Source organism: Pseudorca crassidens, chromosome 2 (assembly GCF_039906515.1).
Source record: "Pseudorca crassidens isolate mPseCra1 chromosome 2, mPseCra1.hap1, whole genome shotgun sequence".
NCBI lineage: Eukaryota > Metazoa > Chordata > Mammalia > Artiodactyla > Delphinidae > Pseudorca > Pseudorca crassidens.
Window position 1 is genome coordinate 6,741,582 of NC_090297.1, and position 142,218 is coordinate 6,883,799.

The following is a 142,218-nucleotide window of genomic DNA, read 5'->3' on the forward strand; positions in this document are numbered from 1 at the left end:
CCCTTTCCTTAGTTTTTTAAAAATATTATAAGTGGATTTTGATTTTCTCTTCTGGATGATGAATTTTATCAATTGATTTTTCTCCATATGTTGAAATGCTTTTGGTATCTTTTTCTCCTATTTTTGTTACATTAATTTTCAAATGTTAAACCAACCTTGCATTCCTGGGACAAACCCAACCTCTGGTGATATATTATCCTATTTATATAAGTCTGCCTTGATGATCTCTGATGCTATTAGAGAGATTTTTTAAAAAAAAGTAATTTGTCCCACATTTGAAGTATTGGGATAACCTTTGCTGAAGATTTTTAATTTCATTGTACTGTTCTGTCCTCTAGAGGGTTGTGTGGGCACAGAGCAAAGGATTCTGTATCTGATGCAGAGGCACCCCATGCATGACTCAAGCCAAAGGCTGACGGTTCCTTCTCCCATGACACATTCCGAGGGTGTTGGTCCCACCCACACCTGGCAGATTGGCTACACCCGTTCTCCTCCATGCTATTGAGACTTTTTCAGGCTGCTGGGTTGCTGTTCCAATCCAACCAGCTGACTCTGGTCATACCATTATGACCACTGAGAGCTCAGCGAAGTGCCTGGCAGTTGTGTGTTCTCCCAACAGATCAGCTGTTGTCCATCTTGTTCTCCCACAGCCCCTCCTTTCCTGGTGTATTTCATGACATTGTGGATTTGTTCCTCTGTCCTTTAAAGTCTAAATCCCATTTTCAGCTACTCGTGGTTTAATTTAGCTTGGTAGTCTCCTGAACCCTTGTGGTAGGCTGAATAACGGCCCTGCAAAGATTTCCACATCCTAATGCCCAGAACCTGTGAATGTTACAAAAGAGACTTGCAGGGGTGATTAAGTTAAGGATTCTGAGATGGGGGAGATGATCCTGGATTACCTGGGTGAACCCTAGATGTGATCACAAGGATCCTTATAAGAGGGAGGCAAGAAGATCAAAGGAGGAAGTAGGAGACGTGATGAATGAAGCAAGAGATCGGTGTGATTCAAGGAAGGGGTCGTGAGTCAGGGAGTGCAGGTGGCCTCAGGAGCTGAAAAGAAAGAGGGATGGATTCTCCCTCGGAGCCTCCAGAAGGGAACCAGCCCTGCCTGTGCTGGACTTCAGCCCAGTGAAACTGATTTTGGGTTTCTGACCTCTGAACCTCTAAGACAATAACATCGTCTTGTCTTAAGCACTGACTTTGTGGCAATTTGTCGCAGTCTTCTACTTGTGTACCAGTCCCTTGGGGGTAAGGGGAGAATTAGGACTCAGTATAGATTGGGAATCGCATATTGAACAGTTAAGGGTGGAGGTGAAGGCACACAAACCTGTCCTACAGAAATCAACTAGGGGAGGAGTACATAAAAGGGACTGAAGCAAGACCTGGCCCAAGAGTCTTCCAAGAAGCCAAAGGGACAGCCAGAAGGAGAGGCGAATGGGACTTCCAACTCCAACAGCAGGTCCTACGGTGCGTTTGCACAGACGAGGGGCGCAGAATGTGGATGGCAGGCTGAGCTGTGAATATTTTGACGTGTTTGGATACTACGTTGCTTATCTGTCTGTTAATAATGGAGAATCGCCACCAGGGTTTTGGTCTGGATGTTTTCTGATGTGGGTTACTGGTACCCAGTAAGGAAGAAGAATAGATATAATGGAGGAGAATGGCTGCTGGTAGATTAAATGATAGGTGCCGAGTTCTAGGAGGACAGAGGGGACTGGAAATACCCTATAAGGCTGGGGAAGTCATCCACTAAGAGGCTGGTGAGAGAAAACATGGGCCCCACTGAATTTGGGCTAGATACGTTTGAATATTCTGCAAGTAGGTTATTTAACTTGACAATTCAGTAATGCTTCACTTATATGGGTATAACCAAAAGTCAGAAAGGGAATAAAAATTTTGTGAGTAGTCAAAATGAATATTTCAGTGTTTGCGTTCTTTGGTTTTAGAACAGCCTCTGGACTCTCAGTTCAGCTCTATCTCTTCTTCCTGTGCATATAATTCTGAGAAGTGCAGTCATCTGATCGCTGGCCAAATAGGTCAAAAACAGCAAGTAAGTCAGGAGAGGAGGGCAGGCAAACTGACAGCTAAGAGGAAACAGCTGGCAGCCTATGTTGCAATAGTAACTATTAAAAAGTGAACATACACACCCTGGTACCTCCAGGGCCCCAGCTGCCCAGCCTTTCCCCAGGATCTCCCAATCTCTTTATAATCCATCAACTAAAGGGTTAACTCCTGGCAGAGCAGGGGCTTCCGGACCCTGCCTTAGCATGAAGTCTCATTTCTGTTCTGATTGGTCCTGCCCTGGCCTTATGCATGTTAATAATTGGCTCTCACCCGTGAACATAGGTGTACATTGCTTTAATATTTGAGCAATTGAATCCCCCCCTCAATATAAAATAAGAAATCCAGAAGTATAACAGTTAGGGTTGTTTCACATAGGGAGAAGAATCTATAATTATAGGCCCAGCGGGCGTCAATATATTACAATGCAGGATAACAACTGATATGTATATTAGTGGGTCTCAGTCATTAAAAAAAGCTTAACTGGGACTTCCCTGGCGGTCCAGTGGTTAAGACTCCACGCTTCCACTGCAGGGGGTGCAGGTTCAATCCTGCTCGGGGAACTAAGATCTCGCGTGCCTCATGGTGCAGCTAAAAAAATAGATACATATTTAAAAAAAAAAGTTTAATTGCATTCAGCTTCATCTATTTAAGAAAGCAGGCAAGAGCACAGTATACTTTATTTTTTAAATATTAAAACAATTTTAAGTTTTATATTGGAGTATAGTTGATTAATAATGTTGTGTTAGTTTCAGGTGTACAGCAAAGTGATTCAGTTTATACATATACATGTATCTATTCTTTTTCAAATTCTTTTCCCATTTAGGTTATTATAGAATATTGAGCAGAGTTCCCTGGGTCCACTTTAGAAGTTTTAATCCAAAGTGGACTAAACGTCTTGGCGCTTAAATAGAATTGAGCCTTTACTCATCTAGACAACTAACTTGTCCAGAATGACTCAGTCTTCAGGACGCCAGAGCTGGAACTCCTGAATGAAACAGAACAATGGCCTGTCTGTATTACTTAGGGTCAAAATGTGCATATTCTCACGTAGCCAGATTTTTAAAAAAAAATATTTATTTATTGTTTGGCTGCATTGGGTCTTCGTTGCTGCATGTGGGCTTTCTCTAGTCGAGGTGAGCGGGGGCTACTCTTTGTTGCGGTGCGTAGGCTTCTCATTGCAGTGGCTTCTCTTGCTGCGGAGCACGGGCTCGAGGTGCGTGGGCTTCAGTAGTTGTGTCTCGCGGGCTCTAGAGCGCAGGCTCAGTAGTTGTGGCGCACAGGTTTAGTTGCTTCCCGGACCAGGGATAGAACCATGTCCCCGCATTGGCAGGTGGATTGTTAACCACTGTGCCACGAGGGAAGTCCCCCAGATTCATTTTCCATGCCAGTCCTGTGTAAAGCTGAGCATTGGCTCACCTGGGCTGACGGTGCCGCCATGCTCCCCTGGGCTTATGGTACTTCCCTGTTTATGCGGGTGGATAGTACTTCCCTGCTTACCTGGGCTGACCACACCTCGCTGCCCTCCCTTTTTCTTTGCCTCAGCGGGCCTCCATCGCAGAGCTGTCGTGGCACCAAGGAAGAACAAATCTTCCTCATTTCTGACATTGCGTTGTGATTAAAAATGGCATACTTGTCAACGCGTCTCAGACAGCCACTCAAATCATAGGCTCCAGAAAAACAAGAGTTGAGCATAAGATACATCCTTGATGAGCTGGAGATGTGGTTGGATGAAGGCAGAACAAGCAAGTTCAGAGTGGAATGTGGCACAAGAGAAACAGAATCCAAGCAAACTATGTGCTTGCAAATTGCGAGGCGGAAACTCATGTTCAAAGTCAATGGAGAATTTTAGGGTTGAAGAACACAGTGAGTTAGAAAGTAGGCAACAAAAGTGTCTGATTCGGGCTTCCCTGGTGGCGCAGTGGTTGAGAGTCCGCCTGCCGATGCAGGGGACACGGGTTCGTGCCCTGGTCCTGGAAGTTCCCACATGCCGCGGAACGGCTGGGCCCGTGAGCCATGGCCGCTGAGCCTGCGCGTCCGGAGCCTGTGCTCCGCAACGGGAGAGGACACAACAGTGAGAGGCCCGCGTACCGCAAAACAAAAACAAAAACAAAAGTGTCTGATTTGGTGTGGATGAGATCCCTGGAGTATGCTACCTAGGAGAGGGAGGGGACCCCCACCACTTTCTGGCAACGTGCCTCGTTAGCAGATGGGTCTTGACTAGTCTGATTGCTTTATTAACTTAATCACTCACTCTAACCACTTATTCTCAGCATTAGCTGCATAGATTACCAGCCAGCCCTGGCTCTTCCTGAGCCAAAGATATGGAGAAACCAGGGCAAAACTGCAGGTCTGGTGGAGGCATGCGTTGCAGTAGGGCTCCATGGGAGGGCTGCTAACATTCCAGACGCACTCACTGCGAGGATTCTGTGGGGCAATGAAAGCACCAGGGTTCTCCTGGGCATCCCAAAGCACTGACCTCAGGACCGCACTTCCCGTGAGAGCCCAGGAACCATTGGAAGTGGCCGTGTGGGTCCAGGAGCCCTCCTTTCTCCGAGCATCTGTTCCCCGTCTCCTCTCACTCCCCACGGCCCCTTCTTGCCTCCCTCTCTCTGCAGGTTCCCCTGCCTCATGGCTCGGGCTTACTCAGAGTTCCTTCTCACCCCAGCAAGCCTCCCTGGCTTCCCCACATCGTGATCCTTCTGCTTCCCTCTGCAGTTCCCTAATTCTTTGTGTCATTCTCAAGAAAAAAATTCAGATGTCTCAGTTTCTGTTTTCTGAGCAGGATGTCGGGGCTCCCTGGTGCATCTAAAAGGTCCTAAAGGTTGATGCCCATCTTGCTGTCCTCAGCAGAGCTGGCGTCTCACAAGGTGGCCCTTTAAGCCAGACCGGGGCCCAGCGGGCAGGGATCTGACTTTCTCAGCAAAGACTGGAGAGTGGGTTTCCTATTTCTGAAATCATGGGAAGCAGTTCCATGAGTTGGAGATCGAGTCCTTCATTCTCACCTCTAGTTCCCTTACAAACAGGCTGGGTGACAACGATCCCATTTCCTTTCTCCGTAAAATGAGAAAGGAAATGATACACACCAGGTGCTAAACCAGGTGCTACTTACACACAGGTTTGTTATTGAATCCTCAGGAGGAGGTACTATCATTAAATCCTATTAAACCGGGGAAACGGAGGCACAGAGCAGTTGAGTAACTTGCCCAAGGTCACACAGCTAGTAAGTGGCAGAGCAGGGATCTGAACCCTGTGGGTCTGGCTGCAGAATCCTTGCTCTTTACCATGGTTAATTCATGCTACTGTCATGCCATTCATTCATTAATTCATACCGTATTGCCATTCCATCATCCCTCAGACTCCAGCAAAAAGTGGGCCATGAGATAAAAGAGGCTGCAGAGGGCGTTAGCTCTGTTCTGCAGAACAAGATGGTCCTTTGTTTCTGGCCAGGAACGCTGCTGCCCTTCACCTGTGCCCTCTCTGAAGGGCATGGGAAGAGCTGGCCTGTCAGCAGGTATAAACTCAAAAGTTCCTCCCTCAGCTAATTTCAAGGACTGTTTACCTAAGTGAATGCAGGAGGATTAGGCAATCCACTGATCTGACGTGCTGGGTGGGTTTGGGTGTGACCAAGCGCACTGCGGCTGTCAGAACAAATCCATCCCACGGAGAAGCTCGGACGCCTACAGCAGCTCGGACAGCCCAGGACACGTGTTGGGATGTGACTCGTGAGCTGGGGCTAGGGGTCCACCAGTGATTTAAGAATTAGGATGAGAACAGGACTGCTGCCAGTTGGATTCTCCACTTTATGCCCAATGCGTGGGACCCAGGCCATCTCTCTCACCGCCTGGCTGAGGGCAGCCCTGAGTCTGCATGAGTGGCAGGTGTCGATTGCTGAGACAGGCAGGAAATACCCCTCGGCATCCGGCTGGCATTTTCAGGCACCCATGATGCCCCTCACCAGCTCCCTGGGCCGCCCTTGCCAGGAGCAAGGGCACAGGAAATGCCGTTGTTCTGGGAATGCTTCTCCATCCTGCTTCTCTCTGCCTTGGGTCCTTCCCTGGCCTGTAGTCGCTCGTCCACAAAGGCTGCCCTGTGGGACCCTGTGAGTGAGTTTTCATAAATCAGACAGTGAACAACCAAACCCCTGGGTAAGTGGACACGTCACGGCTGATGCCAGGGCTGTTGAGACAGGTGCACACCACCTGGCTGAGTGAAGCCAGTGAGAAGGCCGTGCTGTTTATCAGCGGGTGCAGCAAAGTGTGGATCAGCTGACCACACTCGGTAAATTGTTATTTACAGTTTCTGAACGTCTAAAAGAAGAGCTTCCCCAGAATCGGCCCTGATTCCAGACCCACAGCGTCATGACGGCTCTGGTCACCCTGCTGTCCCTGCTCCTGCTGGGACCCCAGGCCCAGCACGGGACCGAGTGGACCTACTCAGGTAAGGCCCACCCCAAGGGCTGCACGCCGCCTTTCTGCCATCACGTCAAGGAAGGGGGCACCCACTTCTCGAGGACGAAGCCTGGCCTTTCGGGGCGACCATGCCTGATGATTGCGTACGGTGCTTGCTGGGGTCTCAAGGTCTCGGGCTGGGGCAGGAGCATACTGAACTTAGACCTCGGCTAAGGAGCGGAGGGCAGAACTCTCCCCGTTCCCGGATCCCTGAGCCACCCGCAGGGTTTCTGCTTTGCTGCCCCAGAAGCTGGCTTGAGAGCCCACTTAGTGCTTACGAGGGCAAAGCCATTTGCTTTCTTGGTCTGTGTAGACAGAAAGTAAAGCCGTTGCAGGGGGCTCCCTGCAGCCCCACCGAGGGTGTGTGGGGTTTGCCAGCACTTTCTTCCCGGAAATTTCATGATACACGGTCTATCCAGAGCGTCTCGACGTGCCGAGAACCCAGTGACCATTGCATGGCCTCCAGGCTGGCCTCTCTTGGTCGCCGTGGCCGTGCTGAGACCCAGTCTCACATCCAGAACCCCACTTATAGGACGTGAAGTGGAAAACCCTGGCATTTAGCACAGGTGCCGGCCCGCGTGTGGACCAAAGAGAGGAAGACAGTGGGGTTCAGACACTAAACACCCCTTCTGTGTGGCAGGGGAGAGAGCGCCTACCTGGTCCCCCTCTTTTCTGTCCTGGATGGAGGCATGGGGCCGGAGAGGATGCTCGTGGCCGCTGGCTGATGCAGGAGCCAGGAGCAAGCAGGGTTTTGAGCCTGCTCTCTGCACAGTCTGCCCTGGCCGCAGATACAGGGTGAAGCGTCCTCCCAGGGTGCATGTGTGTCCTCTAAGTCAAGGGCAGCAGAGTTAGGAGCATTGTGGCAAGGCTCAGGAAGTCCAGCTTCAGAGGGCGGGACAGCTGACTCTGACCAACTGCTCTGTCTGGACCAGAGGATTCCCCTACCCGGCCCAGTGCCACGAGACCCCGGGGCTTCCGCTCGGTCAGGCCCATTGGTACTGGGTGTGGTTCGAGGGTAAGGAAGAGAGAGGATTCCGACAGTGGAGTCTGTCCTCCCCAGCTCAACACAGCCTCTGAGACGGGGCCCAGGAGAACTCGGGGCCGAGGAGAACTCGGGGCCCAGGAGAACTCGGGGCCGAGGAGAACTCGGGGCCCAGGAGAACTCGGGGCCCAGGAGAACTCGGGGCCCAGGAGAACTCGGGCAGCAGCTGCTGCGAATGCCTGTCGGGGATACTTGAGAAACACCAATGCTGTTAAAAAACCTTTTGATCCACGAAGGGGCTTTGTTCAAGACGTCTGGCCTTGCTCCTGGCACCTGCCCCTAGGAAAGAATTGTCTACAGATTGGTTTGTATTATTAAACAGTGAAGAGAGGAACAGAGAAAAAAAGAATTGCCTTTTTTATTGAACCGAGAAGCTGTGAGAGGCCTAAGTACAAACATCTTCCTCAAAACAAGCTATGGGTGACGCTGTCCCCTAAGGGGGAAAGAGAGTTGGATTCCCTACTGCAAATGGATGAGACCAGGACCCACAGTTGTTTGGAGGCCGAGTCACCCATTATAATGACTTGCTTTTATCACCCTCTCTCCTCTCTTCTGTCATTAGTAACTACCTTAAAAAAAGGTAAATTTCCTTATTTTGATATTCTTTTCAACTAATCATTCTAGGTCATCCTTGAACCCGATGCTTCCTTTCTTGTCCTGAATCCATAAGTGTAGGCACCCAGGTGGTCTTTACCATATTGGGGACCAGTTAAAGGGGAGGGGTCAAGCAAGGAGGTGGGGAGGTCCTGCCGTAGGGCGTAGGGCGTGGAGTGGGCCGTGGTATTGTTGGGGGCTGGGAAAGAGAAACTGCCATTCAGAAGAAGTGAGGAAAAGGCCCTGAGAGTAACACAGGCATGCGAAGCCCAAGTAGCCCTCGAGTGCATTTATCAGCCGACAGTCACGTAAACGGAAAACCAAAGCTCTGTATTAAAGACATCCATTGCTTTCAAAACACGAAGGCATGTTCTCAGGGCCAGTGGGTGCAACAGGAAAGTTACGAACCAGCCCCAAAGCCCCCCAGACACAGGGTCCGTGGAGCTGATTTAGGTGCCCCTCCCACCTCCTTCTGGAGGCCTGGCCCTGCTTTCTAGAAGACAGGCCTCTAGTCTCGACTGTGGCCTCTGCAGGCCTCCTGTCGAGCGGGCCCTGAGTGAGTGCCCAGAGGGAGCCCCTTGCACTGTGACCCCCTGGACTCTCTCCTGTGTCAGATGGGGTGCTGGATGAAGCACACTGGCCGAGGGAGTACCCCGACTGCGGGGGGAAGAGACAGTCGCCCATCGACCTGCAGAGGGAGAAAGTGTGGTACAACCCTTCCCTGAGGGCTCTGAACCTGTCAGGCTACGAGGTCCAGCACGGGGCGTTCCTTATGATCAACAATGGCCACACAGGTAAGGGCGGGCGACAGGCTCCCGTGCCCGCGCGGGCATCGGGGGGGAGGCAGGCAGGCAAGGCTGCCAGGAGCTGTATGCTCAGAGATCCAGAGTGCGGCCTGGGGGCTGCAGGCCTCAGACTCGGGGCAGACCGGTGTCGAGCCCTGGTACTTCGTCCCTGGTTGGGCAGCATCCGTCTGTAGACTCGGTTCCCCACTGGCCCCTTCATCCTGCACTGGCCTCTCTCTGAGCTCACTCTGACCCAACCAGCAGAAAATTCAGCGGACAGAGAGGCAACACCGAGAAGCCACATGACCCACTGTCTGTTCTGTTGATCTGTGCCCAGGTCTGATCTGCCATATTTTCTATGTGGGAAGGTCAGACAGGAAAAGCTGGTTTGGGGGGCCTCCATTCCAGAAGCCTAGACTGGACAACCATCAAATCCTGCTTAAGGTTTGCAGACATCCTTCTGATGTTTTTCAAGTGGGCTCGTCTCCTCTGAGCCTTATGACAAGCCCAGAGGGGGGCATTTTTTAAGCTGAAACCAGAGGCTTTGGGAGGCCAAGGGACTTATGGTCACACAGTCTCTAGTGGCCGAGCTGGATCCAGGCCTCGGATGTCTGATTCCTCGGTCATGTCCTCCTTGGAAACTTCCCTCTCCACTCCCACCTGGGTCGGGACAGTTTACTGTCCATTCGCACAGGTGTATGGGGGGGCGGTCATAGGACTCAGATTTCCTTTTTGCACTATTAAGAAAATGAAACCAATTGCCCTCGATGGGGCTGGTGAAGGTAGTAGCCCTCAGATCAGCTGTGATTTGGATTACTGACCTCCACACGTAGTTCGTGAAAGCCTCATTTTATCACCCGTATCACGTTCCTGTTTCCAAAGTTACTCTCTGAAGCTACCAGCATGTTGGCAGAAGTGTACGGCCTTTTCAGATTGGCTTCTTTCACTTATGCTTCCTCCGTGTCTTTTCATGACTGGATAGCTCATTTCTTTTTAGCATTGGATAATATTCCACTGTCTGGATGCACTACAGTTCACTTATTCATCCACTTACTGAAGGACACGTGGCTGCTTCCAAGGTTCAGCAATTATGAATAAAGCTGCTATAAACATCAATGAACACCAGTGTGTAGATTTTGGTGAGACATAAGTTTTCTGCTCATTTGGGTAAATACCAAGGGGTGTGATTGCTGGATCATATGGTAAGAGTATGTTTAGTCTTGTAAGAAACTGTCCAACTCTCTTCCAAAGTGGCTGCACCATTTTGCATTCCCACCAGCAGTGAGTGAGAGCTCCTGTTCCTCCACAACCTTGCCAGCATTTGGTGCCGTCAGTGTTCCGGACCTCGGCCATTCTATTAGGTGTGTGGGAGCACCTCATCGTTGGTTTAATTTGTATTTCCCTGATGACCTATGCTGTGGAGCGTCTTTTCCTATTTGCCATCTGTATATCTTCTTTGGAGAGGTGTCTGTTATGGTCCCTGGGTTATTTGTTTTCTTATTGTTGACTTTTAAGGATTCATTGTATATTTTGGATAGCAGTGCTTTATCAGATGTGTCTTATACAAATATTTTCTCCCAGTCTGTGGCTTGTCTTCTGATTCTTTTGATATTCTTTTCTGCAGAACAGAAGTTTTAAATGTTAATTAAGTCCAGCTTATCAATTCTTTCTTTCATGGATTGTGTCTTTGGTGTTGCATCTAAAAAGGCATCACTGTACCCAAAGTTGTCTAGGTTTTCTCCTATGTTATCTTCGAGGAATTTTATAGTTTTGCACTTTACATTTAGGTCTGTGATCCACTTTGAGTTAATTTTGGTGAAGGGTGTAAGGTCTGTGCCTAGGTTCATTTTTTTGCACGTGTATGTCCAGTTGTTCTAGCACCACGTGTTGAAGAGACTCTCTTTGCTCCATTGATAATCTTTGCTCTTTTGTCAAAGATCAGTTGAATATATTTATGAGGGTCTCTTTCTGGGCTTTCTATTCTGTTCCACTGATCTATTTGTGTATTCTCCCACCAAGACCGTACTGCCTTGATTACTATACTTCTTTTTGTTTGGTCACACCATGTGGCTTGTGGGATCTTAGTTCCCGATGGAACCCGTGCCCCCTGCAGTGGAAGCGCAGAGTCCTAATCGCTGGACCACCAGGGAAGTCCCTACTGTAGCTTTATAGTAAGCCTTGAAGTTGGGTAGCATCAGTCCTCCAACTATGTTACCCTCCTTAAACATTGTGTCAGCTATTTTGGGTCTTTTGCTTCTCCATGTAAACTTTAGAGTTAGTTTGTTGATATCCACAAAATAACCTGCTGGGATTTTGACTGGGATCACATTGAATCTCTAGGTCAAATTGAGAAGAACTGACATCTTGGCAGTAGTGAGTCTTCCTATCCAGGAAAATGGAATATCTCTCCATTTATTTAGTTATTCTGTGATTTCTTTCATCAGAGTTTTTCTGTTTTCCTCATATAGATCTTATATGTAATGTGTTAGATTTATACCTAATTATTTAATTTATACCTAATAATTTAATAATTATACCTAATTATTTAATTTATACCTAATTATTTAATTATACCAAATTATTTAATTTAATTAACTTAATTATACCTAATTATTTAATTTAATTATTTAATTTAATTTAATTATTTAATTTAATTACTGTGCTTTTAATTTCAAATTCTACTTTTTTTAAAATTAATTTTTCTTTTTTGGCTTCATTGGGTCTTTGTTGCTGCGCGGGCTTTCTCTAGTTGAGGTGAGTGGGGGCTACTCTTCTTTGCGATGCGTAGGCTTCTCATTGCGGTGGCTTCTCTTGTTGCAGAGCACAGGCTCTAGGTGTGCGGGCTTCAGTAGTTGTGGCTCACGGGTTCTAGAGCGTAGGCTCAGTAGTTGTGGCGCATGGGCTTAGTTGCTCTGTGGCATGTGGGATCTTCCTGGACCAGGGCTCGAACCCATGTCCCCTGCAGGATTCTTAACCACTGTGCCACCAGGGAAGCCCTAAAGCTTATTTTCAATTTCTCTATTTTGTTGTAAACAAGGGACAGTAGGTGGACCAGTACTGATTGATTGATTTTTTTTTTTTTTTTTAATTGCCCGAAACACACATGCATAGGCTCCAGAAAAGCTTAAAGGCTGGGAGTACTGGGCCTGTAGTGTTCAAGGGGAAGGGCAACACTGTTCTCTTAATAGGTACTATCAGCCACTCCACTTATTGGGCTCATTGAAAGGAGGGATGATCTCTTATTCATCCTTCTATCCTGGTACCTGGCACAGAGCCTGACATAGATTAATGCATTTGAGGCGAAAAGACTTGTGCACGAAAGGATAAATCCCCAAATAGGCTCCATGAGCGATGCAGTATTCTGAGTAGGTTTTTTTTTTTTTTTTTTTTTGGCTGCGTCAGGACTTAGTTACGGCGCACAGGCTCTTCGTTGAGGCACCCGGGTTTCTCTCTAGTTGTGGCTCGTGGGCTCCAGAGCGCACAGGCTCAGTAGTTGTGGCACGCAGGCTTAGTTGCTCTGCAGCATGCGGGATCTTAGTTCCCTGACCAGGGATCAGACCCACATCCCCTGTATTGGAAGGCGGATTCTTAACCACTGTGCCACCAGGGAAGTCCCCTGAGTAGGTTTTGATCTTTGAAAGCTGCAGGAGCAAGACTGGTTCTGTCTTTGTTTTTTTAAACTTTTATTTTGAAATAGTTTTAGGCTAGAAAAATTGCAGAAATAGTACAGAGTTCCCAAATACCCTTCTCCCACTTCCCCTAATTTTATTATCTTATAGCTGGACTGTGTTGATACCACATGATGAACTACACTCTAGACCTCATTTGAATCTCATCACTTGCCCAGAATGTCCTTGTCCTGGTCCAGCATCTAATCCAGGACCACACATTGCATTTTGTCATCATATCTCCTTAGTCTTCTCCAATCATGGTCAGCTCCTCAGTCTTTTGTAACCTTGACGCTTTGCAGTTGTTTCTTGAGCACAGTAAACGCTCAGATCATGTGTTTTTTCTCTGGTCTGATAAGAACTTGGTTAAATTAGTTTCAAACAAAGGGGAGTAAGTTCTGCAAGTTAAATCCATTTTTTTTCAGAATCTGGAAGGTTCAGCAAGTTGATTTGTGGGAGGACAGCTATTTGGCCTCACCTTTGCAAAAGCACAGTGATAAGCCCAGAATTGCCGCCATTTTTCAATCTGGCCTGTGCGATTCTATGGACACGGCTTGAGAATTGAGACATTCTGTCTGCAGGGAATTGTGTTTCAAGGGAAACATGCTTGTCTGGATCTCTGTTATTGCTCCTGTGGTACTAACTCTCCTCAGCTCTCCAATCTCTGGGAACAGATGACTGCGTATCTCCTTTGAAAACCTCTTCCATTTTTCTCACGTGAGCAGTGATTTTTGAGGCCGGCTACAGTTTAAGCACTAAATACAAAGCACCTGTTCTGCCAAAGGGCGTGTAAGAATCTTTGAGGCTGGACTTCTGCCTTCTGTCATATTATGTTATGAATTTCCTCACAGCTTCCTGCTGCTTTAGATGATTTGGAAGGGAAGAAGGGGTCATTTGACAGATATCAAGTACCTACTATCTGCTCTTTAAGAAAATTTACTTGTTTATAACCATCTTCGATGACTTTAAATAGAAAAACCTTGTTATCAGGAGAGATGCTGACTGTCCCTTTTCAAGTCCTAAATTATACCCTCATAGATATTTTTCTTGGTCATTTTCTGGGGTCACTCTCCATGTCTCCCTTTTGCCTGGGTCATTCCAAAATATAGAGATTTCTCTAAGACCTAAGCCAGTGGAATGAACAAGGCAGCTGTCTCACCAAAGTAACCTCCCTGTAGAAAGTCTGTGGGGCACAGGGCAAAAGGAAGCTGGAAGAGGGATCCATTTTCCCATCGGCAAGAACCTAACGTTTGAAAGCATCTGTTGATGATCACGTCAAATTCAATCCCAAGCCAAGAGTCTGTGTGTCCCCTGACTTGCCGCAGAATGTGGTCTTTCTTCTTCTGAAGACAAGTTGAAGCCTATAATGGTGATGTCCTGTCCAGGCCCAGTTCTGGCCGAGCTCTGCCCTGACCAATGAACTGAGTGACTCTGCAAATCTTTCTACCAAGTTTGGCTTCCTTGTCCATAAAATAAAAGTACTGAAGCCCCGCAGGGATGCTACCTTCTACGAAGTGGGATGGGTTGGTAGTTGGTCTAGTTCTAGAAGTCAATATGGGATGAAGATTTTAACCACATCATAGAGAAGATAACGACCTCAACTTGACCTTACAGAGTACTCACGCTGGGTAGTAAAGTAATCAAAATAGTCCAAGAGGCCCTACTTCCTATCCCTACCCTGTGGGCAAATTCCAAAATTGGCCAGAGGTGGAGAGCGGAATTCTGATTTCCACACTCATTAGCCCTGTTTTTTCAGGGCTCCCCCCTTCGTTAGGGCTAACAAGCTGGACCTGCCACTTGGAGGTCCTGCCCCTGACCTTCTGGTCCTGGGTGGGAAGGTGCGTGCCCTGGGACGGGTGCCTGTCCAGCCCAGCTTACTCAGTGCCTGGTCACCATCCTTCCCCATGTGCCAGGTGCCCCCTCTCTGTTGGTCACCCTGCTCATGGCAGTCTAGGCCTGTCTATAGTACCAGCTTGCCCCAGGAGTGGGCAGGTGACCAGGGAAGCTGCCTCACCTGTAGGCCTGAGCCATCCACGCCCATCTGCACACTCCCTGCCCCTCGTCTTCTCTTCCAGTACAGATCAGCCTGCCCCCCACCATGTGCATGACGGCTGCCAATGGTACCCAGTACATAGCCCAGCAGATGCACTTCCACTGGGGTGGCGCCTCCTTGGAGATCAGCGGTTCCGAGCACACCATTGACGGGATCAGATATGTGATGGAGGTACCTTGAGGATCCTCTTTCTTTCAAACCCCATAGTCACTTTTCTTATTAAAACAGCCAAAAAGGCTTTGCTGAGTCAAGTCACCCTGAGGTTGAGTTTATTTTTCATTCATTTACAACAATTCACTGATCACTGCTATGTGCTGGGGGTTCGGGCAGGGTCCCTGACCTCACAGAAGTCACCCCAACGCAGGAGTTTACAGCCCACAGAGTGGGGCAAGCCCTCCTTAGTTTCAACCGGATTTCTATGTGGTAGATTTGCCGGTTCCCCCTCTTGCTTAGGATGACCACAGGTTTACAGTGGCCTCCTGGGGTAAGGGGGCACATGCCCACTCTAGGGAGACCTCAGGAGAACCCAGTGGCCTCATACGATCCCTTGGATTCTGCCAGCTTCTCTGCCTGGGGGAAGGTGAATTGCCATCTCCCCAGAATACCACTCATACTCTTCGCATTCTTGGAGAACTTTCTGGTCTTGATAGATCTTGTAGCCCAGAGGGAGGGACATGGTGGTCAGAGGTATTTATGTGGGTCAGCTGAGGTGTGGGATGGAGCACCTTTTTTAATTTTCCTCCTTCCCTGAAAACCTGAAGCACTGGAGGTTTACAGGAACTGCCCTTGACTTACACTTTCTTGCTTCCACAGATTCACGTCGTTCATTACAATTCTAAATACAAGAGCTACGATAAGGCTCAGAAAGCACCGGATGGTTTGGCTGTGCTGGCAGCCCTCGTTGAGGTAAAGCTGAAACTACACATGCAGAGTTAGAAACTGGTGTCAAAACAAGGTGTTAAGTGTAGACAAAGGGTCTTCCTACTTGCCCCTCCTTATCTGTTCCTGAGCTCACACTTCTTGGAAACACTCACCCAATGAAAGACCTACCCTTTTTCCAGTCCTTGCTCACAGTTACTGTGTTCCTTCTGTGTCACCAACCTCAAGGACATTGCATAACTTGGACGAGCTGACTTAAAAGAGCTGGGATCACAGAAGGGTCCACTTGACAAAAACTGCTCTGAGGGCAAGAGGAAGCCTGCAACCCCCTAGACAAAGCCAACATCTCTGCATTTCTCAGAAAGTCTGGAGGGTGGGATTTATGTCTAGGTAGCAAGAAGTGGTCAGTGAATCCAATCACCCCCAAACAAGTTTTATATTGGATAAAATTGTCAAAAAAACCGTATCAGTGCTCTGGAAATGGACCAAAGACAAATAACAAGGTGAGGCATTTATTTATGATAAATGGCTAGAATTTTGAGTAAGAACAATGGGAGTTTGTGGACATCTTGCCTGGGGCTGTTCGCATCCCCTTCCCCTAACTTAGTCAGCAAGGTAGTTTTATCAGGGCAGCATGGACAGGAAAACCAGCAGCTTCACTGCTTGGTACAGGGGACTAATTTGATTTGGAGTAGAATTTGAAAACCCATGCCCAGGGGGCACTGCTGGTACAAGTAGCAAACAACCGAAAAGACAGAAAATGGAAAACCTGCAGGTTTGATGGTCTGAGATTGAAGTCCTAGTTGAGGTGAGTGGCAAGTGGCAGACCAATCAGAAATGTAACTGGGAGATGAGCCATAGGAAGGTTGTATAAGCTTCCCAAGAAACCCTGATGGAAAGTAAAGGCTGAGGCTGACTTAGTAACAAGCTGAGCTTTGAATGTGCTTCTCAACCCGCATACAGATCCATCAGCAGAGGGTGCAAATCTTGGGCTCATGGGGTTTGAGCGCAACCTCTGCAAAAATCATTGGCCACAAGACTATGTTGACCCTAGATGGCCCCAGGCTAAAAATTAAAAATAAGACTTAAGACCTAAGCAGGCTCATCAGCTGCTATATACTGTTGTGAGACATATCCTGCAGAGGAAGTCCAGGCAAGTCACTAAACAGTCACATGAACAACAACAAAAACCCCTCAGGACAATTTTTAAAAATCAGAATTCAGGGGCTTCCCTGGTGGCGCGGTGGTTGGGGGTCTGCCTGCGATGCAGGGGACGCGGGTTCGTGCCCCGGTCCGGGAAGATCCCACATGCCGCGGAGTGGCTGGGCCCATGAGCCATGGCCGCTGAGCCTGCGCGTCCGGAGCCTGTGCTCCGCAATGGGAGAGGCCACAACAGTGAGAGGCCCGCATACTGCAAAAAAAAAAAAAAAAAAAAAAATCAGAATTCAGATTTGCTGCCATGTATTATCTAAAATGTCCAGATATCAAAGAAAAAGTTGGGCATGCAAAGAAATAGGAAAATGTGATCCATATTTAGGAGAAAAAATAAAGCAGTCAATATAAACTGACTCTGAGTAGACCAAGAGTGATTTAGCAGACAGTACTTTCTTTATTATTATTATTATTTTATTTTTTGGCTACTCCACGTGGCTTGTGGGATCTTAGTTCCCTGACCAGGGATCAAACCCTGGCCCTCAGCAGTGAAAGCATGGAGTCCTAACCACTGGACCACCAGGGATTTCCCTAGCAGACAGTACTTTCAACAACTATCATAAATATGTTCAAAGCATGAAAAGAAACTATGTTCAAAGAATTAAAGGAAAATATGATGACAATGATTCAAAAAGGATCTCAATAAAGAAACAGAAACTATAAAAATGCACCAAATGGAAAGTCTAGAGTTGAAAAGTATCATAAAAGGATGAAAAATTCACTACATGGGCTCAAAGCAGATTTGAGGCAGCTGAAGAAACAATCAGTGCATTTGAAGACAGGTTAAATAAATTATTGAATCTGAAGAACAGAGGAAAAAGCTAGAAGAAAAATGAGCAGAGCCTTAGAGACTCATGGGGACAAGATCATGCTTCCCAACATATATGTAATGGGGGTCCCAGAAGGACAGCAGAGAGAGAAAGTGGCAGAAAAAACTGTTGAGGAAACAATGGCCAAATTTTCCCAAATTTGATGAAAAAACAATAATTTACCAATCCAAGAAACTCAACAAACTCCAGATCTGATAAACACCTAGACACATCAAAATCAAACAGTCAAAATTGACAAGAGAAAAAGGGTTCATTATATAGAGGGGACTGACAGTGCATTAATGGCTGACTTCTCATTAGAAGCAAGGCATCAGAAGGCAGTGGAATGACTGACGATCAGGATTCCTATGTCCAGTCAACCAATCTTCAGAAATGGGGCAAAATAAAGACATTCCCAGTTAAAGTAAAACTGAGATAATTGTTAACAGATCTGTCTTACAAGAAAAATTAAAGGAAATCCTTCTGGCTGAAAGGACATCACACCAGACAGCAACTCAAATCACAGAAAAAGATGAAGACTGCCAGAAAATAGTAAATATATATTTCTAGCTTCATATATAAATATATATAAATATATATTTTTATTATATATTTATTATATATTTTATTATATATTTATTATATATTTATATTATATAAATATATAAATATATATTTATTTATTATATATTTATTATATATTTATTATATATTTATATTATATAAATATATATTTCTAGCTTCATTCACAGCGACAAATATACACAAGTACTAACACTGCTCGGAAATCCTGAAATACGACTCTAGACATTTGCTTTTCCCCTCTCCAAAATTACTGCATCATATTTTCTCCTCTCTCCCAAAGCCCCTCCTTTCTGGCCCCAGCTTCTCCCTTGGAGGTGATGCCTGGCCTCCCACTCCATGGAGAAGGTAGTCAGAAACTCACTCATCTTAACCTGCCTGCGTCTGACCAAACTCCATGTTCCCTCCTCTGTTACGCTGGATGAGAGGTCCCTGCTCTGGTCCAGGACCAGCCTTCCATGTGGGCACTGACCTCCCCATTCTCAGGGCCTTTTCTCCTGCCCGTCTCCCCTCTCTCCTGCAGCTCACCCTTCACCCGATCACTCCACTCAACACAATTGCTTATATATACACATACACAAACATACACATATATATACATATATACATATTCTTGTCTTCTTTTAATTTCTTTTTTTAAAAAAACCATAAGATTGTTTAAAACAATAATTATACCCCTGTAGTATTAGCTTTACAATGTATGACAAAAATAGAAGAAAAAATGAGGAAGAAATAGAGCTATATTGGAACACAGTTGCTATATTTTACTAGAATTAAGTTAGTATTTACCTGATATAGATTGTGATAAGTTGTATGTGGTAGTCACTAGAGCAACCACTAATAACCTAACACGGTTAACTGGTACACTAAAAGTATAGAACAGAGTTGAACACAAAAGGTAGAAGAGAGGAACAAAAAATGATGAGACATTTAGAAAACAAATAAATGGCAATCAGAAATCCAAGAAAGTCTGAATTTACACCCAGGGGAAGAATGGATCAGCAGCACTGACTGAAAAGACCACTGTCCATAGACCTTTTTCACAAAAAGCAACTATTCTGACTTCTAAAAAGTCAACACTCATACAATAAATAAAGGATGGCGGTGGTCAGAATTGGAGCAGTTTTGCCTTGGACATCTGGCTTTCCTTCATTCAGTCAAAAGTCCTGAGGATGAAGAAGGGAGCACTTCAGAGCAAGCCCCTGCATCACCATGAATCTGGGGACTTCCCTGGCGGTCCAGTGGTTAAGACTCCATGCTTCCAATACAGGGGGCATGGGTTCGATCCCTGGTCAGGGAACTAAGATTCCGCATGCCGCATGGCCAAAAAACCAAAAACAAACAAACAAATGAAAAAACACAGTGAATCTGACTGTGGCTGACATTGCCCAAAACAGGGTCACTGGGGATATCTTGACAGTGACTTTTGGCCATTCCTTGAGGACATCACCAGTCACCACCAAGAAGCTCTTTTCCCTGGAAGCTGCCAAAATGCTTCAGATCTTGTCTTTCTGGAAGAGACAGGGAAGCCCAGGCACTTGGTGGCAAAGAACAGCCAGATGGTCTCCCCCAGCACCAGTGGGGCACGGGTGGGCTGCCTCCTTGCCCTTGAGGCTCTGCCCAATCAGCCAGTTTACAAAATAGCTGGATTAGCGGGGATAGTGCTGGATGGACGGCCCTTCTCCATTAGGTGAACTGCTCTGTGTTTCTCCTGCAGGTCAAGGATGATGCTGAAAATACTTACTACAGCAACTTCATTTCTCACTTGAAGAGCATCAGGTATCCAGGTAAGGGAAACCGACAGCGGCTGCACGAGGGCAGAGGAATGAGTGTGAGTGTGATGGGGAGCAGGGGAGCAGGGAAGAGTGTCGCTGGTGGAGAGGGTGGCAGATAAGCCTGCCAGGGGACGCTCCCCTCCCTGTGCAGGGTCTCTGGTTCCAGCAATTCCCAAGGTTGGCTCAGGCTGTGCACACCTCGGAGAAACCCGTTCATAAACTCTACCTGTCAATTGCCACAGTTGGAACTTCTGGATGGCCAGAGTTCCACTAATGAGGGATACCTTCGTTTAAGTGACTCTTCCCTCTGGCCCCAGCTGGTAGTAATGATCCTGGTCTCTAGAGAGAGATGACCTCCTTGGCTTCAAGCTGAGAAGAATCTCAAGAGTGAAGCCTCTTGTCACGGTGCCTGTACACACAGACACAGGGCTGCTCTCCCTTATCTCTGCCGCCAGAAGGCAGGGTTCTTGTCAGAGTGTCTGCCCACTCCCATGGTCAACCCTTGACCTTGAGCAGTAACCAGGTCTGTTGCAGCCTTGGCTGTGTGCATCTCACTTTGGCCACATCTCCCAGACTCCAGGCCCCTGACCTCAGTCCTCACCCCCTCCAGCAATCTGCTGACCTCCTATCCATGGACCTCCGCATTCTCACTATTAGCCACGCCTCATGCCTCTCATCTCTCTAGCTTGGATTCCACGGGCCATACTTCTGACACGCCCACTCAAATGCCCTCCATCCTTCCATAAGCTCACCTGGCAAAGCCCCAGACTAACTCCCGCTTGCTCACAGCCTGTAGCCAAAGAGAGAAGCACACAGATTTCTAGCTTCATTCACAGCCACAAATATACACAAGTGCTAACACTGCTCGGAAATCCTGAAATACGACTCTAGACATTTGCTTTTCCCCTCTCCAAAATTACTGCATCATATTTTCTCCTCTCTCCCAAAGCCCCTCCTCTCTGGCCCCAGCTTCTCCCCTGGAGGTGATGCCTGGCCTCCCACTCCATGGAGAAGGTAGTCAGAAACTCACTCATCTTAACCTGCCTGCGTCTGACCAAACTCCATGTTCCCTCCTCTGTTACGCTGGATGAGAGGTCCCTGCTCTGGTCCAGGACCAGCCTTCCATGTGGGCACTGACCTCCCCATTCTCAGGGCCTTTTCTCCTGCCCGTCTCCCCTCTCTCCTGCAGCTCACCCTTCACCCGATCACTCCACTCAACACAAAGCACAGTGCTCTCATTTCTTCCATTTCAAAACACAAACTCCATCTCTTGACCCCCATCATTCCCTCAGCTTCCACCCCATTCTCATCTCCCCTTGAAAGAGTTGTCTACTGTCCTGTTCTCTTTTCTCACTCACCCTAAGCCTTCAAGGTCATCCTGGTTGTCAGATCTCCTGGGCACTTTTCTCTTCTCTTGCTCCACCTCCAAAGAGTGATGCATTACACGCGGCTTGCATTCTGGCCAAAGCCCGCCCCCACCCCCAGCACTACTCTCTTGCTCTCTCTTCCTGGCTCCTGCCTTAATGTCAGAGGGTGCCAGGACTCTGACTTCTCTCGGTGACCTCATTTTCAGTCCCATGGCCTGAATTGTCATCTTTAGGCTGTGGACTCCAAAAATCTCTATCTGGTCCTCCAGGCAACAACAGCACCAGGCAGGACAGGTGAGGCAAAGTAGAGGCAAGAACTGTCTAGTTCATCTACTGACCATGAACAAAGCCAGCAGGAGACACCACAGGCCTGTGGTATAACTAAGGAGTTGCCTTGAATTCACTGACCTCAGATATTCTATTTCTACTAACTGATCCTGATATATTTCCTTCTCCAATTCAATAAATTCCACTGCTGATCAATACTGCCCACAACACTGGCCTCTCTCTGAACTTTGGATTCCTTTACCCAGCTGTTTAGTTGATGTTGCCCGATGGATCTAGAATTTAACATGGTCAAAGCATCACTTATTCCCGTCCTTTTCCAGGCTTGTCCCTAAACCAACTTCCTCATTTCAGCAAAGAGCATCCTCATCTATCCCCTTGTTTAAGCCAAAAATCCTACAATTTTTCTGGACTTCCCTCTTCTCATTCCCCACCCTGCCCTGCCACACCCAAACCATCAGTGGGCCCTGTTGTTTTTACCTCCCTGCTTCCAATTCTTTGGGGTATATTCCCAGAAGTGGAATTTCTGGATCATATGGTAATTCTATGTTTAATTTTTAAAGGAACCACCATATTATTTTCCACAGTGGCTCATCATGGTTCTTGAATTCTTCACTGACTTGAACGTATTGGAGTTATGAAACAAAATCTATGCAATAGAGTCCTTTAGAAGGTTATATCTTGAAATCTATCCAATAAAAACAAAACTTAGGGCTTCCCTGCTGGCGCAGTGGTTGAGAGTCCGCCTGCCGACGCAGGGGACGCGGGTTCGTGCCCCGGTCCGGGAAGATCCCACATGCCGCGGAGCGGCTGGGCCCGTGAGCCATGGCCGCTGAGCCTGCGCATCCGGAGCCTGTGCTCCGCAATGGGAGAGGCCACAACAGTGAGAGGCCCGCGTACCGCAAAAAACAAAAACAAACAAAACTTAGAAATCTTTTACTTATTCATGGGATTATGCACTACTACACTTCACAGGCCTGGTTAAAGAAACCTGTTTATGTATATATCAAAATGATATCGTCTTTGCCATTGAAAAATGCAAAAGTGCTCAGGGAAGGTGAAGCAAAAGTCAACTCGACTCCGTGTTGCTTTGATAGAGTCTCTTGCTGAGATCAGGGACTCAGCGTCACTGACATGAACAAAAGAGGAATTCTCTAGATGCAGCGATAGATGTGGGTGCCGTGGAGGCTTCGGATGCCCTGTGGATGTCCCCCTCTCTACACCTCACCTGTGGCTGAGCTTGGTTTCCAATGCGCATGGCAGGAAGTGCTCGTGGCCTGATGCCTGCACCTGGACTCCTGCTTAGTTCTGATTCTGCCTTTCTAATCTCTATCCCTCCCCTTCATTTATAGATGAGCGCAACTCAAGGAATTTTGTTCTTTCTTTGAGAGCACTTACCCAAAAGCCCCTAGGAGTCATAATTGCTTTCATTTATCATAAAATATATCCTCTGCCTAACAATGATGATGGTGATGGCTACACCCATGAGCACTTTCCTACGTGCTGGTCCAATGCCAGCACTTTATAAACACATTCCCCAATGCTCCTGGGGGTCCCCTTTTTACAGACCCAGCCAGGGCCACTCAGCCAGGAGGAGGTATTTGAGTGGGTTTCTGCCCAAAGTCTTTGCTCTTAACACCTCCCTGGAAGCAGAACACTGGGGGATGTTTCCCAATGACCAGGTTCTATGTCCCCCTGCTTAAATCAGGAGATTTAAAGATGGTGAGATCTGAGCCAGAGCTGTCCTTGCAAGGGGTAGCAGTGGTTCCTAACATTCTTTTTTGTCCCCTCTTTTAGGACAAAGCACAGTTCTGAGGGACCTTGATGTTCAGGACATGCTACCTGGGAACCTCCACTACTACTACAGCTACTGGGGGTCACTCACCACTCCTCCCTGTACTGAGAATGTCCACTGGTTTGTGCTGGCAGATACCGTCAAGCTCTCCAGGACACAGGTAGTGTGTGGAATCACTTTATCAAAGTCTCTCCTTTCAACGGCCTGGTTAACAAGAGCGCTCCCTAAATCTCACCTAATGCTGATACCTGGGCTCCTACAGTGTTTTCCATGTACAGGGCTGCAGTGCCTCACCTCTATTGCTAGGGGTGATCTTACTAGTGTTGTGGCAGAAATGGGCAAACAGGCATCAGGGAATCCAAGAAACCTATAGGTGATGCAACAAAAAAAACTGGGACGTGGTCCAGGTCATAGGACAAGAGTTGCACAGTGAAGGCAAATATTTACTGAGTGCTGCTCCCATCAGGCACTGCTCTATATGAAGTAACACATTACTTCATAAATGACTCCATGCAAGAAGGATAGCTCCATATTTAGCCTTTCATCGCATAAAATCCCTGTGGCTCTTTGAGGGGAAGAGCTGTATCAGTTGTCTTTTGTCCTTCATCATAGCATGGGTACATAATAAATATTTGTTGAGTTAAATAAAGGACAAACGTTACTGAGGTTTCAAAACAAAGCTGACATTTCCTTCTGGGTGATGTTCGTCCTCAGAAACAAATATTTCTTTTTTTAAACTTTTCATTTCCCTATTCCAGGAAAAAGGTGGAAAGACCCCTATTCTTATAACCACACAAAAAACATTGCCAACCAGGTTTGAAGTGCCCCTAGATACCTAACAAAAGCCAATGTAAACTATCTCAGGAAAAATGCACCTTAAATCCAGATCTATAAGAATTTACATGAATAAAGTTACCTGAAATGAGCTCAATTTTTTAAAAATCACAAAATATCAGGAAAAAGGCACTATGAATGATTGTCAGCAGAAATAGAACTACAAAGATTTCAGATATAGTAATTATCAGTCAATTAATATAAAATATGTTTAATATGCATAAATAATGCATAATATGTAAAATTAAACATATTTAGTATGTTTAATATGTATAGGAGTTTTAAATATGAGGAAAGAACAAAGTATAAAAATGACGAAGTAAACTCAAAGAAGAAAAAAAAAACAAATGGGTTGTTAATTTCTAGAAATGAAAAGATAGTAATGAAATTAACAACCCAACAAATGGGTTTAATAGCATGTTAGACACAGTTCAAGAAAGAATTAGTAAACTGGAAGACAGAGCTGACAAAATTATGTAAAATGCAGCACAAAGAGAAAAAGAGATGGAAATATGAAAAAGAAGTAAAGAGATATAGAGAACATACTAGAAAGGTCCAACAAATGTCTGGTTGAAATTTAGAGGGAGAAGAGAGGTAGCATAGAGAAGAGGGACAATTTGAGAAATATTGGCTGACAATTTTCCAGAGAATTGAAAGACACCATGTCATATATGAAGGAAGCCCAACGAGTCAATGAAAACAAAAAGAAGCCCACACTAAACCATCACAGTGAAACCACAAAATATCAAAGACAAAGAGAAGATTTAAAAATCAACCAGAGAGAAAAGACAGATTTTCATGAAAAAAATACTATAGACCAAGAGTAGATTCAACACAGCAACCATGAAAGTCAGAAAGCAGTGGAACCATATTTTCAAAGAACTGAGGGAAATGAATAGCTAACCTAGAGTTGTACAGGCAGCAAAAATATCTCTCAGGAATATAGACAAGGGACTTCCCTGCCGGTGCAGTGGATAAGACTCTGCACTCCCAATGCAGGGGGCCCAGGTTTGATCCCTGGTCAGGGAACTGTATCCCACATGCATGCTGTAATTGAGAGTTCATGTGCTGCAACTAAGGAGCCAGCAAGCCACAACTAAGGAGACTGCGAGCCATAACTAAGGAGTTGGTGAGCCGCAACTAAGGAGCCCATGTGCTGAAACTAAGGAGCGCACATGCTGCAACTAAGGAGCCTGTGAGCTGCAACCAAGGATCCTGCGAGGTGCAACTAAGGAGCCCTCTTGCTGCGACTAAGGAGCACACATGCTGCAACTAAGGAGCCAGTGAGCCACAACTAAGGAGACCGTGAGCTGCAACTAAGTAGCCGGTGAACTGCGACTAAGAAGCTGGCGAGGGCTTCCCTGGTGGCGTAGTGGTTGAGAGTCCGCCTGCCGATGCAGGGGACACGGGTTTGTGCCCCAGTCCGGGAAGATCCCACATGCTGCAGAGCGGCTGGGCCCGTGAGCCATGGCCGCTGAGCCTGTGTGTCCAGACCCTGTGCTCCACAATGGGAGAAGCCACAACAGTGAGAGGCCTGAGTACCGAAAAAAAAAAAGAAGCTGGCGAGCCACAAGTAAGGAGCCCACATGCTGCAACTAAGGAGATTGCTTGCTGCAACTAAGGATTGCATTGCTGCAACTAAGGAGCTGGCAAGCCACAACTAAGGAGTGAGTGAGCCACAACTAAGGAGCCTGCCTGCCGCAACTAAGACCTGGAGCAACAAAATAAATAAATAAATAAATGTTAACCAAAAAAGAATGTAGACAAAATACAGACATTTTCAGAAAAAACAAAAATTGAGCTTGCTGCTTGGTATGTCTCTGTTTACTTCTTCCTCTCCTTTCTACTATTGACTAAACACTCATAGAAAAAGATTAAAAGAGATTGTTGGAGAAATGAATGGGTGGGTTAATGGCCTGGCACATAGCACACAGAACCACTTCTGGAATTGAGATCTTCTCACAACCGCTTTATCAGGGTTATATAAATCCAAGCTCTAGTTCAGTTGCTAGCTAAATGTAAAAACTCACCCAGTGCCTCTCCTCTCCTTAATTCCCTTCATGTTTCCTGCAGGTCTGGAAGCTGGAGAATTCCTTACTGAATCACCAGAACAAGACCATCCACAATGATTACCGTGGGACCCAGACCCTGAACAACAGAGTGGTGGAAGCCAACTTCATGTCTCAACTTAATCAGTGTGAGTGAGATCAACTCTTGTTTGTTCTTTGCAAGTTGCAATTATAATTTCCTGTTTTCCTCCTTCTCTGGGTGGACCCATCTCTTCTGGCAATAGTAAGGGAAGGAAAAGGGACTTCCCTGGTTGTCCAGTGGTTAAGACTCCATGCTCCTAATGCAGGGGGCATGGGTTCGATCCCTGGTCGGGGAACAAAGATCTCTCATGCCACACGGCATGGCCTAAAAAAAAAAATAGTAAAGGAAGGAGAGTTATCTAAACAACAGGAGGCTCAGGGCTGTACAGGACTTTGGCAAAGGGGGTGACTCATTTTCCCAGTCCAGGCAGTGGTACCAGTGAGTAAAACAGAGGGGACGATGAGTATGAGAAGCTACATGATTTATAACCCACCTAGTCTTGGCCAGAGACAGTAGGAGAAGCAAGATATCAAGCAACATCCAGATACTCCCATAAGAGTTTAGGCTCAAGTTAATCTTATCAAATCCAACTCAGATATTTCACACTTCTATCTTGGTCTCTATTACAAACCCATCCACAGCTCCTCCTATAAATTCCCTCAAGGTGGGGTTAACTAGACCACAATTGTCTACTCCCTTTTCTTGGGGATCAAGCTGCAGACACCAGGGTGCTGGAGGTAGGCATGAGGACCTCCAAAGTTCTGAACTTTTCCTATTCACTCTTCTTTTTATAGGCTCTGAGCTCCAGTTTTATCCAAACAATATTGACAGTAACCTTGAGTACTCGAGAAGGTTTATTGAACAGAAGAAAGCAAAGAGAAAAAGACAAGGGTAATGACCTTGAAGAGTGAGCCCTGCCTTGTCTCCAAGAAGCCCTGTATGTCTGGATCACACCATTCCCACTGAGGCACCTGTTTAATTTATGATTAAAACAGGAGAAACCATCATCCATGAAAGGAAATGAGATGGCTTAAATACATGAGAAGGGATTTGAGTTAGACAACGTCAATGGGAATTGACTGGAATAGAAATCTAAAGGAGATGGAGACCTAACTATCCTCCTCTCGAATGGCGCACATTGATGTGTCTAAATTACAAATCAGCCCAAACATCCCTATAGCATTTAGATGAAATAAAGTAACTTTGGAAATGTGTTACTTAGTTTTCTCTTTTCTATGCCTTTGTACCACTTCAAATATCCCTTCTTTGCTCTATCCTGAGAGACCCAGGTGATGGGGTAGATATCAAGGTGGGAGGGATTTCCAGGACGAAGATTAAGAAAAAGGAAAGAGACCTGGGAATTCCCTGGCGGTCCGGCGGTTAGGACTTGGTGCTTTCCTCTTACGTTAGGAACGTGTGGGTGGAGACGTTTGGAGCAGTGATCGTGCCCAGTGAGTCAGAGAGAGACAGAAGAGGGAGGAGGCGGGCTCCCGGGAGAGGAGGTGGGGGTGGGGGCTGGGGGGAGGGGTAAGGGCTTCCCTGAGGTCGTGTCCTTGTTGGTCCGATGGTGTCTGCTGTCACTAGTCCTGCGTTCAAGTGCTAGTTCTGCCATTACTAGTCACATGGGATAATAAAATTACCTGTCTTTTAGGGCTGTGGTTTTGAGTAAGACAGACAAGCCTGGGGAGCAGCCCGCAGAGTGGCTGCTAACCTTTACCGGCCAGTTACCATCCTCTTCACGGAGGACCTTCCTCGTCCTTCTTCAGCTTCCGGCTCATCTCCGACTGAGCTCACCCTCATTCTTCTGAATCCCTTTATCTGCTCTCATTACTATCTTTGTTCTTCCATGTCGTTATTCATCGTATCCGAAGCACTTTCATATCTGACTTCACATCCTGCCTGCCAGGAAGCAGGGGGGCAGCGCTGACCCTCCCTGGTTAGCTAGCTGCCTGCCACGTGCACCATGCTCCAGGTTCCCGTACAAGTTTCAAGAATTTTGTGTCTTCTCCATTGAAGAGGAAGGGTAGCGGGGGGGTGGGTGGGGTCTTGGTCTGGTGCTAGGAGAGAGGGGGTCCCATCCTCCATAGGGCCCTGGTGTTCTAATCCTGTACCACACTGGGAGCGTGGTACAGGGGTGGGAGGAACTCTGAACCTCCGTCCTGACCCTCTCTCCCCACTTGCCTGTGAGGTTGTAGTTCAGCATCTGAAGCTCAGGACGACACATTTTAAACATTTTTTACAGTTTTGGATAAAGGTTGAAAAAAAGGGAAAAAGGAACCAAACTTAATTACAATGGTTACCTAAGCAGGGGGTTGGCGGGCACGGGACAGGGTGTAGGGTGGGCTGGGAAATGGACTTTTCTGGAGGCACCCTGTTTGGTAGTTTTAACCTTGGAATCTTGAGTTTTAAATAGTTATGAAATTAAATTAAATTTAAAGGATTTTTAAAATCCCTAAAACTTCAGTTAACTTACAATGTAAAAACACAGTAAAATGATTGAACAATCATACACTGAGTTGGTAGCACAAACACAGAGAGAAGAGTTTTTCCTTAAACACAGTATTTTTACTATCATACCTAGCGAGGTTTAATCCTAAGGACAAGAAGAACGGATGTGTGTGTGTGTGTGTAATTACTATAATATGTTACTATATATACATAAATAATTGTGTTTATGTCAGATTAGCATGATTTTCAGCATAGGAACATAGAGATCCAAATATAAAATTTAAAAAGCTAAGTAAAAAGAAGAACCTGCTTTATAAAAAAATAAAATAAAATTGAAAAATTCAAAAAAAAAAAAAAAAGCTAAGTAAAAGCCCTGTATTTGTGGATTTGAATTGGAAATATCAGTATAATTTATAAAATATTTTTCTCCTTCTAAAAGCACATATTGGGACTTCCCTGGTGGTCCAGTGGTTGAGACTCCATGCTTCCAGCGCAGGGGGTGGGCGTTCCATCCCTGATCAGGGAACTAGGATCCCGCACACTGTGCTGCGTGGCCAAAAAAAAAGCAGGTATCTCCTCGCTTGGTGCACTCAGGTGTAGAAGCAACAGTAACCCCATAGCAATGAACACCCTTATATCCAGACAGTGGTCTCTCAATGTTATTTCCCACTAATAGGAACCAGGGCTCCTTGGAGAAGTGGCTGATTCCAGATCTGGGGCGAGGATACACAAGATGAACCTGGGTTATCTTTTTAGGCCAGCAAACAAGAAATCTACCTAAGTCTACTGGGGTCATGCCCAGAAGACACAGGGACCGTCTTTTTTTTTTCCTTAGTTTTTGAATTTTATTTATTTTTTTATACAAAAGATTCTCACTAGTCATCAAGTTTATACACATGAGTGTATACATGTCGATCCCAATCACCCAATTCAGCACACCACCATCCCCACCCCACCGTGGCTTTCCTCCCTTGGTGTCCATACATTTGTTCTCTACATCTGTGTCTCAACTTCTGCCCTGCAAACCGGTTCATCTGTACCATTTTTCTAGGTTCCACATACATGGGTTAATATATGATATTTGTTTTTCTCTTTCTGACTTACTTCACTCTGTATGACAGTCTCTAGATCCATCCATGTCTCGGCAAATGACTCAATTTCGTTCCTTTTTATGGCTGAGTAATATTCCATTGTATATATGCACCACATCTTCTTTATCCATTCATCTGTCAATGGGCATTTAGGTTGCATGACCTGGCTATTGTAAATAGTGCTGCAATGAACATTGGGGTGCATGTGTCTTTTTGAATTATGGTTTTCTCTGGGTATATGCCCAGTAGTGGGATTGCTGGGTCATATGGTAATTCTATTTTTAGTTTTTTAAGGAACCTTCATACTGTTCTCCATTGTATCAATTTACATTCCTACCAACAGTGCAAGAGGGTACCCTTTTCTCCACATCCTCTCTAGGATTTGTTGTTTGTAGATTTTCTGATGATGCCCATTCTAACTGGTGTGAGGTGATACCTCATTGTAATTTTGATTTGCATTTCTCTAATAATTAGTGATGTTGAGCAGCTTTTCATGTGCTCCTTGGCCATCTGTATGTCTTCTTTGGAGAAATGTCTATTTAGGTCTTCTGCCCATTTTTGGATTGGGTTGTTTGTTTCTTTAATATTGAGCTGCATGAGCTGTTTATATATTTTGGAGATTAATCCTTTGTCCGTTGATTCGTTTGCAAATATTTTCTCCCATTCTGAGGGTTGTCTTGTTTATGGTTTCCTTTGCTGTGCAAAAGCTTTTAAGTTTCATTAGGTCTCATTTGTTTATTTTTATTTTCATTACTCTAGGAGGTGGATCAAAAAAGATCTTGCTGTGATTTATGTCAAAGAGTGTTCTTCCTATGTTTTCCTCTAAGAGTTTTATAGTGTCTGGTCTTATATTTAGGTCTTGAATCCATTTTGAGTTTATTTTTGTGTATGGTGTTAGGGAGTGTTCTAATTTCATTCTTTTATATGTAGCTGTCCAGTTTTCCCAGCACCACTTATTGAAGAGACTGTCTTTTCTCCATTGTATATCCTTGCCTCCTTTGTCATAGATTAGTTGACCATAGGTGCGTGGGTTTATCTCTGGGCTTCTATCTTGTTCCATTGATCTATGATTCTGTTTTTGTGCCAGTACCATATTGTCTTGATTACTGTAGCTTTGTAGTATAGTCTGAAGTCAGGGAGTCTGATTCCTCCAGCTCCATTTTTTTCTCTCAAGACTACTTTGGCCATCTGGGGTCTTTTGTGTCTCCATACAAATTTTAAGATTTTTTGTTCTAGTTCCATAAAAAATGCCATTGGTAATTTGTAGGGATTGCATTGAATCTATAGATTGCTTTGGGTATTATAGTCATTTTCACATTATTGATTCTTCCAATCCAAGAACATGGTATATCTCGCCATCTGTTGGTATCATCTTTAATTTCTTTCATCAGTGTCTTATAGTTTTCTGCATACAGGTCTTTTTTCTCCCTAGGTAGGTTTATTCCTAGGTATTTTATTCTTTTTGTTGCAATGGTAAATGGGAGTGTTTCCTTAATTTCTCTTTCAGATTTTTCATCATCGGTGTATAGGAATGCAAGAGATTTCTGTGCATTAATTTTGTATCCTGCAACTTTACCAAATTCGTTGATTAGCTCTAGTAGTTTTCTGGTAGCATCTTTAGGATTCTCTATGTATAGTATCATGTCATCTGCAAACAGTGACAGTTGTACTTCTTCTTTTCTGATTTGGATTCCTTTTATTTCTTTTTCTTCTCTGATTGCTGTGGCTAAAACTTCCAAAACTATGTTGAATAATAGTGGTGAGAGTGGACATCCTTGTCTTTTTCCTGATCTTAGAGGAAATGCTTTCAGTTTTTCACCATTGAAAATGATGTTTGCTGTGGGTTTGTCATATATGGCCTTTATTAGGTTGAGGTAGGTTCCCTCTATGCCCACTTTCTGGAGAGTTTTTATCATAAATGAGTGTTGAATTTTGTCAAAAGCTTTTTCTGCATCTACTGAGATGATCATATGGTTTTTATTCTTCAATTTGTTAATATGGTGTATCACATTGATTGATTTGCATATATTGAACAGGGATCGTCTTGAAGCGGCTCCTGAGACAACTTAAGCATCAAAAAGAATAATATCAGAAAAAGAAGAATAGCTGCAATGGATTGAAACACAGCAAATATATAGAAAGACATGAACTCATAATGGTGCTAAAAAAAAGGAAGGAAAACTCATTGGCCAGGACTTCCCTGATGGCACAGTGGTTAAGAATGGTTAAGAATCTGCCTGCCAATGCAGGGGACACGGGTTCGATCTCTGGTCTGGGAAGATCCCACATGCTGTGGAACAACTAAGCCCGTGCACCACAACTACTGAGCCTGCGCTCTAGAGCCCACGTGCTGCAATTACTGAAGCCCACGCGCCTAGAGCCTGTGCTCTCCAACAAGAGAAGCCACCGCAATGAGAAGCCCGTGCACCGCAACAAAGAGTAGCTCCTGCTCGCTACAACTAGAGAAAGCCCACGTGCAGCAATGAAGACCCAACACAGCCAAAAATAAATTAAAATAATAATAATAATAATAAAAAAATAAAACTCATTGGCCAAATTTGGAGGTTGCCAGGGAAACCACTTATTATTCTGTAAATCGGCAAATAGAGGGGGAGACTCAAGCATTTGTCCTGCTTTTCCTGTCCAAATTGTATTTCAAAGTACAGTAGCCTCATAGTTGGTTGTTTTTGTTTCCTATGGCTGCTATAGCAAATGACCACAAACTGCATGGCTTAAAAGAACAGAAATGTATTTTTTCATAGTTCTGGAAGCTATAAATCTGAAATCAAGGTGTGGACAGGGCCACGCTCCCCGCAAAGCCTCCAGGAGAGAATCCTTCCTGCCTCTTCCAGCTCCTGGTGGCTTCAGGTGTCCCTTGGCTTGTGGCTGCATCCCTCCAGCCTCTGCCTCCGTCTTCACCTCACCTCCTCCTCGTCTCTGTGTCTGTGTCCCTCTGTCTTTCTCTTATTACACTTGTCACTGTATTTAGGGTCCATCTCAATAATCCAGGGCAATCTCATCTCAAAACCCTTCACTTCATTATATCCGTGAAGATCCTTTTTTCCAATAAGTTCACGTCTACAGTTTCTAGATGGACGTATCTTTTTGGGGGCCGCCATCCAACCCACTGCACGCGGTGAAAGGAAGCTCTTCCTGGAGCAGTTCCAGCTATTAAGTTCAGAAAGAATCATCTTGCAACTGAATGAACAAATGGGCCCAAGAGCTGATCATCACTGGTCCCTCACACCAGCAGATGGAAGGTTGACAGGGTCTTCATACTATGGATTTAAGGACACTTAGCAGGGTTAACGCCACTTGACGTGGAATAAGCTGACATTCTGGACGTCTTGGAGTACCCAGCACTGCCCATGAGGACCAGTGGCAAAGAGAATTTTTTTTTTGAACCTGGATGTAATTAAGGCTTTAACTATAACAGGCAGTTTTCAGGAAATTCAGAGGATAGAAGAACGTGTATTCACCAAGAAGATATAAGCTCCGTGACAATGAACTCCAAGGACCTCAGAGGAGTATCTGGTGCATAAAGGTGCTCAATGAAAAGGTGCTGAATGAATGAATCCAGACTGTATAAACGAATCCTAAAAACCAATAAAAAAAAGGACCAGCAACCCCAGAGCAAATCAGAAAAGGGGATGAACTGACAATTTACAGAGAGAGAAGATGGAAAGGATCCATAAATACGTGAAGAGTCTCAGTCTCACTAGTAATTAAGGTAATAAAAATGAAACGCTTAATGCGATACCATTTCACACCCCAGATTGGGATCTGACAATACCACATGCTGCTGAGGTTGTAGAGCAAACTTCCTCCTGCTGGTGGGGGTGTGAGCTGCTCCAACAGCTCTGAAAGCACTTGGATGATACTTGCAAAATGTGCATATCCTATGACCCAGAAACCCCACTCCTAGGGGTTTACGTTAGAGAAACCTGCGTATATGCATGAGAAACAAAAGTGTTCGCAGCAGCAGTACTTGTAATTGAAAAATAGGGGAAATATTTTGAACAGGATCACGTAAAATAACATACTGGGCAGCAGTAAAGAATGAATGAACCAGAACTACACCTACCAACATGGTAGAAAGTCACAAGCAACAAAATAAGTAGCAGGAAAAATATAGTGTTGTATTATTTATAAAAGCTGAACAATAACAAGGGAATTATATACCTACATAATTTTAAGGTGTATTTAAAAATACACAGTAAAGGTGATTCATAAGAAAAACTCCAAATTCAGAATGTCACTGAATGCACAGTGAGGCCAAACAAACCGAAATGTCAGAGTTTGGAGCAGAGAAAGATTTGTTGCAGGGCCATGCAAGGAGAATAGGGGGCTCATGCCCCCAAGACCCTGAACTCCCCAAAGGGTTTTAGCATAGCATTTTAAAAGGCAAGGTGAGGGAGGGGCATTGTTGGTCGTTGCAGACTTCTTGGTGTTGGAATCCTTTGTTCTTGCAGCTGTCCACGTGGGTCAGGTCATGATGTTCCTGTAAACCTCCAACAAGAAAAGTGTTATTCTCTGTTCTGCAACTTTTTATCTGTGTATGAATGGAAAAGTGTTACACCCTTAAAGGTCAGAGCCTTGAGAATAGGCTATCCTATATACTTCAGGCTATAGGCAACATTCTTAAACGGAAGCAAAAGTACTAGAATACAAAGGTTTAAGTAAAAGAAACAGATTTAATATGGAGTCAGATTTGTTCTTCCCTATTACAAGAGTAGTGGTTGCATCCAGCATGGGGACGGAGGGGTGGGAAGAAAGAGCCCTCAGTTGTGTCTGTAATGACATTGCTTAAAATGGGTGGTGGATACATGGCTGGTCATTACTCTTCGTTAATTACTATTTATTCCTTTTAAAATATGGAATCACTTTCCTACTCAAAACCCTCTAATGGTTTCCCATTACACTTTGAATCAATTCCAAAGCCCTAATTTTGGTCTACATAATTTGGCTCTTGGCTACTTCCTGGACATCTTCTGTTACCACTTTCCCTTTTGCTCACTGAGCTCTGGCCATACCAGACATACCAAATACGGTCCAGCCTCAGGGCCTTTGCATATGCTATTCTCCCTGCATTGAATGCAGGGCATAGGCTCTTACTCTTTCTTGATATGCTTCTCTACTCACATCTCCACAAAAGCCACCAGACCAGCTTTTGTTTTACCCTAGAGATTGACAATGAGCTTGAGATGACCCTGGCTCTCTTATGAAGCACTGCAGTGGGCTGCTTCTTCACCCTCCTGAACTATGATACCAGGGTTGGGCCCATTGCTGTGTGGTCATTTAGGGCAGGCGCATCTGTGGATGGGGGAAGAGGTTGTAAAATGACTCTGGACAAGATGTGTCATGTAGAAGGGGGGGGCACTGTCATTGCGGGTAGAATCGTGGTGGTCTCCAGGGTCCTCTCCAATGAATCCCTGGGCTGGATGAGCCACGTGCTCTCTGCAGCCTCCCTGGGCCACCAGCGGATTGAGACATTGCTCTGGGGAGACACACAACTCCAAGTACAAGGTGTGAGGCTGGTGGAGGCTTTGGGATGAGCTAGGCAGGAGTCAGATTCAGCATTGACCCAGCTTCTAGGGACATTTTAATTACATAAAATTAAAACCCACTCACATTTATGTTGTGCTTCAAAAGTTACCCAAAGTTCCCACAGACCTTATTGAAAGGCTGAAAATGAAAGTTTCTAATCATCAATTGCTATTTTTATAACTTTTATAGAAACTATAAATACTACTGTTTAATCGTATTATTACTTACTGTTAATTTATGATGCTAACTTTTCACTATTACAAACGACACAGAGTAGGAATTTGGATGAATTTAGTTTAAAAACTAAAAAAAACCCAACTAAGACAACAAAATTCCCCCAAACACCAAACACCCAAGGAAAAAAAAACACCCAAGGAAAAAAATAAAATGGCTTTAGGTGGTATTAATCTGGGGCTAATGTTATTTCTCTAGATTGTCACTGTGAACACTTTTTAAACTAAATTGCTGTCAACTTTGTTTTCCAAAAGTTTTCTCCTGGGAGCCGCTGAGGATGGAGAACACATCCTCTCCCGGTGAAAGCAGAAAGAATCTGCTTTTTAAACAGCCTTAAAAACAGCTGCTGGTTGTCAGTGGGAAGAAAGTCACCTGGCCGACTGCCCCCCTCAAGGGCAAGGCTGGGTCCCCCGGGAGCAGAAGCTGGGAAGACCACCCCCCTTAGCGGGCCCTGGGATTTCAGAATTCCCAAACTGGTTTCTGTGAGTTCGTGGTTCTCGAGAAAAGTTTTGAGAAACAAAATATTCCTTAGAAACGGCCCCTTAGCTGTTCCATGGTGTTCTCAGCTGATGTTCCTCTCTCACCAGTGCCAGAAATTTCCCCAAAGGCCTTCTGTGTTAGTGCCATTTTGTGAAAAACTAACTAAAGCAAAGGTGTTTGCGGAGGACGGATTAGAAGGCTGAGCGGACGGGCTGCGTTTGCAGGGAAGCTGCTGCCCTCCAGTGGCCACTCTGAGGATGGCGAGGTCCGTGCCCAGGAGACCTTGGCTATCCCGTCCACCCCTCCCGTCTTTCTTATTGGTAAACTGGTATACACAGGACCCCTAAAGGTCTCCTGTAAGTTACAGGCATGTCAGGGACAAACAACACAATGCATGTTCCTGGACTACCATCCTTTCTCACACAATAAGACGTGGGATTGCTCTGGGCTATGGTCCCTCTTGCCTCTATGTCCTGCTTTTAGAATTTCAAAGCACTGTCACCCTGGATGATAGAAACCCAACCGTTCCCATCTACCCTCTTGTCACCTGGGGGGCCACCTCCCCTGCCCCCACTGAATGGACAAGGCTGGCCACTCAGATGCCCCCTCTCAGGCCTGAGTTAGCGACTTGAGGCCCAGCTCACATGAGGCCGTGCAGAGGGGCTCAGGACTGGCAGCTGGTAACCCCACACCTCATATAAGTGGATGTTGGAGGAGCAGACACCCTGCCCTCCCAGGGACAGCTGTGTCCAGAGAGAAGGAGGCAGGTGCTGGAGAGCAGCAGAGAAGGACCTCCAGGCCTCAGAGAGGGGGGTCAGCGTGGCTGAGGTGGGGGGTGATGATGACCTGCTGGTGACCACTGGTATGGGCTGTACTTCCTGCCCTTGGAAATCCCGCCACCCACCCCCCCCTCCCAGGTCTTGACTGAGCAAGCATGATTGCATTTTTGTTCTCCACAAACACACAATCCCCAACTAAGACACAACACGTCTTATTTTGTTGGAGCCTCTGAAGCAACCAGGGATGCTGGAGGGCCTGGCTTATCTCCAGTTGAAGAAACTGGGACAAGAGAGTGTGCTCTGACACACAGCATCTTAGTAGGGAAGCGCGAACTCGAAGTCCTGGGCTGCAACCACTTTCTCGTTGACCCGTTCGACTACTGGAACTGACTTAGGGAACAAATCAGGAAAAGGCATGGTGTTCATTTTCTGGGGTGCAGCTCAGCAGCCTCAGCTCCACCAAGGAATACCCCTAGGCTGAGTTTTAGGGTGTCAGGACCCCAGCATCTCCCAGAAACATGGTAAATGTCCCGTTGGCTCCTGCTCCAGAGTTCCCCACCCCACTGCTGATAGCATAACAGGCTCCTGGGGGTGGGAGCTAAGAGAGAGAGAGGCCCCCCCACTGCTCCAGGGTGGGCTGCTCAAGCACTGGCCCCTCTTTCAGGGGGGACGTGGGAGAAACCTGCTGATCACATCTTTCTTAGAGGCAGACACACGTGGGCAAACAGAGCCATCATTAGGCCCTGGATCAAAAATACCAGATGGGACCACTAGCCTTTGTCAAGAATGAAAGAACCCACCATCCATGGAAGGGTCCCTTGAGGCAGTGCCCCCTCCTCATGTACAACAAGGAGGGTGTCATATGTGCTTCTCACTCTGTCACCGCCTCTCCACCTGGTGAGCTCCACTTCACCCTTCAGGATGCAGTATTCGTACCCACGAGATAGGGCACCCATATCACGCACGTTTAAGAGCAAGGAACAGAGGTGAGGGGGTTAAGCAATTTGCTCCAGGTGCCTCGGGTACCAGATGGCAGAGCAAGATCTAGAGCCAGGCCTCCTCTTTCTTAGGTTAGTTTTTTTCTACTCATTTCCCACTTGAGGAGAACCACAGGGCTTCTGTCAGAAGTTTATACCATCAGAGATTAAAAATCCTTTATCGTCAACATGCTTCTCTTTGAATCCCCAAATGTGCTATCGAGCACTTGAAAGGTGGCTGGTGCAAATTGAGATGTCCTGGGATTTCACTGACTGAGCATAAAAAATGTCAAACTATCTCATTAATAATTATTTTTATGTTGGTTACATGTTGAAATAATGTTTTAGATATGTTGGATTAAACCTAGAATATCATTAAGACTGAAAAAAAAAACCCACAAGCTTCTCTTTGAAAATGAAAACACTACGGGGAGTTCAAAGATTAGGCTGTTACCAGTTATTTAAATCTTAGTGTGAATTAAATGGCATAGCTCAAGCCCAGTAAATATTTGCAAGGTGAAGGACTGTGATACTTTTCCTTTGGGTTTAGAATGGTGTTTTGTTTTGTTTTGTTTTGTTTTGCGGTTCGCAGGCCTCTCGCTGCTGTGGCCTCTCTCGTTGCAGAGCACAGGCTCCGGACGCGCAGGCTCAGCGGCCATGGCTCACGGGCCCAGCCGCTCCACGGCATGTGGGATCTTCCTGGACCGGGCACGAACCCGCGTCCCCTGCATCGGCAGGCGGACTCCCAACCACTGCGCCACCAGGAAGCCCCAGAATGGTGTTTTTTTCTTTTTTTCTTTTAAAGAGGTTCATAGAATGCATTTTTTAAAAATTAATTAATTAATTTACTTATGGCTGTGTTGGGTCTCCGTTTATGTGCGAGGGCTTTCTCTAGTTGTGGCAAGCGGGGGCCACTCTTCATCGCGGTGCGCGGGCCTCTCACTATCGCGGCCTCTCTTGTTGCGGAGCACGGGCTCCAGACGCGCAGGCTCAGTAATTGTGGCTCACGAGCCCAGTTGCTCCGCGGCATGTGGGATCCTCCCAGACCAGGGCTCGAACCCGTGTCCCCTGCATTGACAGGCGGACTCTCAACCACTGCGCCACCAGGGAAGTCCCAGAATGGTGGTTTTGATGAGGATGAAGAGGTGGGAGTAATTTGGAGTGTCACAGGCTGCTGGAGGGCTAGGATTGACTGCGTGAGGGCCTGAGGTTGTTGGCTTGAGGGTTCATGAATACAGTGATGAAAGAGGGTCTGGAAGGTGAGAAGGCGCTGGAAACTATTTTCTCTGTGGTGACCCATGGTCTGTCGTCCAAGCCAAGGGTTTAAAGGGCTTCAGAACTGAGCCAAAGGAACCTCCACCTGAGCCTGGTGGGCCGTGAGGCCACCGTACTGAGCCTCATCTCCTTACTGGGCTCTGGATCTGAATCTAGGAACCTCTGGGGCCACAGAAGAAGGTTTGCTAGGGCATCAGTGGGGCTGTTCCTGGAAGGATGGTGGTGGTAGGGGAGGTACAAAGTGAAATGGATATGAAGACACAGCCAAGGTCAGACAGCTCAGGGGCCAAGCTCTGTGGGCAGAGGCAGGACTGTCTGTGGCTGAGGGGGCATGGCCTGGGACCTCTGAGAGCCCTGAGTGCATGGATAAACCTGTGGATCCCACCCTACATCACAGGAAGAAGGAACCACACCTGGGATTTTGAGCACCTGTATGGGCCTCAGGGGGTCTGTGGGCATTGTTAGTAAAATAAAATTAGGATGCAAGTCTTCCAAATGTGTATATAAAAATAAGCAAAGTTAATCAATATAGCAAAAGAATGGAAATTGAAAAAAGAAAATAGCAAGAACATATAAGAAGCAAAACATAAAATAAGATGCCAAAGAGCAAAACGTTGATTATAACAAATATAAATGGATTAAACTCTGATATTCAAGGGCAAAGACTCTCAGATTAGATCAAAGAACAAAAAAATCTAGAGCATGTCTAAAACATAATACACAGAGAGGTTAAAAATACAGGGGTGAGTGCTTACATACCAGGCAAATGCAAACAGAAAGCAAGTCTTGGTTGCTTGAATGTAGAATTCAAGATTAAAAAGTATGAAATATAAGTTGAAAGAGTAGCTATAGCGTATATTTGAGATGTTTTGGTGTGATCAAGTTGGTGTTTCAACAGCACTGGCTGAGGGTGCCAGGAATACCCATTCCTGACCCAGAGCCCCCTTCCTTAGAGGTCTCTGTGAGGAGCAGCTAATTCTCTTCTTCCTCCCCAACACTCAGTCCACGCGCTTTGGGTGGGGTGGTCAGTCACGTGCTCCATCCTTGTTGGCCACAAGGATTGTTTTCAGGGATACAGGGTTCCAAGTGGCCCAATCAAAGCCAATCCCAGAATTTGGGGGAACTCAACCACAACATGCACAAAACTAAACTCAGGGTTTTCCTCCACAAAACCCAGTATCCTTCTTGTGACCCCAAACTCTAAATGGTAGCACAATGCACCCAATGAACGATGTAAAACGAAAACAAAACAAAACAGCAAACCTTTTAAACATCTCCCTCTTCCTCACCCACCATCCAATCCACTCCTAAGTCCCATTGACCTTATCTCCTAAATATCTCTTTAACTCTCTCCGGTTACCTCTATTTTCCATTGACCCCTTTCAAGTCCATCATCCCTTCCCTGGGCTACTAAAGCAGCCTCCTCATTAGTCTCCTTATTTCCACACTTGGTTGCTCAATTCCAATCCAGCTGCTGTCAAAACAACCCTTCTAAAGTGGAACGCTGACAGGGTCCAAGGGTGAGACTTGAGTGAGGGCCTCGTGTTAGGTTAGGCTCATCGGGAAGGCTTGTTAAAACACAGATTCCTGGGCTCCACTCCAGAGTTTCTGATTCAGGGGGTCTGGGGGTGGGGGCTAGAATCCGTATTTGTAACAGGCTCCCAGGTCATGCTGACGTAGCACTTGAGAATTGCTAGTGTCGCTTACCTAGTTTACCAGAAGTCTGCATTGGGGTGTGGGTCTGAATCTCCAGCGACCTGTGAAGAATTTCTCTGACTTGCTTTGTTCCTTAAGAAGCTATTTCATTCAGGACTTTTGTTTTCAGAGACAGAAAACCCAAATCAAGCGGGTTTCAGCAACAAAGGAAATCTATTGGTTCACTGAACTGAAAAATTCAGGTGAAGCACAAAAAAATTCAGGCTCGGTGGGATTCCAGCTCACACCATGTCGTCAGAACTAAGTTCATCCTCCCTCAGCCCTGCCCTCCTCCCTCTGGCCTTGTTCTCACGAAAGTGGTCCCTCAAAGTGGGCGCCAGAAGCTCCAGGATTCTGTCCTCTGGGCTCAGCAGCCAAGATGGAGAAGTTCCCAAGATGGAGAACTGGAACAGGGACCGCTATCTAAAGTGGGACCCTGGGGAGAATACCTTCAGCAAAAGGGAGAGCAGGACACAAGTCCACCCAATAGAGGGAGCATCCAGGTCTCAGATCTAGGCGGAGGGTGAGAAGGTGGGCCTTGAGCAAATATTCATAAACACCAGCTGGCCCTTCCCTGGCTTCAGGGTTCAAATTCATATTATCTGTTTGTTAAAAGGACTCAAAAATAAAAACAATAGAAAAACACATACACCCAGCTAAACCAAAAAAATAAAAACCAACTAGAAAATTCAATGGCCCCTCCTGGTGCCTGACAGGAGCACACACAGAAATGTTTTGGGGACAATTGCAGATATTTGAACATGGCAGAAATATTAAATGATATGAAGGGCTTACTGATATTTGAAAAATTTTTATGTGAAATAAAAGTATTTAATAAAAATATGACTTTATTTTTAAAAGATCCATAATGAGGTATTTAGGGATGAAATTCATGATGTCTGTAATTTACTTTAAAATATATCCACGAAGAAGGAGGAGAGGAAATATGGCAAATTTGTAAGTGTTTTTTTTAAAAAAGTCATTACTGGGACGTATCTAGGAGTTTGAGGAGACTGGAGCCTTTCGAGACCTGAGAATGAGGACTAAGGGATTGTGACAGGCAGAGCGGGGAATAAGCACTGGAGTCTGGGACTCTCTTACTTGCTCACATTCTGTGTCCTCACAGGGAAGCAAAGACTCTAATTGCCAAGTCAGGAGAATCAGCAGGAGCCCTGACCCCTGTCCACTCCTGTTTCCAACCTTGGCCAATGGTGTTGACCCGTCCCTCTCAGAAACCAAAGCACACAGATCCTCCCCCATCTGGTGACCTAAGCACAGGGCCAGGGCACCAGCACCCACCAGTCTGTGCACGTACAGACTGCCAGCAAGAAAAGTCTTTCAGCTCAAAGGCCTGGACCACCCTGAAGCTCCCATCAGGATGACGGGAATGATGGTGAAAATGTTCTTGATCAGCGGGGCTCCCTTTCTGGAGCAAGGGCATGACCTAGGGTCAGACTCTGGGGACAGAAGGTGGTTGAGACGGGGGTATCTCTCTTTTTTATAAATATATATTATTTATTTATTTATGTAATGGCCGCACAGGGTCTTAGTTGCAGCATGCAGACTCTTAGTTGCGGCGTGCACGCGGGATCTAGCTCCCCGACCAGGGATCGAACCTGGGCCCCCTGCATTGTAAGTGTGGAGTCTTACCCACTGGACCACCAGGGAAGTCCCAGAGACGGTGGTATCTAACTTTGACATAAAAACGCAACAAACTGAATGACAAGGGGGAATGTAATGGGTGAGCATCCTTACGGAGATGCCGGGAAGGTGTCTATGACAGGACAATGGATGGGACAAACACAAAAGTGAGGACCATGGGGCCCACCTGCAATGAGGAAGGTTTGGGATCAATGTAGGAGGAGTGTTTTATGGCATAAAGCTGCTGACACCAGTTGCTAACATGAATACGCACGCACTTCATGCCGGCCGCTCTGCAAAGTGCTTTCAACATTGGCTTAGTTCGGGTTCCCCAGAAGCAGAGCCTGAGTCAAGGGCAAGGAGTTCATTTGGAAAGTGGAAGAAAACACGGCAAGGGAGTGGAGAAATGATCCTGGAAAGAGCAAGGAGCCCATGAAGGGTGAGTTCTGGGGCCAGCTACCAACAGGCATCTGTTGCTTTAATCCTAGAAGGGACATGAGGAAACATGTAGAACACACTCAGATGGACCTGGCGGGGGCTGTGGAAACCGGAGCATCTACACACAACCTCCATCAGCCAGCGGTGCAGGGCACCCACCACCCAGCTCTTCGGACTCACCTGGGCTCAGAAAAGTGCCTTCAGGTGAAGAGAAGGAAGGCAGACATGGACATAGAGTGTTAGCCAGAGCACGCGGAGAGTGTCTGCCCCCCCCACGTTGACACATACAATCCTCTCGACAATCCTACAAGGCAGGTGCGAATACTATTATTATCCCTATTTTTCTGATGGGAAAATGAGACAGAGAAGTTAAGTAACTCACCCGAGTGCAGAGCCCGGAAGTCTGTCTCCAGAGTCCATGCTGGAATGGGCTGTCTTTGGAGGTAGTGAACTGCCTGTCAATGGAGGCATTCAAGAAGAGGTCCGATAACAACTGCAGGGATGTTGAACGAGGGATTCCTACTGGGGACAGGGACTAAGAGACAGCTAAGGCCCCTTTCAGTGTTGAAATTGAAGATCTTATCAAGAGGCAGGGGGAGTACCTGAAAATCTGGTCCAGACAGACAACCTAGGAGGCTCTGATGCCAGAAGATGGGGGTGGGTGGGTGGTGGCCTAGAAGAAATCTCTGCTGAGTGGGTTTTCTAGTGGCCACCGGGCTCCACATCTTGAGGAGAACCCTGGGGAACTGCTGGAGCCCAAACCTTGCTAGCCGTGCAACAGCTCTTCCTGATGACCAGGAGCGTGTTCGCCTCAGGCAAACTCCGATCCCACTAGCACAAGGATGGATCCTCCCCACACCTCCTGGGCTCAGGGTCCTCATCTGCAAAATGATGGAGGTGATGGGACCCATCTCTGGTTCCTCTACCACCGAAGTTCTGTGATTCTGGATTCAGACAAGAAAGTGAAGGCCAAGCTTCTAGAACAGTCCAGGCACTCTTGGTATAGCTGAGAACAGCACAGTGTGAATTACAAAAAAGCCTGGATTATGGCATAATTGCAATATAGTGAATGTTTCCTTCATTCAAGTATACAACGAATGGCAAATTAATTGTTAACCAAGTATCTATGAGAAGAGGTCCTATGAGTCCTGCTTTATACAGAATTAATTTTCAATTGCCAATATTTTCTTTGTTTTTTTGTTTGTTTTTGTTTGTTTGTTTGGCTGGGCCTTGCCATTTGTGGGATCTTAGTTCCCTGACGAGGGATTGAACCCCGGCTCTCGGCAATGAGAGCTCGGGGTCCTAACCACTGGACCACCAGGGAGTTCCCCAGTATTTTCTTTTATGCATGAAAACTGAACTGGTATGGTTCTTTAAGAGCTAGTTTTCTTTAGAGGACTTCCCACTCCTCCCTACAAACTGCCGGCCATGGCACATCAAGTCCAAGTGTAACTGCGAATTCCCAAGAGTGAGATCTGGCCATACGGGATTCTGTGCGACCTCGCCCTGAGAACTTGGCTCACTCCCTTCCTTCCCAGGAACCTTGATCTGGACATCCCTCCTTATCTGCAGAACCACCTCTTGGCAGCAACTGGGCTTACGTGTAAAGATTAGTGAGTCTGTATAAACCAAGCAAAGTACAAGAACTATTCTTCATTCTCAAACAAGACACAAGTCAAGGGCACATGGACTGACTCGGTCTGAACCCCAAAGCTCAGAACAACACGGATGAGGCTGCACGGGGAGAGGCTGCAGCTGTTACAACTTGGAGCCATGGGTCACCTGACCTTGAATCAAACCCAGTCAACAAGCATTTATTGAACACCTGCTAGAAGTGCTGAGTATGGTCAAGACTTTGCTCTCAAAGGCTGATCCATCTCCACGGGGTGGACAACAGAGGGGCTGCTGTTCCCATGCAGCTGACAAGGGGAAGAAATCCCAAGGAATTCAAGGACTTGCTTTAGGGTCAGGATGTCTATGGCAAAGTGGACTTTAGACCTCCTGATTTTCAAGGTTGCACAACTCCCCATCACATGCACAATCTCCAAGAGAAAGCATGGTTTACTAATGTGAATTTTGAAAATGTTTTTATTAGCCATTTTATTTCTTATTTAAAATGCACAATCTGATGTTTTGACATCTGTACACATCCATGATATTATCCCCACAGTGAAGATAGTGAACATTTCCATCATTCCAAAATTACTCCCAAGCAACCGCTGATCTGTTTTCTGTCGCTATAGATTAGTTTGCATTTCCTACAATTTTACATAAGTGAAATAATATAGTATATACTTTTTTGTCTGGCTTCTTTCATTCAGCAGAATTACTTTGAGATCCATGCATACTGTAGCATGTGTCAACAGTCATATCTTTTCATTGCTGCATAGTATTTGACTGTATGGATATACCACAGTTTGTTTATCCATTCACCTAGGGATGCACTTTGATACTGTGTCCAGTTTGGGGCCATTACAAATAAACCTGCTTTGCACATTTGTGTACAAGCCTCTGTATGGACATACAGACATATGCTTTAATTTCTTTGGGTAAATACCTAGGAGGGAATGCTGGATCGTATGGTAGATGTATGTTTAACTTTGGAAGAGACTGGCAAACTGTCTTTGAAAGTAGCTGTACCACTTGCATTCCTAACAGCAGTGTACCAGCAAGAGTTTCTCCACATCCCTGTCAATACTTGATGTAGTTGGTCTTTTTAATTTTAGGCATTCTAAGAGGTAGGTAGAGGTATCTCATTGTGGTTTTAATTTGCATTTCCCTAATTACTAATAATTTAAGCATCTTTTCATGTGCTCACTTACCATCACGTGCCTTCTTTGGGGAAGTGTTTATTCAAAGCTTCTGCCCATTTAAAAACTGGAGTTGTTTGTTTTCTTATTATTCAGTTTTGAGAGTTCTTTATACATTATACTTCTAGATACAAGTCTTTCTCAGAGATATGATTTGCAAATACTTTGTGCCAGTCCACGGCTTGTCTCTTCATTTTCATAACAGTGCCTTACAAATAGCAGAAATTCTTAATTTTGTCCAATTATTATAAATTTGTCCAATTTATCAACATTTTCTTGTACGGATTGTGCTTTGGGTGTTGTTTTGTGCAACTCAAGCTCACAAATATTTATCTCTTATGTTCTATTCTAGAAGTTTAATTTAGTTTCATTTAGGCTTATCATCCATTTTGAGTTCATTTTTATATATGATGTGAAGTATGGATAAAAGTTCTTCTTCTTCTTCTTCTGCTTTTTTGTAGTTGCACCAGAACATTTGTTAGAAATACTATCCTGTCACCATTCAATTGCTTTGGTCAAAAATCAGTTGTCTATATCTAAATCCGTTTTGATTACTGTAGCTTTATAATAATTTTGACATCAGGTAATATGAGTCCTCCAACTTCATTTTTCTCAAAGTTGTTTTGGTAATTCTAGCTTCTTTGCATTTCCACATAAACTGTAGAATCAGCTTGTCAATTTCTATGCCCCTCCCAAGACATCCTGCTGGGATTTTGATTGGAATTGTGTTGAATCTATAGATCAACTTGGGGAGGATTAAGCCAACCTTGCATTCCTAAAATAAATCCCACCTGGACAGGATATATTATTGTCCTTATAACACTTTATTATATTCTATTTAAAGTTGGTTAATAATTTTCCTATCTATGCTTAGGAGGGTGTTGGTCTGTAGTTTTCTGTCTCTAGTTTGGTTTTGGTATCAGAGTAACGATAGTTTCTAAAGTGATTTAAGAAGTATTCCTTCCTCTTAATTTTCTGGAAGAGTTTGTGTCACATTGGTATGATTTCTTCCTTAAATGTTTGGTAGAATTCACCAGTAAGTCCATCTGGGCCTGGAGTTTCCTTTGTGGGGAGGTTTTTAACCATGAGTTCAATTTCTTTAGTTGACGGAGGACTATACAGGTTATCTATTTCTTATTGTGTGGCCTTTGGCACTTAGTATCTTTTGAGGAGCTTGTCTATTTCATCTAAGTTGCCAAATTACTGGCATAAAACTGTTCATAATATTCCCTTCTTATCCCATCACCTTGCTGTATTCTATTGGGTAGAAGCGAGTCACGTTTATCCAGGCTCAGACTATACGTCCACTCCTACCAATGACAAATGCACCAGACCACCTTCTATTTTACTCCAGAGGCAGCTAATGTGTTTGGATGACCCTGGGCTCACTCGGCCAACATTGTGGTGGGTGTCTCCTTTATTGTTTTGCTCTTGCAACCACCAACTGGGCCCATCACCATGAGACCTGGGCTTCCACTTCAGGACAGGCTTATCTGTGGCTCATGGGAAAGGCTGGTGGAGAAGACCTCTAGATGCGGTATGTGATCTAGGAGGGAGGAATCATCATTCTGGGGGAGAATCCTGGTGAGCTCCTGGAATTCCTGTATGAAACACCCAGGCTGGATGAGCCACAGGGCCTGCTGGGGCCACATCTTGAACCTCCTGAAGATTCAGTCACTGCCACAGGGCATTGGACACATCCTTGTAAAGAGAACGAGGCCTGCGGGGGGTTGCATTCTGGGATGAGTGTGCTGAGGGGCTCGGCTAACAGATAGGTTATAACAGTAATCATAAAAATAACCCCTGACATTTGTAAAATGCTTCTTAACTTACCCAGCGTTTCCACCTGGTTTATATGAGGCAAGAATGATGAGCCTTAACTCAGGGATGCAGAAACTGAAGCTAAACAAGATTAACTTACTTGACAAAGGACCAGAATAGGCAAAAATGTTGGGGCCCCAAAAAAGATCTTAAGATGGTTTTAAACGATTTCTGTAAATTTTTTGACATGCCTCTGTTCAAAAGTTGCAGTCTGATTCCACCCACCCTCAGTGTGGGCTGGAATTAGTGACTAGTTTCTAAAGAACAGAATGTGGCAGAACTGATGCTATCTATGTGATGTTCAAAGCTAGGGGTGTGAGTGTGTATACCATTTTGTTTCTCTCTCTCCTTCCCCCACACGCAGGAATCCAGCTACCAAGGTATGAGGAAGCCCAGATCATGCGTCAGTTTCAGCCAGCATCAACCATCAGAAATGCGAGTGAACAACTCCTGCAATTTGTACACGCTGACCAGGATTAGCCCTGCAACCTACAGCTACAGAGAGAGAAGAAGCCACCCCGGGAAGGCGATGGGATCCAGAGCCTTGGTTTCTAGTTCTTTGATTCTCTGACACTTTGATCAGGATTCAGCCTCCATGTCAAATGCTGAACTTGAAAATTTTTACTTTAAAAAGGTGTGTGCATCCACCATTTGAGTTTTGATGCTGATGTAGAATTGGAGAATCTATTCTTGCCAATCAATACTCACGTTACCTGCCCGTCCTCCTAGGTCATTCCTCCCAGGGTTAGCGTTGGAAGCTAACTGCTTCTTAACTAAATCAGGGACCCAACTGGAAGACCAAAGTCTTCCATTTGCCACTGGGGGCACGGAAATCTCACAGCAGTCACCCTCCCTCGAGGCCTGGGGCAGGGAGACCCTTCCTCAGAGAAGGAAGCCTTAAATGTGCCACCTGGGGGATGTGTGGAACCACTAAAAGGAAGTCTCCCTGGCAGGCAGAGACTGTATGTGAGGCCCAGCATCTGTGATTTCTTCTTTCTTCTCCAGAAACTCCACTCTGTTTCTCTGGGCAAAAATCCGCTTTATCTCCACAACTGTTCGGCCCTTGGTCTCAGGAATGATCACGTAGATGTAAACAGCAGTGAGGAGGCAGATTCCGGCAAAGATAATGAAGCTGTAGGCACCACTGACCTCCTAGGCCAAGAGACAAGAAAACAGGAGGGGATGGAGGAAGAAAGGAATGCCGGGGACAGCTCTGGGTGAGGGCTTTGTGAGTCACACAGGAGTTTCTCAGTGGCCAGTTCTGCTTTACGCCCAGAGGAGTGGAAGAGCTAGACAACTGGGTCCTGCCCTCACATCAGAAAGGACTCGGCCTTTTAACAACAGGGACAGAATGTCCTCTAGACTTGACTGCACACCTTCAGAAACAGAGGGAGGAGGTGGACGTGGGGGAATCGTTCCCTCACCCTGGCTCTAGCTTGCTTTGCACTTGGCCGACCAGAGCCCCTGCATAATGAACGCGTCACCGCCTGAGTGTGGGACCTGCCTTCAGTGGTGGGAAACTGGCGTACTTACAGTTTGGCTGAAGTGGCGCCCTGTGTGTTTTATGGACCTTGGAGAGTCGCCCCCCCTTGTCGAATTCGCAGATGTTCTTAGCAGACGAGGCACCCCTGCCTATTTCCCGGAGCCCCTTCTGCCTGGGGCGGGGCGGGGGAGGCAAGGTGGAGCAGGAATTGGGGGCAAGGGGCCGCACACACACACCCCCCCGCGCCATGCTCCCCACCGCATGTCCCCCCCACTCACCTGGATGGACGGGAACACGAAGCCCACGATGACGCTGGTGAGCCCGATCATGGCCCCGTCCACTGCGAAGGCGGCCGCGAGGGCTGCAGGAAGATCTCGGTCCTCACCACGGAGGGCACGGGAGCTGGGGGCAGAGAGCGCAGGACCAGGGGAGCGGAGAGGGGCGCGGAGGGCCCTTTAGGGGCACAGTCTGTTCCGGATGGCCGAGGGAGGAAGTTCACATCTCTCCTCCTGGGTGCGCCCATAGCTGAGCTTCGAGCTGAGCCTCTGAGGGCCTCAAGGTCACACCAAGGCCGCTCTTCCCCGTGGTGGTGTCATTTTGAAATTCGCAGACAAGGGGAGGGGGAGCAGAGCTGAATGAGCGCTTGAGCGTGGGACGTGCTGCCCCCTGTGGTAGATCTGGGGAATGGCAGGCACCTTGCCTTGGGGCAGTTTCTCAACCTTTTTTCATTCAGGAGTCTTGTCTAAAATGTCTAAGGCCATTTTTCCCCCTTAATCACCATCCCTCATGAAATTATAATACAACAGATATACTTTATATCCGTTTATATACAGTAGGTCTATCTATGACTTTATATATTCTTTATATATTAACATATTATCTATATTCTTTATTACAAAAATAAGATTCTCTCTCCCCCCAGTTAATTTCCAACCCTTGAAGATGGACAGGAATTCAGAGCCCCGGAATGAGCTGCCCTTGGGAAGTCAAATGGGAAACTCCTACAACTGGCGAGGAGGGGGCCCCTTCCTCAGGGCTTTGTGCCCTAAAGGGGTAGCAGTGAGGGAAGTTATCGACGCTGCCCTCCCTGGCCTCCTGCCTCCTGCCCCCTGGGGCCGGGCAGCCAAGCAGCCCTTTAGGAGGTAGCTCACATGTCAAATCAGTCCACCATCTGATCCCACATCTGCCGGCACAGCTGATTACTCCTGGTCTTCCAGGAGGAGCCCGAGGCCCAGAGAAGCACAGTGGCTTGCTTTGGGAAACGCACAGGCAGTAAGGGGTGGAATGGCCCAGAACCCAGGTCTCCTGACACAAACACCAGCACTGCTCCCACCAGGCCCTCCTGCCTCCATATTGGAGGTGTGCCGGGAAGGCTTCCTGTTGAAAATCCCACTTAAATATCCTTCAACACGACCGTGTCGGTCTAATTCACAGCTGCATCCCCAGTGCCTGGCACAGCAGGTGTTCCATCAGCGTGTGTTCAATGGATCAATACCTTTATTTTGGCTTATGGACAGCTCTTTCAAAACCAAGATTCTGCAGGGAATATTCTAGTCTTAGGAGTCAGAGGGGTCTTTCCGCAAGCAGTGGGAACTGCGTTAGATTCTCAGGAGGACACACAGAGGAGGGGAAGCCTGGAGTCTGGAGGCTGCCCCCAAGGAAGGTGGAAGTGAAGGCCCAAGGCTGCCAGCACATGGACACGGGGATAAAGCAACACAGGACTGTAGCTGTAGGCCAGGGGACCAAAGACAACTGAGCCCCGGGTGGGCTGTGGGCTTGGAGGCTAACGTGAGCATGTAGAGGGTTTGGATGCAAACTGAGGGGCCCCCAGTGGGGTCTGGCTGGCAAGAGCTCCCTCTTTGCAGAGGCTCATCCCGTTCTTGGACACTGGAACTGAAGCTGGGCAACTCTGGGAGCCACAGGAGATTGGGGGGCCCCAGCCTGGCCGTGGCACTGGTTGGAACTTAGTAAATGTTTGTTGAATGAATGAATGAATGAATGTGAGCTGGAATGGCCTTTCAAGAAAAAGGTAAACTGAACTGAGAATTCCAGGGTGGGTGGGGCTTGTGTAGGAACAGGGGAAAAGGTGGAGAGAACATCATGAGAAATACCAGTCAAGGGCATCTATTCATTCAACAAATACCGGGCACCTCCTATGTGCTGGGCCCTGGAAGGAGGTGGGGCATGCAGGTGCTCACTGGGCCCGATGGAATGTCCTGGGATGTAGGATGATGCCAAGGTAAGACAGCTCAGGGACCGTGCTCTGTGGGGAGAGGCAGGGCTGTCTGTGCCTGAGAGGCCCAGGCCTGGGACCTCTAAGAGCCTGAGGCCAAGAGCCCCACATGCGGACAAGCCCACATGCGGGCCTCACCTTCCTGCCACAGGAAGGAACCACACCTGGATTTCTGAGCACCTGCGTGGGCCTCCAGGGCTCTGAGGGCAAGAGAGGGAAGATGAGACCAGGAGTGAACCTAGCATTCTAGTCAACGGGGGCCTCCAGGAGCCGTACCTGATTGAGAGAAACGTTAACAGGAGGAATGCCGACCACTTATTTATTTTCTGCCCTTCACAGATGCTAACCCACTGAATCTTCTTGACACCCCTCTGAGGGAGGATAATATTGTTTCAATCCTACAAATGTGGAATCAGAGCACAGAGAGCCTGAACACAGACAAAGAGGACACTGGGTCCCTCAGGGGTCAAGCAATGGCCCAAGTCAAATGATCAGCAGCAGATGGAGCTGGGACCAGGATTCTGCACTCTCTGCTAGAATCCTTCTAGAAGGCATCAGACCAGGAGAGCTGGCAGACCCCTATCTCTGCTCCCCACTACCAGGGCAACAGATGACACATACTCAGGGTGAACAGACCTCAACCAAACTAAGTATGCAGGTAACGATTTCACTACAGTTATGAAAAACGCTGTGAAGGTGGGGTTCGTGCAGGGCTGGCGGTGGAGGTGAACCAAGAACGACTCCTTCAATGAAGTTGTCTCCAAGGGGCAAGGTGAGAGATGAGCTGGGGGAGGGGCAGCCTCCTAGAATGGATGACTTGGGGATGAAGAGCCAGCCCGGCCGCTGAGCAGAGGCGTGAGGAGCTCTGATTCACGCAGGCAGGCAGGGTGGGGTCCATTTCAATATTTGAAGCAAGAGAGGAGTTGGCTGCAGCTGGAAGGGATATCCTGGGTCTGGTGCCACCTGGGCAGCTGCCGGTTACGTTTTCAGGCAGAGCCAACAGGACTTGCCAATGGGTTGGAAGGAGAGAGTGAGAGAAAAAAAGTTGCCGGGGATGCCACCAAGGTCTCCAAAAGGCAACTGGCAACTATCTTTATAGATAATGTCCAGTTTTATTTACTTCTTTTCACCTAAGTCCTTAAATGTTCTAAGAACTTAGATTATTTTCAAATGAGAAAATAAGGTCTTTAAAAAGGAAACTTTGATTAAACCAAAACAGGACTGTAACTAGCTTTTTTAAAAAAATCACTTCTTTTTTTTTTTGGTAAAGATTTATTTATTATTTATCTATTTATTTATTTTTGACTCCGTCCGGTCTTAGTTGTAGCACACGGGATATTCGTTGTGGTGCACGAGCTTCCCTCTATCTGTGGCACGCGGGTTCCAGAGCGTGTGGGCTCTGTAGTTTGCGGCACGCTGGCTCTAGTCGAGGTGTGCGGGCTTAGTAGCCCCACAGCATGTGGGATCTTAGTTCTCTGACCAGGGATCGAACCTGCATCCCCTGAATTGTAAGGCAGATTCTTTACCACTGGACCACCAGGGAAGTCCCTGTAACTAGCATTTTCCTCGATAGCTGCATCATCACCCTTCACCTCGCCTGTTCCTCCACAGGCTCCCCTGCCCTGCTGTTCCCTGAACACAGCCAGCTTTGTCCCCCTGAAGGTCCTTGTGCTCACCCAGGAATTAAAAAGGAAGTCATGATGGAGAGGACAGCTTGGCAAAAAAGGCGAAGAATGAAGACATTGTCTCTGAGTTACAAGAATAATCTCTTCGCACATTCTCATCCTCACATACGATTGCATTTTCAACTACAGACGGTCCCCTGACTTAAGAAGGTCCAAAATTTTCAACTTTACCATGGTGGGAAAGTGATACACAGTCACTAGAAACTATACTTCAGGGACTTTCCTGGTGGCGCAGTCGTTAAGAATCTGCCTGTTAACGTAGGGGATGCAGGTTTGATCCCTGATTCAAGAAGATCCCACATGCCACGAATGGCCACAACTACTGAGCCTGCGCGCCTAGAGCCCGTACCTGAGTGTAGCAACGAACACCCAACGCAGCCAAAAACAAATACATTTATAAAAAAAAGTAAGAAACTGTACTTTGAATTTTGATCTTTTCCCCGGGCTATCAATAGGCAGTACGATCCTCTCTTGTGATGCCAGGCAGCTCCCCGTCAGCCACATGATCATGAAGGTCAGTGACAATCACGCTGTTTTTCACTTTCTGTACAGTATTCAATAACTTACATGAGACATTCAACACTTCATTATAAAATAGGCTTTGTGTCAAATGATTTTGCCCAACTGTAAACGAATGCACGTTTTCTAACCACATTAAAGGTAGGCTGGGCTAAGTGATGATGTTTAGTAGGTTAGGTGTATTAAATGCTTTTTTTTGTTTTTTTTTTGCGGTACGTGGGCCTCTCACTGTTGTAGCCTCTCCCGTTGCGGAGCACAGACTCCGGACGCGCAGGCTCAGCGGCCATGGCTCACGGGCCCAGCCGCTCCGCGGCATGCGGGATCCTCCCGGACCGGGGCACGAACCCGCGTCCCCTGCGTCGGCAGGCGGACTCTCAACCACTGCGCCACCAGGGAAGCCCGTGCATATAGTTTTAATTGTAAAGGCACAGTTACTGCAAAAGCAACAACAGGGCAGAAACAGCTGAGGACATACAAAATGCTGTCCGCTTTCAGAATATTTCACACTATGGCCATCCTGTGTATTTTCAACATTTTTGTATGACACGTATAACAAAAATATGCTAAGAAAATGACAAATGAGAGGGACGTATTTCCTGTTGGGCGGCCTTTTGTGTTTTAATCTCGCTCTGACACTGTTCCCAGTTACTCCCTAGCCTCTCATTGCTTCTTTTCCTACTTCTTTCTGATCTGGGCTCCAAGATATTTTTAATGGTAGAGACCGACATGCTTGTTGACACGTGTTAGGATTTCAAGATGAGAGCTCTACCCCATTTTGTACTCGCGGCACACATCAATCAGACCAAGCTCACCTGCCAGCACCTCACCTTCCTTCATGTCCCCCATCCTAACCTTCCGGTTGGCCTGTGAGTGGTGTTCCTACTGCAGTTAAGGTATCTTTCTCTTCGTCTTCCCGCATACGAATGCGTTTGGTCCCTGGTCATCACTTATCCTCACGCTAGTGTAGAGTCTGCCGTCCACGCCGACCTCCGTCCTCAGTTTCTTCTGCTTGTTGAATGGAACGACGTCCGATCTTCCGTCTCTTTATTCTACTCTAGATCATTATTGGTGGACATCTTCTAGTGCAGTGCGCTTAAACATTTGCATATTGAAATATATGTTTTATGGAACTTCTTGTTTCTCCTTTACTTCATGGTTAGGACATTCGATTTAATTATTTATTTGCATGTACATGGGTAGGTAATTGAAGTCACCCACGAACTCTACTTCAGGACGGGGCGTTACATTGCACACGAAGGGGGCGTGGAGTTTGACACGCAGAGTTTGAGATCACTGGCCCTAGCGGTGTGGGTTCTGTTACAGGGACCTCCCACCCCCCCCTGTTCATCCTCCCCTGCGTGCTCCGGCCCCCGTCCCACCCCTCTGCGTGCCCCGCCCTCCGCCCCACCCCTCTGCGTGCCCCCGCCCCGTCCCTTCCGGGCAGAAGAGCGAGGTCCGACCTGGAAGCTCAGCGCCGAGACGCGGATGCCGTAGCCGACCAGCAGGAGGCGCCGCCTACCCAGCCGCTCGACAGCGCCTGCCTGGAGGGGAAGGACGGGCGATGAGGAGCCTCGACGGCACCAGGCGGGGGGCGCCCGGAATTCTTGGGCCTGGGCCACCACTATCTCCTCAGCCCCTCCTTAAGTGCCCGCTCGCCCCTGCTGCCTGCTCCGTGGAACTTAGGCCCTTATCCCGACGGGAACTTGACGTTCGTGCCGCAGACTCTGCACCACTACTCCTCCCTGTCTCAGGCATCTACAGACCCCGGGTCTAGGCTCCTTGACCACCTCTCCCCCGCCAGCCCCCCGCACTGTAATAACTATGTTTTCTAGTTTCTGCGTCTGATGCTTTGACATCTGGGGGCCTTCCTGACGCTGGAGGGACTGCCCCCCACACACCGTTAGCCGGTTTCTAGAGATAGCAGACCGCTCAGCTGTGCGTGCGCCTTTCACATGGAACCCGCCCGGAGCCGCCACCACCCCACCCCACCCCACCCCCTGCTCCATCAGGCTCTCACCTGCCCCCGCCGCCCCCAGCCAGCGTCCCTCTGCCTTATCGCCCAGGGCAGGTACCAGACAACCAGGAACAGCCCGGCATTGGTGCCCGGGAACCGCCTGAAATCTTTCAAACTAGGCAGTCCTAAACCTGCTTACCCTGCCTTGCCTGTTCCTTCCCACGGAAACCATAAGAAAGGCTCTTGCCCACGTACTGCTGTCCGCCCCCCCCGCCAGATGCTTCTCCATGTGGCCTTGTGTGCACCTCTCTCCCTTGGGAACCGTGAGCAACGCTGTCTTTTCAGTGGCAATCATCTCACACCCCCGAGATAATAATAATGCCTACATTTTCACATAACCCCCTCCCATTACCTGCTGCTTCAATTCACGTCGAGGCCGCCCAGAATCTGGCCTCACTTCATGAGGGTCCCTCTCACCCCCAGGTACTTTCTTTTCCACTGCCAGGACACACACCTCCTGATCAGCCGGTACCTTCTCGAATATTCCAAGCTTGGACAATGCTTCGTCCGACCAGCATGCCTGCCTTCCTTCTTGTTCTAATGCCCTTTTCATTCTACTCCATCCTCACCTGTAGCACCCACAGCAGTGCTACCAGCAAGGCATCACTGTCACCCCACGCCAGGCCCTGTACGGTCACTTTACACGTCCCCTCCGTCCTTCCAACAACCCTACAGACGGGGATTATCACTGCCATTCAGTGAGGGCCCAACAGGAGCAAAACGGCAATCCCAGGATTGTATAAACAAGGTAGAGATAAGCCCAACGTCTCCTTCTGTGCTTAGTACCCAGACACCGCTCCTCAGGGAGAGAGAGGGAGGCGCCCCTGTCTTTCTGGCTTGGCTTTCTCCAGGTAGGATGATGGGGAAGAGGGTCCTAGTTATGACGATGTACCCTAGAGGAGGAGGGCTCTGAGGACAGAGGGTGGACCCTGCCCTAGAGGAAGGCGAGGGGCTACGGGAATCCGCTGGAGGAAGGGGTGCACAGACTCCCGGGAGGGTGGAGAATTGGGCCTGGGGGCCTCCCAGCTCCTCCCATTTCCGGCTCTTTTCCTTCACTCGGCCCTCCCCACCATGCTGAATCCTCTGAAGTTTGATTGGGGCTTAAACTGGCTCTGGGGAAAATACAGATAAGTAATAAATAATTTTTTAAAACACTTTTAAACTCCAAGGTAACTCAAGAAACAGGAACTAAAATAATAGTGAGATAACTCGGAAAAGTTCTAGAGAAAGGACCATCATGGTCCCTTGACCTTGTAAATGTCTATTCACATTTTTTTTTTTTTTTTGGTACACGGGCCTCTCACTGTTGTGGCCTCTCCCATTGCGGAGCACAGGCTCCAGACGCGCAGGCTCAGCGGCCATGGCTCACAGGCCCAGCCGCTCCGCGTGGGATCTTCCCGGACCGGGGCACAAACCCGTGTCCCCTGCATCGGCAGGCGGACTCTCAACCACTGCGCCACCAGGGAAGCCCCTGTCTATTCACTTTTTTAACACAGGCATAAGTGGTTCAGATTTTAAATATAAAACTCTGAAATAATAGTTTTATGCCAACAGTAACAACACGTGCATCAGTATACTGGGTATTTCAATCACCGTAACCATTGTACAAAGGAAGAAACTTGAATTTTAAGGTGTTTAAGTGGCCTGGTTAAGGTCACACAGTGGTAAGTGTGGGCACGTCCGAAAGTCTGTGTCACTCCAGTCACCCCAGGAGCAGTGCCACCAGCAGTGGACCCTGGGGGGCTCTTCTCTGTCTGCGGGGCACCGACTCAGAGATGCCCAATGGGAGGGACGCTTGTGGGTGGCTCACCAAGATGAAGCTCATCCCTGTGTTCACCACGCTGGCACCCACTGTTATGGGGAATGAACCCCTCCATGCCAGCCGAGGGAGGCGTAGATCACGTCCGCGTAGTAGCTGACCTAAAACAAAAGCACAAGGGCTGTGAGGAGAGACCTGAAGGCCCAAGCCGCTGACAACTTTCCTGACTCAGTCAGGACACACAGTCCTGAAAGCCTAGGGGACCCCTTGGACAGGAAGGAGGCAGTAGGTGGGAGAAAAGAGCCGTGACCTGAAGACTTGAGACCTGGGATGGAGGCTGGCTCTGCCGGAGCCCGGGTTATAGCTCTTCCCCTCTCGGGGCCTTGAGTTCTGCATCTGTAAAATGGGACCCCGAGAATTTTCCCTCTGTCGCTTTGTTAGTCTATGATCTCAGGCCCCACAGAATGACCCCTCGCCTCTCATTCCAGGCCTAGGCAGCCCCAGGCTCAAGCTTCTCTCCTGGCCCAGCCCCAAGGATGTGGGCAATGCAGCACTTCCGAAAGCCACCACGTGCCCTGGCTCCTGCCTGAGCTGTGTACCACTCGACGTCTCCCGCTGAGCAGCCGTGAGTCCCCGAGGGCCTGATGCCATCACTTCCTGACACTTTCCTTAAGCACCGTATGGGTTACGCATCCAGTCTCCGACGTTTCTGGAAGCAGCCTCCCGGCCCTGTTTTTGCAGATCTTCACCCTTCGCCTACACCATCAATAGATACAATTATAGCAAAAGAACTGCGCATACCGTGTTGACCCTGCAGAGCTGCTGGCCGGCCATGGGCAAGACGATGGAGACCAGCTGCCAGTGGACAGGCGGACACGTGAAGAGGCTGAGCACAGCCAGTGGCCCTCGGCCCTCTCGGCCTGGTCCTCCACGCGCGTTTCTTCCACCTCGTCCTCCACATCTGCCCAGCCTCTCAGCTTCTGCAGAGCTGCGGGGAGCAGAGCGGTCCCCTCCTGTCGCTGACAGCAGCTGACCCAAGGCTTAGGGAAACACAGGGGCACAGCTCCCCAGGAGCTCGGCCCAGCCCTGGCCACAGGCTCCCCGTTTTCCCAGGGCAGGATGCTCATTGGACCCCAGCTAGGTCCCCAACACCGTGACCGTGTCCCCAGTCACAACCACACCTCCACCTGGGCAAGCTTGCAGAAGTCAAGGCCCACCAGCCATGATGCCGGCTCTCACCATGTTCTCCGCTGGACCACACCTCAGAGTTGACCTGGACTCCCCAGTGCCAAGGGCACCTCTGTCCCGTCCCACTGGTGCCTGCGTTGTGGAGTGCATTTCCCCGCCCCGCCCCCTGCCCGTTCTCTGCTTCGGGCACTAGGGAGGGATGTTTGGCGGGCACGGGGAGGCGGCTGGGAAGTGAACGTGGTGGGAGGGTCTTGACAGAGCAGCCTGTATCTCCAGTACCTTGTCGAACTTCTTCATCTCTTTTCTGAATCAGGGTGGACCTGGGGCTCTCGGGGAAGAATGGCAGAGAGGGGAGCCAAAACAGTGCGGGGACCCCCGTGAGTGCCAAGAGCACCGGCTAGCCTGGAAGGACCCAACACTGAGAACAAGAACACCCAACACTGGGGAACCCCTGCCCTTCAGCTGACCTTCCGCATGTCCCGACTCTGTCCTGACTCTCCTCTTACAAACTCACTCACCCACATTGTTCCACCCCTCCGTGAGAGCCAAGGACAGCAGGGACCTAGTCCTTGCCAAGATGTGGCTGCCCAGAACCCACCCACAGCAGGGTTCCACATTTTAAAATGGAGAAAATAATTACAATTTTCAAAAGATCTGCTGTTAACTCATTCTGCAGGAAGAGTATTGCTTTTCTTAGAACAGCATATGATTTAAAAGTGTGAGCCTTGGAAAAGGTGAACCCATGTCTTGCTTCCTAACTTTATGGCTGGAAATGGCATAATCTCTGCCTTGCTGGAGGCTGGGGTCGAGGAGCGTGCTGGAACCAGCACCGTGGCTGTGTGAGCTCCTTCTGGAAGGTCTGGGTTAAGGAGGCAGCACTGAGACTCATCTAAGCCTTACTAGCTATGATGGGAACTGGAAGAGGCATTTTACTTCTCTAGGCCTCAGTTTTCTCATCAGTAAAATAAAGATGATGATGATGATGGTGATAAAGTGCCCCCTGAAGAGTGGTGAGGGGTGACAGGCATCGCACACTAGGCATCACTACAAGGCAGCTGTTGGCAGCAACGGGCCCAGCCTGGCTTCCCCTTCAGCTGCACTGGGGTAGTTTGGGAATCGTTAAAACTAATGACCTTTCACTGAGCACGACTGGGTCCTGAGTCTCTTCAAGGTACTCTGGGGAATACAAAGTCATAAGTCTACCCATTAAGGAATTCCTGTGGAATTTAGGTAACTTGAAAATGTTTACGAGGAAAAAAAAAATAAAGAAAGAAACCCCACTGTGTTCTTGTGGGCCTTTAATGCTGGCCTGCATTCCAGCCACACTCTCGAGGCCATTCTCTCGCCCACTCCCCCAGAGGGCCATTTCCCCCTTTCTCATCTGTCCTAAAGCTTCCCTCCTGCTTCCCCAACCCTCCCTCTCAGGCAATGGCCTGGCCACCTTCCACTTGGAGAGTAGAGGCAACCATCCACCCACGTGACAGTGACCGTGGCGGTGTGCCTGCCCCTCCTGCATCATTGCCCTCGCTGCAGGACCACTCGCACAGCGTCCCAGCTGAAAAAACAAAGCGAAACAAAAAACCCTTCTCTCCAGCCTGCTTCCCCTTCCAGCTACCCCCCAACTTCTCTCCTTCCTTTACAGCAAAACTCCCAAGAGTCGTGTGTGCCCCTTGTCTCCGATCTCCTCCCAGCCCCACGCACAATTTGTCCCCATCGCTCACCCAAACTGCTCTCGTCAAGGTCACCCGTCTCCAAACAAGCCACACATTGCCCAACCCAAAGGGCACCTCTTGGCCTCACCTCACTTGATCCGCCAGACACACGGGCACAGCCGAGCCCCATGTGTCCAGACCCCGCCCCCTCGGCCCCCCCATAGCTCCCATGCTCCCTCTCACCACCACCCCCAGACCTTGGTGAGCCCCAGGTACCTGTAGGGTTGCCCAGGATGGCTTGCAGGCCGAAGATCTGTGCCAGGAAGATTCCCACGATGACAAACACCTCCGTCATTGTTCCCAGAGCACCCCTCAGGTTCTTGGGAGCTAACTCTCCCAGCTACACGGGAAGGGCACTGTAGGAGGTGCCTGGATCTAGCAAAACAAAAACCAGGGGAGGAGAAAAGAAACAGTCCCAGTCTCCTGGGGCCCCGGAAACCTGAGATTTAATTAATCTCATAGTCCCTGAGTTTCTCTGTGGCATCAGCACCACTGACAGGCAGCCTGTACGCCCCCCACCTCCCCTCCACGGAGATGGAAATTGGCCACGTGGACTTAGTTCGCACTAAGAAGGAAACCTTTCCAGAATCCTCAGACTCCCAGGGGACACGGCAGGATGTCCTCTCCTTCCTAGCTGCGGAGCTGGGGCCACTTGTTACAGGCGAGACTGTGTTCCTGGGATGTGGGACTGAAAGATAGGTCTTTTGCTTGGGATTATTTTCTGATTTTTCTGAAGCACAGGTTACTTGTATCACTTTTGTTTTTTTTATAGAAGAAACCACCCTAGTTAAGAAACCTCGGTCCCCTGCTGACAGTCCCCAAATTCTGTGCTCTTTTGCTTGAAGCTTCTCACCCTCCGCGTGAACTAGACACCTTCCTTGGAAGATACCTTGTAAAGCCTTATCAGTTTGTACTTCAAGGTAAAAGTGTGTTTTTAAAGATCTTCCCCTGATAGAGTTTGTTAAATAAGGGGAAGGGGAGAGAGAACATGAGGTTTTCGAGAGTCTGGGGATGGAGACAAGAGGATGCCCCCAAAGGGAAAAGAGCCATTCAGAACCAGGAAGACCCTGCTGCCCCTGCTTCCCGCCTTGGCCAGTGTGTCTGACTCAGACCCTTCTCCCCACAGCTGACCCTGAGCATGGGCTTGGGGCTTCAGCCATCACTGTAGGTACCTGCACAGAATCCCAGTGCCACTCGAGAAAAGATGATCAGCTCGGAAGGTTTGGTCACTTTGCTGACTCCCTTCGGGATGGCGGGATGGCAGGGATGGCGAAGTCTTTGTTGATCAGCAGTGTTCCCTTTCTGCAAGGACAGCAGAGCCCAGAGGGCATGGGGGCTGAGGCAGCAGAAGCTCTCCTGACACCAACTCCTATTCTCCAGGGCAGCCGTTACAGGAGTGCCGGAACGTGCCTGAGAAAGGCTGATGGCTGGGAAGCGTGGAAAGCAAGGACCAGTGGGCAGAGGCCCCAGGAAGGGAGGTTTGGGGTCAGCAGGGGTGGCGGGAGGAGCGCGAGCATGCTAACCATTGGAGCTGACTGAAGACAGTGAGGAAGGAGGAAGGAATGGGCCTGCCTCTGCAAGGAGGGAGCTTCCTGTCACTGGTGGTATTCAAGCAGAGAGTAGGCCGGATGAAGACTGTCAAGAATGGTGAACAGGGGAACCCCACAACAGGTGGGAGACAGAGCTGGATTAGATGATCGCTAAGATTCCTCCCAAGGCTGAAAAACCGTGAGTCTAGGAAGTGGGGGGAGGGAGTGTCTGAAGAATAGAACACGCTGGATGCCCCTGCCTGTCTCCCAGGATCCATAGCTACATTCCAGACTGTGTTCTGTGCCCCATGCTGACTGGCATCGTGGCTCCCTTGCCCCCCTCATCCCCACATGTGGCTTGGATTTTGCCAAAGGAGAAAACAGCAGTGGATCAGGAAGGAAGATGGTGGCCCAGTTATAGGGTGGCTGCTGGCTGCACCACCCTTGGTGATCTCTCCACACGCTGCCCACGTTCGAGGGCCATCAGGGCCCTGAGTGACACAGGTGCATCATCTCTGAGGCCAGGAGTGGAGGAGGGGGATCTCTAAACAGAAACCCAGACACCCCTCCTGGGGGGACAGTCGTAAGAGTTCTACAAAAGTCCCCTTCTAGGCAACACTGAGGACTCATCAGATACACAGACTGGTTTTCTCAGGCCACTTTTCTCTTCCTGGGGTGGCCATACCTCTGAGAGAACTGCCATCCAAGCCCAAACTCAGAGCAGAGGATCAGCCAGCCCAGAGGCTGCAGGTCAGGAGAGAACAAACAGCCCACACGAACCCCTTCCTGGTGACCAGGAAGCCTTAGCTTAGCTCAGGGCTGGTCCTGACCCCACTAGGGCAAGGCCAGCTCCACCGCACCAGCTGGTCTCAGGGTCCTCATCTGCAAAATGAGGGCAATGATGAAACCATCTCTGAGGTCCCAAGTTCTGTAACTCTGGGTTCAGACAAGGAGGTGGGGGCCAAGCTGCTAGAACAGTTCAGGCACTCTTGGTGTAGCTGAGAACAGCACAGTGTGAATTACAAAAAAGCCTGGATTATGGCATAATTGCAATATAGTGAATGTTTCCTTCATTCAAGTATACAACGAATGGCAAATTAATTGTTAACCAAGTATCTATGAGAAGAGGTCCTATGAGTCCTGCTTTATACAGAATTAATTTTCAATTGCCAATATTTTCTTTGTTTTTTTGTTTGTTTTTGTTTGTTTGTTTGTTTGGCTGGGCCTTGCCATTTGTGGGATCTTAGTTCCCTGACGAGGGATTGAACCCCGGCTCTCGGCAATGAGAGCTCGGGGTCCTAACCACTGGACCACCAGGGAGTTCCCCAGTATTTTCCTTTATGCATGAATACTGAACTGGTATGGTTCTTTAAGAGCTAGTTTTCTTTAGAGGACTCCCCACTCCTCCCTACAAACTGCCGGCCATGGCACATCAAGTCCAAGTGTAACTGCGAATTCCCAAGAGTGAGATCTGGCCATATGGGATTCCGTGCGGCCTCGCCCTGAGGACTTGGCTCACTCCCTTCCTTCCCGGGAACCTTGATCTGGACATCCCTCCTTATCTGCAGAACCACCTCTTGGCAGCAACTGGGCTTACGTGTAAAGATGAGTGAGTCTGTGCAAACCAAGCAAAGTACAAGAACTATTCTTCATTCTCAAACAAGACACAAGTCAGGGGCACATGGACTGACTCGGTCTGAACCCCAAAGCTCAGAACAACACGGATGAGGCTGCACGGGGAGAGGCTGCAGCTGTTACAACTTGGAGCCATGGGTCACCTGACCTCGAATCAAACCCAGTCAACAAGCATTTATTGAACACCTGCTAGAAGTGCTGAGTATGGTCAAGACTTTGCTCTCAAAGGCTGATCCATCTCCACGGGGTGGACAACAGAGGGGCTGCTGTTCCCATGCAGCTGACAAGGGGAAGAAATCCCAAGGAATTCAAGGACTTGCTTTAGGGTCAGGATGTCTATGGCAAAGTGGGGGCCGGACTTCAGGCCTCCTGCTTTTCAAGGTCGCACAACTCCCCACCACGTGCACAAGTGCCAAGAGACAACATGCTTTACTAATGTGAATTTTGAGGGACAACAGCACCCTTCTTCTTTACCTGCCTCATTTGTCAACCAGCAGGCCAATAAGCAGGGACCCCACCAAGACGCCCAGAGGAGACATGGACATGGTGCAGGACCACAGCAGCAGCATGACTTTCTTGTCCGTGAAGGCTCCGTGTCGCTCAAAGTAGGTTTCATTATAAAAGGACTTCAAGACCTGGAAGACACTGCCCCATCCATAGACAATCAGGTAACTCGTGAGAGACCAAGAAGTAATGTTCTCAGTTGCCCCTGGTCATTGTCCTGAAGGATGTGTCTATCAACACGCTCAGGACACAATTGATTCTCTGTTGTTACCTGGAGATAAAAAAAAAGCCTACAGTATGATGGGGTGAGACGAGGACCCAGGCTGCTCGAGATGTTAACAATTCACTGCTGGGAATTCCCTGATGGCCCAGCAGTTAGGACTCCAAGTTTCTACGCCAGGGGGTGCAGGTTTGATCCCTGGTTGGGGAACTAAGAACCCACATGCTGAGCGACATGGCAACAACAAAAAAATTCACTTTGCAGAAACTTGCTGTGCAAGAGGCAACATAAGAAATATTGTTACTTCAAGACAGTATAGTACTGGCACAAAAACAGAAACACAGATCAGTGGGACAGGATAGAAGCCCAGAGATAAACCCACGCACCTATGGTCAACTAATCTATGACAAAGGAGGCAAGGATATACAATGGAGAAAAGACAGTCTCTTCAATAAGTGGTGCTGGGAAAACTGGACAGCTACATGTAAAAGAATGAAATTAGAACACTCCCTAACACCATACACAAAAATAAACTCAAAATGGATTAGAGACCTAAATGTAAGGTCAGACACTATACAACTTTTAGAGGAAAACATAGGCAGAACACCCCATGACATAAATCACAGCAAGATTCTTTTTGACCCACCTCCTAGAGGAATGGAAATAAAAACAAAAATAAACAAGTGGGAGCTAATGAAACTTAAAAGCTTTTGCACAACAAAGGAAACCATGAACAAGACGAAAAGACAACCCTCAGAGTGGGAGAAAATATTTGCAAACAAAGCAACTGACAAAGGATTAATCTCCAAAATATACAAGCCCCTCTTGCAGCTCAATATCAAAAAAACAAACAACCCAATCCAAAAATGGGCAGAAGACCTAAATAGACATTTCACCAAAGAAAATATACAGATTGCCAGGAAACCCATGAAAGGATGCTCAACATCACTAATCATGAGAGAAATGCAAACCAAAACTACAATGAGGTATCACCTCACACCGGTCATAATGGCCAGCATCAAAAAGTCTACAAACAATAAATGCTGGAGAGGGTGTGGAGAAAAGGGAACCCTCTTACACTGTTGGTGGGAATGTAAATTGGTACAGCCACTGTGGAGAACAGTATGGAGGTTCCTTAAAAAAACTAAAAACAGAACTACCGTATGACCCAGCAATCCCACTACTGGGCATATATCCTGAGAAAACCATAATTCAGAAAGAGTCAGGTACCACAATGTTCACTGCAGCTCTATTTACAATAGCCAGGACATGGAATCAACCTAAATGTCCATCGACAGATGAATGGATACAGAAGATATGGCACATATATACACTGGAATATTACTCAGCTATAAAAACAAAACAAAACAATATTGAGTTATTTGTAGTGAGGTGGATGGACCTAGAGTCTGTCATACAGAGTGAAGTAAGTCAGAAAGAGAAAAACAAATACCGTATGCTAACACATATATATGGAATCTAAAAAAAAAAAAAAGTTCTGAAGAACCTTGGGGCAGGACAGGAATAAAGACGCAGATGTAGAGAATGGACTTGAGGACACGGGGAGGGGGAAGGGTAAGCTGGGACAAAGTGAGAGAGTGGCACTGACATATATACACTACCAAGTGTAAAACAGATAGCTAGTGGGAAGCAGCCGCATAGCACAGGGAGATCAGCTCGGTGCTTTGTGTCCACCTAGAGGGGTGGGATAGGGAGGGTGGGAGGGAGACGCAAGAGGGAGGAGATATGGGGATATACGTATATGTATAGCTGATTCACTTTGTTATACAGCAGAAACTAACACACCATTGTAAAGCAATTTTACTCCAATAAAGATGCTAAAAAAACAAAAAAGAAATATTGTTGCTAATTGTATGACTTTGGGCAAGTTCTACCTCTGTAAGTCTTAGTTTCCTCCTTAGTTATAGAAATAATATATATCCAATAGAGAATTTAAGAGCTTCACTGTGATATAGTGATGGTACATTGCTTGACTGAGAAAAAAATGTTCCTTCAATGGTGATAATGATAAGTATATTAATATAAGCCATGAGCAACTACTGCAGTACCTCCTATAAAGCAGAATTAAGTGTAGCTATAAAGTAATGAGTGATTTTTTTTTTTTGCGGTACTCGGGCCTCTCACTGTTGTGGCCACTCCCGTTGCTGAGCACAGGCTCCGGACGCGCAGGCTCAGCGGCCATGGCTTACGGGCCCAGCCGCTCCGCGGCATGTGGGATCTTCCCAGACCGGGGCACGAACCCGTGTCCCCTGCATCGGCAGGCGGACTCTCAACCACTGCGCCACCAGGGAAGCCCAATGACAGTGATTTTTAAAAGTAGAGCAGGACTCATACACCCAAATGCATGGGAACAGACACTGGGTCCTGTCCTTGCCCTTTCAGGGACCTTCTTCCTGTAACTATTCCCTGTCTGTCCTGCATCACTGGTTCCTTTATTTTTTTGGCCACGCGGCATGGCTTGTGGGATTGAAGCTTGTGGACCCAGGTTCAGTCCCTGACCTGGGCCCTTCACAGTGAAAGCACCAAGTCCTAACCACTGGACCACCAGAGAATTCCCAATACACCTTTCTTTATTGCATCCTTCTCGTCACAATACAAACATGACTCTTGCCCTATAAAACCCTAACACAACCCCCCTTCTCCCTCCACTAAGCTTCATTTTTTGTTCCCCTGTACAGCAAAACTCCTTAAAAAGCTGTCTCTCCTCCACTCTGCCCATTCTCCCCGAACCCACTCCAGTCAAGCTTTTGTCTCAACTCAGCTGCTCTTGTCAAGGTCACGCATGCCCTCCATGAGGTCAAAGCCAGTGGTCAACTCTCACGCTTCATCTTTACTCGGCATCAGGGCCTGTCCCTCCCTCCTGACTCACATGCTTTACTAGGCCTTTGGGAGACTCTTTTTCCTTTGCTTCCCCTCACCCCAATCCTAACCCCTAAGGGTTTAGTCCTTGACTCCATCCTCTTTGTCATCTGCAAGTGGTCTTCCCAGGGGAAAGGCAGTGAGACTAAGGCCCAAAGCTACTGGGCAGGGAATCCAAGCCCATCTCCTCCCACCCGCTTCCCAATGTGCCTGGAAAGGATGACATTGTGGGGCGGGGCGGGGGTGTGTGTGTGTGGGGGGGGGGAGGGGAATAGCCCACAGCTCTAGTCATTCCCTGGTCTGCAGAGGCCGCCTCCCAGGACTACTAGAGGAAGGCAGCTGCTTCCGGAAGAAAGCTGGTGGCTTCCGGAAGAAAGATGGCGGCCTCCACAGGGCAAAATGGCCACCTTCTCCTGCCCACCTCTTGCCCACCCACCTTGTGCGGTGTGTTAACCACAGCGATGTTGCAGCCGTATTGGAAGGCCTGGCCAAAGGCTGTGCTCGGCGTGGCCAGCACCAGCGTGGATTAGAGGCACTGCAGGAGAGGAGGTTTACGGTCAGGGACTGGGAGGTTAGTCCTGGGACTTCCGGAAGTGGGGCCGAGGCTGGGCTGGAAGTGGGGGTGGAGGACCCCAGGCCATGTCCAGGGGAGTGGGGGAGGTGCCGGAGGTTGGGGGGAGTGGATGGCATCATTTCCTGTTCCTTGAACGAATCCCCCTCCTTAAAGATACAGCTATGCGTCTCCTCTGGGCCTGGCCCTGGATGAAGTAGGGGAAGCTTCAGGAAAAAGGTCCAGCGTACTGTGCCCTTGAGGAGCTTATATTCTAGTGAGGGGAGGCCAAGGAAACAAAACAAAAACACAGACAAGTACAAGACCTCCAAATAACGATAACGCTATGAGGACAATAAAACAGGTAATGGGGTAGAAGCCAATGGGGGACAGAGAAGGGGGCTCTCTGAACAGGTGCCTTTAAGCTGAAACCTGAAAGGATGAGGTGGGCCTGTGAGCTGCTGCGGGAGGAGTTTTCAGACAGAGGAAGCAGCAAACAGAGGCATGGCTTGCTTTTCACTCCTGGACAGGCCCTGGGGAAAACCAAGGCAATCACGTTTCCATGGCTACCGCAGCACCCAAGGTAGTTCCCGGGAACTGACCCCCGGGAACTGACCCCCGGGGCCAAAGTCTGAGGAGGGGCCAGCAGAACTGGGGCAGGGTCTGTGGCTGCCTGAGTCGGTGCCACCCAGGGCTCCAAGAAGCCAGCTGGTGCAGAGCCGTGGCCCCAGACCATCCCCCCCATCTCTGCTTGCCTGTTACCTGTACCTCTGACCCCCACCCCCACTATCTGCCTGACTGCCGACAGCCCTCAGCCCTGTGCAGCCAGCAAACCGGCCAGGCAGACAAAAGCAGGATTTGGGCAACTTCAGAGGCTGGGGGAACGGGACGGGGACAGGGGTCTCCCACACTTCCCTAGAGCTGGACTCAACCCCTCCTCTCTTGTGTCTGAACTGGGATGTTTGGGGAAGCTGCTTCCCCCCCACTGCTCTCCCAGGGCTGGTGGCTCCCCAGGAAAGGCAGGGGCAGTGTTGTCCTCTCCTTGCTAGAAGCATTTCAGGGGTCTTCCTCTCCCTCCACAGTCCCCTCACCTGGTGGCAAAGGAACAGTGGCAGTGACAGTTTCCTAGACTTGGCACTTACCCCTTCCCTGGGGTGGGGTGGGTGGAGGAGTCCCTGCCCCTTTTTTTCTCCGTCCTTGTTCAGCTGAGAAAGAGGTGTGCTCTGCCTCCCAAGTGACACCTGGGTCCTGCTCTGTGTTGACAGCCTGGGGCCTGTGAGACTTTATTACCCTTTTGGTCTCTGGACCCTGCTGACTTTCCCCAGGAGAATATTTTCCTTGGACGTGTTGATAAGATAAAGATTCACACTCAGCGTGAATTTTGTCTTTGTCTCCATCAAGTCTCAAACCAGAAACTCTCTGGTTGCACCAAGGAGAAGAAAAACACCACCTGCCCTGGGTCCCTAGAAATGAGGTGTCTTGGAAACCAAGTCGGGCCTGATTGCCAGGATCATTTATGCATCTCCTGTGTTATCTCTCCATCTGTGCTTCCTCTTACGAATTTGGACTAATTGTCCATTTGGGGGAAAGAGCAAACTAAATGCTTTTAAAGAGCTACAACTTAGTTATTTCTACTTACACTTATTAGTATTAAATAAGTCAATAAAATATTGAACAAAAAAAGTGCTTATTTCAGAATTATCACTATTAGAAAGAGAAATATCATATGATATCACTTATATGTGGAATCCAAAAAGAAGTGATACAGATGAACTTATTTACAAAACAGAAACAGACTCAGAGACTTAGAGAATGAACTTATGGCTACCAGGGGGGAAGGGTGGGGGAAAGGGATAGTTAGGGAGTTTGGGATTGACATGTACACACTATTATATTTAAAATGGATAACTGCTGATCTATATTTCTATTTTTGTGCCAGTACCATACTGCCTTGATTACTGTAGCTTTGTAGTATAGTCTGAAGTCAGGGACAGATGAATGGATAAAGAAGATGTGGTATGTGTATATAATGGAATATTACTCAGCCATAAAAAATGAAATTGGTCATTTGTAGAGATGTGGATGGACCTAGAGTCTTTCATATACAGTGAAGTAAGTCAGAAAGAGAATAACAAATTTTGTATATTAACACATATATGTGGAATCTAGAAAAATGGTACAGATGAAGTTATTTGCAGGGCAGGAATAGAAAGGCAGATGTAGAGAACGGACGTGTGGACATGGGGGAAGGGCAGGGTGGGATGAATTGGGAGATTAGGTTTGACATAAATCCACTACCATGTGGAGAACAGTTAGCTAGTGGGAACCTGCAGTATAGAGCACAGGGAGCTTAGCTCGGTGCTCTGTGATGGCCTAGTTGGATGGGACAAGGTGGGGGGAGGGAGGTCCAAGAGGGAGGGGATGTGTGTATGCATATGGCTGATTCACTTCGCTGTATGGCAGAAACAAACACAGCATTGTAAAGCAATTATACTCTAATAATAAATAAAAATAAAATAAAATGGATAACCAACAAGGACCTACTGTATAGCACAGGGAACTCTGCTCAATGATACGTGGCAGACTGGATGGGAGGGGAGTTTGGGGGGAAGTGGATACATGTCCATGTATGGCTGAGTCCCTCTGCTATGCACCTGAAACTATCACAACATTGTTAATCGGCTATACTCCAATATAGAATAAAAAGTTAAAATAAAGTAAAAAAAAAAAAAAGGAATGATCTATATTAGCAAAACAAAAACGTAGGGAATAACTGGATAAATTATGACAAATCAACTGGAATGCCAGGCTGCCATTTCAAGGGATAATTATGAAAATTACTTAGGGACGTGGAGATATGTTATGAGCGTCATGTTAGGTGACTAAAGCAGAGTACACTTGTGTGCCTGGGTAAAAACGTGTTGGCACGTGGACAGCAGCGTGACGGCACATGGACAGCACATGACGGTCACCGGGATAAGAGAACATGCGGGCCTTATTTCTCCTAACGGTCTGCTCATGACAATTTAGGTATTCTCCCAAGGGCTACATGTTTTGTCTGCTGTGCCCCTCATCCCTTCTGAGGCCTTGCTAGCAGAGTGTTAACTCTTGGGAAAGGCCTGGGCCCGGGACACTTCCCTACCAAGACATGAAGAGCCCTCACGGCCTGTGCTGGGCTTTTCACTCTGGGAGGGACTATCTTTCCGTTTCAGGCTCAGTGTGCACTCCAGGGTTCTGCTTAAAGTACGTTCAGCAGTGGCCAAAGGCAGGCCCCCAGCTTCTGTATTTCAGCCCTCACGGGGTGGGGCGGGGAGAAGGTGGGGTCCTCCCACGCAGCACAAAGTGGGGCGTGTGCAGCCTCCAGGTCTGCGCATCCACTGGCTGGGGGGTGGCGGATGCTTGGCCGGGAGCTGGATTTGGCACGTGCTCTCTCTCCTCTTTTGCAGTAAGTAGACGCTGTACCCCTTGAGCATGGTGTGTGAGTGCTCTGTCCTCAGCAACCTTGAATCATGCACTCATCTCTCCCCTGGGGGGCACCTCCCTGCCTTTTCACCTTGGCTGCACAGCCTGGTCCCCAGTGAGCAGTGAAATCTTAACATTTCTATTTCTACCACGTCTGTCCAAGCCCATCTAGGCTTTTTCTATCACGTCCCTGAAAGTTCTTCCAGCCTCTTTCCATTGCCCCACGCCAAAGCCACGTCCATATTTTTAGGTATTTGTTACAGCTTCCCCTGCTTCTCAGCACCAAGATCTGTATGAGTTTCCTGTGGCGACTGTAACAAATTACCACACATTTAGTGGGTTAAAACCACACAGATGTATTACCTGACAGTTCTGGAGGTCATAAGTCTGACAGGGGTCTCAGTGGGCTTAAATCAAGGTGTCGCCTTTCTGGAGGCTGTAAGGAAAGGCCATTTCTCTGCCTTTTCCAGCTGCTAGAAGCCTTCCTCCATCTTCAAGGCCAACAATATCAGACTGAGTCTTTCTCATGCTGCTGTCTTTCTGGTTCTTCCTGCCCCCTGTGATTACGCTAGTCCCACTTGAATAATCCACTGCAGTCTCCCATCTCAGGGTTAGCAGACCACAGTTATCTCTCAGTTTGTTCCTAAGGACTCTCGAATGCTAGCCCACTCCATCTTTCCACTTTATCAGCCGAATTCTGTATCCTTTTGGCAGAAATCACAATACCTAGTCACAATGCTTACAGTCTAATAACATTGATTCAACACTGTATGCCTCCCCTCCTTTCTCTGAGTCAACCGCAGCAACAAAGTCAAGCTGATGGCAAAACCAGGCTCCTTCCTGCTGTTCCTTCTGCTTGAAACATTCCTCCCCCAGGTCTCAGGTCAAATGTCACCTCCTTGGGGAGGTCCTCACTAGCACCACCCTTTTGAAAGTAATCCACACCCCTCACCCGGCGCTCTCCACCGCTTTGCCCTGAGCACTATCTGAAATGACCTCCAGTATTTGCTTACTTGTATTTTTGGCCATTGGATCCATTACATCCACTGGCTGGCACATAGTAGGTGCTCAACAAATATTTGTTGAATGAGTGAATGTCCTTGATTCATGATGCTCCCTCCCCCACTACCCTCCAAACACCTTATCCTCCCTTGCTATACAAATCTCACCCATTCTTAGAGGCTCAGCTCACCACATTTTCCTTGAAGACCACTCCAGGTCACGTCCATTCAGTCAACGTTTACTAAGTGCCAACAAGTGTCAAGCTCCCAATCAGCTATCGGAGCTGCTCAGATGGTTAAGACAAGGCTCAGAGCAGACTCAAAACTAGACACAACAGTCTTCTGTCGATTCTCATTGCCCCATAATTCCCATTTGCATGTGGTTTGCATCTTCCTGCCTAGACTGTAAATTCCTTGAAGACAGCAGATGCCACATAGGCAACTCTGCCGTGTCCCAGTGCTGAGCTGGATGTTGGGTGACTGGAGAGCCCTCAGCAGCACTTGATCAGCTGGTTAAGGAATAACAGGGGAGGGGAGGAAGAGGAACCATCCACGGGTAAGAGAACCAAATCACCACGCACTTTTACGATGAAACCCATGCAAGTGAGGGTCAGAACGGCAGCCACCTGCCGCCTCATTCTTCCTCTGGGAACTGAGGAACCAGCCCTCGAGGAAGCTGATTGAAGGTGGCAAGACTGTCACTTTCATTCCAAAGTGGGACTTCAGACTCTGCCCTCCAAGCTCTTCCATAACAAACATCGCCAGCGCTGCAGCCCTCCCATTCCTGAAGTCTGTCTGCTGCTGGTTAAGTGACATCAGGACAGAGGGCAATGTCGTGAGGTTTCCATGAAGAAAAATCTATTCGATTTAGAGGACTGAAATTTATTCTGTGGTCACATCCTCCCTATATAGTAAAATGTCCTTTCTTTTAAATCACCTACTTCTCATTATGATAGTAGTTGAGAGTTATCATTATTATTTTAGGTTTTTTTTTTTTTTTGGCCACACCACACAGTGTGGGATCTTAGTTCCCTGACCAGGGATTGAACCCATGCCCTCAGTAGTGAAAGCACGGAATCCTAACCACTGGACCACCAGGGAATTCCCTATTTTAGGTTTTTACTTACAAAATAAAAAGTAGGCAGCCCAGCGCTAGTTCACCCAGTTTTGGTCTGTGAAATCCAGAAGTGTGGAAACCACTGGTGAAAGCTACCTGCCTCATGGGGTTATGAACGTGTTGCCTTGCGGCTGGCAACTCCTCCAATTATGCTCTCCCTACATCATCTCAGCCTCTCGCTGCTCTGCTCTCGCTCTTAAAATCCTCCCGGCCAAGACTCATCGATTCAAAACAACACCCTGCTGCGTGCTCTCGGCACCGTGGATACACAGCAGCGAACAAACAGGGTCTGTAGCCCCTCACCGCCATCCCTCAGGGCTAACTGCCCTGACCTTGACTGACCTTGAACGGCATCCACGGACCTCCCATCTCCCCACATTTTCTAATGGAGTGGCTCTTTAAATTGCAAATCGGATCAGAATTGTCTGACTCAAGTCAGCCAGTGACTTCCCCTCCCGTTCAGAATAAAATCCCCAATCCTCCCGGTGGCCTGCTGAGTCTCTGCCAGCTACCTCCTTCCTTTCCCTTTCTGCTGCAGCCGTTCCACCGACCTCTCGTCACTCCCGAGCTGCGGCCAGCCCTCTCTCACTTCAGGACGTTTGCACCAGGCCGGTGCCTGCGCAGATTCTCTTGTGGCTGCCCCCTCCCTCCCTCAGGGAGGCCTTCCTCCCCCTCCCTGGAGAACAGCCGTTCTCCACCTGTCACCCTCACGCTACCCGATCTTTCTTGATCGCACTCTCACTCAGTGACATGGTTTTCTTCACTGTTGCAGCCCCAGTGCCTGGAACACAGTAGATGCTTGATAAGTATGTGTGTTTCCCCCAAATCTACATGCTTGCTCTTCCGGCTTCAGAGCCATACGGTCAACTTCCTTCTAGATGTCTGCTGTGTGTTCCGTGAGCTCCCCCATCTCAACAGGTCCAAAACTGTTAGTCTTCTCCCAAAACCTGCCGCTCAGCTCCCCAAACCATTCGCCATTGGCCCCTGTTAGAAACCTGGCACGTATGCCAGATGCCTCACCTGCAGTGGCCGAGGGCCCCTAACTCCCACCCAGTCTCTCTGAATTCTCCCTCACTTCTCAGCCTCACCACTGCTGGCTTGGCAGGGTCCTTATTATTTCTCACCAATCCGTCTCCCTCCCCAAGTCCTGCCTGGTCTTGTTACTGCAGCCACACTCTCTGAAACTCAACGGTCACGTACCACCAGGTTTATCTTTTTTTTTGGCTGCGTTGGGTCTTTGTTGCTGCACACGGGCTTTCTCTAGTTGCGGTGAGTGAGCAGGGGCTACTCCTCGTTATGGTGCATGGGCTTCTCATTGCGGTGGCTTCTCTTGTTGCGGAGCACGGGCTCTAGGCAGGCGGGCTTCAGTAGTTGTGGCACGTGGGCTCAGTAGTTGTGGCGCACGGGCTTAGTTGCTCCACCACGTGGGATCTTCCCGGACCTGGGATCGAACCTGTGTCACCTGCATTGGCAGGCGGATTCTTAACCACTGCGCCACCAGGGAAGTCCCGCCACCTTTATCTTGAGGACAAGGTTCAGGCTCAGTGTGGCTCACAGAGACCTACAGAATCTAGCTCGGGCTTTCTGGCTTCACAAAGCTACCTGGCGTTCCCCTCAAACCCTCTCATCTCTCTGTGCTGTTCCTCGCCTGGAATGACCATTCTTCTCTTTCCTACTGCATTTTCTCGTGGAGAAATCCTTTTTGTCTTTCCTAATTCCCCATCTTCCTTCTGTGCAACCACAGCACCAGGCCCATCTTTTTCTCCTCCTGTTGTATTTTACCAACGCATGTAAGTCCACATATCTATAAATATTTCTGTGTGTAGCCACCTGTGTCTCTATTCAGCTGAACAATATCTCCAACTCTAGTCTATTACCACATGGATCATTCTAGACTCTCTCTCTTGGCTTATCTGTAATTTCCCACTGCAAGAGTGAGATGGTTCCCAGCATCTGCCATCCGCTTACTTGTTTAATCCCAGTATTCATGCAGAGTGGGGTCTCTCACTGTATTTTGCCTGTGTGTTTATTTGTCTACAAGATCAACATCCCAAGCGCTTAAAAATAACTAAGTGCTTAATACACGCCAGGCACTGATCTAAAAGCTACAAGCATAGAATTTAATTCTCATAACCAACCATGTGAGGCCATTACTATTAGCTCAACCAAAAAGGAAACTGAGGTACAGAAAAACCAAATAAGTTGCCCAAGTCGCTCAATTACTAAGTGGCAGAACCGTGGTTGACCCCAGAGAATAGACCCGCAGAATCGTGAGCTCCAGAGCCTCCCCTGGGTTAGAGGTGCTGCAGGTAACATGAGCGGAATTAATAATGCCACAGTCCCTTAATTCTGACGTTCTGGCCTTACTGTTTCTCAGCACTGCGAGCTGCCATCTATGGTTGTTTTCTGTGCCCCCTCACACTGTAGGTCCCTGTGGCAGAAGGTAAGGATGGTTCAACCACAGGATCGTCTAGGCCTTCACTATATTTGTAAGTCATGGAATTCACCACTTGGGGAGTCCCCATTCCACCCCCAAGAACGCTGCTCCCAACCCCACCTCTGTCCCACCGGCCCCTGGCCTCTGCCTCCCTAACTCCCGGGAGATTTCACATCCTGTCAGAAGCCTTTCAGCAGGCGTCCCTCCACTTCCCTTCCTACGCCTCAGTTTTCTCCACCTTTTTGTACACACCCTCTTCACACACACCCCGCCCCCCTACGAAAGCCTCTAGCTCTGCTGTGTGTGTGTAGGGGGCACTGCCTCTTTCTCCCGACACCCTTTCCTGTCCACCTTCAGGGACCCTCGGTGTTCGCTATGCACCTGAACTCATGCAGAGGCTTCCCCAACCTTAAATCTTAAAAATCTCAACTTTGCGACCACCTCATCGCTCACTCCTCCCCTTCTTTCAGCAAATATCGTCTGAGCGGCCTCCTCCATGCCAGGCTCTTCTAGGCAGTGGGGATTCCGGGATAAACAGAACTGGCCAAACCCCTGCGCTAAGGGGCTGACACTCCAGTGCAGGCAAGCTGTTTGAAGGAGCAGGGAATGCCCCTCGCCTTCCACCGGCTCACAGAAAAGCAGCACGTCTTGGTGAAAAGTGATCATATTTGTTTTATTGAGTATACAAAGGCAATTCTATTGTCCTCTAATAATATAATTTGGGAACAATAATCTCTGACTTGGTTAAAGTCTCCATAGGGACCTGCTTCCCAGATTCCTAGACTTCATGACTCACGACATCATACTTTTCAAAACTAGTGTTTCTGGAGATGGATCTGACAAGAGGATGGATTCCACCCTGAACACGGGCCCGTGGCTCCCGGAAGACTACGGGATTGGAGAAGAACTAGTTTCTTTGGCCACGTTTGAGTCCTTCCATCTCAACACCATGGTAATGGCTTTCATTATTAAGAGCCGGTGTTGCCAGGAGCCACACAATGGCTGACCCAGCATGGCTGAGGGACAGCTGCCCGGCATGCCTTGGGGTTGGTGATGGGTCAACCTGGAAAGAGACAGCCTGGCTTTAAGAACTGCACAGAAGCCCTTACGACAGTCTCATCAGGGCCTGCCTTCCACACCGGACTTGTCCTAGTTCTGGATTCATAGCCCAGGAGGGAAGCTCCACGCAGACCTGATTCACAGGCTCCTCCTCTCGAGTTACTGCCCCGCAGTAGAGGGCGGAAAGTCCTTTAGCTCCTCCTTTTCTGGGTGCACCTCTGACATTTTGTTCATCTTGGTGAAGATCTCATTGATTTCTATGAAGGTCTTGGACTTGGTCTCGGGGACAACCAGGAAGGTGTAGATGGTGGTGAGAACACATATCATGGCAAAAATGATAAAGCTGTAAGCTCCGAGGCCCACCTGTGGGAGGGGAGAGGGTTCGCGTTCTTGAAAAGGTTCTCGATTTACTGCTTGGGTATTTTGGGCCTCTGGGGCCCCTGGGTGGCACTTACTTGAATGAATGGGAAGATCAAGCCCACAGTGAAGTTGGAGAGCCAGTGGACACTGCCCCCCACCATGTAGGCGGCCGGCCGGGAGGACTGCAGGAAGATCTCGGTGATGAGCAGTGCGGGGATAGGACCTGGGGAAGAAGAGGAAGAGCTGTCTTCCCTGCCGGGCGAGCAAGCCCACAGAGGGTCCTGGAGCCCCTGCCCGTGCAAGGTTCCAGAGGCATCCGGCCCAAGGCGGGGCAGTGTGTCTCCAGGACTCCTGGTCTCGTGGAGAAGCAGTGTGAGAAGTCACCTAGCAAGAGTGGGGCACAACAGGCGACATCCTGTGATGTCCCCAAAGGGGGCCCATGACCACCTGTAAGGCTCTCTGTGCCGACCACACGGGCACCGTGCTCCAGCCTACACAGGCTGCTTTCCTGTCCTCGCTCAAAGCCCTCTGCCACAAGAACACAGGCAGAGAAGCCATTTGGGCCGAATTCGCCCCTCCCTGGAGCCTCTCTAAGGAGCTCAGGCCAGCAGTTTCTAGGGCTGGTGGTACAGGAGGGGGCAGTGAAACCACAGAACCAGCTCTGGGGTACATACTGGGCCCAAGGGCATGTCCTATGACATAGGAGATGACGCAGGCGATGCTGACGTAGGGCATCCAGGATATTGTGTCCTGTGGGGAGAAAACAGAGTTGGATCACACCTGGCAAAGCGGAGACAACCTGGGACGGGAGCGTCAGGACTCTCGGTTCCCGGAGGGCCAGTAGCTCTGCCTGGGTTGGGAAGGCGGGCGCCAGGCACCTCCTTCTACAAGCAGCGCCACCTGGATGCCCCTGGAATACCGGCTGGAAGTGGGAAGTGCGCTGCTGGGGCGGGGATCGGGGCTGCACGGGATCCCCAAGCAGCGGACTCGCGCATGCGCACGAGGGTGCAAGGCCCCCCTACAGGCGCCCCCTTCCTCACCTGCAGAGCCAGGGCGGCCGTCAGCACGCAGCAGGCGGTGAAGCAGATGGAGAAGCCTAGGAGGAGCAGGAATCTCCTCCCCAGGAGCTCCACCACGAAAACCTGGAGGGAAAGGGCGAGGAAACGTGGGAGGCTCAGCAGGCCCACCTCCCCTGTGCGCCCACCCGCCCGTGTGTGTGTGTGTGTGTGTGTGTGTGTGTGTGTGTGTGTGTGTGTGTGTTCTTGAATGGCCAGCGGGCCTCCGCACTGCGCAGTCCAGGGGCCCCATTTGTCACACGGTGGCCCTGGCACAGGTAGTGGTCCCCAGTGTGAGACGTTGGAGAAGAGCCACCTCTCACGGCGGTAGCTTCCGGAGTGGACGGTGGGGACGGGCCTCCATCTTTGGGGCCACAGGCTACCGCCCCCCCCCCCCAAGAGACAGGCTGGCATCTGAGGACAGCCCACAGGCTAGAGAGGAGGGACCGAGGGGCACGTCGCCACTGAGCTCCGGGCTCCTTCCTGGGCCAAGACTCCCCACTCTCAAGGTGCCCTCCATCCTTGGTGGCAGACAGGGACTCGGCTCCCGGGGGCACTCACGGCGCAGACGGTCATCAGCACGTTCACTGCGCCTGTGCCCGCCGTCACGTACTGGACATCCTGTGCCCTCACCCCGGCGCTCAGGTAGATCTGGTCTGCGTAGTAGTATATCTGGAAGGCCACCCCCGAGGCTGGTGAGGCCGGCCGGGCAGCCTGGACCCCTCGGCGGATCCCTCCCCGACCCCGACCCCGTGCCTGCCCGCTGCCCCGGCCCCGGCTGCCCTGGTACCGCGTTCACTCCCGACAGCTGCTGGCCGCCCATGAGGACGACGATGGAGATGACCTGCCACCTCAGGGACCTCATTCTCAGCAGCTTCAGCACGGAGATGAAGCCCGCGGCCTTCTCGGCCCTGTCCTCCTCCCAGATCTCCTGTGTCTCGGCGTCCACGTCGTCCCAGCCTCGCAGTTCCCTCAGCGCTGGGGGAGGGAGCAGACAGGGCGCTGGGGGCTGAATCACGCAACCCCCCGCCCCCCAGCAAAGATGCCACAACCTGCGTCGTTTCTTCCGGTCTCCGGGGAAAGCCTTACCGTTTTTGGCAGCCACGTCATCTTTCTTCTGAATGAGCAGGTACCTGGGGCTCTCGGGGAAGAAGGGCAACAGAAGGAGCTGCAGTGCCGCGGGGATCCCGGTCACGCCGAGGAGGATGGGCCAGCCTGCAAGGAAACCAGTCCTACGTGAGAACTGGCGCCCAGCCTCCTCTCCTGCTTCTCTCCGCCTCCAGCCCCACGGAGCCGCTCTGGCCCATTATCCTGATTGGTTTTCTTTGGAGCTGGAGTTTCTTTCTTCTTTTCCGTCCCCAGCACCTAGGATGGCGCCTAACCAAGAGCGGACACTCTAAATACTTAGAGAATGGATGCTGACGAATAGCCACTACCCGCCTATCAGATGGACAAAGTGAAAACTTCTGACAACACCAAGCACTGACGAGAATGTGGGCAGGTGGGAAGTGTCCACACCGCTGTGTGGACACGTGGCATCTTTAGGGGACAGTCTGGCAGGAGCTAGTGATGCTGGACACCCACGTGCTCTAACCCAGCAGTCCCGCTCAGGAACGCACGCCTGGGCCACCAGGACACCGGAAGGACAAGGGCAGAGCAGCACTGATAATAGAAACAAAACCCAGAAACAAGGCGAATGTCCACACAGTAGAATGGACGCATACATCTTGGTTCATTCGTAAGATGGAATTTTATACTGTGGTGAAAATGAAGCAAGTCAGGACAGGAGCCAATCCCACCAATGTGATGTTGGGTGCAATGTGGTTCCACACGATGTGGTTCCACAGTATTAAGTCCGGAAACAGGGAAAATTAACTCTGTCTTCTAGAAAAGTGGTGAAACTCTTCTAGGGAAGAGTGAGGATGCGATGATCATAAATGTTGGCACAGTGGCTCCCTTTGGGGGCGGGAAGGCTGTGATTGAGGGGCGCACAGGGGGCCGGCGTGGTTCTAGTTCTGGGCCCTTATGTATGTTACATCACTCAATAAAAACGGTTAAATAAGTGAATGAGTGGTTCAGGCTCCTTCTAGGAGCTGTGAATGCCCGACTCACCCCCTTTTCTCCTATGCAGGAGGTGATAACTGCAGACATCTGCGTGCCAGGCACTAGAGTCTAACGGCTTTTCACATGTAGCCCACTTCCCCATCATAGCAATGTCTGGAGGCAGGTACCAGGATCAACCCCATGTTACACCTGCAAACACTGAGGCATGGAGGGCATGTAGCTCCCTTGCCCGAGATCAGTTATTTAGGAGCAAAGCCGAGATTCGAACTCAGGCACATCGAACCCTGAATCCCCATCCTCCCAACCTTCTCCCACCTCTTGGCTCTGAATCCAGGGCCTAGCTGATCCGGGTCCCGCTTCTATCACCCTTGCACGGACTACAGCGAGTATGGACGTGCCAGCCATTCGGGCCGTTGCCATCTGCCCTCTGGCCCCCACCCCGCCCCCGACGCTGAAACTCTTCTCATGAGATCTCAGTGACCGCTAACTGCCAAACCCAGACACCCTGTTCCAATCTTGACCCCCGTGACTTCTATGCAGCCTTTGTGCTGTGGCTGCCCACTCGCTTCCAAGAACTCTGACTATTCTCTCTGGCCTGCCTTCCTTCTTCACTGAGTACCTAGAATGTGCCATGAATTGCGCCGGAGATTCAAAGATGAGGAAGGCCAAGCCCTGCCCTCCACACTCTTGTCTAGAGGAGGGTACCGAGGGCTGGTTAGTCACCATAAAGGATGGAGGGACAAAGTGAGAGTCCACCACCACACCTGCAGCTCCCTGCATGCACAAAGAACTTTATGCTTCCATCCCCTCTGCCCACATCTGGAATGCTGGTCCTACCCGCCCCCCCAAGCCCAGGCCCTCTCTGAGACCCCCTCCCTGGGTGGAACCATGGCTGCCTCCCACACACCACAGAGCACTTCGCAGGTGCCAGGGATCCGTGGCTGTTTCTGGGTGCAGCTGGTTGGTTACATGCCATCAGCGGGGGACAGGAACCTAGCTCCTCCACTCCTGGGCCCAGCTCTTTACAAGGGCGATTGAAAGGTGGGAGAGCTGGTAGTTAAACTCGGACTCAGGCCTGCACTGCCTGCATTTGTGTCCTAAGGAGACATTGGACATGTGATCCAACTTCTCTATGCCTCAGGTTCTGCACCTGTAAGATGGGTATAGTAATAGTACATGCTTCATAGGTTGTTTGGAGGATTAAATGGATTATATAAAAGACTTCATGTCTGGCCCATACGTTTTGACTGGTGCTTTGTTAGTGGTGATTTCCCTTTCAGAGGTTTGAGACCCAAGACGAAGAAAAGGGAGGTCATGCAAGAACAACGACAGTTATGAGTTGCTGTGCACCTACTGTGTGCCAGGCCCCAGGCTCTTGGGGTGGGGGGATGTGCAGCTCTGAAGTCTGGGTCTGGTGTGGATACCAGCCCTGAGACTCACCACCTCACCCACGGAGGCTGGGTCTTGTGACCCTCTTTCCTGGTCTGTGATAGGATGATCGCGGGCCCCTGGGCAGCTGCATTGCTGGGAGGCTCCAGTGCAATGGTGCCGGAGGCCTTAAGCACAGAGCCTGGCACCCTGGTGGCCGTCATTACCACGCCCCGGGTCCCTGTGTGACAGCCACCAAGCAACAAGAGAAAGATAGTAGCACCTCCTGCGCCCTCACAACTCCCTCATCCGTGTCCCAAGAGGGTCTAGAGAACGTCAGTCTGTCCCCACCAGCTTGTTCAGGCCCGCTCTGGGCAACCTCCAGCTCAGCACCGTGGGGTCAGGGCTGTGCAGGGGCCCCGTCGCTTAGAGAGAAAAGACCAGCTCATAGGAACGGGCTGGGGGTCTGAGGTGTCCTGAGCTCACCTGCTTCGTTTGCAAGGAGACTCCGAAGACCCAAGATCTGGGCCGCAAGGATGCCGACGGTGATGAAGAGCTGGGGCACCACCCCCAGGGCCCCCCGCAGGTTCTTAGGGGCCAGCTCCCCTAAGTACATAGGGACGACATTGGAAGACAGACCTGGGAGGGAGGGTGAAATAAAGACACCATCAGGAAACATTAGTCTGGCAGGGATGAGCTCTGTCTTCAAACACATTTATTCTTCCTCAGCAATCGCATTAGTTGGGCTGAAACTGTCTCAAAACTGCAGGACTAAGCAAACCACCCCTCTTGCAATTCTTAGGCCTTTTAACTTTAAGAGAAAATAGTCTGACCAAAGAAGTTCATGGACAGTGCGTTTGCTTCCAGACTGGTGTCACCTGGGGACACAGGCCACCCGGACCTCAGGTCTTCCCTCCTGATTGGCTTGGTCTCGGAGAGGAAGAGCCCCGGTGTGGTTAGACTCTCTCTCCTCTCTTGCTCCTTCGGGGGGAAACCTGTTACTAAAAGGCCAAGGACCCCTGCCCACCAGTTTTACCTTCTGAGACTGTATATTACATAATAAGCTGATGCACAGACATCGAAGCACAAGCTTTATTTGTCAGTAAGCACTGAAAACTTAAATATATATTGTAGACTAACTGCATTCTGGGATTTGTGTAATGACTGAACTACTTCTGACTCCTCAGTGTTTGAACTTGTTGGTTTTCCCATCTTACTGATACCTGACCCCCTTATGAATAGGTGAAACAATTTAATAGGCTCTAAAGTATTTTCACAGATATTATCCCATTTAGTTCTCCTCAAAGTCCAATGAAAGGTTGGGGGTCTGGGAGGAAGGTCAGATGGGTTGTTACTGGTCCAAGTGTCGCACGTGGAGCCAGAGGCTAGCTGGTGCTCAGAGAGACGTGGGGTCTGAGAGGGAGGCTGTGGCCAAGGGCAGACCAAGGGAGACAGTGTGGGGTGAGGGGAGGCTGGAGCCGCTGGTGATGGGAGGGTATTTTATAGAACTGAGATAAGAGGAAACTGACGGCCAAGTTTTCAGCTCTGCAATTCTGCTCAAGGGCATCTCTGCTTAGTATTTTATTATTATTATTTTTGGCTTTTTTTTTTTAACATCTTTATTGGAGTCTGATTGCTTTACAATGTTGTGTTAGTTTCTGCTGTATAACAAAGTGAATCAGCTATACATATACATATATCCCTATATCTCCTCCCTCTTGCGTCTCCCTCCCACCCTCCCTATCCCACCCCACTAGGTGGTTGAAAAGCACTGAGCTGATCTCCCTGTGCTATGTGACTGCTTCCCACTAGCTATTTTACATTTGGTAGTGTATGTATGTCCATGCCACTTTCTCACTTCGTCCCAGCTTACCCTTCCCCCTCCCTGTGTCCTCAAGTCCATTCTCTATGTCTGCGTCTTTATTCCTGTCCTGCCCCTAGGTTCTTCAGAACCTTTTTTTTTTTTTTTAAGATTCCGTATATATGTGTTAGCATACGGTATTTGTTTTTCTCCTTCTGATTTATTTGACTCTGTATGACAGACTCTATCTAGGTCAATCCACCTCACTACAAATAACTCAATTTCGTTTCTTTTTATGGCTGAGTAATATTCCATTGTATATATGTGCCACATCTTCTTTATCCATTCATCTGTCGATGGACACTTAGGTTGCTTCCATGTCCTGGCTATTGTAAATAGAGCTGCAATGAACCTTGTGGTACATGACTCTTTTTGAATTATGGTTTTCTCAGGGTATATGCTCAGTAGTGGGATTCTGCTTAATATTTTAAAAGGGGCATCACAGTTCATTAATTAATACCAATTCTTTCTGATTTTCAGACAAAGACAGACAGTCTTTAGAGCAGCTCCTAGGTGTCTTGTGTGGTGGACGGGGGGGACACTGCAGGCCCAGTGCCCAAAGGGCTATGGAGAAAGCGAGGCCCTCATGTTGCCCGGTCACCATTCAGGCCCTGGTGGTCGCTTCTCAAGTCCAAGTGCTTCTGAACTTAGTTAATAGCAACACTGGAGAGACAAACACCAGGAGGTTTGTGAAGAGATGGGATTCCCTTCATGTCGGTGGAGAACAGTCTCATTCTGTCTTAAAAACAACTCCACGGGGCAACCCCCGGCCAGCCTGTTCTGACACCAAAGCCAGAGAAGCAGCTTTTAAAGTTTAAATTCCGTTAGTGAAAGTCTGAAGCGATCTTACCAAAGATGTTGACTAACAGCAAACCAGCAAACTGAGCATCTGGGGGTCCAAGCTGCATTGACCCTGAGCCCCCTTGGTCAGAGTGGCCGTTTACTTCGTTTTTAGGGTGTCTAAGTACCACGGGGCTTGATGACACCCTTTCCTGACTTTTCAGGAAATACGTGAAGGAATGAACAGCAAATAGATTAGGCTTCTGCTGGAGTTCTTCAAGTATGACCTGAAGACACAGGGGGTTCCTGACACCTTTCAGGGGGTCTGTGAGGTCAAAACTGTTTTCAGAACCGTCCTGAGATGTTACTTGTCCTTTTCATTCTCGTTCCCTGACCAGTTTTCCAGAGATCACACGCCCTCTGACGTCACACCAACAGAACACAGAAGCAGGTTTGAGAACCTGGCTGTCTTCTGTTAAGTCAGACACTCAAGAGATTTGCAAAAATGTAAAGCAATACCACTAAATTTTTTTGTTTAGAAACTAGAATTATTTTCATAAAGACATGTAATGGGCTTCTTAGTGCTATCTTAAAACGAATTAATACCTTTCTTGGTTGCAATTTCTAACATGGTAAATATTGATCAGTATAACCCATACGAGCTCCTTAGAAGCCTCAATAATTTTAAGAGTGTAAAGGGGTCCTGAGGCCAAAAAGTTTGAGAACTGTTGACCAGAAGTCATGCTTATTTAAAAGCAAAGGTTGGCTGGGAATTCCCTGGCGGTCCAGTGGTTAGGACTCCGTGCTTTCACTGCCGAGGGCCTGGGTTCAACCCTTGGCTGGGGAATTAAGATCCGGAAAGCTGTGTGGCATGGCCAAAAAAAAAAAAAAAAAAAAAAGCAAAGGTTGGGATGTTAAACTGTGATTTTTCTATTGGAGCCTAACATTTCTTTTTTGGAACCAGCTCTGAATTGTTGGCTGGCAATAGAAACGTCACAGCACCTGTCCGCTGCTGACAACTTCCAGGAATCGTCCATTTTTCATAACGCTGAGCCCGGCTGCAGGGAAAAAGTGCAGGAGCAGGGCCAGGCACCTCGGGACTCCTGGCCAGATGGTAGATGAACGTCCGGTGCTCTCAGGGAAAGCTAGAATGAATGAAGTTTGCCAGGGGGCCCATCAGTCCCTCCTTGAGGTGACCTCTTCTGTCTTCGGGAACCTTGTTTTCCTCTTCATCTCCCCAGCCCTGCAATCCCTCGCCACTTCCCCCAATACCAGGCTCCTTGCTGTCTCCTCTATTGTCAGTAAACTCCAGGGAAGGGGTTTACTGACATCCAGCCAAATTATCCCTTCTTCATCCCCATCCCTGTGTTTGGAAGGAGAACGAGTCACTTGAAAATGCCACAGCCTGGTGGGGGGCGAGTGAAGTGTCCAGGGTGCAGCATTTCCAGGGGCGCTTACCCTTGGGGGCCCACCCTGCAGTGCACGGCCCCGAGAGTGGGCACCTCGCTTGCCTCGACGGCCCTGGCCCTTCTGCCTACAGAGGAAGCCAACCTGAAGGAAGGCCACGGCATGGCTGAACCATGTCTCTTCAGTCTGAAGCCATCATGGGGGAACTTTCTATAACCAGGGAAACCCGGCCTAGGCAGAATGGCTTTGGAGAGGTTACTACCATTAACTCTTTTCTGGTAGAGGGATTCATGCATCTGATAATTTCTCAAGCTTTTTGGACCACAACTCATGGTGCAAAATACAGAAATACATTTTACATCCAACTTGGTTCTCACATATGTATAAAGATAAAGAACTGAAACAACGTTTCAAAAGACAATCCTTGGGCCTCCCTGGTGGCGCAGTGGTTGGGAGTCCGCCTGCCGGTGCAGGGGGCGTGGGTTCATGCCCTGGTCCGGGAAGATCCCACATGCTGTGGAGCGGCTGGGCCGAGAGGCCCACGTACCACACACAAAAAAAGACAATCCTTATCTTTACTACATGTGACACAGTCTACCCTAGTTAAAAGCAAAAAAAAAGAAAATACTGTTTGCTGATCCACCAACTGATCCTGAGACAGGCTGGGATCTGGGACCCTTTGCTGCAGTGTTTGCACCTGGACAAACATCTCCTTGAGCAACAAGCTGCAGAGAAACTATAAGGGACTAAAAATAACTGTGTGCATGTGTAGTTGGGGCAAATTATGGACAAAAAGACCAAAGAAAACCCAACTGTCACCTCTGAAGAGCCAGGGGAAAACACTGGATGTCTTGAGCAAAAGCAGTGTACTGCGCATGCCCCCTGCACTCAACAGCACAAAGGGGTGGGCAAAACACCCAAGCCACCCCTCTGGCCTGATGCCTGGACACACCTCTTCCCTCACCCCATATAAGGAACGAGCTCGCCCCCCACCTCGGGGAGTGAGCAAGGGAACTGTTACTTGTTTTTGCTCCCTCCTGCGGCTGCAGGGACCCCAGCAAAGCCTTGCCTGTATTTCTTGTCTGGCCTCTAGCCAACTTCTGTTGATTGGGGAAGGCCAAGAACCCTGGTCAGTATCAGTCCCAGCCTGCAGTTTAGAAAACATTGAGATAAAGGACTGGTTGGAAGGACCAGTCCTGTCCTAAGATTCTGTATCTCAGTCTTTCAAAGAACAGCTTTCTTCACAGGAAACTCCACAGTGAAGATCTGCCCGCGGTCCACACACATCCCTATCACGCAGGGGCTTAAGCGTCTACCCACAGCAGAGGTGTAGGAACAGCGTGACCCTATATGCTTCAGAGACCCCAGACTGGTTCAGACACCAGGTTCCTGTTCTCCCTCCCTCTGACCATCCCGAATCACAGAATGGTTTACCTGCACATATTCCCACCAAAAGTCTGGCCACAATTATCATCTCAAATGACTTGGCAACTTCACTGCATCCCATTAAGATCGCAGGCACGATGGAAAAGATGTTGTTGAACAGCAAGGTTCCTTTTCTGCAGAGGACAAAATACCAGTCGGTTTGGTTTAAGGATCTGCCACTCCTTTAACAAATGTTTGCCGAGCACCTACTCAGTTGCAGCAGTTGCTGTTGTGTTGTTCGATTTGCTGTTGACCTAAGACGGATACAGGTCCAGTGCATGGCCTGGTGTGGGAATATTCTCTGTGGGAGCAGATGTAAATGACCCAATGCAGAGGGCATCAGTAGTGAGGAGCAGAGGGAAAGGCTCCCATATTACAATACAGTAAAGGGTTCTGCAACCATAAACTAACATGATTTTAGTGTAATCTTGAAACCCAGACTGGATGAGGACATTAAAGGAAAGGTTTAGGCCAATCTCACCTATCAACATAGATGTGAAAATCCTAAATGAAATATTAGCCAATTGAATTCAACAGCATATATAGGACTCTTTCAAGGTTAAAAACACCATATTAAAGATTGTACTGGGGAAAAATATAGGATTATCAATTGAAGTAGCAAAACAAGTCAATAAAATTTGATATCTATCATGATTTAAAAGAAAACCTTAACAAACTATAAAAATGAGGGAACTTATGTAAGCTGATAAAGGGTATCTCCTGAAAACCTATAAAAAAATCAAACTTAATAAAACTTACAAAACAGTCCAATTTAAGTCAAGACTGGAGTAGGACTTGGGCCCTGGAGAGCCAGACAAAGGCAAAGGGAAAGCTTCTCTGGAGAAGCCCCTCCCATTGGGCTCCCCAGGAGTCCCCCAGCCAGGGACCCCCACCCCCTGAGATGAAGCGTCACCATTACAGGACACACAAGACAATCCAACACCTGCAAGAGGCCGCACATACAAACAGCACAGCTTCAGACAACAGGATTAGATAGAAGCCATCAAATATGTTTTAAATGAGTGGTGTCATAAAATAAGGAATCAAAAGCGTACTATAGAAAGAACAAGAACATGCATAAAGCAGAACTACCCAAAACAATAGCAAAAAAGATAGATTTTAAAAGCAAATGAATAAAACTTAGAAATGAAAAATATAGTCATTGAAATAAAAACGTAGTAGGTGAATTGCAGCTGAGGAAAGAATTAATGAATAGGAAGGCAGACCTGAGGAAGTTACATAGAAAGCAACAGAGAGAGAGAGAGAGAAGATGGGAAGTATGACCTATTAAGATAGGGAGGATTATAATATCACTAGTCACAGTAGCCAGAAGGTGGAAGCAACCCAGATGTCCATCGACAGATGAATGGATAAACTAAATGTAGTATATTCATACAACAGCATTATTCAGTCTTAAAAAGGAAAGAGATTCTGAATGCACCTTGAGGGCATTAGGCTAAGTGAGATAACCCAGTCACAAAAGGACAAATCTCGTAGGATTCATTCATGTAAGGTCCTTAGAGTAGTCAAATGCACAGAGACAGAAAGTTGATTGGTGACTTATGGGAAGATAAGAAAGGGGAGTTATTGTTTAATGGGTACATGGTGTCCGTTTTTGTAAGATGAAAATTATAGAGATGGGTGGTGGTGATGGGTGCAGAACAGTGTGAATGTATTTAATGCCAAAAACCTGTACACTGGACTTCCCTGGTGGCGCAGTGGTTAAGAAGCCACCTGCCAATGCAGGGGACACGGGTTCGAGCCCTGGTCCGGGAAGATCCCACATGCCGCGGAGCAACTAAGCCCATGCGCCACAACTACTGAGCCTGCGCTCTAGAGCCTGCAGGCCACAACTACCGAGCCCGCGTGCCACAACTACTGAGCTCGTGTGCCTAGAGCCCATGCTCCACAACAAGAGAAGTCACAGCAGTGAGAAGCCCACGCACCGCAACAAGAGTAGCCCCCACTCGCCGCAACTAGAGAAAGCCCGCACGCAGCAATGAAGACCCAAAAAGCCAAGGAAATAAATAAAATAAATAAATTAAATAATAATAAATAAATAAGGCAACGGATTGAGAAGACATGTGCCGGATACAAGAGTACAGTGTGGACGTTACTTGCACAATGTGCTCAGAAGTGAAATTTCCTCCCAGCACCCTCTGTGCCTCCTTTTTCCATGTGTGACGAGGGGATGGGGCTTTTGTAAGGATTAGTGCAATTAGTATCCCCTAAAAGCACTTAGGATAGAGGCTTGCAAGTAGGAACCCATCAATTAATTGTTAGCTGCTACTGATATTTAAATAACACTGATAAATCTTTAAGAAAACCACAAACAACTGAATAGCATTTATCACATTTTCAATTGGACTAGCAACTGTCAGCTCCATCTTCAGACCAGACGGCTAGTCCTTCACTCAGGAGAAGCATCCTGCAGATCTGTGACTTGACTGACGCTCTGCCCACCGGTGGTCCACAGGGAGAACTGTGCGTTCAACACCAACCTCCCAGCAAGACTTCAGGACCTTAGATCCTGAACCACAGCTTGTATGTTTGTATTCTCAGATTCTTTTTGAAAAAGACCGGAGAAGGGACCAAGGTCTGGGGTCTGGCCTTGAGCTCACTAGATCGGGGCTGAGAACGGGCACTTTACCTTAACCCGCCTCCGCGTGCCCATCCTCGAAGGGAGGGGCCTGGAGGGGAAGAACCCTTAAATACTGTTCATAACAAGGCTGCTTGCTCTCTCACGCCCAATTTACCAGGGGGGTGGGAGGGCTTAAGGACCTTTCTTGGAATCAAATACAGGATCTCTGATGCTTCTAGAATTAGGGGCAAAGATTTAAGCTCTGCTCTTGCCACTGATGACACTCACAGTGAGGGTCGCCCTGGGACCACACGGTCTCACACTGAAGGGCTTGACGTTAATCTCAGCCATTTCAGAGTTTCACAGGAATTTAATTTGGGCTGCATTTTGCCTGTAACTGGATTCCAAGGTGAAAGAACAGAGCAGTTAGCTTGTGTTCATTTAAGAAGCAGAGCTCAGGAGCACCAGTCTATGGTCTGAACTGGGCCTGATGTCTTGGCCATGCCATCTGGCATTTGACTCGTCTAAAGGCCAAAAGGAAGTTTTGGAAAGGACGATTTCAAGGCAAGAGAGGGTAAGAGCGGGAGTGAGTCCTGATCTCTGAAGCACTCTCTGCTCTTTCCATGCCCACCCCAGACCCTGAGACCCATCACCCCCACCCAACTCCAGCCCTGAGACCTTCATTGCCTAAGTCCCCAAACACTTGGTCAATGTCTGGTCTTCTTAACCACATTAGGAAACAACCACCAGGGAAGCCCAGGAAACAAAAATCATCGCAGCAATCATTACCTGGTTTTAGGATAATGATTTCTGCTTTAGGCCCAGGTTTTAAACTCTGATGCAGTCTATGAGTTTCAGGGAGTTGAACATTCACCTTGCCTTACCTGCCTAATGTATTCACCAAGGGGCCGACCATGAGGGAGCCGAGGAGGCCTCCAAAGGGAAACATGGACACAGAAATCGACCACAGCAAGGTCAAGGAGAATTCGTTTATGTATTCACCGATTCTGTCATAGTAGGTCTCGTTATAAAATGCTTTCATGAGCTGGAGAGCAAAGCAAAACAGAACACCAAAATAATTTGAGCTGGTTTTGCAGAAAGAACAGTGTAAGTTGTTGGGCCACCTGATGGGATGAGCTGGGCATGTTGGAACATCAACACGATTAAGTGGAGGAGAGGAATGAAGATTAACAGCAATTAGCAGGGGGCACCCACGCCGGGGCGGGCGGCTGGGAGGCCTCTGATGGGCAAGCTGCTGGGGATGTTTCTTTTTTTTTTCTTTAAAGAATTTGGTTGGTTCTCTTTATTATTTATTTATTGATTTGGCCACGCCCCGCAGCATGTGGGATCTTAGTTTCCCAACAAGGGATCCAACCCGCGCCCCCTGCAATGGACGCTTGGAGTCTTAACCACTGGACTGCCAGGGATGTCCCTGCCCAGGATGTTTCTAACCCCAGAAAGGAATGACTCCAGGCTTCCAATCACGGAATCAGTGCTGGATGAGCCTGGCCCCTCCAGACTCTGCTGTGGATTACGAGGCTGCGGAAGATCAGAGTGCCCCCAAACCTACCCCCCACCCCTGGAGGCCAGCCCACCATGTGTCCAGCCAGGCCTGGCTCTCCACAAGAACCTGGTGCGTCCCCATGACCCTGTGCCTGTGCAAGTCCCTTGGGCTTGCGCTGTTTATTTCATGGGTTTCCTCCACCCTTCACTTGAGGTCCCACTGTGTGCCCTCAGCGTCTGTACAGTCCCACCCTAGTGGCCACCCGGGGAACCGGCTACTCCAAACCCACCTCCCCGTTCCCGGGGGGCTGCGTCTCGCCCACCATAGCGACCTACCTCGGCAGGGGAGTTAATAGCGGCCACGTTGTACCCATACTGGAAGGATGACCCAAAGGCAGCTATCAGCGTCGCCAGGGCAAGCACTGGTGTCAGCCTCTGCAGGAGGAGAGATCACGGCTTTAGGTAAGGAAGCAACCCGGGGCTCCAGGGAGCTCCTGATTTACTCAGAGTCTTGCAGAAAGATGGATGTAATGGGATCTGAAGACCCGTGGTCTTTCAACCACTCCGTGTCTGGAAACCTACCCTCCACGCACCTTGGGTGGAGCAGGTTTCTTTGACCGTAGCACTTAAGCCTGGATAATCCTTTGTTGTGGGAGGCTGTCCTGTGTGCACTGTAGAGACACACCTCACCCCATCTGGGACAACCTAAATGTCTCCAGACATGGCTAAATGTCCCTGGGGGCAGGTGGGGAATCACCCCTGGTTGAGAATCACTGGGTCTCAACGAAACCGAAGGGTCACCCCCTCCAACACACCACCTATAATGACTGAGCTGCTCCTGCGACATTCCTGTGCAGGACTGCCTCTGCTGATTGCAGCAGATGCACTCAGGCACTGCTGCAAACACAAACCCCCCAAAAAGTCAGAGAGAAAATGTGAAAATTTTTAATTTTTTAGGGCCACTGATTAACTTCCTTTAGCCTCTGGACTGTTGCTCTAAGAGGCAGAAGGCACGGTGAAAGAAATATTTAAATATAGACTTCTGGGGACTCTTAAGCACACACATCCTGTGACGATACCCCCTTTGACACCTGGGTAACTGAACACTCATTTAAGACAATCTTTAATGACACATGGGAATTCATTAGTAAAAGAATGAAAATTGGGAGAAAAATAAAAGTGGAAAGAGCTTTGCTCTTAGAATCTATGGATCTCAGTTTGAATTTGCTCACTGCCACTTTCTGGCTTAATTTCTGTGATCTTCAGTTTCCTCATCTTTAGCGTTAGGATAATAACATCTCTCGGAGTTATTGCAAAGATTCATTATGGAAGCGTCTAGCTGTGGAGGTGAATCCACTGACTGGGGTGGGCCTGGGCTCTCTGAACCCACCATTGACGCCCTTCGTCCTGTACTACAACCGAGGTCCCCATCACATGAGACTCAGCCCCTCTGGTGGCGAGCTGAGGTCCTCATGTCTCCCCTGGGCAGCATCCCCCCGAATCTAAGGGGGAACCTCTTGAGAGAGGCAAGTAGGAGCAGGACAGGCAGAGAAACAGTGGGCACCTGGGCCTCGCCTCATGCCCGGCGGGGACTGCTGAGCTAGTGGCCCCCTCCCCGACCCCACAGAGCAGGTGCAGGACCCGCAGGAGTCCTGGTCAAGAGCAGAACCGCAAGTGAAACTTTGCCCGTCTCGCCTCTTCCACCAAATAATTAACAAATGCTTAATTCACAGGAAGTTTCTGGTAAAGATGATAAGAGCCACAGACAAGGCAGCCTATCAAGGAGCAGCCGGCTCTGGTTTCCAGTTTCTCCTCAGGCCCCACCACCCCCTCGGGCCAGGGGGGCAGCAGGTGACAGAAGTGGGGGGAGCAGGGGATGGTGCCCAGGAGGGGAGGCGGGTTCCAGGGCTGTTGCTACACCGTGTTTTCTAAAGGCAGGGGGTACACAAGTAGGCATACCCACCCCACCCCCAAAACCCCACCCAGGAGGTAGCATGGGGCCAACCATGTTACACTTCACCTTCTGAAGTGCTCTAGGTATTCATTCATTCATTCATTCATTCACACATTGAGCACCCACTGTGAGCCAGCCATGGTTCTAGGTTCTAGCTACTAGGGATATAGTGGAGAAGAAAACAAAGATCCCTGCCCTATAGCTGTCCTATTGCTTGATTTGGTGGAAGGGAGGAAGGAAGGAGGGGAGGGAAGGAGGCGAGGAAGGAAAAAAAATGTTGATTAAAATTTCTCCTCTTCTAATTCCCTTCCCAGTAAATGATAAACTATAAATGCACCAGGCTTCATTCATACTGCAGGTGCAACTCCAACATTCTGCTTTGATGGGTCCTAAGGTTTGAAGTCCTTAGCAAAGCTCAGTGGGGGAGCTGGCTGGTGTCCCAGGCCTCATGCCCCAGACTGGGGGGATCCTGCCAGGTACGTGGATAGCCAGCTCTCTGACTGCTTTTATGGGATTCTAGCAAAAATTATCAGAGACCTCACGCTGTAGAGTGTCTAAGCCTAGAGCACATAATTCAACTTCTATTCCTTGGCTTCCTCCTTGAATTCAAGCCATAGGCACATTCTAAGAACCCGTAGGAATCAGGGCTCACCCTCTGTGGAAATAGCAAAGACATTCTGGGTAAGTTCTCAAGTTCTTACCGACCTTGCTGGTCCAAATGCCTTCATTCTTATGAAACAAAATTATTTTTAAGGCAGGAAAAGAAAAATTTAGCATAAAATGTTCTCTGCCATTTAAGCTACTATCCCCTCCCCTTTAGTGTGCATTAAGCATATGCATTACACATTAACTAGATCCCCTTAGAAGACACAGGAATGCCTACTCACACAAAAAAAGAAAGGAAAAACAACAACAACAAACAATACCCTCCTGGCACCAGCAAGCTAAATCCTTAGGAGATAACATTCCTTTCCCAATCCTGTAAGGGGCCACAATAACTCACTACTCATCTTGTTAGACTATGTAAACTGTCATATGTTACTTTGATGTATAACACTTCGTCTCAAAAATTATATAACTGTGCTCTGACTTCTAACAGGAAGAACAGTCCTCAGAGCTTTCTTTTTTTTTTTTTTTTTTTGCGGTACGCGGGCCTCTCACTGCCGTGGCCTCTCCCGTTGAGGAGCACAGGCTCCGGACGCGCAGGCTCAGTGGCCATGGCTCACGGGCCCAGCCGCTCCACGGCATGTGGGATCCTCCCGGACCGCGGCACGAACCCGCGTCCCCTGCATCGGCAGGCGGACTCTCAACCACTGCGCCACCAGGGAAGCCCCCTCAGAGCTTTCTGAAAGACTGGCTGCCAGGTTATAATCCTCAGGTTGGGTCGAATAAAAATTTCCTTTCTTAGATTGACCGTTGATTAATTTTTTTTCATGGACGATGCAATAAACATTGCATTGCATATTTACTGACAGCTGTCTATGATCTGTGTACCATGCTGTAGTCCAGTGAGCAAAACAGCTGCCCTCAAGAAGACTGTGGTCCAATGGGAAAGACAGACATGTTTTTAAAACTTCATAATAATTTAATAATGAAACTAGAACTGGAGTAAGTTTTATGAAGAAAATCCACAGAAGTGGTTAAAGAGGGGAGTCAGGAAAGTGACTGAGAGAGGATGGGGGCCCGGGTAGGGGAGTGGCTGAGGCAGGAGAGCAAGAGGTACCAGCTTTGAGGACTATTTAGGAAGTAAAATCAAGGGATTCGGTACCCCTTGAGAAAAATGGAAATCAAAACCACAACGTGATACCACTTCTCACTCATTAGGATGGTTAAAACCAACAAGACAGGTAAATGTGTTTACGAGGATGTTGAGAAAATTGGGACCCTCTCACGTTGCTTATGGGATTGTAGAATGGTGCAGCCACTTCGGAAAAGAGGCCGGCAGTTTCTCAAAAAGTTAAACACAGCGTAAACATATGACCCAGCAATTCCACTCCTAGGTATATACCCAAGAGAATGAAAACACATATTCATGCAAACTTGATCACAAATGTTCATAGCAGCATTTTCATCATAACCAAAAAGCGGAAACAACCCAAATGTCTATGAGCTGATGAACTGATAAGCAAAATGTGGGCTATTCATGCAATGGAGTATTATTTGGCCATGAAAAGGAATGAAGCACTGATACTCGCTACAAAGTGGATGAACCTTGAACACAAGCTACGTGAAAGAAGCCAGTCACAGAAGACCACCCGGTTCCGTCGATGTGAAATGTCCACAATAGGCAGATCCACAGAGACAGAGATAAATCAGTGATTGCCCAGGGCTGGGGGAGAAGAGGAGGAGATGGGGGGAAATGCGGAGTGACTGTCAGTGGGTAGGGGGTTTCTTTTAGGGGTGATGAAAATGTTCTAAAATCGATTGTGGTGATGGATACACAACTCTGTGAATAGATATTGAATTATATACTTTAAATGGGTGAATTGTATGGTCTGGGAGTTATAGTCTCAATAAAGTTACTATATAAAAAAGGCATGTAAGAAATTCAGGGCTTAAGCTTTCTTTTTCTTTCTCCTCTTTTCCTTTTCTTTCCTTTCCAAGAGGGGAAAAAAAAGAATTTGGTACCGGGCAGGATTAGGGCATGAGGGAGGATGTCCAGGTCTCCAACCATCTTACTGAAAATGACAAATGGCTCAGTGTCCTCAAGACACGAGAGGGGACCCTCCTCAGAGGCCAAGGGAAGCCGGGACTGTGAACTGTGCTTTTGAGAAAAACTAGGAACCAAATCCCTCGTGCCCAAGGTAAACTGGCTTCCTGTTTTTCAAAATGCTGAGAACATTCTGAGACTTCAGTGAAGCAGCCACCTTCAGGGCTAGCCCTCTGACAGGGTGTGATTCAAGCTCTCTGGGAAGAAACCCCACCCAAACCATTTCTCTCTTAGGAATTTGTCTCCAATTTCTCTCTCTACCACCAGAGAGACACTCTCAGTCTCAGACTTTTCTTTGTCAGGCGTCTCCAGTCAGAATGCAAATATGCCTGGAAAAGTGAGTCCCTATGAATTATTAACACTGTAATTCACTCTATCACACTATGGAATGGACCCAAAGTTTCACAAACATTCCTTGAGGTCCGAGTGACGAGGGGAGAGAGGAGAGACAAACGTCATAACATTTTAGAGCTGGAGGGGTCAGGTGTTGTCGCTGCAGGGGGTTTACAGCGTGGCCACTGCAGCCCAAGAGCAAGGGGTTGCATCCTGCCTCTCCTGCTGCTGGCTGTGTGGCCTAGTGCCGGCTACTAAACCTTTCTGTGTCTTGGCTCCTTCATCTGTACAATGGGGACAATGATACTGCCTTCCTCACAGGACTGATATGGGGAATAAGTGAGTTCATATATGTGAAACAGGCCCGCAGCTGGCTCGTGGTGGTACACACTCCAAGCATTACACACTATATCACGGTTTGCTATCAATATTAATTATTAACAGTGAGGACCCAGACGGGAAGTTAGTAGCTCAACGACACTCAACTAGTTGGTGGTGGAGACACTCCACGAAAAATTCTGTTTTCACTTTCCAAAGCATTTTGGCATGTTTTTCTAATCATCTTATTTGTTTCTTTCAGGCCAAGAGTCCTTTTTCACGGCGGAAAGTCCCTGATGCACACCAGATTCATGTCTTTTCTCTTTACATATGAGGAACCCAAAGTCCAGTGAGGCCGTGGTCACACAACCACCAGGGCACAGCCAGCCAGGCCCTCCCCACCAGCCCTGAGCGGCCCCCGGCAGCCCAGCCTCTGTGGCCTGAGCTGCCCCCCCGCTTCCACTCAGCTCCCAAATCCCTCCTTGGCTTCACTTTGTGGTTTGAAGGTTCTTTTACAGTCACCACTGGAATAGTTCTGTTTTCACGTCTCCTGGGACACCCGGCGTATATTCACCCAAAGGGCCAGGTCTGCCCTCAGGCACCTGGGAAGGGGCAGCCTGCATCCCCCTGGATGGATCCCTGGAGGAGGCCCCCTTCCTTGGGGGACTGCAGGAGCAGGTGGCTGTGATCAGCCCATATCTTTTGCATGTGACCGTTTACTCATCTCCTTTCCAAATGTATCGTGCGTTTTCAGGGACCACCACGCAGGGTGTTTCTGTTCTTTTGCAGCCCCACCTGGGGGCACACCTGGGCGGTGCAACTCTTTCTTTTGAAGAGACGGCACAGACCAGACCAGGGCCCCCCTGACCCCCAAATCCCTGAGTTCTTATTACCTCACAGCTCGTTTTCTATAACATAGAGGCGATAACATTTGACCTAACACGTTCTTGTTGTCATGAAGTCCACAAGACAATCCCTGTGGAGTGACGCAGTAATCTCTAAAGCAGGCAATCTCGTGGGCGAGAGTGCTACTGGCATCTCGTCAGTAGACACCAGGGGTGCTGCTCGACATTCTACAACACCCAGGCCAGCCCCCCATGGCCAAGAACTATCCGGACCCCAAAGTCAGTAGTGCTCTGCTCTAAAGGATGGTCACAAAATAATAACACTTACGGGGGATCCACTCTGTGCCAGGTAATTTACCACACATGGTCTCATTTACTTGTTCCAGCCTCCCTCTGAGGTGGTATGGTTATTATTCCCATTTTATAGGTGAGAAAACCAAGGCACAGAGCAGTTAAATAACTTGCCCAAGTTCCCACAGCTAGAATAGGATGGAGCAGGAATGGATCCCAGGTACTTCCACCTCTCAGACCTGTCCTTAATCTGTGAGCTACAGAGCATGGACCCAACCTGTCTATGGCAAGGCTCTCCTGTCCACGACTGAATAAATAATAATTTGCACAAATAAGTACCTCCCCCATCAATATAAGCAGATGCTGTTGTGATGAATAAAATGCAAATTTCTTAAAAGTGTTAATAAATTTATGTTACCTTTCTGTCCTTATGCACTTTCCTCAATCAAAAGACTCTAGGACTTCCCTGGTGGCGCAGTGGTTAAGAATCCGCCTGCCAATGCAGGGGACACCGGTTTGAGCCCTGGTCCGGGAAGATCCCACATGCCGTGGAGCAACTAAGCCCGTGTGCCACAACTACTGAGCCTGCATGCTGCAACTACTGAAGCCCACACGCCTAGAGCCCGTGCTCTGCAACAAGAGAAGCCACTGCAATGAGAAGCCCGCGCAGCGCAATGAAGAGTAGCCCCCGCTCGCCGCAACTAGAGAAAGCCCGTGCGCAGCAACGAAGACCCAACGCAGCAAAAAAATAAATAAATAAAATATTTTAAAATTTATTAAAAAAAAGACTCTAAAAGTACAACAGCAATTATATGGAGGGCAAGGGTGGGTGGGAAGAGGTGCAGAAAAATCTTTCGTCTCTAAAAGAAAAGGATTCAGATTATCTAAAAGGGAGGGAACCTCTGCTACAGATCTGAGTTCAATTCAAATCCTGCAACATCTTTTCTATCTTCTTTTCGTACTGGCTTAGTTCTTCACCTGCTGAAAATGTTAGTGAAAATGCCCTGAAGTGAAAATCAAAACAAATCAAAAAACTCTCACAGGCTCTATTGTAAGGATTTTGTTGCTGGTTTCCGAAGCCCTTCACCTCAAGTTCTTACGGTGAGGGAAGTTGTGACAAACTCTTCCTTTGAGTCTCATCATTTCGGTTCCAGCCCAAAGAACCTCTAAATCTCAATGTGTCTAAACGTCTCCTCTCTCTAGTGCCTGTAAAAGTCCAGCTGCTGGGTGAGCTCTGAGGGGCAGGTGCCCCAGTGGTCCTCGCCGTGCACAGAGCTCCGAAGGGCATCCCCAGCAACGCCGAACAGGCCCTGCCGTGGGGCTGCCGCTTGCTGTCTGGACAGCAAACTTACCCCTTCCCTCCTGACTGCGTCCTCTTGCTCCATCTTTGCTCTGGAAGCGCAGGGTCCTGCTTATTTCCTTTCAGCCCAAATAACAAATGCACTGAATGGCGAGAGAAGACATTCTGGCTGTACTTTGGCCAAGCCAGGTAACAGCCAATAGCATTTTTATAGGCGGGCTAAGGCAGAATAACCCTTTCGGGAACCCAGAGGTTTGTCTCGTTTTCGCTTCTTCTTTTAAGGGAGATGTCTGGGGTCTAACTCAGCAAGTGGGCACCCCCCAGGGACTGCAGGCGCAGTGCCTTCCCGATTGGGACAGTCTGCGGCATTTCCTTACTGCGAAAGTCAGGCTCGTGGTGAGTGACTGGAAGGGTTATTTCCGTCACAAACACGTGGAAAGCAGCAGGTTCCAGTGACCCTACAACACAGCAGGTAGCATGGGGGCAGGAGATGGGGTCATTAGAGGCTTCTCAGGAGTGGTCCCTGGCAGGAAGCCTGCAGCCAAATCTCCCTACGAGGCAGTCGGCTTTCGCCCAAACTGCCACACAACACTTTTCTCAGAAAGTGTATTTTCCTTTTTAAGGAACTCAGAGTCGCCTAGAGATGAGATTTTCCGTGTAATCATCACTATTGCAAAAGCAGTGAATATTTCAAATCCCTTTATCTGCAGGGCAGGGAAAGTGAGTCACAGCTGCTCGTCTGGGTCCTCCATGCGTGGCCAGGCCCCTGTCGGCCCCCTGTGCTCAGCACGTGTGCGGCTGCCATGCGGCCACCACACCAGGTCAAGTGGCCAAAATCCAGGGCAGGCTCGCAAAGCCGACGGGCTTTCATCTTTCCAGGGCACGTTCCCTGTTTTATTTGCTGTGGCGCAAATGCAGTTAATGTAGTCACATCTTCCCCTGTTCACCTTCAAATGACAGTTAACTGGGGGTCCACTGTGTGTCGGGCACTGGTCTTGGCATCAGTGGCAAACTCGGGAATTGTCATCAGGTGTCTCTGTGTGGGAGGCTGAGAGGAAGGTGACAGCGTGTGTGTGTGTGTGTGTGTGTGTGTGTGTGTGTGTGTGTGTTAGTCCCTGCTTCCCCATTCACGTGGGGGGGGGGGTTTGGGGGGATAGGGAGGTGTTGGGAGCAGTGGGGGTCAGGACTGACCATTTCCTTTCTCTAACTTCATTTCCTGTCCTTTTTCTCCTGGGTCACAGCCCTAATACCATGATTTCCCACTGAGGTTTGGCAAGACCAGAGGTTCCCAATTATTTCAAAGAGTTTTGAAAAATTCTGCAAAGAAAATGCACTTTAGTTGCAGGGCGGTGGGCGGGAGAGGGGTGGGGGGGTGAAGGGAAGGGGACAGGTTGGGAAAGCAAAAAGAGCTGTCAGAAGTTTGCCACCATGGGTCATTGCCAGGTCCAGAGGAAATCAAGAGAACCACTTCTAGGCCCAGAGCTTCCACTTCGCTCCCTGGGGAGCTGAAAGCTGAGAGATGGGGCTGGTGTCGGCCGATGCAGACCTCCCCTCCCCCGGCCTCGACCTCCCACCTGGAGTGGAGGTGGTGGGAGGAGCCGGTGGCCCGGCCTGGGCCGGAGGGGGCTCTCCTGTCCCGCGGAGGGGAGGGGAGGGGAGGGGAGGGAGGGGGAGGGGGAGGGGAGGGAGGGGGAGGGGGAGGGGGAGGGGGAGGGAGGGAGGGGGAGGGGAGGGGAGGGGAGGGGGGAGCCGCAGTACCTGGCTCGGCGGCCCCGGGGCAGCACAGGTACAGCCTCGGCGTCACCAACGCCTCAGCGGCGGGAGCGCAGCGCGAGCGGAGAGAACGCGGCGGGGAGGCCGCCGGGATGCTGGGCCGTGGGGCGCTGTCCCCTCGCCCCTGCCCCGGGTTCCCCTCAACCCTGCCCGCGGCCTCCTCAGCCCGGGACCCTCGAGCCCCGCGGCGGCCAGTAGACACCGAAGGAGGGCACCTGGGGGCCAGGGAGGGCACCTGGGGGCCCCGGAGGGCCGGGAACGGTCGGGAGTGGGCCCAGAGCTCGGGGACTGTCCCCACCCAAGTCCTCTGTGTCCCCTGCCCGGTCCTTCCAGGCCCCGGGACCCGGGCACAGCAGCCTCGGGGTCTCAGGCCGCCTTTAGGCCCTTGGGGGAAGGGGGTCCTTTGGGCGCCCAGGGATCTGGGGGCTCAGAATAGGGAGTGGCCCACTGGTCCGAGGCAGGGACTGTCCCTGCTGGGGTCTTGCAGGACCCTAGCGTCAGGCCGACCTGAGGTGTGTGGGCCGGGCTCGCCCACTGCAAGTGTCTTTTTGGTTTTGTGCACTTTCCACGTTTACTTCTTACCCGCGGGAGCCGAAAACGGGGGCGGGGAGGAACAGGGTGTCCCATCTCTGGCCCTGGCCCTCCCCACCCTGCCCTTGTCTCTGTCCTGCCTGCACTAGGAAGGGGACCTGCCAGTTGAAACCTATTTTTGCCTTGGGGTTTAAAATGACAATAATAAACAACACTGATTAACCCAAGGATATTTTGGTTAATTGCACATAGCAGGCCAAGGTGTGTCACAGGAACACGTACTAATGTTTCCAAGAAACGGACCTGTGCTTGAAACTACCTCTGTTGAGAGCCAAAGAATCACTTTTAAAGTCAAAGGAAAGTGACCAGACCCGCGTTCTGCCAGGGCCTTCCTCACTTTCTCTTTCCCATCTTCCATACAGTTTGATTCATTACAGGGAAATTATATTAGGATTTTATCGTTGAGGGAGAAAAGGACCCAAAGCTAGTTTTCCTCTTTCTTCGAGGGCTGTGTGTTAGGTCCACCCTAACCTGTCACAGTGGGGAAAGTGCTTGCTAAGATCCTTGCTTGTCAAGGATTCTGACGTGAAGATCTGGGTCCCAGATCTCAATTCCCAAATCATTATTATTAACATATATTATTACTATTAAACGTTATTATTAACATAAAATGTAAATATGTTAGCACAGGATTTTAGAAGACTTATCAGAATCTGAAAACAGTGGTTATTCTGGGATGTGAGATTAGGAATGGTTTCAATCCTAGCATATGTTTACATTTATATGTACTGAGTCTACTACTGTCCTAGAGGGGGGATACAACAGGGTGCAAAAAAGAAAACAAAGCCTTGTCCTCAAGCAGCTTAGACTCCAGTTAAGAAAGCAGAATTCAGTCAGATAAATACACTGATGAATTTATAACTGTAAAAGAACTCTAAAGAAGGGGGTTGAGGGGCTGGTCAGGGAAGGCTTTACAAAAGAAGTGAGCTTGGGGCTTCCCTGGTGGCGCAGTAGTTGAGAGTCCGCCTGCCGATGCAGGGGACACGGGTTCGTGCCCCGGTCCGGGAAGATCCCACATGCCGCGGAGCGGCTGGGCCCATGAGCCATGGCCACTGAGCCTGCGCATCCGGAGCCTGTGCTCTGCAACGGGAGAGGCCACAACAGTGAGAGGCCCGCGTACCGCAAAAAAAACAAAACAAAAAACAAAACAAAAAAAAAGTGAGCTTGAGCTGAGATGGGAAGGAAGGATGAATAGAGCTTACCTAAGCAAAGGGGGGTCGGGGTGGGGACGGGGTGGTGGAGACAGCCTTCCAGATAGGGAATAGTATGTGCCAAGGTCCTGTGGTACAAGAGAAATTGCAATCAGTGTAGCTGAAGAGCACAAAGCAGAAAGGAAGGCTGGATGGAGAAGGAGGCTGGGGAGGTAGGCAGGGCCAGACTGTATTTAGCACTTGTAGACCATGTGAAGGAGCTTCATTTTTGTTCTAGGAGCAGAAAGAAGGCCTTAGAGGGTGGAGGGTGACCAGATTTGTGTTTTGAAAAGTTTACTGTGGCTGCCTAGAGGAGAACTGATGAGGGGACAAGAGACCAGTGGATTTGGGGAAGAGGAGAGGGAGGTGTTCTTTGCTGCAGAGCAAGTGAAATATGCCAGTGACTTGGACCTGCGTGGTGGCAGAGATTAGAGAAGCAAATGCATCTGAGAGACATTTAGGTTGTAAAACTGACAAAACTAGGTGACTGACACCAAGGGCAATTAAGAGGATTTTTGTATTACTTTTAAAATAAAACAAACAATAAAAATGGTCTATCTGAAAATGAAGCTTTTCAGAATTAAAAAAAAAAAGTTTGTATAGGAAAATTTAACCAGGATGTAAGCTGTTGAATTAGCATCACAAAGCAGGTCGGCAAATCCCTGGGCTCTTCTTGAAACCGAGCAGGACCCTGTGGTGCTCTTGGGCACAGAAGCCTTTCTGTCCCCCCCCTTTCTTGTTTGTAGGGAACAGACTCCAGCCTCCATGACCGTCCCTCAGTTCCAAAGGGCAGATTTGAACAGTTGCCAATCAGGGACGGGAGGGGATGCAGAGACAAGGGAGGAACACCCAAGAAACAATAGTGCAGCCTTGGGGCAGGTCCTGGTTCTGCCTCAAGGGATGCACATGACAATATCTTTAAGCTCTTTATGGAACTAAAACCCCCAACAAATGGAAGATGTCAGCATTCTTCATTCCAGAGAAGCTTTTCAAGAAGACCACATGAGGCCAGATTAAAGGAACCACAGAAGCTCATCAGATTACCTGAGACCAGATTAAAGGAGTACAGGCTCTGCACACACCCTAATCTTATCAGCAACCCCATCCTTGAACTATAGCTATAAAACTCCTCACCAAATCCTCCCGGGTTGGGACATATAGTTTGTGAGGGGCACGAGCCCACTGTGTCCCCCTTTGCCTGGCAAAGCAATAAAGCCATTCTTTTCTACTTATTCCAAAACTCTCCGAGATTTGGCACTAGCACACAGATACCGAGTTTCCGGCATCATTCTGAGACCAGATGATACCAGGACTTTAAGTCACTCTTGGTCTCATCTCTACTAGGAATGTTCTGGAATTTTAAAGTTTTATCGTGGGCCTCTATTGTACAGACTGCTGCGGCTCCCCCAACCCATCCTCAAATCCATTTGCCCAGTCCTTCTAGTAATAGAATTTGGGGCAGGACCTGAGGCTGCCCAAAGGAAAGACTAGGTTTCCCATCACCCTTGCGGTTGGCAGGGACATACGACAAGTTCTATCTAAAGCGACGTATGTGAAGGTGTCGCATACTGGCTTGTAAGAACCTTTCTCTCTTCTTTGTTCCTTTTGCCATCCTGCTGCCTGGAATACGGGTGCCACCAGCTTGGGCCACAAGGTTGAGGCCACACAGGACAGAGCAAGGAGATGGAAGGAGCTTGGGTCCCTTCCCCTTCAAAGTGCTGCTCCTGCCCAGACCACTGCCTGGACTTTCCATGAAAGAAAAACACTCCTCTTTTTCATTTTCTGTCACTTGCGGCCAAACCCATTTCTTACTGATATAACCATCAAACATTTGCCTGAAAGTCTGTTAGGACAGAAAATGGGAAAGGACCCTTGAAGAAGCTGTGAAGACATCTCTCTCTCTCTCTCTCTCTCTCTCTCTCTATCTATCTATATATGTATGTATGTATGTATTTGTTTGTTTTGATACAGCCTAAATCGGGTTTTAAAATGTGATGACATGGCTCTCAACTGGAAGCGAATGGCCTAAGAACACTCATTTTAAAGAAGAAAGTGAGAACCCCCTAGCTGCTGGGTGCAAATGTCAGTGGAGATTTACCCAGGCTGCTGTTTTCATTAGGACTGTATTTGTTTTTTGTGTTCAGATTTTAAAATTGCGTGGGGGTCTGCCGCAACCCTATTTTCCCCTTAAATCCTGTTATTTACTTATGTGGCATATGATAGAAAGTGGAGTTCTTTAGGAACATGTGCATCGCATTATAGCAGAAGCGCCTGCGGAGGGCACAAAACGAGGCTGCTACCAAGGTGCAGAGTGAGTGTGGATTGCTTGATTGGAGGGAGGGGTGGGAAGGCAGGAAAGAGCTCTGGGTCATCCCCATTCCAGGTGTAGATAAGGAAGAAGTAATTAGCAGGTCCCGGCATGCATCCAGCTATCTACACAGGCAGCGCTCCTGCTGTAGGGGGCCTGGTAGGATGACACAAGACTTCCCAAGCCCAGTGCCCAGTGGGGCCAGCTACACCTCACCCAGGCCTGCCTGGATTCTGGCCATCGGAACCCAACTCTGCAACGTAGGTGGAAGGAAGAGGGAGAAACCAAGCCTGGTCCAAACCTTCTTGCTCCACAGGCCAAGATTTTATCAGATGCCCCCAAGGCAGAAAGGCTGTGGCTCATGCTGACACACCCAGTGAGTAAACTTCAGAGATGATACAAGGTTCCTAAGTTTTCTTTCCAAGAATAGAATTTGACCTCACCTATCAGAGTGCCCATGCACTAAAGAGTGACCTTTGGGAATCATGGACAGAATGCATGAAAGCCAGGGGCTCAGGAAGCTTCTCAGGGACCCAAGTGGCTTCGTTGGTTACACATTACCTTGGGTAGACAACTCTTTTTTTTTTCAAACTGTGGTGAAAAACTTATAACAAAAATTGGCTTTTTTAGGTGTACATTTCAGTAGTGCTAAGTATACTCACTGTTGTACAACCAGTCTCCAGAACTTTCTCATCGTGCTAAACTAAGGCTCTAAATCCATTCAACAATAATTCCCCCCAGCTCTGGCAACCTCTGTTTTACTTTTCGTTTCTATGAACCTGACTACTTTAGTTGTTTCCTATAAGTGGGATCGTGGAGTATTTGTCCTTTTGACTGTCTTATTTCACTTAGCATAATGTCATCAAGTTTCATCCATGTCGTGAGCAAGGATGTGGAGAAACTGGAACCATTGTATGTTGCCAGTGGGAACGTAAAATGGTGCAACTGCTGTGGAAAGCAGTTTGGTGATTCCTTAAGAAGTTAAACAGAATTACCATATGACTCAGCAATTCTACTCCTAGATATATTTTAATTCCAAAAGAGTAAAAACAGAAACTGGCACTCAAGCAAATATATGTATATGCATATTCACAACAACGCTATTCACAATAGCCAGAAAGGGGAAACAGCCCACACGGCCACCAATGGATGACTGGATAAACAAATTGTGATATATACACACAACAGATTATGCAGCTATAAAAAGAAATGAAGTCCTGACACAAGCTACATGAACCTCGAAAATATTATGCTAGGTGAAAGAAGCCAGGCACAAAAAGGTCACATACTGTATGATTCTATTTATATGAGAGATCCAGAAAAGGTAAATCCAAAGAGACAGAAAGCAAATTGGTGGTTGCCAGGGGCTGCGGGGAGAGGGGCAGGGGAGTGACTACTTCATGGGTGTGGGGTTTCCTTTGCAGGTGATGCAGATATTTTGGAACTAGATAGAATGGTGATTATATAACACTGTGAAGGTACTAAATGCCACTGAACTGTACACTTTAAAAAGGTTAATTTTATGTGAACTTCTCCTTAGTAAAAGCGAGGGAACAAATGCTGGAATATTCTAGAATAGCATGCTACTTTGCCCGTGTCTTTCTGACTCTGGGGTTAGTGACCTTACATTAATAGTGTTAGAGGATAATTTTCAAGAAAAAAGGTAAAAATTATGACATTTTTCCTTCCAGTTTTATTGAGATGTAACTGACAGCACGGTTTGAATGTAAGGTGTACAGCATAATGGTTTGACTCTCGTGCATCACGAAATGATTTAGTGAGCATCCGTCATCTCCTATAGATACAAAATATAAGAAAAAGAAAAAAAATATTTTCCTTGTGATAAGAATGCTTAGGATTTACTCTCTTAACTTTCATCTATAACAGGGTTCCCCAACCCCCAGTACCAGTACCAGTCCAGGCCTGTTAGGAACCGGGCCGCACAGCAGGAGAGTGTGAACCTTCACCTGCTGCTCCCCGTCGCTGGCATTACCACCTGAACCATCCCCACCTGCCCCCCCGCCCCGTCCGTGGAAAAATTGTCTTCCACCAAACCGGTCCCTCGTGCCACAAAGGTTGGGGACCTCTGATATATAACATACAGCGATATTAATTATATTTATCATGTGGTACTTTACATCCCTAACATTTATCTTATAACTGGAAGTTTGTACCTTTGGACCACCTTCCTCCAATTCCCTTCCCCCTGCCTCTGGCAGCCACGAATCTGACCTCTTTTTCTGTGAGTTTGTTTGTTGTTTTTGGAGTATAATTGACCTACAGCGCTATGTTAGTTCCTGGTGCACAACACAGTTATTCTATATTTCTATCCTTTTCAAAGTGATCACCACGATAAGTCTAGTTACATGAAATAGGTCACCGTACAAAGATACTACATAGTTATTGACTATATTCCCCACACTGTACATTTCATGCCTGTGACTCATTTATTTTGTAACTAGAAGTTTGTACTCTTACTCTCCCTCATCTATTTCTCTCCTCCTCCCACCTCCCTCCCCTCTGGCAACTGCCTGTTTGTTCTCTGTAAGTATGACTCTGAATCTCTTTTGTTATGTTTGTTCATTTGTTTTGTCTTTTAGATTCCACATATAAGTGAAATCCTAGAGTATTTGTTTTTCTCTGTCTGACCTGTTTCACTTAGCATAATACCCTCTAGTTCCACTGGCAAGATTTCATTCTTTTTTATGTCTGAGTAGTATTCCACTGTGTGTGTGTGTGTGTGTGTGTGTGTGTGTGTGTGTGTGTGTACCACCTCTTCTTCTTGGCTGTGTCTCCCAGCTTGCAGAATCATAGTTCTCTGACCAGGAATTGAACTCCTGCCCTTGGCAGTGAAAGTGCAGAATCTTAACCACTGGACCACCAGGGAATTCCCACCACCTCTTCTTTATTCATATTTCAATGGACATGGGTTGCTTCCATATCTTGGCTATTGTAAATAATGCTGCAGTGAACATAGGGGTTCATATATTTTTTCAAATTAGTGTTTTCATTTTCTTTGGATAAATACCCAGGAGTGGAATTGCTGGGTCATATGGTAGTGCTATTTTTAATTTTTTAAGGAACCTCCATACTGTTTTCCATAGTGGCTGGGCCAGTTTACAGCTGGGCCAGTTTACATTTCCACCAGCAGTGCGAGGGTCCCCTTTTCCCCACATCCTCATCAATACTTACTTTTTGTCTTTTTGATAACAGCCGCCCTGAAAGATGTGAGGTGATATCTCATCGCATTTCCCTGATGATTAGTAATACTGAGTATCTTTTCATGTGCCTGTTGGCCATCTGTATGTCTTTGGAAAAATGTCTATTCGGATCCTCTGCCCATTTTAAAATTGGGTTGTTTGGGGCTTTTTGATGTTGAGTTGTGTGAGTTCCAGCATCAGTTACCTACAACTTGCAGAATTGTGAGCTCAAAGGTAGTACAAGGGCAGAGTGCTGTACCAGCGGGAAGGATGCTGTAAACCATGCGCGACTTTCCCCTGAAGCTCACACTCTTCCCTACAGTCCGTTGAAAAGAACCTCGGTGGGAGCATCGCAGATATCAGCACAGGCTGTAAATCAACGCCACCCCCGCCTCCCGCTGGTCCGTTGTTGAACGGTTACAGCGTCCCACAGAATCTAGTGCTACGTGACGCCCCAGGGCCAGAGAATACATTTTACGTGTCCAGCCTGAGGCCTTAAGGAGCATATTACGGAATCTAGAAGCCCAGTGGGTACTGCCGGGCCACCCAAGTTCTCCTTGAAGCCAAGCCCTGCAAGCATCCGCCCACGCTTTTGAAGCCCCCGGAACCAGAGTTCCTCTAGGTCTCCTGGGTCTGCAGCAGCCGCCTTACCTGGGAGCTTGTGAAAAATACAGACTCACAGACTCCACCCCAGACCCACTCAATCAGAACCTGCATTTTAACCAGAACCCCGGGTGGTCCCGGCTCTCAAGAAAGTCAGAACCACTGCTCCACGCTTTTCCTGAACGTGGCATCGGCGACTCTCCGTGGACACCCAGCCCCGAGGTCTCCTGGATCTGTGCCCAGCCAGGGCGGACTCACCCCCAGGGCTGACACAGCGTCCCCAATGCTCTCCTCGTCACTCATGTCACTCATCATGGCGCTGGTTGGGTAACTTCAGACAGCACCTGCCCTCCGACGCCCAACGCTCCCCGTCTGCTTTTCCTCCTGGGGTGGTGGTGCCGAGACAGGGAAGAGACAAACGCTGTCTGCTGGTATTTGAGAGAAGCTCTCCCAGATGCAACAGGTCCAGGCAAATCCAGTGATTTGCTGGGTGCCAGGGAGAAGAGAAGCTACAGAAAATGTTAGCGAAAGGGAGAGTCTGCTCCCATCTCTGACATAATGGTCATGGGAAATTCCCCAGATGCTTGTTAAATAGGTACTGCTCAACAAGAGCAGGTGTGAGATTGTTCCGTCTGGAACTGGGCCTGGGGCACTGGAAACAGAGGGGAGGATTCAGCTGTGGGGAAGGGGCAGGAAGTAGTAGACCCTTCAGGGGCTCTTAGGTAACACAAGAAAAGCTAACCGAGAATAATGACAGCTGCGTCTTGTAGAGCTTTCCTCTGGCTCAGTCCTTGTACTAAGCACTGGGTCTCATGTTAGTTTCATTATTATCTCCTTTTTAGATGAAATCGAGACTAAGAGAGGTCACAGTTCTTTGCCCAGAGTGACACCATTAGGAACGGCAGAGGCCTGCTTGACCCGGTTTCTCTCCTTCCAGAGCCTCATTGTTCACACACCTGTCTCTCCTGACCCCCTTTCTTGGACCATGGTTTGTCTGCCAAGACATGGCTGGGTAAAGACGTGGCTGCCCTCATCAGCATCACTTTACTACCCCCAGGAGACTGGCCCAGAAAGATATAAGTTGCAAGTGTCATCTGGAAAAAAATAAAAGCTCGACGTAAGGGCTGTGAGTTGAGTTTTATTCAGTATCTTACTGATGACTATGGCCCAGGATACAGCCTCTCAGAGAGCTCTGAGAAACTGCTCCGAAAAAGGTATTGGAGGAGCATATATACGAAATTTTTTGACTGGGAAATACATGTAGCCAAGCCTACATCTTGTTAAAAGATTAATGCTAATCACAGAAAACAGATATCTCCAGTTAATGATTTTAGTGCTTTGCTATGCATGGGAAGGTGCGTAGAATCTGGGGTCATCAAAATTCTTTCTCAGACATGTATCTTAACTATCTTGGGCCCCATGTGCCCAAAACACAGAGTACTTCATCCTGAATTCCTTTCAGGGTTTGCTATAGGTCAGGGGCTAATTACTTCATCCTTGTAGAACTGGAATTGTGGGCAACATTTTTTTGTTTCCACAAGTAACTTCTACTTCCCTCCAAGAACTTTTAAGAAACCATGCATTCTTTAACAGAAAGCATCGTGACAGTTTCCACCCAAAACTCTTGAAATTCTTCACCTCCAGATGCTTACCCTACTATGCCCACTGATGCAAAACTGGGATGTCGTGACCCTCGCCCAATCCCCAGCACATTAAAAGGCCCATCTTAAACCACACTTCAAACATGCTGCTAAAGGGAATTCCCTGGTGGTCCAGGGGTTAGGGGTCCATGCTTCCATCGCAGGGGGCACGGGTTTGATCCCTGGCTGGGGAACTAAGATCCTGCAAGCTGTGCTGTGCGGCAAAAAAAAAAAAAAAAAAAAAAAAAATTCACTAAATATCCCACTAAATGTCCCTCCCACTCTGAGACCCTATTAAGGCCCTGTTGGGAGTGCTTTTCCTTATCCTGCAAGCAATGCACGGCTTTGCCTTATCAACAGGCTGGGCCGACTCTATGGGAGGCCTGCAACCTGTGTGGTCACTAGGGCCTCTGTTGAGAAGCGTGACCTCATTTGGCCCCAGATGTAATAAGAGCTCAGTAAATGTTAGCTGTCAGCTATTATCAATGTCCTGACCCCATAACACCAGGCAAACCTTTCCTTCATGGAGCCTGGATTCTGCTCCAATAAGTGATTCTGAGTTTTGGGGTTTATTTTGGTGGGGGAACCCACATGCTTCATTCAGAAAGTCATTTAGGGACTTCCCTGGTGGCGCAGAGGTTAAGAATCCTCCTGCCAATGCAGGGGAGATGGGTTCAAGCCCTGGTCTGGGAAGATCCCACATGCCGTGGAGCAACTGAGCCCGTGCACCACAACTACTGAGCCTGCGCTCTAGAGCCCGTGAGCCACAACTACTGAGCCTGCATGCCTAGAGCCTGTGCTCCACAACAAGAGAAGCCACCGCAATAAGAAGCCCGCGCACAGCAACGAAGAGTAGCCCCCGCTCGCCACAACTGGAGAAAAGCCTGTGCGCAGCAACAAGACCCAACGCAGCCAAAAACAAACAAACAAATAAATAAATATATTTTTTTAAAAAAGAAGTCATTTACCTCTTCCTCCCAAACTTCTAACTTTTTGGATGTGAAAGGCTTAAGCCCCACGTGCATGCTGGGCTGGCCCTAGCGTCTCACTCTGTGCCCAGAACCGGGCAGGCTCTGGGGGAACCGGCCAGGTAGAGTGGTCCCTGGAACTTCTGGTCTTTATGGACACCGTGGCATCTCAGAGGTCTGCTTAGAAGGCCGTGGAGCAGAGGGAGGTGGTCTTCAGGGTGTCTGCTGGCTAAGGGCAGAAGCAGGGAGCCAAGCAAGAAGGGAAGAGAAGGGCTTTCCAGGGAGAGGGGACAGCATGGGGCAGGAGGGAGCAGCACCATGATATTGTGATTTATCATCAGAAATACATATTTGGTCTTCATCCCATCCTGGCACATAGATCCTAAAATCTTGGAATCTCCTCAGCATTGAGAGTGTCTCTGTTATGTCAATGAGGTGACTTTTGGAAAAGCCCCTAGGTAAGCAAAGGATGGGGCTGGTTGCCAGGGGAACCAACCCTGTGATTAGGGAGTTGGAAATTTCAGTCCTACGCCGCCAGCCTCCTGGGAGGAGAGAGGGGCTGGAGGTTGAATAAACCACCAGTAGCCAGTGATTTAATCAATCATATAATGAAGCCTCCATAAAAACCCAAAAGGACAGGAAAACACAGAGGTTTGGGGAGAGTAGGACTTGGAGGACATGGAAGTTCTGTGTCCCTTCCCCATACCTTGTCCTGTGCATCTCTGCCATCGGGCTGTTCTTGAATTATGTCCATGGTAATAACCAGTGATCTAATAAGTAAAATGTTTCTCTGACTTTCGTGAGTTAATCTAGCAAATTAATCGAACCCAAAGAGGGGGTCTCCAGTGGGAATCTCCAGCCTACGGGTGGTTGGGCAGAAGCACAGGTGACAACCTGGACTTTCAGTTGGTATCTGAAGTGGGGAGACTGTCTTTGGGACTGAGACCTTCACCTGTGGGTATGATGCTGTCTCCAGGTAGACAGTGTCAGAACTGAACTGCAGGACACCCAGCTGGTCCTACAGCTGGTGTCAGACGATTGCTTGCTGGGGTTGGGAGAAACCACAAGCATCACCAGCATGGAAAGGTGTGCTGTTTGCTGGGGTGAGGAAGGCGGAGGTGACTCCAGAGAGGGGGACTCCAGAGAGGAGGCCTGAGGGCTTGGACTGTTCACTGCATCCCCTGGAGTCCCTCAGGCCGGGTCGCCTGGCCAGACTGTGCCTTGGGTGGTGCTCAGAGCCTCCCTAAGCAGGATGAGGGGGCTGGTGGGAAGGTCGGGGAAGAGGTGATGAAGGGTCACCGAGGGGAGATGGGGTGGATGGGGAGAGGTACACAGCACCTAACGAGTGGAGGGTCTCGGGAAGGTCTCTCAGCGCCGGCCGGGAAAGGCTTCTTCCATTTTCTCACAGGTAAGCACGTAGCATCTGGTTCAAGGTATGGAGACCAAGGCAAGAGAGAGTAGCTAAAACACCCTCCCAAGTGGTTGCCCGGAAGAAACAGGACAGGACACTGCTAATTTTGTATTGTTTAAGTTTGTGTATGCTGTATCTTTTTGAGTGTAATAATTTTATTGTTTTTATTTTTTTAAATTTCTTTTTAATTTTTATTTTATACTGGAGCGTAATTAACAATGTTGTGTTAGTTTCAGGTGTACAACAAAGTGATTCAGTTATACATATACATGTATCTATTCTTTTTCAAATTCTTTCCCATTCAGGTTATTAGATAGTATTGAGCAGAGTTCCCTGCTCTATAGTAGATGCTTGTTGGTTATCTATTTTAAATACAGCAGTGTGTGCATGTCAATCCCAGACTCCCAATCTATCCCTCCCCGCCAGTTGCATCTTAATAACAAAATTAATATAAAAAAGATGCAAGGCATTTCTAGGGGCTGGTCAATGTATTTTTAAATTAATTAATTATATTAAGACTTTATTTTCGTAGAGCAGTTTTAGGTTTATAGCAAAATTGAAGGGAAGATACAGATTTCCCATGTGCCCCCAGCTCCTACACCTGCACAGCCCTCCCCAGCATCACCACCTCCCACCCAGGTGGTACCCTTGTCACCTGGGATGAACCTGCACTGACACGTCATTATCACCCAGAGTCCAGAGTTCACATTAGGGCTCACTCTTGGTGTTGGACATGGTGTGTTTGGACAAGTGTGTATTGACAGGTATCCATCATCATAGGGTCATACAGAGTGGTTTCACTGCCCTAAAAATCCCCTGTGCTCCACCTCCCTCACCCCAACCCCTGGCAACCACTGATCTTTTTACTGTCTCCATAGTTCTGCCTTTTCCAGAATGTCCTATAGTTGGAATCGTACAGCATGCAGCCTTTTCAGATCGAATTCTGTCGCTCAGTAATGCATGTAAGTTTCCTCCATGTCTTTCCATGGCTTGAGGGCTCCTTTCTCTTTAGTGCTGAATAATATTCCATTGTCTGGAGGCAGCACAGTTTATTTATCCATTCCTCTGCTGAAGGACATCTTAACTACTTCCAAGTTTTGGGCACTTATGGATAAAGCTGCTATGAACATCTGTGTGTAGGTTTTTGTGTGGACATAAGTTTTCCACTCATTTCGGTAAATACCAAGGGGCGTGATTGCTGGGAAGAGTATGTTTAGTTTTGTAAGAAACTGCCCAACTCTCTTCCAAAGTGGCTGCACCATTTTGCATTCCCACCAGCAGTGAATGAGAGTTCCTGTTCCTCCACGTCCTCGCCAGCATTTGGTGCTGTCGATGTCCTGGATCGTGGCCACTCTAAGAGGTGGGTAGTGGTATCTCGCTGTTTTAACTTGTGTTAACTGGTGGCACATGATGTGGAGCATCTTTTCACGTGCTTATTTGCTATCTCTGTATCTTATTTGGTGAGGCGGCTGTTAAGGTCTTTGGTCCATTTCTTAATCGGGTTGTTTGTTTTCTTATTGCTGAGTGTTAAATGTCCACTGTAGGGCTTCACTGGTGGCACAGTGGTTAAGAATCCGCCTGCCGGGCTTCCCTGGTGGCACAGTGGTTGAGAGTCTGCCTGACAATGCAGGGGACATGGGTTCGTGCCCCTGTCCGGGAAGATCCCACATGCCATGGAGCGGCTGGGCCCGTGAGCCACGGCTGCTGAGCCTGCGCGTCCGGAGCCTGTGCTCCGCAACGGGAGAGGCCACAACAGTGAGAGGCCCACGTACCGCAAAAAAAAAAAAAAAAAAAAAAAAAACAAAACGAAAAAGAATCCGCCTGCCAATGCAGGCGACAGGGGCTCGAGCCCTGGTCCGGGAAGATCCCACATGCCGCAGAGCAGCTAAGCCTGTGCGCCACAACTACTAAGCCTGCGCTCTGGAGCCCACGAGCCACAACTACTGAAGCCTGCATGCCTAGAGCCCGTGCTCTGCAACAAGAGAGGCCACTAGAATGAGAAGCCTGTGCCCTGCAACGAAGAGTGGGCCCCACTCGCCACAACTAGAGAAAGCCCACGTGCAGCAACGAAGACCCAACGCAGCCAAAAATAAATAAATAAAAATAAAAATTTGAAAAAAAAAGGGTCCGCTGTATATTTTGGTAACAGTCCTTTATCAGATGTGTATTCCCCCCAATCCCCAGTTTCACTGAAAAATAATTGACACACCTCACTGTATAAGTTCAAGGTGTACAGTGTGAAGGCAATTCACATACATTGTGAAATGATGACAATAGGTTAGCATCCATCATCTTGTATAGATACACAGATGTGTCTTTTGCAAATATTTTCTTCCAGTCTGTGGCTTGTCCTCTCATCCTCTTGACAGTTGATGTATTTTTAGCTTTACAAAATCCAGAAAGTAGAACAAATAAAAAAGGAACGCTTCTGGGAGCAAAGTTCCCAAGATGTAGCAGTTAAAAAAAAAAAAAAAGACTTGATGGCAGGGCTGCAGGGCTGCGAAGGTCTGCACCGAACGAGGCAGCTGGCTTCGATGGCTGGTTTTGGAAGGCTGCTTCCTTCAGAGAAGAGCCCTTGTGCGCCAGCAGTTCCCGGCCACCGGGGAGCCTTAGTTGCCACTGCAGAGGGTCACCGGGTGTCGGGATAGAATCACGCAAGAAGGGAGACATGGTTGGTGGCCCAGTATCTGGAGTGTCTCACTCGTGAGAGTTTAGCCCTAAGCTGCGGGTCCTTGGAACTTGGCTCTGTTGATCCTCATATGGGACGGGGCCTTGGAATCTGTATTCTAAACACCACCACCCCTGCTCCCCAACCCAGACGAGGGATTCTATCAGGCAAACTCAGGAGAAGCTGGCTATACCAACCAGGTGGCCACCTACCCGACAGCATTTGCCCAGAGAGAAGGACACAGACGTGGTCTCCAGGGCCCAACCGTGTGGAAAGCTCTGGACCTGCCCCACAGCACAGGCCCGTCTGAGCCGCACTGCCGACCCGCACCCACATCAACGGCAGTCGGTTTACCAAATACACAAAAGAAATATAGTTTATTTAATTTAAAATAGCAAGACTTTGGCCTTGACCCAGACGGTCAGGGTTTGCATTACAATTCTGCACATGCACAAAACCTCCCGCGATGCCATTATGCCTAGACGGGAAGCCTGCAAAAATGTTCTTTTCTTGCTATGGACACAGGCAGAGCTCTGTCTGCACCCTTAACGCTGGGCCAAATCATAATCTTTATTAAAAAACAAAAACAGACAGACACAACTCTGAAGCACAAAGAGGCAGAAAGTGTTTCGTAAACCTGAGGAAAAGACCAAGGTTCAGCAAGTGCCTGAGAAGAGAGGGGCTGGGGGCTGAGATACAGCCCCTGTCCAGGCCGAGGCCACACAGCTGTGCCCGGGGGGTGAGGGTGGATAAACATTAACCACACTGGCCGAGAGAGAGAACCCACGGGCGCCCAGCCACGTGTAAAAGGAACGCGCTTCTGTCTGGCTCTGATCCGAGGCAGGAGACCCTCCTGGGCTTCACGATGGTGCTGTTTGCAACGCTCCGGGCACCAGCACGAGCCCCTCCCCTGCCCGCATGTGTCCGCCACTCGCAGTAACATGTTCACCCGTCTGCAGAGACAGGGTGGGGAGCAGAGGGAGGGAAATGGAAATACTCAGCAGCGGCAACTCACAGGTGGAATGAGAACGTGAGGGAGGCCCGGGCACACGGAGATGTTCTTCTCTGAGCCCCGACTCCCTCTGCGGGTGTTTTCCGGCTGCAGCCGGTCTGGGGAAACCCAGGTCTCAGGCCTGTCCTTAGAGGCCATGCCCAGCGGGCATCGATGTTGCACCATCTGAGCCAAGGCCTCTGGGGCCCCCTTCAGAACAAGAGGTATTCGAGCATCATTCCCCCAGGGCCCATACTCTAGCTCAGCCGTGAGTCACCTTCTCTTTTGCAGCAAGCAACTTCCTGAATTTCTGCTCCATTCTAGACGCTAACGTGAGGCTCTTTACCAGCTAGGCACCCATGATGAGCTGTAACGTCTTTAGGGGAACACTGGACTCCCCTCACGTGGGCCATTTCTGTAAGGAGACCGCCTTACTGACAAGTAGCTTTCTGTAGGGCAGCCCAGAGCTTTCTTTGAATCCTAAAGGGATGTTTCACCTCTTGCTGATTTTCATAAAACCTTCTTTTAAAAAGGGAACCCAAAAGGAGCGTTTTGGACCTAGTTCTGTAGAGGACTATTACTTTCAGAGTCTCTTCCTATTACAGATTTTGCTTTTGAGAGTAAAAGAGGAATCAACAGGAGGGTGTGGCTTTGGTTTTAATCCAGAACCCTTTTACAGGTTCAGAAAAGCAGTTTTGCAGAGTTCTCATGGGCCCCAAGGGAGGGGCACCTATCAGGTTAGTTGTACTTTTCTTCCCCAAGGCCCCGCACGCACAGTGACAGTTACACCTCGCACTCTTAGCCAGTGGCTTCTGTGACTGAACAGAGAAATTGTTTTCTGACCTAAGACGAAAGGGTTGGTGGAAGAGTCATAGGTTATAGAGATACGGATGCTTCTTTTAAATCCGTTTTCTTTTGAATCACCCCATGATGCATGCGTCACTCTCCCCAACCAATCCCCCAAACCTTCACCTTCAGGGAGGAATCAGTATTTGGGTGTTCCCTAACCCTCTGGTCGCCTTTCCTATAAAAAATTAACCTAGGAAGTGAACAAGCCAGATCCTTCCCCGACTCACCCGTTTCAGTCTTTACAAGAACAGACCCAAGTGACAGTGGGGCGTCTGCGGGGACTTCTGCAGTGGCCTCTTCCTGTCCTGTTCCAGCCCTTGCATTGGAGGAGGGGCCTGCATTTTAATTTTAAGTGCCTGGGGGAGACAGGAGTCTGGATCCTGGCCTCTGCTTGAAACTCAAACACAATCCATACATCAAGGGCTGGCAGCCCGTGGAGAGGATTCAGGAGGCCCCAGGAGACCAGCTGCCCTGCAGCTGTGTGCGGCTGTGCTCATGCTGGTCACCAGGGGGGAACCTCCTGGTGAAAGGTAACTGGCCCTTTCGTTGACCAGCAAAGCCATCCGAGAAAAGCCAGGCTCTCAGGGGAATCTCAACGCCCTGACAAACCAGGAGTCTGCTCTGTGATACTTCAGTGGGGGCCACGTCGCTGGTACCCCCTGACATTTTCTTGAGGATGGGTGCCCAGTGTACATATATCTCTATGTGCTTTTCCCACCGGTGTGGGTCCCTCCAGCTGTAAACAGTGCTGTGTGGTCATGAGGCCGAAGACGCCCGGACCGCCAGGCAACCTGGCAGTGATCGGGTCCCACGGGTTTCCCTGAATCTCAGTGCAGCCCTCATGCTGGCGAACTCCCCTGCGTGCAGAAGGATGCGGTGTGAGGGGGTCGTGCTTGAGGGTCGAGGAGGTAGACAAGCCGAGTCTGCGCTGCTCCCCACGGGGCTTGAGCTTCGGCAGCCGAAGGCGGACAGCGCAGCTGACGCCCCGCTCCCTGCAGAGGGGACTCGGCGCCGCCCGCCCCAGGTCGGCAGCACCCACGCACAGAACTAGGGGGGCAGCAGCTCAGGTGCTTGGAAGTTCATCCGCGGCCCGCCTGGGCCCCTGCGACTCGCCCGCCCGTCGTGGAGGGCGCAGGGGCCTTGGGGGGCCCAGCGGGCTCTCGGCGGCAGCGGAAGCCTGAGGGCAGCAGCAGGAGCAGAGGGAGAGGAGACGAGTCCGGACGGTGCGGGTGCAGAAGACGAACGTGATGCAGTTGGCGCCCCCCTGAAAGGTGTTCCCGATCCCCTGGCAGGGAGAAAGGGAGAGGCGTGAGTGCCGGGGGGAGGCCGGGAAGTGCTGGGGACCCAGGAACCGGTCCTCCACCCCTGAGGCTGGTCTGCGGGGGACCCTGTCCACGTGGGCCTTGGGCTGAGCACCGGGCAGGCCTGGACTTGCAGGCGTGTCCCCGGGTCTTCTGGGCTGGGAAGGACTCAGGGTCAGTCAACTCTCCCGGGGCTACTCCTAGGCCACTGGACAGCAACTCAACACCCCCGGGCTGCCCCCGAGCCACGCTGACCTTCCATCTTCTCTCATCAAGGCTCCCTGTGGGGCAGCGAGCAAGGCGAGGTGGGGCAGAGCCCCCGCCTGCCTGCCTGCCGGGGACAGGGATCTGACCCTGCTGACCCCCGCGGTCGGCCGGGAGCCGCGAGGGCGGGGCGGGGCAGACCTACGTGCAGAACCACGAGCACTGGCGTCCGCACTGCCGGGGAGCCACAGAGGGTCAGGACGAACCGCACGGTGCTCCAGATCCGGAGGCAGACGAAGATGAGCGGGATGAGGGCCAGCTTCTTATCGGCCGCGGAGGTGCGGCGCTGGAGCTGGTGCGCCTGGGACACGAGGGGCCGGTACTCGGAGAGAGCCTCATGCTGCGCGAGGAGCACACAAAGCAGACGTGAGCGACAGGGCCCTCCCGCCCCCTCCAGCCTCACCGCAGGCTGCCCTCCCACCGGGACGCGGAGGTCGTGAGCCGCGCAGTACCTGAGGCCGGCAGCCCAGGTTCCCACCTCTGCCCGGTCTCCTCCATCCACTGTCTGCTCCACACCCCACGTGGGTGTCTAAAGCACGTCGGAACCTTCTCAGGTCCGAAACACATGCCTGCTCTCGACCCCCAGCCTGCTGCCTGCTTCCCCATCTCAGCTAACGGGAGCCCCGTCCTTCCAGCCGTCCAGGCCCCAAACTTGGGAGTGGCCTTTGGTCCCTCTCTCTGTGCGACAGCTCACGTCCGATCCATAGGTAAGCCCTGCAGGCCCTGCCTTCAAAACAGACCCAGACCTGGACGTCCACTGCCACTGCCACCAGCCCGGTGCAAGCACCACCACCCCTTCTCTGGAGAGTTGCCACTGCTCCTTCACAGGTCTCCCTCTATCTCCCTGACCACCCCACCCCGTCCCCACTGCAGTCTCACTCTCAACACAGAAGCAGCGTGGCTCGTTGAAAACCTAAGTCGGATCAAGCCAGTCTTCCACTCAAAGCTCTTGGTGTCTTCCCATTTCACACGTTCCTTACGATGTCCCCAACCCTAGTCTAGCTCTGACCTCATTCCTGTTACGTACCCGCTGTTTACTCTTCTCCAGACACATGGGCGTCCGAATGCTCCAAACATGCCAGGCACACCCCACCCCAGGGCCTTTGCACAGGCTGTTCCCTCGAGCTGGAATGCTCTTTCCCAACCGTCTACGTGGCTCACGCCCTCACCCTCTTCAAGTCTTTGCTCCAGTGTTGAATTCTGGATAAGGGCTATCCTGACAACCTACTGAAACTGCAAAGGCGTTTCCCAGGTGGTCCTGTCCCCACCTCCAGCTCTTTATCCTTGTCTGCTTCTCATAGCTCTTCTCCTCCTCCTTCCTGGACGCCATTCACCCTCGTTTATCAGGCCCATCGCTCACGGTCATCCTCCTCCAGAAGGCAAGCCCCCCCTGCCCCCCGGCCCTGCTGTGTCCCCCCACCCCGCCGCCTGCCCCACAGCAGGGGCTCTGCCCGAAGCTGGGACAGGAAGAAAAGGGGAGCAGCCGCCAGCTTTGGTTTCCCTGCTCCTCGGAATGCCCTTCAGGGACAGGAAAGGCAGTTCCAGATCACAACCGAATTTCTAAAAATAGATGAAGAAAACACTGCTCCACTAACAAAGGTGTGTTTTTGAGCCTGGTCCTCTGTGGGGGACACTGAAGGCGCAGGTAAGGAGAAGAGCCACACCCCTTGGCATCTCTGAGCACCCAAGCTGCTGCAGCTCACCTGCTCAGAGCACGTGCTTCCTCCCCGGGGCCTTCAGCACCCAGAGAACGGCACCACCCATCCCCTCCAGGACCACACGGGTGGGCGGGGGAGCTGGGCACTAGCCAGGGCTGCTGATCCGCTCTTCCTCAGGGCAAGGCTCGCCCAGTTCATTTATTTTTAGCTCTCCCTCCTAGCTAGAGGCAGGGAACCACCCGCACATTCTCACCTCCCTGCTCACTAGTATTCCTTTTCTCTGGAAACACCCGCAGAGCTGTAGGAGAGGACCATTCTCACATGGGGGGGGGGTCAGCCTCACAGGCAGGACCCCAGGCTTCCTGCCTCCGCTACAGGAAGGGCAGGGAGGCCGACAGACACACGAGGGACTCCCCTGGTGCTCCAGTGGTTAAGAGTCTGGGCAGGAGGGAGAGCTGGCGGTGCCAATTTAAAATCTGGTGGTCAGGGGGACTTCCCTGGCTGTCCAGTGGTTAGGACTCTGTGCTTCCACTGCAGGGGGCACGGGTTCTCAGGGAGCTAAGATCTCGCATGCCCTGCAGCATGGTCCCCCCAAAAACACACACACACACACACACACACACACATGAAAAGGCAGCTGGGGGAGGGCATGGGGAGGTCCTGGGCAGAGCCTGGTGGGGCTCCTGGGAGCTTTCATCGGGGAGCCCGGAACCTTCCCAGGGCAACGGAAAAGAGGAGGTGAGAAGGGCAGCCCCGGCCCAGGCAGGAGACCAGCTAAAAAACTCTAAGTAGACAAAGAGGATCTCAGACCCACCGGTAAGCCCTGCCAGCATCTCTGTCAACGACTCCAAGCTGAGCCAGAAGAGGGCGGCAGGGAGGGGAGAGAATCAGGTGAATTCTGGAGTAAAAAGAGAACCCAAAGTGTGCATCCCACATACAGGGTGGCGATCACGTGTCAGCTGCGAGGAGCACCCTACACACTTGGAAATGACCGCTGAGCCAGCAGCACACCCGAAAGTCAAAAGTTGGGGACATTCTCGCCTACGATTACAGCCTTGAAAACTCAGAGCAAAACAGAAACACAGGCACCACACCAGCAGAATGAGCTTGGAAGTCTATCCCCAGAGCTTTCACGATGTTACTGCTCCAGCCCCGTTTCATCTTCCATCGTAATTACACTTCTCCCTCCTCCTAGGAGGGCAGGATCCATGCCTGAGCTCTCATTAGCATTCCCACCGACACACAGAGCTTTTGTGCATAGTAGATGCTCAATAAAAACACACTGAATGAATGGTTGAGCGGATCAACGGATGGGCTAACCTGAGGCTTTTTGGGGTAGCAGTTTGCTTGTGGCTAGGAGAAAGCCCATACTTTATATGTGCGGAACCAGTAGTCCAGAGCAAGGAACAATTTGGCCAGATCATCAGAGGGAAACCATTCTTTCCTAGAATTTCTGGCCAGAAGTCTAGGAGACTTCAGAGCAGCCCAGCCTATTGATTTATGAATTCCTGACAGCCTGAAAAGTCTACCACTTATAATATTTTAATCATCAAGGAGAAAGAAGTGAGTTATTTGTATCGCTGATTGTGAAAGCCTGTGGCCTCCTCTCCCCAGGGGCACGCCAGTTCAATTCTTAGTTCATCTTTCATCCAAATTCCTCTCCAGGTTAAGCGACCGTGGTGATCTGTCCAGGAGGGGGCAATAGAGAGCTGCGGCCCAGAACACAGGCTGAGCCTGCAGCCTCCTCGGCTTCACAGCAGGTCAGTCAGAGTTGGGCAAGTCTGGGGAGCCCCTTAACTTCGGTAAGCCCCCGTTTCCTCATCCACACACGGAGGATAACAGGACCCGCTCCCGACAGGGCTGCATAATTAGCAAACCAGTCAAGCCACGATGCTTATTAATTCAGTGCACGTCACGGCGCCTGAGGCACAGCAAAGCCTCCATCACTCTGGTCGGTCACCACTCCCGTCCCCTACGGCAGCCAAGCCCGACACCAGGACACGGTGGCCACACAGAGCTCTGGGCCGGGGCCCCGCGGGGCACCTACCGCTCTGTTGATGTGCTTCCGGATGAGGAGGTAGATCACGGGCAGCGTGACGTAGGCGAGCATCTCCCACAGCTTCCCGGTCAGCAGCATCCAGAGCACGCGGTCCTCCGCCTCCAGGTCGATCCAGCACCAGCCCACGGACACGTCCGAGGCGTCGTAGCCGATCTTTCTTAGAGTGACAGCCGCCACGGTGATGACCAGCGGAATCCCCCAGCTGAGGAACAAGGAGCAGACAGGGGGCGGTGAGGTCAGACCCGGCTCCCGGCAAAGCCAGCGAGGGCGAAGGGACCGGGATGCCGTGTCGGCAAGAAGCACGGTGCTCTCCCAAGCGTGCAGCAGACAGTGTTCCCGGAGAAAGGAGGGGCGGGCGTCCTCAAACCCCCCCACCCAGCCCTGCTCTGCCCAAGCCCTGCCAAGCCCGGGGTGCCCTGGCCTCCCTCCCAAGACCTTGGAGGCCGGGTTCTATTTCAGAATTGCCAGGCTCCTCGGAGACGGGCGCTGGGACGCCGTGGCATGGGGACGGCCGGCTCCTTCCCGCACCGAGGGGCCTGTGCACTGGCCTGCAGACACCAGCCCACGCGGACAAGCCTCACCCACCACCCCGCCGACAGGCCCCCCGGCCAGCCTGGGCCCAGGGGTGCACACACTGGTGGCTCGGGGCTGTCTGGGTCCCGTGCACCCACAGCAGGAACCAGAAGAGGGGCCCCGGGCTCCGGGCGGACACGTCTCCTCGGTCCTGAGCCCTCCTTGCTCTACGGGAAGGGGCGGGCACTGGCAAGGGTCCAAGGGGCCCACTAAAGCCCAGACCCTGGGGCGGGGGCCCCCTCTCAGCGCAGTGCTGGGCTGACTTTTCTAGAGTTTGCTGCAATGGCGACACAGCTGGGATTAGGGCTGAGCCCCAAGGCCCCTCCCCAGTGGTCCCCGCACGAGTCTCCTCGCCAAGCCTTTTAAATCAGTCAGGGGGACACACAGAAGCTATGTGGCGGCCCGGCAGGGTGGTTAAGAGCTTGGACTGCGATGCAGCAGGCGGGGTCCGAGTCTCGGCCCTGCCCCACGCGGCTGCAACACATCCGTGTTTTTCTCCACAGAGTGGGGATGATCACGGTGCCTGGAGCAGAGCATCGTTGCTGGTTGTCACGAGAATAAACTCATCAGCGTTACATCCAGCATGCGGGACAGGGTGAGCGTGTCCGCATTTACGACCAGTGTTGTCAGTGAGGCTTGTCCCCAGGTCCCAGGATCCGGGCCTGCGGTGTAGCCACCAGGGATGATGAGGCCTGCGCGGTCTCTGCCCCCAGGAGGACACACGGGCCTACGTGGTAGGTCGGCTGCCCAGAGAATAAGCAGTAAGTAAATAGGACAGTGTCATCAGAAAAACGTTTAGTTCAGAAACTGGTTCTGTCTTAAGGGCTCTGTGTAAGGAATATCGGCTCTTTCTGAAAAAAGGTCGTAGAACAATGATGAGGCCACAGTTGCACTTAGTCTGTTAACAAAACGAGGCTACAAGGGCTGTGATTTTGTAAGGGTCTCCAAATGCCGCAGGGCCGGGGACGAGGCAGGGCAGGGATGGCGAGGAAAGGGAGAAAGTCTGCTTCCTGGGCCCAGGAAAGACTTGGTACCTCCTCCCCTCACTGGCCTCTGCAGGAGGGACCAGAGCCTGGGGCGGGCCACTGGGTGCCACCCTCAGCTCTGCTGCCCCGACAGCCCAGCAGAGGCAGAAGCAGCACATCCTCCTTGAAGTCACAAGAGCACGGAAGGGGCCAAAACCCCATAGAAATTAAAGGATGGTGGGGACTTGCCTGGTGGCACAGGGGTTAAGAATCCGCCTGCCAATGCAGCGGACACGGGTTCAAGCCCTGCTCCGGGAAGATCCCACATGCCACGGAGCAACTAAGCCTGTGCGCCACAACTACTGAGCCTGCGCTCTAGAGCCCGCGAGCCAGAACTACTGAGCCCATGTGCCGCAACTACTGAAGCCCTGTGCCTAGAGCCTGTGCTCTGCAACGAGAAGCCACCACAGCGAGAAGCCCGTGCACCGCAACGAAGAGTAGCCCCTGCTCGCTGCAACTAGAGAAAGCCCGCGCGCAGCAAAGAAGACCAAATGCAGCCAAAAATAAATACATAAAATAAATAAATTTATTAAAAAAACAAGGATTATGAGAAAGGTACCAAGTTACACTTCAAATGGATGGAGTGTGTCTATTTTAAATGTTTGTGCTATGCAAAGTTATTGATCTGGTGAGTTAATATATATTAGTATCAAACCAAAGGGTTACTGTTTTAAAACTCACGCCATCCTGGGATTTTAGGACAACACATGTCAGCTATGAGCTCCACGAGGCGAGGGCCATGTGGATTCACTGCTCTATCTTGGCATCTACACCAGTGCCTGGCACACGACAGGGGCAAAACTAGGACCTGCTGAATGAATGAATGAACGAATGAATGAACTGAATGAATGAGTGAACAAATGAAGTTTGAACCAAGTGACTGAGACAGCTTTTCCCAATTTACTCTTTAAATATTCACTGCAAGGACTTTACTGAAAGGAGGTGAAAGGCTTTTAAAGGGCTGAACCGGAAATCCTGAAGTTAGAGATGGGAGAGCAGTGCTTAGGGACCAACACCCGGCAGGACTGGAGCGGAGGATTCCCACCTCAGCGGGATGGGAGAGCACAGGCTTGGTGGGAGGAAGCAGCTTCTTTCCCTCCTCAGCATCCCTACGGCCCCTGGGGACCAGGGCCCCTGGTGACAGCCCCACATTTCACAACTTTAGGTTTGTTGTACAAAAGCTACCCAGTGACGTATTTCCTCTGTGTTACTGGGCTGTGCCTGGAGCTGAATCTGTGATGGAAAATTGCTAGAGGGAAGACCAAATAGACGGCTTTGAAAGGGCTGAGCACGTGGGTTGATCAATCAGAGCTGCTGTTTGAACTCAAGCACAGACAGCAGCTCTGCTGAGGCCAGAAGCTGCCTGGGGAGGTACCTGAGTGGAGGTGGAAGAAAAGGTGACCTCAGAGAGCAGTGGGAATGGAGTGGGAGGGACGGTCTAATAACCCCGCCAGGCAGGCTCTACCAGACTCGTAATTTACAGGTACGGACAATGGTGTGCTGGTGATGTTTTAACATCAGAAAGCCATCTACGCACGCGCGTGTGTGTGCGTGCGTGTGTGTGTGTGTACGTACACAAACATAAACTGATTATGAATTTTACTGATCTAAAGGACGCGGGGCACACAATTTGTAAATAATAATAAAATACACAATACTCCTTATCGTACATTCCACATAGCCAACTGATTCTCACAGGAGGCTTCTGTTGAGTTTTGCAGAACTCTGGTATCTGCAGCCAACCTGCGGTCGCAGTCAGCCAATGAGAGTAGTTCCGTGATGAGAAGGTGGCTGACCTTTTCATTTTCCTTAATGACTAAGATGGAAGTGAAATGAGGAAGACCTGGGGGACCAGACGAGAGCTGGGACTTCACTGGGTCGACTTGACGTGAGCAACCTCTCTGTGGATCAGGTAATACTTTTCCAACACTGGAAGAATGTTTCTTCTTTTTTCCTGCTCTGGGACATGGCCCCTTCTCATCACCTCCCCCTGAAATATGCGGCTTCCCACCTGCCCCGACGTGGCTGCCGCCAGGGCTTAAGTACAGAGACAAGAAACACTTTTGCATTTAATCTTTACTACTAACACTTTCTCTATCACTTTCTTAAATCTAGAACAGGGGTCCAGCAAACTAGGGCCCTCAGACCAAATCCGGCCCAATCTGTTATTTATTTATTTATTTTATTTTTTAAATTGGAGTATAGTTGATTTAAAACGTTGTGTTAGTTTCAGGTGTACAGCAAAGTGAATCAGTTATACATATACATATATCCATTCTTTTTAAGGTTCTTTTCCCATATAGGTCATTACAGAGTACTGAGTAGAGTTCCCTGTGCTCTACAGTGGGTTCTTATTAGTTATCGGTCTTATATACAGCCATGCGTATGTGTCCATCCTAAGCTCCTGATTCAGTCTGTTTTTTAAAATAAAGTTTTACTGCATACAGCCACACTCACTGGTTGTACATCATCCATGGCTTCTTCCAAGCTGCCAGAGCTGAGCTGAGCAGTGGCATCGGAGGTCGCATGGCCCACAGATCTGAAAATACTATCTGGTCCTGTACAGGACAAGTCTGCTGACGTCTGCTCTACAAATCAACAGAAGTATAATTAGGGGACTTCCCTGGTGGCACAGTGGTTAAGAATCCGCCTGTCAATGCGGGGGACACGGGTTTGAGCCCTGGTCCGGGAAGATCCCACATGCCACGGAGCAACTAAGCCCGTGCACCAAAGCTACTGAGCCTGCGCTCTAGAGCTCACGAGCCACAACTACTGCCCGCGCACCTAGAGCCCATGCTCCCCAACAAGAGAAGCCACCGCAGTGAGAAGCCTGCGCACCGCAACGAAGAATAGCACCCGCTCACCGCAACTAGAGAAAGCCCAAGCGCAGGAACGAAGACCCAGCACAGCCAGAAATAAATAAATAAATAAAATAATTTTTTTAAAAAGTATAATTAGGACCTAAGGAGTTTTGAGTATGTTACTTTTGTTTTTAATGCAATTTATTTAATTGTAAGTTTATATAATTTAATTTTTAACGATGTTCTATCTAACAATCAGCCCACAAAATGCCCTGAAATTTAACAATTGGGTCCCACAAGCCAGCTCCAGGCCACCACCGGACAGAGGATGAAAAGGATAGGGGGCTGAAGCTGCCCCGCCCCAGGCTCTCACCTATAGAGCCAGGAGAAAATCTCTTTGGCAACCTCAATACGCCAAGCTGTTCTCTGGCCAAGTGGCCACCCTGAGTTTTAGGTGGTGTCCAACTCTGGGAGGAACTCTACAGAGACATGTGTGACCTAATTCTCACTTTCCAGAAACGTCTACTGCTAATTTCTGACATGCACCACCTAACAGTTTTTTATCCCTCCAAAAAAATAAAAAGCAGCCCTCAATCAACAAACAAACAAAATCAGAACAAGTAAGATACAGCTTAACAACAGCACATGAGAAACAGACCAAGGGCTGTAGCTGACTGGGACCCAGAAGGTGTTTGGTCGGAGGGGTTGCCCTGATGCCCAGACGTGGGTGATGGAGAACGGCCAGCAAACTGTCCTGCCTCCGTGTGGACACCTGGGACCCACATTCTAAACCTGAGACTGTGAAGCTGTCACCAGAGCGGGCATGTGAGGGCGTGCTGGGCCTGGAGCTGGGCCTCGAGTACTGGAAGACTCTTGGGGACGTCCTGCTAGCAGAGCAGACTCAGGCGGCTGAAGGAAAGGACAGGCATCCTGCTCAGTCCCAAAGCCAAGGGCTAAACCGGCAGCGTCCCCCATCAGGGGAAGGAAGCCATGTGACCACGTGCAGGGGATGCTACGAAAGGCACTGAGGAGGGACATGGTTAAAGCAGGTGACCAATGAGGCTCCTTCTCTCCAAACCTGTGATGCAGGCAGAGAAGAAGCATGGCTGGGGTCACCTAGATGGAGAGGGCCTGCAGACCACTCTCTGAGCAGAATCCCCCACTTGGAGGGGCACCAAGAGCTGCTCCCAGAGGTGCCCAGGTCCCAGCTCTCACATGTGTTTGTGTGGAAACCGAGGCCAGACTCCAAGTTGGCTTCCTCCCCCTTCGGAGGCAGTTATAGGCTGAGTATGTCCCCTCCTGCCCCCAAATTCCTGTGTTGAAGTCCTAACCCCCAGTACGTTGGGACGCGACGTATCTGGAGACAGGGTCTTTAAAGAGGTGATTAGGTTAAAATGAGGTCACTGGGTGGGTCCTAATCCAATAGGACAGGTGTCCTTGTAAGAAGAGGAGATTAGGATGCAGGCACTCACTGAGGGATGACTGTGTGAGGACACAGGGTGCAGACGGCCGTCTGCAAGCCAAGGAGAGAGGCCTCAGCAGAAACCAACCCTGCCTACACTTGGATCTCCGACTTCCAGCCTCCAGGACCGGGAGAGAAGGGATGTCTGTTGTTTAAGCACCCCACCCAGTCTGCAGGCTTTGTCAGGGCTGCCACAGCAGATGAGGGCAGGTGCTCTCTACCAACTCTGGGGGAGAGACATGCCAGGGCAGGGGACGGCAGCCCAGCCCTGGGACACCCCCTGACACCCAGACCAGCAGAGCTGGGGGCCGTCAGCAGGCTTAGGGGAGGGGTAAACTGACAAACGCCCTGCAGACTGGTCATGAGCTTGGCTTTTGGAACTCGACATTCACTTTGTTCTTCAGTCGCCCCATGAGAAGTTGAAGCACCGTGGGATCAGGCGGTCGGTGAGCAGGCCGCGTCCCACACCTGGATTCCGTGGCATTTGTCAGACGATCACGAGAGGCGGCCGGTGCCCCTGAGAGCAAGGCTCTGGCTTTCCTTCAGAGTTCCCGGTCTGCCCAGCTGGGGATCTTCTGAAACAACCTGTCCCACCAGTCAGGGAGGGGGACACCTGTGGTGACAGAGCCGCTTTCACAGTCAGGGCTGGGAACACCCTTCCCCCTCCGCACCAAGGGCTCAAGGTCTGCTCAATCCACCGCTGGATTCCTGCACGCCCCCCTCCCCCCAAACCTCACCCTTACTACAGATCTCTGGTGTGGGGTGGCACCTGATGGGAAGGCCACAAGAGGGTCTTCTCCCCCCAACAGCAGAGCCTGGTCCATGTGCCTGCGGCCTATGGAAGGCCTTGAATGTGACCATGACCCCAAGATGCTCTGAGAACGAAACTATCTGGCAACCATGTGCCAGTTTTGAAAGCTCTTGGGAGCAGGACAGAGCCGGGCCCGGGCCGGAGGGATGCAGCTGCAGGGGGCACAGCCTGGTGCAAGGAATCCAGGCCCGAGGAGGCCGCCTGGAGGTTTCTGCCCCAGCAATGGGCTCTTATTGTTATGGGTGGGGCAGGGGGCAGGACGTGGGAGTTCAGGGTGTCAGCCACCGGCCAGGCCACCGCGAGGTCGGTCGCTCGGTAGCCCTGGCCGCAGAGGTGGGGAAAGGCGTCCAAGGGAACTTCTAAACACTCAGCCCCTGGCACGGGCCTCTGCAGCCCTGGCTCTGTGGGTGCCAAGGAGCACTGTGCAGCACTCAGGGACGCTCTCCTGCCCACCTGGGCCCGGGGTAGACTCTGACTCTGCCCCGGCAGGGTCAAGGGGCAGCCTCTGGTGCCGCAGCGGGTGTCCCACGGACACGCAAATGCAGCGCAGAGACCTCACTGCAGCAGGGCCCTCAGCAAACAAAGCCGGTTTAGCTCTTGTCATTTTGGGGAGCACTGTCTGACGTGGGGTGCTGTTCACACAACCACTGGGTTCCCCCCCATTCAGACACTGCCCACTTGGGGCCTTGTCACTGGGCCCCGCTGTGAGTGAGCCAGTGTCTGATTAGAGAGCTTGCAGGCTCTCCCCTTCGGGGCCCACGGGTCCCCTTTTCTCTGCGCTGGAACGTCCCAATCCCCACAGCAGGGGTTTTCATGGTGAACTTGGGATGCCATAGACTTCTCTCTTCCTCCAGAGCCTCCAGCAAATGCCAGAGGGTGGGTGGGCACGTGGGCCGGGGGTCATGCCCACACCTATCCCCACTTCAGTGGGGCCAGAAGAAACCCAAAGGCTGCTCGAGGCTGCCAGCTCGGCCTGGGCTCCCCTTCTGACGCGGCGAGACGAGGCGCCCCAGCCTGACCTCCCCCCGCAATCACAGGACACACCTGGCCCAGCGGTGAGGGGACAGTCCATGACCCTGCCGTACTGGTTCAGAAGGAGCCCACCACCTTGCAGGGGAAGAGGGGCTGAAGACTGCTTTTGATAGGCAGGTCACCTTCTGCAGGGAGACAGAGACAGTTTGGTGCTTATCTTATCTGAAAGGAAATGACCCCGCCCATAGCTGCCGCAGGCTAAGCTGTCCAGCCCTTTCTTAGGTGAGAACTGCAAACACACGGTCACAGATGCTTATCCACATGCATGTAAGATGTGGGTACAGACTTAGAAAACAAACTTGTGGTTACCAAAGGGGAAAGGGGGGTGGACAAATTAGGAGTCTGGGATTAACATAAACACACACACTATATAAAAGAGAGAAACAACAAGGACCTACTGTATAGCACAGGGAACTATACTCAATATTTTGTAATAATCTATAAAGGAAAAGAATCTGAAAAACAATATAAATATATAACGGAATCACTGTGCTCTTCACCTGGAACTAACACGACATTGTAAATCAACTATACTGCAGTCCATCACTAAAACACGTGGTGTCGGGACCGCGCCGCCTCCACAGCTAAGACACAGTAGAAAGGGGCTTATCGCAGGGCTTTCCCTGAACACAGAATATTCTCACACTTTAAAAATGCGGCAACATCCGGAAGAGTCACCGCAGAATGCTGTCGGAATCAGGGGATGGGAAACCCTTGGGTGAGACTTCGAGGAGTTCCAGGAGGTGAACGGGCAGATAACACCTTGACCAAGCAATCAAAGTGAACATCACCGGGAACGGAACAAATCCAAGTCGCCAGCCACCACCAGGTAGGAAGCGAGAACAGGTTTCTGTGAGATTCCAGCCCAAGGTGCAGATCCTGAATCCACTCCCGAGGAAGCATCAGGCAACCCAGGTGAGGGAGGACGTCCTACACAATAACGGGCCTGTACTCTTCAAAAAGACAAGTCGTGAAACACCAAGGAAGACGGAAACACTGCTCCCGACTGAAGGAGGATAAAGAGACATGAAAACCAAGTCCCTTTGCTATCGGCGACCTTATTAGACAACTGGCAAAACCTCAACAGATCCACAATCAGATTTTGTTTCTTACCAGACACACACACATATTTCTTTTTTAGTTGCTTTGCCTTTTTCCTTCTTCACATAACACAATCAGATATTGGCACTGCTCCACGTTACTCTCTGCTTTGGGGAGGTGTACGTGGTCACGCAAGAGACTGTCCTTGTCTTTTGGAAACAAATGCACACTGAAGGATTTAGGAGTTGGGGGCATCAGGTCTGTAACTTACTTTTTTTTTTTTTTAATTTTATTTTTGGCTGTGTTGGGTCTTCGTTGCTGCACACGGGCTTTCTCTAGTTGTGGCGAGCGGGGCTACTCTTTGTTGCGGTGCGCGGGCTTCTCATTGCGGTGGCTTCTCTTGTTGCGGAGCACAGGCTCTAGGCGTGCGGGCTTCAGGAGTTGCAGCACATGGGCTCAGTAGTTGTGGCTCACGGACTCTATAGAGTGCAGGCTCAGTAGTTGTGGCGCACGGGCTTAGTTGCTTCCCGGACCAGGGATCGAACCGTGTCTCCTGCATTGGCAGGTGGTTTCTTAACCACTGCACCACCAGGGATGTCCCTGTAACTTATTCTTACATGGTTCCAGGAAAAAAATAATTGGAGAGGATAAGTAAAGCTAACATGGTAAAGTGTTAATGATGGGGGGAATCTGGAAAGTTAAAAATAAACGATTGTTGAATTATCTCTCAGTTTAAAAAATTATTATCAAGGCCAAGAGACAAGATGGAATCCTAAAAGGGGAGCTGACCTTGAAGTTCTAACCCTGAGCCTCCTGCTAACAGCTCTGTGGGCTTGGGAAAGTCTCATCAGCTGTGGCTGGAGGGTGATCATCTCTGGGTGAGTCCCCTGGGTTATGGAGGATCAAAGCCTGATCCTTGCAAGACCTCAGGAGCCTGATGCAGCTTGTGATGCCAGGCAATTTCTCTGAGGATAAAGTCTAAGCTGCCCTCCTTCCCCAACGAGATAAAACTCTTTCTGTAAAGGAAACTATGTCAGGCATTATGATGGGGTCCCAGGGGCCAGGCAGGCGCTTTGTGGGAACTTGCCTGCGACTCTCTCCAGCCTCCTGCGGTGCATGGCTGCATTTCGTTTTATAGATGGCTTTTCCCACTTAACGTTGTATCATACCGTTTAAAAAATATATGACTTATAGAGTTCATGGCCAGTATCTACTGGCAGCATAACACTTCTGGGTGGGGTGTAGTCTATAACTTACTGAGCCCTGACTTTTTGAACACTTAGGTTGCTTTCAAATTCTCATCACTGTGCTGGCTAACAAGGCCACGCAAACTCCTTTGTACGTCCAACTTTGCATGTAATTTGGTTTATCTCCTTAGACTAGATGCCTACAAATAGGATTGCTGGGACCAAGGGGTATGAACCAAATATTTTCTACGTGGATTATTCCCACTTACATGGCCAATAATAATGTAGTAAAACGCCAGTTTCCTCTGCATTTATCACATTAGTATCCTGCCTTACTATTTTTTTCCTCTGATTTAATGAGAAAATGGTACCTCACTGTTGTATTGTTTTGAGTATTCATGCTTTTACTATTTCGTCAGAATGTCCTTTGTCCGTTTCTCAAGATATTTGTCAGTTTTTTTTTTTTAAATCAACTCATAAGAACAGAGAGAGCAACCCTTTGTGTTGTCATATTTTAAAATATTTTCCGGGGGACTTCCCTGGTGGTCCAGTGGTTAAGAATCCGCCTTCCAATGCAGGGGATGCGGGTTTGATCCCTGGTCAGGGAACTAAGATCCCACATGCCGCGGGGCAACTAAGCCCATGTGCCGCAACTACTGAGCCCACGAGCCACAACGACTGAGCCCGCGCGCCACTAGAAAACCTGCGTACCACAGCTAAGACCCGACACAGCCAAAAATAGATAAATATTAAAAAATAAATAAATAAAAATAAAATATTTCCCAAGACTGGAAGGTTTGAAGAAGAGGACTGATTTGCAGTCATTTGAAATGGTTAGCGAGTGGGTGCCTGGGCTGCCAGAGGCTGAAGATGAGATTTCCCATGCCAAGAGGTCCTTCAGCAGCAACAAACTCATCCCCCAAAGAAAGACACTGAAGGGTCCTTAGCAATACAGTCTGGGAGGACCTAGGTCAATACATGAACCTGTTGGACAGGTCTTACCAAGTCTCACACCAGCAACATGAGTGCTGACTTCTGACAGGGAATAAACTGTCAAAGTCCCTTTCTAGCTTGGATACAAGTAATTTTCTTTCTTTCTTCTTTTTTTTTCTTTTAAGAAGCAGGTGGATCACATTCAACAGACAAGACGAAAAATTCGCTTCCCTTTTATGGCCAGAGAAGGACACATGGGCTTTCTTAGGAGGCCTTCCCTAAGCATCCCAGAAAACATCCCTAGAAGTGAAAAGAAAGGTTTCTTAGGAAATGTCTTTTCTATAGGAGCTGCACCTGGTTCTCTTTATCACTTGAAAAATACGTTGTATTCAGCATTTTTCAAAAGAGGGGGAAAAAGACAAGAGAATCTTGCAAAGAAAGTCTTGGGCTCCTTTTCAAGTACACATGAGCTCCACGCTGCCCACAGCCAACCAGCCTGCCAAGGACGGGGTCTCCGAAATGGTTGGTGGGATCAGGTTGTATGCGGGAGGGGGGGAGGCAGCCCCGCTCTCTGTGGGTCTCTGCAGCACCTGAGGCACATCTGAATGGCTTGCTACAAACATTTTGACTTGAACAGCCGAGAAGCAGGCCGTTTAGTTTCCCAGGGACCAGCTGGCCTCCATCCAACAGCTCTGAGACCTGGAGGTCAAGTGACTATTGCAGGCTTGTGACCTCACTGCTGTGACACCCAGGTGACCTGTCTCTACCAAAGTGCTGACTATCTTCAGTCCCTTGGAAAGAACTCAAGTATTTAACAGAGAGGACCTATAATTAGGGCAGCATTTGGTACTCTTATCTGGAGGAAGGAGAAGAGGAAAGAAGCTCTATAAAATTCCTGCCTTGGGTTCACCAGAGGACACCACCAGATGTTTGAATCTTGAAATTACACCAGGAAGGGGCCAACCTTCTTCCATAGATGAGGGTTACTTGGATGAGACCCTTCAATGCCAGGGCAGGACAAGGCCTCGGTTTTCTCTACTCTCAGAGACTCCAGGCCGCTGGCTGCCCTCTTCCAGACCAGCCTCTGCCTCTGACCTCAATTTCAGAGTTGCTGAACTCTGGAAAGAAAGGAAGATCATCTAGAACAGAGATAACAAGAGATTGGGGCCTGCGGTTTAGAGATGAGCAAAGATAAACAAGACTGTCCTTCCTAAATTTTACAGCTGAAGCACTGCATCTGGCAGAGGGCTGGGTGGACGGCAGCCTGAGAGTGGCTGAATGCACCACACCTAACTCATCTCCCAGCCTGACCAGCTGCTTCCCCCGATCCCCATGGTCAGCAGAGATGGCAGGAACGCACTGAAGCAGGAGGCCAAGGGCCCAGAGTGGCCTCGCCAGCTCTCCAGGTGCTTCCAAGTTACCAGGGCCACGCTCTGAGGGCGAGCTCTGGCCCCTCGCACCTTCCAGGGGCTGCGCTGAGGCGCCCACCTCACTGGGAGGCTATGGCGGGGGCCGCTTCAAAGGGGCGCCCCCTGCGGCGATGTTCAGGACAAGTTCATCTCCCAGGCAAGCCTAGCATCATTCTGCTGGCCCAGGGCTGTCCCGGGACAGGAGCAGACACTGCCCGCTGGGCGCCTGGCCAGGGGTCCAATCAAGACGCAGGGCCCAGAGGGTGGCCAGGGCCACAGGGTCAGCAGACAGGATCCAGGCAGGGGTCACTGGACCCGAGGGAAAGCAGCGTCGCCGCCACCCACCTGACGACGTGGAAAGCCCAAAGCAGGCGGCCGTCTCTGGGGCCGCGCGAGGTGCGGACGATGCTAAGATACAGGTAGAGGGCGATGGCCACCGTCCAGAAGAAGGAGCTGGTGTTGGCGAAGGTGGAGAGCGCGCCCTGCAGCACGCAGTCCCACGAGGGGCCCTCGAAGTCCTGCAGCACCCCGTAGAAGTAGGAGGCGGCCGACAGCAGGTCGGCCAGCGACAGGAAGAGCAGCAGGCGCCGCGCCCGGCTGCGCAGGTCGGGCCACAGGGCGTGCGTGGCCACCAGCAGGCCCGAGCCTAGCGCGGAGAGCGCGCACGATAGCAGCACCACGGCGCGCTCCGACGGCACCAGCTCTGTGGGAGGCGCGGGAGGTGGCATGGTCAGGAGCGGAGCGGGCCGGGGCCGGGTCGCCGCCGCCGCCGCCGTCTGGGCACAAACCAACGAGCCGCTCACATCCCGGTGCCCGCCCCGCCCGCGTCTCGGCCCCTCCCGGGCCCTCCAGGTCCGCCGCCCAACCGCCCAGCGGCCACGCCACGCCCCTATTCCTAGGCCACGCCCACGCCTCCCGCCACGCCCCCGCGCCCTCCACGCTCCACCCCGCGGCGCCCACGTCCGGACCCCGGCCGCGCCCCGCCCCCGCGCCCCACCCTCGCCCTCACACCACGCCCCTGCGTCCTCCACGCTCCACCCCGTGGCCCTCACGTCCCGACTTCGGACCCGCGGCTGGCCCCGGAGCCTTTCCCGCGAGCCCCACCCACGCCCCGTTGCCGCGTCCCTGTGCCCGCGTCCCTAGGCGCTCCCCGCAACCTCCGGCCCCATCCCCAAGTCCCCGCCCCTGACCTCCCACCACACCCCTGGCACCCACTCTCCACCCTGCAGTCCCCACGTCGTCTGCAGCGCCGCATTCCTCCCCCCCACCCCCCACCCCCCGCGCATCCTCCAGAGGCCCCTGCTCTTGCCAGCCGACTAGGACGTTCAGTCCTGGGGAGGGATGCACTGACAGTTTGGGCTAATATTACCTTCTTTCTTTACGGCCAGCATGTGTGCGGGGGGTGGGGGGGGGTATCTTGTGGGGGTGGGGGCAGCCTTTCCACTGGTAGCAACAGCAGCTGTCAAAGTGATCCTCGTTCCTTAAGCAGCCACAAGCAGCCACACATCGCTGGTTAGGGTGGCGGTGGTTACTTCCTGAACGGGGTGTTTCCAACTTTTCTTACAATGAGCACGCTATTTTTTAAAATAAAGCTTATTGTGTGAAATTGTTTTAAAGAAATTGAAACATTAATTCCCAATTTTACTGGGTTTTCTTTTTTGAAAATTTCATTTTTAAAAATTTGGATTACCATTCACGTGCCGTAAAATTGGCCCTTTTAAATGTACAATCAGTTATTTATAGCATATACACAAGTTTGTGCAACCATCCTCATTATCTAATTCCATAACATTTTTATTGCCTCAAAAAGAAACACAGTCGTGTCAAAAAAGAGGTAACAGGTCCCAAGTGGTGTCGCTTGTGCTACGCGTCACCAAACCAAGACTTTAACCTAACTGCTGTTTCAAGCTCTCCTACGAATGTAATCTTAACCAGTCAGTCTGGAATTTCCCGGTCAGCACTAGTGAAGTAATCCTTCTGGTAGATCCCTGTCATCCCCCAAAGGAAGGCGACCTTGCCTGAAATGCTCAGCTCTTTGCTAGACTCATTTCCTCGTCCCATCTCTTCCTGCCTGTAAAAGTCTTCCCTTTTGTACGGCGCTTCAGAGCTCCTTTCTATTTGCTAGATGGGACGCTGAGTGATTCATGATCGGTGAATAAAGCCAATAAGATCTTTACAATTTACTCAGTTGATTTTGTTTTTTAACAGTAGTCACTCCCCCCCCCCTCCGTCCCCCAAAACTACTAATCCACCTTCTGTGTCTATGGATCTGCCTCTTCTGGGCATTTCACAGAGATGGAATCCAATAGGTGGTCTTCTGTGACTGGCTTCTTTCACTTAGCTTGTTTTCAAGGTTCATCCACGTTGTGGCATACATAAGTGCTTCATTCCTGTCTACGGCTGAATAGTGTTCCATTGTATGGCTATCCCACATTTGTTTTTCCATTTATCAATTGATAGCCATATTTTGGCTATTATAAATAATGCTGCTATGAGCATTCATATACAAGTTTTTGTGTGGACATATATTTTCAGTTCTCTTGGGTATATACCTAGGAGTGGAATTGCTGGGTCATATGGTTACTCCATTTTTAACTTTTTGAGAAACTGCCAGACTTTTTTCCAAAGTGGCTGCACCATTTTGTATTCCTACAGCAATGTATGAAGGCTCTAATTTCTCCACATTCTCCTAACACTATTTATCATCTGCTTTTTGATTCTAGCCATCCTAGTGGTGTGGTGTTTCATTGCGGTTTTGATTTACATTTCTCTAATTAATAGTGATGTGGAGCATCTTTTCCTGTGCTTACTGTCCACCTGCATATCCTCTCTGGAGAAATGCCTGTTCAAATCCCTTGCCTATTTTTAAAATAAGTTGTATTTTTGTTATTGAGCGATAAGAGTTCTTTGTATATTATGGATACTAGACTTATCAGATATGTGATTTACAAAAATTGTCTCCCCTTCTGTGGGTTGTCTTTTCTTTTTTTTTTTTCTGTGGTACATGGGGCTCTCACTGTTGTGGCCTCTCCCGTTGCGGAGCACAGGCTCTGGACGCGCAGGCTCAGCGGTCATGGCTCACGGGCCCAGCTGCTCCGCGGCATGTGGGATCCTCCCGGACCGGGGCACGAACCCGCGTCCCCTGCATTGGCAGGCGGACTCCCAACCACTGCGCCACCAGGGAAGCCCTGTCTTTTCATTTTGATAGTATACTAGGAAGCACAAAATTTTTATTTTGACGATGTCCAAGTTACCTATTTTCCCCTCTGGTTGTTGTGCTTTTGGTGTATTATCTTTGCTGTCATATCTAAGGAGCCAGTGCCTAATCCAAGCTCATGAACATTTACACCTATGTTTTCTCTCTTCCCAGGATGGCACAACTTTGGTCACTGTAGCTTTCTGTAGTAAGTTTCGAAGTGGGGAAGTGTGAGTCGTCCCACGTTCTTGTTCTTTTTCAGTATTACTTTAGCTGTTTGGTGCTCCTTGCAATTCAGTATCAATTTGAGAATCAGCTTTTCCATTTCTGAAAAAAAAAATCCAGCTGGGATTTTGGTAGGGATTGCATTGAATCTGTATATAAACTTGGGGGAATAATGCTATCTTAATAATATTAAATGTTCTTATCTATGTCCGGGGGATGTCTTTCCATTTATTTAGGTCATCTTTAATTTCATTCAATGATGTTTTGTAGTTTTCAGTTTGCATTAGATTTGATTTTGCATGTGATTCATAAAAGGCAAAGTTTATCATCTGCATAGATTATCTTTTTGCACCTAACTTTTAAAAACATTGTGTTATGAACTATGCATACTGACAAGTACCTAAAACACAAATGTACAATCTGATAAATAATTATAAAGCAAATACCCACCCAGAGCAAGAAATACATTACCAGCCCACCAGAAACCTCCCCCCAAGCCTCTTTCTTCCCCCTTAGTCATTTTTTTTTGCTTTTCAAAAACCATTCATGTATGCATCCCTAAACAAAATAGTATAGCTTGACTGTCATTGAACTTTTTTTTTTTGGCCACGCCATGTGGCTTGTGGGATCTTAGTTCCCCATCCAGGGATTGAACATGGGCCCTCAGCAGCAAAAGCGTGGACTGCCAGGGAACTCCCTGAGCTTTATATAAGTGGAATAACACCCTATGTTCCCTTTTGTGTCTTCTATTTTTTTTTACATGTATTTTTAAAAATTTTAATTGAAATAGTGTTGATATACAATGTTGTGTCAGTTTCAGGTGTACAGCAAAGTGATATATATATATATATATATATTCTTTTTCTTACATTCCCTTCCATTATAGGTTATTACAAGATATTGAGTATAGTTCCTGTGCTATATAGTAGGTCCTTGTTGGTTATCTATTTTATATGTAGTATTGCATATATTGTAATTCAAAACTCCTAATTTATCTCTCCCCCCACTTTCCCTTTGGTAACCATAAGTTTGTTTTCTATGTCTGTGAGTCTATTTCTGTTCTGTAAATAAGTTCATTTGTGTCATTGTGTCTCTTCTTTTTTTTGCTCAACTTATTTTTGTGAGATCCATCCATGTTCTCACACGAAGCTGCAATTCTTTCATTTTCATTGCCATATAGTATTGCATCATATAAATAAAATATTTATTCATTCTACTGTTTTTGGACATGTTGGGTTGTTGGACAAGCAATGCTGGAATGAGCATATATTCTCTTTTAATCAGGAAAAAAGTTACTAGGGACAATTCTCAGCAGCTGGAGCAAGCGTATTCATGGACGTTGCTCTGCAGAGGTCGAAGAGCAGCTGCTTTCCTTCCGAGTCACTTAGGAAGCCCCTGACCTCCTCCTGAGAGGACCCCAGACCGTGAACAGACCCGGGCTGTCAACGAAGCCTCTCAGCTCTTTACTGGCCTGAATAGTTCTAAGCTCGGATTGTGCAACCAGCCTCAGCTTTGGCACATGGCCATGCAAGAGACTGGAATGGACTCTTCCTGGATCAGAGTCATTTAATCCTTAAGGTATTGTGGGGACAACAGGGCACAGGAGAGGACTTTTCTCAAGCATCTCGGTCACAGATCAAGCCAGACTATATCCTTCCTGCTTTACTGAGATGAAACCCCTTTGCCCACCTCCCCAGGTGAGCCCTTGGTAATTTTACAAACTAGTTTGATCAAGAGAATGCTTGGTTTTCCCTGCACTGGAAAACAACATTCAAATAATGGTCACACTTCCCACTATAGGGAAAGAATGGGAAAGACATTCAATGATACAGCTTCAGATCGCTTAGATTTAAGCTTGATGCTAATTTTCCGTAGTCCGTCCAATTGCACCGATATTGCCTGGATGGGTGCAGGGACTAAGCAGGAGGTGAGAATCACGACTCCCAAGTTGCTGGGTGCCCTTAAGCCACATAGTGTGGTCTCCACCAAAGGGAGCCAGGGGCTCCGGATGCCCTGGCTCTCAACAGAGTTCCTGGGCTCTGCTTTTCCCATCCCAGGGGGCTTGGTCCTCCAGGGAGGCATGACCCAAACAGCAGACCCAGAAAAACCCCAGGCTCCAAGCTTCCACTGATGGTTCCTGCCCATATGGAACACGATGTCCTATGAGCCATATTTTAAATTTCTGGTATCTCAGTCCTCCCTCTCCCTCTCCTTCCTTGGAGGAATTGGTAAGAAACCCAGAGGGATTCTTCTTGTGACCCTGAGTCATCTCCCTAGTGTCTGCGCCAAGCCAGCCGGTCCTTGCCTGCTGCTGCATGTCCAATGTCCCAGAGGCCATGTCTAAAGGTCCTGACACATCATGACAGGCCCCCTTGCCCTGCAGTAGCCCTGGCTGCAGAACTAAGGGGCCCAGCCCCAGAGAGGCCCCATGGCCGTGGCCAGCGGTTCGGGAGCAGATTGGCTTCTCCCCTGTCTTCCCACCCCAGTAACTGGCACAAGATGCTTCTCCTCTGACAACGGCAAAAGGGGTGGCAATTTGGAGTCTCTAAATTGGAGGGGCTGTAAATGATTTTCTGAGCTCAACTCCAACCTAAGTAACAAGCCATGTGTGTGATTTTTAACACTAGAACAGAAGAGGGACTTTTCCTCACGTCACTGGTAGAAATGTGGGCTGGTCACCTTTCTCATTTCCCTCTTTGAAGGTAAATATGGCTCATCTTGCCCTTTTCTACGTAGGTACCACAGAAAGCAATGGCCACGGAAAAGGAACCTGGTTCACGTGGGCCCCTCTCCATACTCCCCGCTCCAGTATCCCCAAAGGAGGTAGTGCAGCCCCTGGCACGCTCACGTGACCATTGGGCCACACAGATGGAAGACCAGGACAACCTGACCAGCCACGTTTGTGCAGTTGTTACCCATCAGGGTTCTTGGCCTCCTTGATCAATAGAAATTGATCAGAGGCCAGACAAGAAATTCAGGCAAAGCTTTACTGGGGCTCCTGCTGCGGCAGGGAGGTTGCAAGAATAAGCAACAGGTTCCCTTGCTTGCTTCCTGGGGACGGGGGGCGAGATGGCTCCTCATATGGGGTGAGGGGAGGGGCGCGTCCAGGGGTCTGGCCAGAAGGTGGCTTAGGTGGTCTGCCCACCCCTTTGGTGGTGGTGTGTGCAGGGGGCATGCGCAGTACCCTCTTTTTGCTCCCAGCTCTTCAGAAGTGGCAGTTGGATTTTTGGTCTTTTGTATCTTATTGTCCGTAACAGCATGCACACAGCTATTTTTAGTCCCTTATAGTTTCTCTGTATTTTGTAGCTCGAGGAGACATTTGTCCAGGTGCAAACACTATAGCAAAGGGTCCCAGGACCCAGCCTGTTGCACAGTCAGGGGCCTCTTCTTCAAGGGGCACAGCTGGTGGGTGTATTTTCCTACAGATGAGACATTTAGGTCTCAGTGAGATGTGTTTAAACCCTCCCCCCTCCCTCCCCATCACCTTGAGCCTTTCCTCTCCCTATCCCAAAGTCCCCAGCTTGTTGTGTACCCCACCCTCCTGCCTGCAGAAACCCTGAAGACCCTGCTTCTGCCAGGCTCTTACATTGCACCAGCTCTCGGAGTAGCCACCACTGCAGTTCCAGCTACCTGGGCCAAATTAAAGAATAGCCGAGCCACTGAAGGGAAAGTCTACTTTCCTTTGTACCTCTACTTGGGGACTCACTTTGCAGGTGGGACTGGCTGCAAGTACATTACTGGTACCAAGAGAGTGTGGAAGACCCAGGTTCTAGCCCTGCACCTCTGTCCTGGCCTCGTTGATGGGCAGGATTCTAAAGATCTCCCCACTCAAGATTCCTGTGCCCTGGTCATGTCATCAAACACTAATCTAGGTACTGCTGTGAGGGGATATTGAAGATGGAATTAAAGGCCTGTTATGGTCTGAATGCTCTCACTCCCTGCCACCTCCACCCCTCACCAAACTCATATATTGAAACCCTAAACCTCCATGTGATGGTATTAGCAGGTAGAGTCTTTGGGAGGTAGTTAGGCATAGATGTGGTGTGAGGATGGAGCCCCCATGATGGGACTGGTGTCTCTGTAAGAAGAGGAAGAAACACCAGAGCTTCCTATCTCTGTCATGTCAGGATACAGCAAGAAGGCAGCCATCTACAAGCCAAGAAGTAGGCTCTCTCCAGGAACTGAATCTGCCAGCACCGTGATCTTGGACCTCCAGCCTCCAGAACCATGAGAAATAACTGTCTTCTGTTTAAGCCACTCAGTCTGCGGTATTTTGTTACAGCAGCCTGAGCTAAGTCAGGTCCCATGTCAGTGGTCCCTTAAGATACGAAGATGATCCAGGTTAGCCTGAACCCTCTAACAGGCGGAAAGTTTTCTTTGGCCAGTAG

The 142,218-nt window shown here is 49.2% G+C and overlaps 3 protein-coding genes and 1 non-coding gene across 10 annotated transcripts; 1 reads left to right on the forward strand and 3 right to left on the reverse strand.

The window, feature by feature from the left end:
- Nucleotides 1-1,294: 1,294 nt before the first annotated feature.
- CA6 (carbonic anhydrase 6) lies at nucleotides 1,295-48,166 on the forward strand. Of its 3 annotated transcripts, none has more exons than XM_067711388.1 (9): nucleotides 1,295-1,467; nucleotides 6,361-6,501; nucleotides 8,763-8,942; nucleotides 14,677-14,825; nucleotides 15,468-15,560; nucleotides 19,854-19,923; nucleotides 23,361-23,518; nucleotides 26,266-26,389; nucleotides 47,884-48,166. In XM_067711388.1, coding segments are annotated over exons 2-9 (855 nt in total). In that variant the 5' UTR covers nucleotides 1,295-1,467; nucleotides 6,361-6,422; the 3' UTR covers nucleotides 47,886-48,166. The 3 variants fall into 3 exon arrangements, with proteins under 3 accessions (XP_067567489.1, XP_067567480.1, XP_067567469.1); XM_067711379.1 differs by lacking the exon at nucleotides 47,884-48,166 and adding an exon at nucleotides 27,078-27,497 and having other exon boundaries at nucleotides 1,301-1,530; XM_067711368.1 differs by lacking the exon at nucleotides 47,884-48,166 and adding an exon at nucleotides 27,078-27,497 and having other exon boundaries at nucleotides 1,301-1,467.
- On the reverse strand, nucleotides 42,405-42,477 carry TRNAV-UAC (transfer RNA valine (anticodon UAC)). Its single transcript has one exon. It is a non-coding gene; the product is annotated as a tRNA-Val (tRNA).
- A 269-nt stretch (nucleotides 48,167-48,435) lies between the features above and the next one.
- On the reverse strand, nucleotides 48,436-67,406 carry SLC2A7 (solute carrier family 2 member 7; the record flags this gene model as incomplete). Its single annotated transcript, XM_067729976.1, is given in 16 exon segments — nucleotides 48,436-48,671; nucleotides 49,281-49,354; nucleotides 49,357-49,404; nucleotides 51,201-51,229; nucleotides 51,231-51,265; nucleotides 54,900-54,980; nucleotides 57,264-57,313; nucleotides 57,316-57,373; nucleotides 58,014-58,111; nucleotides 58,114-58,200; nucleotides 58,680-58,802; nucleotides 60,329-60,481; nucleotides 61,285-61,372; nucleotides 61,375-61,414; nucleotides 63,751-63,911; nucleotides 67,317-67,406. Coding segments are annotated over 16 exon segments (1,437 nt in total), but the record flags the coding sequence as incomplete, so codon positions are not given.
- Nucleotides 67,407-76,106: 8,700 nt separating this feature from the next.
- LOC137214883 (solute carrier family 2, facilitated glucose transporter member 5) lies at nucleotides 76,107-135,263 on the reverse strand. Of its 5 annotated transcripts, XM_067719273.1 has the most exons (15): nucleotides 117,081-117,914; nucleotides 110,935-112,357; nucleotides 109,283-109,420; nucleotides 108,585-108,710; nucleotides 91,247-91,345; nucleotides 90,292-90,452; nucleotides 86,836-86,960; nucleotides 81,840-81,992; nucleotides 79,011-79,136; nucleotides 78,712-78,899; nucleotides 78,483-78,593; nucleotides 77,907-78,008; nucleotides 77,541-77,616; nucleotides 76,962-77,089; nucleotides 76,107-76,869 (listed from the first exon to the last, which is right to left on the reverse strand). In XM_067719273.1, exons 4-15 carry the CDS (start codon nucleotides 108,639-108,641, stop codon nucleotides 76,666-76,668), a joined length of 1,530 nt encoding a protein of 509 aa, XP_067575374.1. In that variant the 5' UTR covers nucleotides 108,642-108,710; nucleotides 109,283-109,420; nucleotides 110,935-112,357; nucleotides 117,081-117,914; the 3' UTR covers nucleotides 76,107-76,665. The 5 variants fall into 5 exon arrangements, with proteins under 5 accessions (XP_067575374.1, XP_067575385.1, XP_067575363.1 ...); XM_067719284.1 differs by lacking the exon at nucleotides 109,283-109,420; XM_067719262.1 differs by lacking the exons at nucleotides 108,585-108,710; nucleotides 109,283-109,420; nucleotides 110,935-112,357; nucleotides 117,081-117,914 and adding exons at nucleotides 122,124-122,337; nucleotides 134,755-135,263.
- Between the last annotated feature and the right edge of the window lie 6,955 nt (nucleotides 135,264-142,218).

Excerpts from the sequence above, each read along its gene's own strand:
- CA6 (XM_067711379.1), top strand. The coding sequence starts at position 6,423 with ATGACGGCTCTGGTCACCCTGCTGTCCCTGCTCCTGCTGGGACCCCAG. Across the intron at positions 14,826-15,467 it reads GGATCAGATATGTGATGGAG|ATTCACGTCGTTCATTACAA; the intron begins GTACCTTGAGGA and ends TTGCTTCCACAG. Across the intron at positions 15,561-19,853 it reads TGCTGGCAGCCCTCGTTGAG|GTCAAGGATGATGCTGAAAA; the intron begins GTAAAGCTGAAA and ends TTTCTCCTGCAG.
- LOC137214883 (XM_067719262.1), bottom strand. The coding sequence starts at position 135,137 with ATGCCACCTCCCGCGCCTCCCACAGAGCTGGTGCCGTCGGAGCGCGCC. Across the intron at positions 122,338-134,754 it reads TGGGCTTTCCACGTCGTCAG|CTGGGGGATTCCGCTGGTCA; the intron begins GTGGGTGGCGGC and ends CTTGTTCCTCAG. Across the intron at positions 90,453-91,246 it reads CTATTAACTCCCCTGCCGAG|CTCATGAAAGCATTTTATAA; the intron begins GTAGGTCGCTAT and ends TTTGCTCTCCAG.